At 38.2% G+C, this 144,179-nt stretch overlaps 1 long non-coding RNA gene across 1 annotated transcript; it reads left to right on the top strand.

Moving 5' to 3' along the window:
* The first annotated feature begins 61,304 nt into the window (after window positions 1-61,304).
* Window positions 61,305-137,148, top strand: LOC139031108 (uncharacterized). Its single transcript, XR_011483533.1, has 3 exons — window positions 61,305-61,539; window positions 112,579-112,659; window positions 136,630-137,148. It is a non-coding gene; the product is annotated as an uncharacterized lncRNA (long non-coding RNA).
* The last annotated feature ends 7,031 nt before the right edge of the window (window positions 137,149-144,179 follow it).

Here is a 144,179-nt window from a genome sequence, read left to right as displayed (position 1 = left end):
AACGCAAGCAAGGAGGAAAGAATAATCTTTTTTTCTGGCTGGAGAGGCAGGTGGGGGCATTTCATCACCCTGTAAGCAATCTTGCCTTTCCATCCTCACAATATCTCCTTTAGTATTTACCTTCTGTCATTGATGCAATTACAACTGTTTAGCTGTTCATTTAATGAGGGCAGACATTTTCCTTACTCATCTCCAAACCTCTATCCTTAGCTGGGTACCTAAAAAAATCTGTCACTCAGGAAATATGGAAAGTGAGAGGGATGAGAATATGGAAATATGGAAAGTGAGAAGGGGAAGAAACCCAAACTATGAGATTAGTATTTGACATGCCAAGGAAGTCTGACTCCCTCTACCAGGATCCAGGAGATTCTTCTCTATATTCACCATTGAGGCAGGTGGTTCTGTGGTCAAAGGGGGAGGCATCTGAAGGTATATCACAGGAGCAGTTATACAATTAGTTGATGTTGTGTGTGGCTGCTTAATGTTGATTCACAGAAACACAATATCTGGAAGCTAAGCTGAGGGCATGTCTACCTAACTGAATGGTTCTATGTCTCTAACCTTCTGCCATCATTAACATTCCATGACTACATCCAGTTGCATATTGGTCAGAGGCAGATAGCATTATTGATGCCTAATGATTTCATTAACAACAGAACTCTCATGAGAGCAAGGTGCTAAAAATGAAATGCACTATTCCTTAATAACCAGTAAAAGAATCTGAAATGGGCTTAATTTAATTTCGCTTTCAGGAACAGTAGGGCTCTATGGCAAGTTGTGAATAATCTGCCTCACCACTGCAGAAAGTGCTATATATTCAAGGAGGGGAGAGAGGACATTTCAGTCTTTTCAGTGGCTTTAGATTAGTGTGGTCGTTAGCACAAATTTATAAATCTACCTGCTTAGAATTAGAGAAGGTCGTAGGCTGAAATTTCTCAGAACACAGCCCATCACAGACATTTCAAGAACAGTTTTATAATTTTCTCCTTGAGCTCTTGTGCTTTCTATATTAGACTATTTACATTTTGAAACACATTGTGTCAGTCAAGTAAGAGAAGATAGACATCAAGTGCTCCAGGGCCCTAGTATACCATTTAGGAGGGAGCCACCAGCTGTGGCAAGGGAAATGTGAGGGAAAAATACAATCTTTTTAAAGAACCCTTTACAACATAAAAGAAAAATTACAGTGTGCTTTGCTGCTTGATTGTCTCCTGTACAAAGGCAACTGACACTGACTAGAATCTGTGGCCTTGCAGCCCACGTGCCTTCCAGATGATCTAAATTACTCAGGCTTGAAATGAGAAAACTTGAGGCCTGGTCTTGTATGTAGACACATGCAGGCACTTGGTTGGTTTCAATCAAATTTCGATATGAAGTACCCCTCCATCTCTTCTCCCCCTACTCTCTTAAAACAAAAACAAAATCAAAACCTGACATGAAAAATGTCATCTTGATGTCTACTGAACATTGTCAGTTGAAAACTGCATCATAACCTTCATAGTGCTGTAGGGAAGAGCCAATTCTGACTCCATGATGATCTGTTTCTTTAACTTTAACCTTTGTTTCCCATTTGTTTTTGTCATTGTAATCATACATAATGACCTGCCCTGGGGGGCCCTACCCCTCTGCCTGAAGAGATTAACCCATCCCCTCCCTAATAGTGGCCTGCCTCAGGGAACCCTGCTGCTCTGCTTGAAGAGATGAATACATTTCCTCCAGGTGGTGCAGTGGTGAAGAATCTGCCTGCCTGTGCCAGAGATGACTGAGCGTGTGCATACACACATATACACACAAACACACACATCCCTGAGGTTGGCTATTCCAGGAGATATTTGCAATATAATGGTTTTTACTTCTTCAAGTCCTCCCCTGTTCTGTTCTATAACAGAACATGGCATTCAGACCCCTGACAAGATGGTTATTTTGACACATTATTCATCCATCTTCTAGGTCAGCCGACTTTCTGAATAAAGTCATATTCTGAGCCATTGCACCCCATCTCTAGGTTAATTGGCCTGTCCTGCAGTGAACAGACAGAGCTTGGATTTGGAAACAATAAATAAACAGGCACTAGTCTATTCCTGGATGATCATAATCATATATTGAACCTTGATAGTGTCATTTCTAAGCTAGTCAATGGAACTTACCATCCTTTTCCAGAATGTCATCAATTCTGAATTTGGGGTTCTATATAATTAAGTGCTGCAGGGCACAGGAGGGCTGAGAGGAGCTACTCCACGTTCAAGGTCAGGAGGCGCGGCCGTGAGAAGATACGCCTCGTCCAAGGTAAGGAGCAGCGGCTGCGCTTTGCTGGAGCAGCCGTGAAGAGATACCCCACGTCCGAGGTAAGAGAAACCCAAGTAAGACGGTAGGTGTTGCGAGAGGGCATCAGAGGGCAGACACACAGAAACCATAATCACAGAAAACTAGCCAATCTGATCACAGGACCACAGCCTTGTCTGACTCAGTGAAACTAAGACATGTCGTGTGGGGCCACCCAAGATGGTCGGGTCATGGTGGAGAGGTCTGACAGAGTGTGGTCCACTGGAGGAGGGAATGGCAAACCACTTCAGTATTCTTGCCTTGACAACCGCATGAACAGTATGAGAAGGCAAAATGATAGAATACTGAAAGAGGAACTCCCCAGGTCGGTAGGTGCCCAATATGCTACTGGAGATCAGAGGAGAAATAACTCCAGAAAGAATGAAGGATGGAGCCAAAGCAAAAACAACACCCAGTTGTGGATGTGACTGGTGATAGAAGAAAGGTCCGAAGCTGTAAAGAGCAATATTGCATAGGAACCTGGAATGTTAGGTCCATGAATCAAGGCAAATTGGAAGTGGTCAAACAGGAGATGGCAAGATTGAATGTCGACTTTCTAGGAATCAGCAAACTAAAATGGACTGGAATGGGTGAATTTAACTCAGATGACCATTATATCTACTACTGTGGGCAGGAATCTCTTAGAAGAAATGGAGTAGCCATCATGGTCAACAAGAGAGTCCGAAATGCAGTACTTGGATGCAATCTCAAAAATAACAGAATGATCTCTGTTCATTTCAAAGGCAACCATTCAATATCACAGTAATCCAAGCCTATGCCCCAACCAGTAACTCTGAAGAAGTTGAAGTTGAACGGTTCTATGATGACCTACAAGACCTTTTAGAACTAACACCCAAAAAATGTCCTTTTCATTATAGTGGACTGGAATGCAAAAGTAAGAAGTCAAGGAACACCTGGAGTAACAGGCAAATTTTGCCTTGGAGTACGGAATGAAGCAGGGCAAAGGCTAATAGAGTTCTGCCAAGAGAACGCACTGGTCATAGCAAACACCCTCTTCCAACAACACAAGAGAGGACTCTACACATGGACATCACCAGATGGTCAACACCAAAATCAGATTGATTATATTCTTTGCAGCCAAAGATGGAGAAGCTCTATACAGTCAGCAAAAACAAGATCAGGAGCTGACTGTGGCTCAGATCATGAACTCCTTATTGCCAAATTTAGACTTAAACTGAAGAAAGTAGGGAAAACCACTAGACCATTCAGGTATGACCTAAATCAAATCCCTTATTACTATACAGTGGAAGTAGGGAAATAGATTTAAGGGACTAGATCTGATAGACAGAGAGCCTGATGAACTATGGATGGAGGTTCGTGACATTGTACAGGAGACAGGGATCAAGACCATCCCCAAGGAAAAGAAATGCGAAAAGGCAAAATGGTTGTCTGAGGAGGCCTTACAAATAGCTGTGAAAAGAAGAGAAGTGAAAAGCAAAGGAGAAAAGGAAAGATATTCCCATTTGAATGCAGAGTTCCAAAGAATAACCAGGAGAGATAAGAAAGCCTTCCTCAGTGATCAATGCAAAGAAATAGAGGAAAACAACAGAATGGGAAAGACTAGAGATCTCTTCAAGAGAATTAGAGATATCAAGGGAACATTTCATGCAAAGATGGGTTCGATAAAGGACCGAAATGGCATGGACCTAACAGAAACAGAAGATATTAATAGGTGGCAAGAATTCACAGAAGCACTGTACAAAAAAGATCTTGACGACCCAGATAATCACCATGGTGTGATCACTCACCTAGAGCTAGACATCCTGGAATGTGAAGTCAAGTGGGCCTTAGAAAGCATCACTACGAACAAAGTTAGTGGATGTGATGGAATTCCAGTTGAGCTATTTCAAATCCTGAAAGATGATGCTGTGAAAGTGCTGCACTCAATATGCCAGCAAATTTGGAAAACTCAGCAGTGGCCACAGCACTGGAAAAGATCAGTTTTCATTCTAAACCTTAAGAAAGGCAATGCCAAAGAATGCTCAAACTACCGCACAATTGCACTCATCTCACACACTAGTAAAGTAATTCTCAAAATTCTCCAAGGCAGGCTTCAGCAATACGTGAACCGAGAATTTCCAGATGTTCAAGCTGGTTTTAGAAAAGGCAGAGGAACAAGAGATCAAATTGCCAATATCTGCTGGATCATCAAAAAAGCAAGAGAATTCCGGAGAAACATCTATTTCTGCTTTATTGACTATGCAAAAGCCTTTGACTGTGTGGATCACAATAAACTGTGGAAAATTCTGAAAAAGATAGGAATGCCAGACCACCTGGCCTGCCTCTTGAGAAACCTGTATGCAGGTCAGAAAGCAACAGTTAAAACTGAACATGGAACAACAGACTGGTTCCAAATAGGAAAAGGAGTACGTCAAGTCTGTATATTGTCACCCTGCTTGTTTAACTTATATGCAGAGTACATCATGAGAAATACTGGGCTGGAAGAAGCACAAGCTGGAATCAAGATTGCCGGGAGAAATATTAGTAACCTCAGATATGCAGATGACACAACCCTTATGGCAGAAAGTAAAGAGGAACTAAAAATCCTCTTGAAGAAAGTGAAAGAGGAGAGTGAAAAAGTTGGCTTAAAGCTTAACATTCAGGAAACTAAGATCATGGCATCTGGTCCCATCACCTCATGGGAAATAGATGGGGAGACAGTGGAAACAGTGTCAGACTTCATTTTTTTGGGCTCCAAAATCACTGCAGATGGTGATTGCAGCCATGAAATTAAAAGACGCTTACTCCTTGGAAGGAAAGTGATGACTAACCTAGATAGCATATTAAAAAGCAGAGACATTACTTTGACAACAAAGGTCTGTCTGGTCAAGGCTATGGTTTTTCCAGTGGTCATGTATGGATGTAAGAGTTGGACTGTGAAGAAAGCTGAGCGCTGAAAAATTGATGCTTTTAAACTGTGGTGTTGGAGAAGACTCTTGAGAGTCCCTTGGACTGCAAGGAGATCCAACCAGTCCATCCTAAAGGAGATCAGTCCTGGGTGTTCATTGGAAGGACTGATGCTGAAGCTGAAACTCCAGTACTTTGGCCACCTCATGCAAAGAGTTGACTCATTGGAAAAGACCCTGATGCTGGGAGGGATTGGGGGCAGGAGGAGAAGGGGGCAACAGAGGATGAGATGGCTGGATGGCATCACCGACTCGATGGACATGAGTTTGAGTAAACTCCAGGAATTGGTGATGGACAGGGAGACCTGGCGTGCTGCAATTCATGGGGTCACAAAGAGTCGGACACGACTGAGCGACTGAACTGAACTGAACTGAACTGATATAATTAAGCGCTGCTAGCTGAACATTCCTTGAAGATCTAACCATTCCCATCTGATTTTGACTAGAAGAAAATAAATATCATATTTCTTGAAAGCCAATAACTTCAAAGCACTGTTCAAATTACCGGGGACACAATGTGTGTGATTAGTCGCTCAGTCATGTCCGACTCCTTGCGACTCCATGGACTATAGCCCACCAAGCTCCTCTGTCAAAGCGATTCTGCAAGCAAGAATACTGGAGTGGGTTGCCATGCCCTTATTCAGGGGATCTTCCCAACCCAGTTCTCCTGCATTGTAGGTGGATTATTTAACCTCTGAGCCACCAGGGAAGCCCATATAATTAAGTGCTGGTAGCTGAAGATTCTGGAGAAGGCAATGGCACCCCAGTCCAGTACTCTTACCTGGAAAATCCCATGGATGGAGGAGCCTAGTAGGCTGCAGTCCATGGGGTATCTAAGAGCTGGACATGACTGAGTTACTTCACTTTCATTTTTCACTTTCATGCATTGGAGAAGGAAATGGCAACCCACTCCAGTGTTCATGCCTGGAGAATCTCAGGGATGGGGGAGCCTGGTGGGCTGCCATCTATGGGGTTGCACAGAGTTGGACACGACTGAAGTGACTTAGCAGTAGCAGCAGCAGTAGCTAAAGATTCCTTGAAGATCTGACCATCCCCATCTAATTTTGACTAGAAGGAAATAAATAGACTCCATGCTGTTTAATGTTAGTTACCAGCATCTCTGAAGGAATAAGATGCAGCAGTTGATTTTGACTTAGTGCACAATGTTTATAGGATGAGAGCTAATTTGTGTTATCAGATCCAATATTCCATCTATTTGCTTCATTGACGAAACAGATTAATGCAAGGAAGTTTTACATGTTATTTATTTATTTATTTTTCTGGCAAAGTCTCAGTGTTAGTATCTGAACTAGAGATACTGTGGATGCTTTCACGGATATGTATGGAAAGCAGGCAACCAGCATTGATGGAGTTACCTGCACAGTGATCCAAGGCACCATGCTGCTGGCGTTGTTCTCAGACTTCAGCATGCATTAGGTCCCCTGGGTGGTTGTCTGTTAAAAATGCAGATGCTAATTCCATATCTGGGTTTCCCAGGTGGCGCACTGGTGAAGAATCTGCCTGCTAATGTAGGAGATGAGTGTTTGATCCCTGGGTCTTGAAGATCCCCTGGAGGAGGAAATGGCAGCCCACTCAAATATTCTTGCCTGGGAAATCCCATGGACCGAGGAGCCTGGTGGGCTACAGTCCATGGGGTTACAGAGAGTCAGGCACAACTGAGTGACTGAGCACACACACAATCCCACACCTACAGAATCAATCTCAGGATGCTAAAGCTATACTGTAAGAAAGCCTCATAGATAACGTAAGTGAATCTGGGATCTGTATTTTGAAAACACTGGTTTAAAATCTAGATAGAATCTCCTAGAGCAGTAAAAAAGATACTGGACTTAGAAGCCAATTACCTTAATTTCATTCTTAGTTTCCTGGTTTATTAACTGTTTTTGTCCTATTAAATTAGTATCTCTAAGCCCTAATTTTTTAACAAATAAAAACAAGGAGGAGCTAAGATAGAAAGCATTTATTCATCCATCAGCACAGTCCAACTCATTGCTAATGTTGTGTTTTAAAGGGATTTTAGTTTATTTATTCACTAGCTTTAGAAAAAAAGAAATCTAAGCCAGGATAATATTGAGAAAATTTTCATTGAAATAATAATATTCACCATAAAATACTTTTTGAAACTGTGCCATTCTAAAGTAGCTCCATTTTATTTACAGGGATTTGAAGTTGATTAACATTAACCATTAGCCATTAACATTAGCTAATGTGGCTAACATTAGCCACAAAAGAAAACAAATCAACTCATACCTTAGAAAGTATTACGTGGCCAAAGAAAGAAAACAAAACTGAGGACTTAGTAACTGCACACAACACATTTGGGGTGAAGGCCCTGTTCCAGGATGCAGATCTTGGTAATTTATACCATCTACCCCCAGTCTCTAAGTTATATGTCAAAAGAGAAAGAAATTTACAAAAATGTGCCCTTCCCTTTCAAAATTACAGTTTTTAAACTATCCTAAAATAATATTAGCTCTGCAGTTAATAGCTTATTTTATTTCCTTACTGTGAAGAAATTATTATTATTATATACTTAGCTACTAGGGTTGTTGCTAGGGTGATTGTCATGCACACTGTATTTCAAGGAGGATCTAAGCTTATTGAAAGCTCCCCATTTGCAGACACTCCTCACTCCCCCATTAGTTACACAAAAAGAACATTTTGGTGAAAAACACTTGTGTACCATTTCTACTCCTATCTATAGCAGGAGATTTAATCTTATGGATGTAATTTTATGTACTAATCTTGCAAAGGTGGCTTTATATATGCAATTTGGCAAGAGTGGAACTAGGAAGGAGGGGAAGACATCAGAATAGTTTATGATTTTCCAAGAGCTTATAGACTAAAAAAGTTTTTGGTTCCATAATATTGCTCTAGTCTTTATTTCTAATTAGATCTTATCAAAAGTTAATACAAACCAGACTGATGACATTGTCTTCAGAATTGGAGGAGTACAAAATGAGGCATTTGGCAATTCATCTGTGAGTCCTTTTTGCACCTGCATAATCCTTTTCTGAGTTATATACTTCGAGGCCTAATGCCATGCCTCAAGGGTAGATCAAGGTGTGCCCTGGAATCAACCATCTAAGTAAATTTCCTAGCACCTGCAAATATTAATTGTTAGTTGAATTTAGACAGCTGAGATAGGCAAATGCTTTTTTTCTTTTTTTTTAATGTGGTTCCAATCACAATTACAGGTAACTAGATGATGTTTGACATTAATAAATGCAAATTTACTTCTAGGTCAGGTAAGTTTTTACAATATTGAAGAGGGGAAATGATATTCTCTCTAACTAGTGATTAAACTTAAGATTTATTGTAATTATCAAAGAGAAAAAAATTACTGGGTTAAACATAATAATGAAACAGTGTATAAAAAAGAATTAAATACTAAAATGCACATATAAGTCTCTAACACTGCTAAGACTGTCAAGTTGGGAATGAGACTGAGGTGAGGAAAGAAAAAGCAAACTTTGCAAGAAAGAGAAGACTGGAAACATGGCATTTGTTTCCATGGTAAGGGTGAGCCCTGAGTGAAAATGCAGTTTTACAGGAGGTCGGATGAAAATAAATCACTATAACACAGTAAAGTTTTCCAAGGCTACACATGAAGCTGGGCTTCCTTGGCAGCTTAGTGGTAAAGAATCCCCCTGCCAATGCAGGAGACTTGGGTTTGATCCCTGGGTTGGGAAGATTGCCTGGAGTAGGAAATGGTAACTCTCTCCAGTATTCTTGCCTGGAGAATCCCATTGACAGAGGAACCTGGCGGGCTACAGTCTACGGGGTTGCAAAAAAAGTCAGACATGACTGAATGACTGAGCAGGCACGCACACACAAAGCCTTCAGACTATACCACTACGCCACTTTAATTTCAGACATCTTAAAAAAGCAAACTTTGAAGATAAGGTGTGACAAAATAGAGCAGGGTCAGTTTGCAGAAACGTCTTCCCATTTCATTCATGCATTATGCATATTTTTCATTTGCCTCTTCAGACCCACTTCTCTTTTCCCCCAACTCCTGACTCCTTTTGGTGCCCTGTGAGGCTGGTCTCTGTTTATAAACACTCTGACCCCCTCTGTGCCAAGATGAGTTTATATGTTCCCAGATTGACACCACTGCACTGCTGGCTCTCTGACTGATGCAGCTTCAGCAAGAACTAACATTATTTGGAAGATCATGGAGCTAGGTCTTTCCTGCCACCTCCAGCCAAGAGTACATCTTGGTGGTTTCTTCAGATGGCTCACAGACGTGATCTCACAGAACCCTGACTCAGGCTTCACAGTTTTTACCTTGCACCCTGTAGCTTCTTCCTTGCTCTTGAGTGGGAAACACCACAAGACCACTCAGTGCCCATGCATGCCACAATCCAGAAGATCAGAGGAGCTGACTCTTTGTAGGGTCCATAATGGGATTCCCAGGTGATGCTAGAGATAAAGAACCATCTGCCAATGCAAGAGATATAAGAGAATCCAGAGACGCTGGTTTGATCTCTGGGTCAGGAAGATTCCCTGGAGGAGGGCATGGCAACCCACTTCATTCCATGTATTCTTGTCTGAAGAATCTCATGGACAGAGGAGCCTTGTGGTCTTTAGTCCATAGGGTCACAAACAGGATGCAACTTAGCATGCACACACACACACACGCAGGGTCAGTAATAGCAAGTGGACTCATCAAATTCTTGACATACGTCACAACTTCATACCACTTTTTCTGGAAATATTTTGTGAAATCAGCACATCTTCTTGTTGTGAAGATGGAGCCAATTTGGTAAAATGCTTTTTGTATTTGCTTTCTTTTTGGTCCTTCACTCCCCTTTCCCTCAATTTTCCTTCCTCAGGATTGTACTCCCAAGGAATATGTTACCTTAGGATCTGTTTGAAATACACTTGGGCTAGTACACCATCTGGATTCAGGTTTGGCACAATGGGAAGCATGGCATGATGTAGGTTGTTCAGAAGAAACTGAGTTTAGCAGTTTTGTTTTCCTGTCTTCATTCTTGCCAGTTCCACTTCAGTCCTCTCCTCCTGCGATTGTGAGTTCTAGCTTCTGCTCCCTCTATTGGCTGCTTCAGGCCCACGAGAGACAGTGACTTCAAGGTATTTCACCATCTCTTACTGCTTTCTCCTAACCCTGCCCACACCTTTTTAATTAGCCCATTTAGAACATATCTTCAATTATCCTTCTGATTTGTTCAACATCTTTTTTTGAAAAGTTTGCAACAGATGCAGGGAATAAACCTCATGAGTAAAGTTGGAAACTGACAATGTTGATAATCTTAGAAGATGAACAATGGAGTCTCCACTGTTCAGTCCATACCACTTTGAACATGCCTGATCTTGTCTGATCTCGGAAGCTAAGCAAAGTCAGGCCTGATTGGTACTTGGATGTGAATAATAGAGAAGGTCTGTGAAGTTTATAGATATTATAGGTGCAAAAAGAACTTGGCAAGCATGGTATGGGTTTTCAACTACATTATCACTAACATCTTTCAGAGCTAACATTCTGTGATCCTTGCTCAGGGAGCAAAACAAATCTTTTTTTTTCTATAAAGATTTCTTTTTGATGTAGACCATTTTTAAAGTCTTTTTAAATTTGTTACAATATTGTTTCTGTTTTATGTTTTGGTTTTATGGCTGCTGCAAAGAATGTGGGATCCCTGACCTGGGAATGAACCCCGGCCGCCTGGATTGGAAGGTGAAGGCTTAACCACTGGACCGCCCAGAAAGTCCCATAGCACAATTCTTAATTAGTGTTAGTAATATTAATAATTGATATTAATCTTTGTTAATTAATATCTTTGATAATGATATTTACTAATTAATGTTAATCTTTTCTAATGAATGAAATAATAAAGGGGAAAATTTTAACATCATTTTTCTATTTTCAGTTATGTCAGTAAATGATACTAAGCAAACAGGAAACATGTTCTGATCTACTAAAATGTAAAAAAAAACCCACTCAGCTTAGAACCAAGATAGGTGAGATAGGGCCATCAATGAGATACTTACTTATTAACCATGTGACACTGAACAAATCACTCCCTACAGTGAGTCTTAGTGCCCTAATTTGTAAAATAGGGATTCAAATGCCATGCTACATGGGTCACATGGTTATTATAAAGATTAAAGAAGATGAGGCATATGAAAGTACAGTATTTTTCTAGAGCATTAGTGACATTATAAATATGGATATAAATGTCTGTTCTTTATAAAAATAGCCTAATATGCACAAAGGATTGCAACCTAAAATTATGAAACTGAAAACATTGGAAAACATCAGACATGTTTATTTCTTTGAGAAGAAAATTAGTTCTGGACTTGTTCATGGTAAAATTCACATTTTGACAGCAATTTATAAATCTTTGCCTGGATAATGCACGTGTGCATGCTAAGTTGCTTCAGTCACGTCCAACTCTTTGGGGCCCTATAGACTGGAGCCTGCCAGACTCCTCAGTCCATGGAATTCTCCAGGCAAGAATACTGGAATGGGTTGCCATGCTTCCTCCAGGGGATCTTCCTGACCCAGGGATTGAACCCATGTCTCTTCTGTCTCCTGTAGGTTCTTTACTGCTAGTACCACCTGGGAAACCCCTAGTTAAGGCCTACTTAGATGCAATGCATCGTGTAACTTTTTAAAAGTCCATTTTATATTATTTCAAAAAATATTTCATTTTTCTGGCCATGCTCTTACAAAAAGATGTTTCTCCAGTCAATATGCCTGAATATTGTTTTTTGTCATTCCTTACCATTTTTGCAGCATGGTGAAAAAAAATATCATCTTTCCAAAACAAGCAAAACGTGTACCTCCCAGGAAGACAGCATAGGCATAGACCCCAAGCAAACCCTGGTCTGATGATAAAGCTTAGAGCCAATTCCCCCAGCCCTATAAGCTTTGCCTCATTCTGTGGAGAAAGCTCAGCTGCTCTGAACCTTGGCTTCTTTGCACAGACTCTGCCTGAAACCACAGCATATGTTATCACAGGCAATCAATTTGCTCCTACTTCTGAGACTGATTCAGGAAGAACATTTATCAACTGTTCCCACTTTCTTCGGTTCACATGTTGAAGTTTTGCTGACATCCACTGTAGAATTGAAATCAGACTCAATAGTCCGTCAAATTTCAGCATAGAAAAGCAAGCACATTTCAACCATGTCACTGTATCAGCAGTAAACATATTTAATAATATCAATTACTGACTTCAACACTTTCATGATTTGGAAAAACATACAGCTTCTTGGAGATAGAGTCTTTTGCAACTAAGTGAAAAATGCATTTATTGTAGAGTACGGTACAAACAATTTTCAATGGGTACTATTGTTGTAGCTACAGGAATAATGTAATCTTTTGTGATTCTTTACTTTGGGGAATTGAAATCTAGGCTAAAATGCTAAATGCATGTGTGCATGCTCAGTTGTGTCATTCCTGTCCAACTCTTTGCGACCCCATGGACTGTAGCCCGCCAGGCTCCTCTGTCCATGGGATTCTCCAGGCAAGAATACTGGAGTGGGTTGCCGTTTCCTCCTCCAGGGGATCTTCCTGACCTAGGGATTGAAACCTCGTCTCCTGTGTCTCCTGCATTGCAGGCAGATTTTTTAACTGATTGAGCCACCCGGAAAGCCCTAAGAGGCTAAATAAATCATCTAATTCCTTCAGATATTGTTCTTTAAGAAATCAATGGATTCCTTTAGAGGAGTTATTAATTCCAGAGAGGCAAATTAAGTTTTTTTTTTTTAACTTGAAGGAAATTCCACATCGACTCTTGGAAATTACTTAGAGCTGAATTCAACATAGAGATGAATAAGTGGAGTTCTGTTGTTTATTATGATGATAATAACCATATTATTGTTAGTTGTTTTATATGTTTTCTCATTTTACTATATCAAAAAATCATGTGGAGTAGAGATTAGCATATCCATTTTATAGAAGCGAAAATAAAGGCTCAGAGATGCTACATGATTCAGACCAGAAGCTGGTAATTGGGAATGACAGATTTTAATTCATTTTCTACTAATTTAAGATTAAGTACTTTCTACTGGCATTTGTTTTATTCAAGAAGTCATTAGAAATTGATTTACTTAAAATTTTGATTTCTAAAAACTGACCAATGACTTCTTGAATAAAACAAATGCCAGTAGAAAGTACTAAATTTTAGTACTCCAGAAAAGAAGCAGTATTCTCTTCCTGAAGTAGAAAAATGTCCACTGCTCTCCTTATAGTCTTGTACATAGTATGCTACTCTATAGACATAACTTTCTTTGTGATACTTTCTTATGCTTATAACTTGAAAAGAAGTGCCTACCCACACACAGTATTTTGTAGGCTGTGTTTAGCTGAAGTCTGTATTGTGAACATCTCACCTTACAGAGACAATTCGTGTGTGTGTGCTCAGTCGCTTCAGCTGTGTCCGACTCTTTGTGACCCTATGGACTATAGTCCACCAGGCTCCTCTGTTCATGGGATTCTCCAAGCAAGAATACTGGAGTGGGTTGTCAATTCCTCCTCCAGGGGATCTTCTAGACCCAAGGATCGAACCAGCATCTCTTATATCTCCTGCATTGGCAGGCAAGCTTTTTTACCACTAGTGCCAACTGGGAAGCCCAACAGAGGCAATATTCAAGTGAAAACTCCAAAACTTAAGAAAGATTTAAAAAATAAAGAGTTTTTAGAAGAATGAGGATGGTATCCTAATTTTAGAAACATTTACCCACCAAACAAGGAAGGACAGACAACCCAGTTTCCTCTTTCCAACCACCTGCCTTTTATTAGCAATTCTCTGGCGGCTCAGACGATAAAGAATCCACCTGCAATACAAGAGACCCAGGTTTGATCCCTGGGTCAGAAAGATCCTCCGGAGAAGGGAATGGCTACCCACTCCATTATTCTAAATGTGCTCCCATTAACTGAATAAACACATTGGCACTATGCTAGCAATGGTGGTGTCCTTTAGATTCTTGCAGCCAAGAGTGTGAGGCCCAGTTAAATATCCCTGGATGAGGAAACCACCACACACATGGACTACGCCTTGAGATCCACAGGACTGATATAGAAACTGCTTGGTTTAACTCCAGGAGGCTAAATAGTCAAGGAAAATCTCAACCTATGAGTATCAGATAGATTTGAAAACAATAAGGCATTTTAACACAATGCAGAGATGATCCATCAGAGGCTGAACACTCCTGGAACCCGTCAAGCTTCAACATGGGCAAATGACCACCAACTTGCCAAGGAAAACAGGGGTGGAGGGAGAGAGTGAGCCTGTTCTCCTCCTTGATGTGACCAGAGAAGGTTGCATCAAGCTCCAGGGCAAAACTGCATGTGGATAGCCACAGGTATGGCAGTCCTGGGGTGGGGGCAGGGGGCATCTTCTGGAGACCGTAAGAGCAGGAACTTCTCCCAGACAAAAGGGGATGTGGGAGCAGGGGCATCAGGACAGGGGATAAGCACAAAGCCAGTGTGCCTGACTCCCCTGGGGTGGCAGATTTGCTGATTTCCCTTTCTTTGGCAGGATGAAGTTTGCAATTTCCCCTCACACTCTCTGCTTTTCATTTTGTCCTTACTCTTAACATGAATTATCAATTAATGTAATCCTCAACCAATGTTATGAGGAAAGGAAAAATGTTAAATAATATTAGAGCAGTGTTTTAAACCCAGGCAGTGTGGTTCCAGAATCCATGAACTTTAACATTTTTTTTTTTTTCCATGTTACCAGACCTTGCCCATTAATGCCGGAACAATTTTGTATAAGGGAACTTCACGGTGTAGTATGGGGAATCTTGGTGCAGAAGTACAATAATAAAGACAGACATATGGTAGTTTCTTCATTCTGGAGAATCCTAAAGACTACAGCTTCCTTTTGTGAAGACAAATAAGGATCTATCACCATCTTTCCAGTTTGGCACCAGTACCCTGCAGAAAGATCGAGAAAGGTTGAAAAGACCCTGAAAAATACAGGCAGAAAGAGGAGAGGAAGAGAACAACTAGGGAGAGATGAGACACCTGACGGCCACCTGGAAAGGACCTTAAAGGGACTGAACTTTTCCTCATTAGAGGAAGAAAAGAAAGACTTGATATCATGTCTTTGAATTCCCTGGTGGTGCTAGTGGTAAAGAACCCGTCTGCCAGTGCAGGAGACATAAGAGACAAGGGTTCGATTCCCAGGTTGGGAAGGTTCCCTGGAGGAGGGCATGGTAACCTGCCCCAGTGTTCTTACCTGGAGAATCCCAAGGACAGAGGAGCCTCGTGGATCCATAGGGTCTCAAAGAGTTGAACATTATTGAGGTGACTTAGCACACATTGTTCACAAATGATTAATAATAAGGTTGATTTCTATTAATGGACGATCTTTCTTGCTCCTCCAGGCAATTCACACAACAAAGGAGTTGCATTTATTAATGACTCTAATTATTGTAAAGTGTTTGCATCTGCATATGTCTCCATCAGTGGACCACAAGTTCCTCCAGGGCTATTCCATGTTCATTTCAACCCTGTTCCCTGCACGTAGCTCACAGTGCTATTCAGGAAAAAGGCAATATAAATAAAATGAAAGGACCACCTATGGAAAGGGAGAAAATATCTGCAAATTAAGCAACTGACAAGGGATTAATTTCTAAAATTTGCAAACAGCTCATTCAGCTCAATATATAAAACAAACAATCCAATCGAAAAATGAGTGGAAGATTTGAATAGACATTTCTCCAAAGAAGACATACTGATGGCCAAAAAGCACATGAAAAGATGCTCAACACTGCTAATTATTAGAGAATGCAAATCAAAACTACAATGAAGTATCACCTCATAACAGTCAGAATGACCATCATCAAAAAATCTATAAACAGTAGTGCTGCAAAGAGTGTGGAGAAAAGGGAACCCTCACACACTGTTGGTGAGAGTTTAAGCTGGTGCAGCCACTAAAGAGAACAGAATGGAGGCTCCTCAATAAACTAAAAACTAAGTTACCATTTGATCCAACAATCTAGTTCATGTGCATGTATCTGGAAAAGATGAAAACTTTAGATGAAAACTCTAATTTGAAAAAATACATGTACCTCAATGTTCCTAGCAGCACTGTAAACAATAGTCAATAGATGGAAGCAACCTAAATATCCATCAATAGATGAATGGATAAACACACACACACATATATATATACACACAGTGGAATATTTCTCAGCCGTAAAAGGATAAAATAATGCCATTTGCAGCAACCTAGATAGACCTAGAAGTTATCATACTTAGCAAAGTAAGTCAGAAAGAGAAAAACAAACACCATATAACATTACCTATATGTGGAAAATAAAAAAAAATGATACAAATGAATTTATTTACAAAAAACAAATCTCACAGATATTGAAAGCAAACTTATAGTTACCAAAGGGGAAAGGTGGGGGCAAGGGATAAATTAGGAGTTTGGGATTAACAGATATACCCTACTATATGTAAAATAGACAGCAAAGAACTACTGTATAACACAGAGAACTGTATTCAGTATCTTGTAATAACCTCTAATGGAAAAAGTCTGAAAAATAATATATATATTTCTTTTCATGTGTGTGTGTGTATAAATATATAAATATATTATATATATATATATATATATATATATATATATATAGCTTCTCTGATAGCTCAGTTGGTAAAGAATCCGCCTGCAATGCAGGAGACCCTGGTTCAGTTCTTGGGTCAGGAAGATCCGCTGGAGAAGGGATAGGTTACCCACTCCAGTATTCTTGGGCTTCCCTTGTGTCTTAGCTGGTAAAGAATCTGCCTGCAATGTGGAAGACCTGGGTTTGATCCCTGGGTTGGGATGATTCCCGGAAAAGGGAAAGGCTACCCACTTCAGTATTCTGGCCTGGAGAATTCCATGGACTGTATAGTTCATGGGGTTGCAAAGAGTCAGACACAGCTTAGCGTCTTTCACTTTCATATATATATATATATATGATATATATATATCATATATATATATATATATATATCTGAATTATTTTGCTATAAACCCTGAAACATACAACATTGTAAATCAACTATACTTCAATAGAAAAAAAAAGCAAAGGAGAGAACAAATGTTATATTTGTGCTTAGCTGTTTGACTTGTGTCTCTAAGCTATGGAACTCTGGTTAATAAACAATTCTACTTAGCAACTCTCGGCTATGGAGTGATTTCACACCTTATAAGAAGTTATCCACAACCATGTTCTTTACCAAGACTTCTCTCACTGGACAGACAGAGAAGGAGAAATATTAAATGACATCCCTTATACACAAAATCTAAAAAGAAATGATACAGATGAATATATTTACAAAGCAGAAACAGACTCACAGACTTGGAGCATGAAGGACCGCCCTTACAGTTACCAGGGTGGGAGGATGTGGGGAAGGGATAGTTAAGGAGTTTGGGATCAGCATGTACACATAGCTATTTTTAAAATGGATAACCGACAAGAACCTACTGTATAGCACATGGAACTCTGCTCAATGTTATGTGGTAGCCTGGATGGAAGGAGGGTGTGGGAGAGAATGGATGCATATACATCTATGTCTGAGCCCCTTTGCTCTGCACCTGAAACTATCACAATGTTGTTAACTGGCTATACTCCATTATGTAATAAAAGGCTTTTGAAAATGAAGACCTCCCAAAATACAAGCACACACACACAAATATGGAGAAAATAGAGATTAGAACATTTATCTGTGGACTGCAACCTCTTAGGATACAATCCAGTCACTGTCAGGCTTGGTAGGAGATTTATATCTTCCAAAGAAACAAAATTGACCCCAATTTCACTTCAAAATGAAAGTGAACATTGAGGGATGTCAGTAGAGACAAGGAAAGTCACAATGCTCAGCGATAAAAGCTTCCATGGCTTCTGCATTTTATGTGTGTGCTCAGGGTTACTAAAAAGTTGGCATATTTAAAAGTCAAGCGATTAGTATGGATGTTTCTTTAACTTTTAAAAACAAACCTTATCACTTGAATTTTAAACACACTGTGATTCCCCAAAATATAAGCTGCTCCAGGTTTTCATATTTTATTTTTAGAATGATGTGCAAACATTGAGGTGAGAAAATGCATTCTGTGTGTTTATTTAAAATTCAGACTTGTATGAAATCAGACCTATGGTATGTATCAAGTATTATAAAGGCAAAATGGAAAAATTAGCTACTTTAAAGGCCACTTTAAAAGTTGTCAAAGAACCAACTAGCAATTTTTTTAAAAGTTAAAGCCCTAAAATGTCAGAAGCAGAATAATTTATTATTTGCTCCATAAAGGGGAAGGAGAATGAGGGACCACTTAATATAGTTATTGGGATAATATCTTGCTATATTTTTTCCAGTTGATCCAATAGCAAACCTAGCAATACAGTATTTTAATAGTTTTAATTTTCATTTTATTTTGTATATGTACACATGTATTTGCGGGTGGGAGGGGGTGAGAATTTGAGAAAACTTGGGTGAAATAGATTCTCCTTTTTCATTTTCTTGGTTTCCAAAATCACTGCGGATGGAGACTGCAACCGTGAAATTAAAAGATGCTTGCTCCTTGGAAGAAAAGCTATGACAAACCTAGACAGTATATTAAAAAGCAGAGACATCACTTTGCTGCCAGAAGTCCACATAATTAAAGCTATGGCTTTGCCAGTAGTCATGTAAGTATGTGAGAGTTTGACTGTAAAGAAAACTGAGTATCGACGAATTGACACTTTCAGAGTATGGTGCTGGAGAAGACTCTTGAGAGTCCCTTCGACAGCAAGGAGATCAAGTCAGTCAATCCTAAAGAAAATCAACCCTGACTATTTGTTGGAAGGACTGATGCTGAAGCCGAATCTCAGCTGCCTGATTCCGAGAGGAGACTCATTAGGAAAGACCCTGATTCTGGGAAAGATTGAAGGCAGCAGAAGTGGGTGACAAAGGATGCAACTGGCATGAGCTTGAGTAAACTCTGGGAAAGACAGAGCAGCTGGGTTGCTGCAGTCCACAAAGAGTTGGACACAATTTAGTGACCGAGCAACAACAACAGTGCCGGAGGATATCCATCTCCTGCCTCAGATCCCCCCAAAGTTTGGCTCAGTGATGCTAATAGCCAGGGAAAAGCCATGAAAGGCTGGTAGTTGGACCAGAACCAGAAGTTAAATGTTGAAAGACTATTTTGAAAGGTGGAAAACCTATTCATTCATAGGTTTATGAATCTACAGAGACATAACCCCCCCCAATGTATTGTTTTGGGGGACAGAGTAGGGACAGAGTAGATGAGTGAAAGTGGAAAAAGGGATAAAATGTATGAATAAATAATATAAAAGAAAACAACTTTTATGGATCTATTTTGATGGTGTGCCATGAAATGTTAAATAAGATTACTCAACTCTTAGCAGCAAAATAAAAATACATATTTACATGTATCCCTGACCCAGGAAGATCCCACATGCCACAGAGCAACTAAACCCATGCACCACAGCTACTGAGCCTGTGCTCTAGAGCTGGGCAGCTGCATCTACTGACCCATGTGCTGTGACCACTGAAGCCTGTGCGCCCTAGGTCTCATGCTCCCCAAGAGGAGTCACAGCAAGAAAAACCACCTCAATGAGAAGCCCGTGAACCACAACTAGAGAAAAGCCCGTGCAACAATGACGACCCAGCGCGGCCAAAAATAAGTAAATAAATTCATTAAATTATTAAAAAATAAATAAAATGCAGCTTAGGGAATTCCCTGGATCACCAGTGGTTAGGACTCGGTGCTCTCACTATCAGGGATGCAGGTTTGATCTCTGGTCAAGGAAGTAAAATCCCATAAGCTGTGCAGTGTGACCAGAAATAAGTAAACAAAATTTAAAACATGCAACTTAGAGAAAGAAAGGAAATGTCTCTCTCTGTATAAAAATGCAGTAGTTATGCTAAGACAAGATTGCTCAGAAGGATGTAAATGTCCTGTTGGTGCATGAGCCTGAGACTGAGACAGTTGTTCTTTCCTTCAATATTTTCTCTATTCTCAGAGATCCAAAATTTCTCCATTCATTTTAATAAAAACTAGACCAAAGGGAAAGCTTGTCAACCATAGATAAAATCTGAAGAAAAGAAGCAAGGCAATCAGGCAGGAATGAGGGAGAAAAGTTCTATAAGTGACTTTGGGATGAATGGGAGAGGGGTGAATGAAAAAGAAATTTACTGTAGGGGAGAGACTCCCAAGTGTACTTGGGAATTGAGAGTAAGAAAGAGTGAAGTTCTGTCACATTCAGGAAGTTACCGGTATATTCACTGAGTTATAAGCCTCTTCTCATCCCCCACTCACTATGGTATTCTGTGTGGAGAAAACTTGAACGATAAGTAAAGAACTTCTTGATATATTGCTCTGATTCTGGGTGCTTAATTCATGGGCCAACAGAGCCAGGGGACTTGACTCTATAAGGAACTGTGCTCATGTCTCCTTCCGGTGTTAATGACATTATATAAGAAATAAGATACTGCTTACTCCCTCAAGGAACTATGGCCTACTGCAGAGGGACAATTCAAGCAAACAGTTGTAACGAAATAAGACAATTGCTTTAAAGATGTGTGGGCCAAGTGCACTAGCGGGAGAAGAGGCACCTAAATCAGCCTAGGGGTGTCAAGTTCAATGTCACAGAGAATACAGCACTTGAGCTGAGAGCTTTAAGATATAAAAAGTTGATTAGACTCCCAAGAGAAAGGATACCAGGTAGAGGGGAGAGTGTGTACAAAGGTATAGAGGAGAAAGGATAGTTCTGGAATCTATAGGCAATTCAATATTGTGGTATTAAAAGTAGGGGATAATATAACCAAGAAGGACCCTATCTGCTCTTTTTGACACAGGCTCCCCACGTCCTGTGTTTGCCTTTTGTTTGTAGAAAAACTTTAGTCTCCTAGCCCTTCCCCGATTTTCAAATAGTAGCTTTAATCAGAGAAGTGAGAAAATGCAGAAACAAAGGAATATAGTCAAGCAAGATAATGAAGTCAAAGACTTTTACTTCCTCCTCAAGGGCTATAGGTAATATTCTGAGCCATGTCCTTGAACTATTTTGTAGATACTGAAACCCCTACCAAGTGGAAGAAGTATGCTGCCCACAAGCACTAGGTCCCAGACCAGTTGGAACCAGAAGGTTGATGATGTTGACTCCCAGTTGCTTCACCGTCAGCCAGTCAGAAGAATGCCCATGAGCTGATCACATACCCACAACCCTAATTGCTTGCTTGGTACCCTGCCATCAGTGCTGGGCTTTTCTTCACCAAAACTCAGTGTCAATAGATTGGCTTTACTGCATGTGGGCAAGCAGACCGAAGTTTGGCTCAGTAATATTAGTAGCCAGGGAAAAGTCATGAAGGGCTAAGTAGTTGGACCAGAACCAGAAGTTAAATGTTGAAAGACTATTTTACTTACTACCAGGGAGTTTAGACTTTTATTTTGTAGGCCTATGGAAAAACAGTGAAAAATTTTGAGAAGGGGAGGACATTGGTGAGATTTGAGTATCCGCTATGTCAGGAGAGTGGATAATTTCCTCTGTTTTGTCTTGCGGCAACAAAGATTTGAAATGGTGGACCAGTGCTGTAGCTCTGTTACAGCTCAGAGTTTTATTTAGTAAACAAGGGATAGTACACCATCAGCGTGTGAGGGTGGGCCAGCCCCAAAGGAGAGGCCTCAAGCCCTCTCGGTTCCTTCTTTTTAGATGTTTAGTTCCTTCCCCCATGAACCTGCCCTATACAAATTAGGGCTAGCCAAGAAGGGGGCATGTTTGTTTCACCTGAGGTTCTCACTCTGGTCCATGGATTTTTTTCTTTGTTTCTTTTTCGCAGGCTTTTCCCTTTCTGTGTCTGTCTTTTAGTCACTGCCATTTTGGACTCCTTTTGCTATTAAAACTACCTAACAGCAAGGTTGCTCTGTCTTTCTTGTGTCAGGCAGACCAGAGAAACCTGAAACATTTCGCAGTCTTGCTTGGAATAGGACTTATATGTGATATTCCTCAGAGTAAGTATACTGTAGTCAAATACATTAAAAAAAAATAAAACTGCCTACCTTATATCCTTGGAGGTTTATAATGCACATTTAAATACCCTAAAGTTGTCTTTAGTTAAAAAAAAAAAGCATAATAAAATTAATCCTGAGTTGTGTGTGCATGCTCAGTTGCTAAGTTGTGTCTGACTCTTTGCAACCCCATGGACTGTAGCCCATCAAGATCCTCTGCCCATGGAGTTTTCCTGGCAAGAATACTGGAGAGGGTTGCCATTTCCTTCTCCAGGGCATCTACTCAACCCAGGGACTGAACCCATGTCTCCTTGTGTCTCCTGCATTGGTAAGTAGGTTCTTTACTGCTGAGCCACCTGGGAAGGTAGCCCTGAGCCTCCCAAATTTATTTGATGTGTTGGTCAGTGTTCCTTTTTTTTTTTAACCTTAAACTTTTTATTTTGTATTGGGATGTAGCCAGTCAGTGTTCTTAATCATCAGAAAGAGAAGCCACTTCAGGCATACTGGGGAAAGTGTAGTGTGCTCTGTTTGGGTAAGAGAATCTGGATGGCACATTCCTTTCCTTCCCTCTTTTCCCCACAAGTAGTCCTTGGATGTTAGTGCATGAAAAATTCAACCTCCCAGGCTCCAGTGGACCTGAGGGAAGAGCCCGAAGTCTCTCAGTGAAGTGATGGGCTTTAAGACCTCCTGGGGATTCAGCACTTGATGCTCACAGAAGTCAAAAAGAGAGAAGCTGAGGCTTTTCCAAAAGCTGGGCAAGTGGACATGATCTTTGCCAAAAGCAATGTAACAGCAGAAATCATGACATCAGATCATATTTAGAACTCCAGTATCTATCTTCCACTAATCAATGGACTTCACCAGCACCAGGGACCAGATTGGAAAAAGATATAGGTAACAGGAATCAGTTATGAAAAACCTCCTCTCCTCACCCAGTATGCATGGACCCTATATCCACCATGCATATCTTCCTCCCAAGACAACAGACCCCACTCAGAAAGGAAAAGGAATCTTGAATGTGATGAACTTTCATCCAAAGGAAATTCAGTTTCCTTTCACTGTAACATTAAGATTTTGCATCAGTCACTGAAAGCTGAGGATAGTTGTGGAGGTATGTTGTGCTTAGTCGCTCAGTCGTGTCTGACTCTTTGTGACCCCCACGGACTGTAACCCACCAGGCTCCTCTGTCCATGGGGATCATCCAGGCAAGACTACTAGAGTGGGTTGCCATACCCTTCTCCAGGGGATCTTCCCAACCAAGGGATCAAACCCAGGTCTCCCACATTACAGCCAGATTCTTTACCATCTGAGCCACCAGGGAAGCCCATGAATACCGGAGTGGGTAGCCTACCCCTTCAGGTGACCCAGGAATCGAGCTGGGGTCTCCTGCTTTGCAGACAGATTCTTTGCCACCTGAGCTACCAGGGAAGCCCATGGAAGTGGTTACCTACTTAAATTTCAAATATCACATCAACAGGGAGGACTGAGCCATACAAAACTTTGTTCAAGATATGTTTCATGACATCAAAAGCAGTTGTTATAAATTGTTAAATTAAAAAACCTTGCAAGTTGCAAATAGATATATAATTGGGTATCATTTTTTTCTATAATTAAGACTATAATAAAGGATGCACAAAAAGGCTGGAAAGGCAAACTACAGAAAGCTACCATGGTTATTGCTGAGTGACGCACATGCAGTTAAATTTTATTTTCCATTTTCAGGTTATCTGAATTCTCTAGATTTTCTACATGAAAGTGAAAGTAAAGGTAGCTCAGTTGTGTCCAACTCTTATATGACCCCATGGAATTCTCAGTCCACGGAATTTTCTAGGCCAGAATACTAGAGTGGGTAGCTGTTCCCTTCTCCAGGGGATCTTCCCAACCCAGGGATCAAACCCAGGTCTCCCGCATTACAGGTGGGTTCTTTACAAGCTGAGCCACAATTCTCTACATTTTCTACACAAACAACTTCTATATTGGTAATTATAGGAAACAAAATAAATGGAAAATCATTGCCCTCTTGCACATGTCTGGATGTAATTAGTACACTGACAGTGAACTCTAATATTTAGTCCCTTTTGAATTTGCAAAGTATAAACATTGTTTTTGAATTTAATCACTGCCTGTGAATTGATAAAATCAATTCTCTAGATGTGATCAAATATTTTCTAAAACATCTGCTGGTGATGAATAAACCGAACCACCTACAACTCATAGAGGGAAATGCCAGCCACAAGAAGCATTTTTCAAATTCTGTTTCTAAGACTCTGTTGCACATATCTTAGCAACCATATCCATACTCACCAAGTGCCATAAGGCTTTGCCTGGGATGAAGTTGAGTCTGAAGACTGCTGAACTGTAATTTTTTCAAAGGCTCTATGCTGTGCTTAAAATTGCTTCCCATTTTTGAGCTGTTCCATTTTTAAGATATTTAAATCTTTGATTTAGTATATCCTCTTACAAGTTTTATTTTCATAGCTGTTTCCTATATTAATGGCTATTGCATTTTTCCCCCCATTTTTTCTTAAGCTCTTGTTAAGGATGGAGCTGTATGATCTATTGTTCCTAGGAATGACTTCAAATTTTCTCATTACTGCAAGACATTAAGTTGCCAAGATATGATTTACTCTAGTAAGTGCCTTTTATGTCATCTACCTTAGAGAGTTTTTGTGACTGTTATTTAAATTTCATTTTCCTGGCAATCTGTCTTGGAGTTAAAAAAACACAGGACAGACTAGATTGTGGACTTCAGTAATATACATAAAATGTCAGATAACTACCACTGCCTCGTTAGGCAGATATCACCACCACCGACCACACACCCCATGAAACCAGAGCAGTCCCCTGGAAAAAAGTAGAGGAGAAGGGTACTCTTCAGCACTGCCTTTCAAAATGTGTTCCTATCAACTGCACACATTTCTGAATATGTTGAAGCAAAGAGAAGACCACAGAAGTGGAAAATTGGAAGTCAGGAATAAAAATCCCCTCAGGCAAAGATTTAAAGTTAATTTTGAAGAATGTTTAGGTGGAGGATGCTGGCTGGAGTAAGGAATACAATGGAAGGCTTCTGTTCAGATGCTGAGGGACTGTGTTGAATTGGCTGATAAGAAAATGAAATTATGTAAACAAATTTAAGGTGACAATGAAGAAGTTCAATCATGCTGAGTACTTGCTAAGCAGAGTTCAGAAAACTGTCACCATATTCATCTGAGAAAGTGCTACTTCCCCTGTTTGTACCCAGTGCCAGATTTGGAAGAAAAATATAAAGTTGATAGAGATTATCTAAATCACTACTCCATAGGAAGGCAGAATATTATAATATTTTTACCGACTGCATTAAGCAAGAGAAATAATTTGAAATATTGAGTTAAAGCAAATGCTTAGTAGGAAAGCAAAATAATAACACATTATATTTGAATATTACTCTAAAAGTCACTGAGATAATTTAATAGTCATATTTTATTTGCTGATAATATCTAAAGCCATTATTATTATTCCTTTGATTTATAATGTGCACTTAGTTTTAAGACCTCCCAGTACATGTAAATTACAAAATCCTACATGATTTAAACAATGGCATAACTAACAATGGCACTTAAGAATCATTTTAGGACTGCAACACCCCTGTTACTCACAGCAGCAGACCTTGGGTATATTATCTCAGAAATGACGTTATTGAATTATTCCGCCTCTTGTCACCATATATATTCTTGTTCAATAGCATTAACTTAAAAAAAAATCAGTGTTAAAAATGAAACTTTTAAGTCATGTTTTCTAGATGGATTCCTAATAGTAATTTTGTAGCTATTCTCAGTTATCTTTCTCCCAATGCCACCATCTTCAGATATTGCCCCTACTAAAAAAATAATAATTGCAAGATACTATGTGCTACATATGCACTTTACACATCTTTTTGTGTTAGACTATTACTGTATCTGTTTTTACAAAGAAAGGCACAAAGAAGTTCAATACTTTTTTCCAGTATCCCATTACTACTAGTGTAGTAAGGCTCAAACCCAAGCACTCTTGGCTCAGTTTTGAAACAAAGGAGAAACACCTCCCCTTTATCACTGATTATTTCAGGTTAATTTAATATGTTTTGTTCAGATGTTTTTTTAAAGCAAATAATAATAAGTATAAAATATTCATTGGTGCTACCCAGGGTATGTGAATTATCAATTGCCAAACTCATAACTATTTGGACACAGTTGTATTTTGGATCAATTTTTAAAACTTTTTGTTTCTGTGACTATTCTTTTCTGCTAGACTCCATTTGGTGGTTGGGCAAGAGCAAAAATGATGAGGCAGAAAATCTGGAGAAGTTCCTGAACCAGGCAATGGAAGAAATTTAGGCAACTGAGATATCCTGCCATCAAAACAGGCTGATGACCTATCAGGTCATCAGTTTGGCAGCAAAGTCCTGTAAAGCCATTTGCATGAGGAAGATACATTCAGAACTAGTGTGATCCCAGCCAAATGGTGCTCAGCAGCATGCGCCTGGTATTGAGAAATGAAACGGAAAATCAGTGCAAATGAGTGGAAAATAAAAGCAAGTAGGCTAGTGGAACGAGTGTGTAAAATAAGAAACTGAAGTTTGAAGCACGGACCCTTTTGGAGCAGAAACAGGATTTGCAATTAAAAACCATACCTGACTCTGCTGTTCCTCAAAGAACAGAGGCCATTTTCCAATGAATTAGGGACAGTGCTGGCAAAGAACAGGAATCATACCCAGGGCCACACCACAGTTCTTCAGAGAGATTCCTACTTTCTTACCAATGACATCCCCAGCCATTTTTCGTTTCTCCCACTTCTTTTTTTTTTTTTTTTAGTTGGAGACTAATTACTTTACATCATTACAGTAGTTTTTGTTATACATTGAAATGAATTAGCCATGGATTTACATGTATTCCCCATCCCAGCCCCCCCTCCCACCTCCCTCTCCACCCGATCCCTCTGGGTCTTCCCAGTGCACCAGGCCCGAGCACTTGTCTCATGCACCCAACCTGGGCTGGTTATCTGTTTCACCCTAGATAATATACATGTTTCAATGCTGTTCTCTTGAAACATCCCACCCTCGCCTTCTCCCAGAGTCCACAAGTCTGTTCTATACATCTGAGTCTCTTTTTCTGTTTTGCATATAGGGTTATCGTTACCATCTCTCTCCCACTTCTTGAACAAAGATTATTGAGATAACTAATAGCTTTAAAATAACTAATTATTACTGAATTGTTTTACTTCTTGAATGCATCCAGCTCAAAAGTGGCCCCTGCTTTCGTGTCCCTACTTATCAACCAGTGCAAGCCAGAGACCCTCTTTTCCCCATCCCTCTTTCCATGTTCCCTGATTCCGCCTCCAGCAGCTCTATTAAGTGTTTGCTTTTGCTTTGGGAAACTAATAGCTCTCACTTTGTTTCACACATCTATGTTCTTGGTCATCTTTAGTCAGTGGTCTGCAGCAAATAAAGTAGACCATTTTTTAGAATGAACGTAATTGGACAAATAAGGTTTGTTGTTTCAATGAAATGAGCATATGGTAATAAACCTGACTAGATTCAGACTTCACTCCAGAACCTTGGGAGCATGCTAAGTTGTTTCAGTCATGTCTGACTCTTTGAAACCCCATGGATTATAGCCCACTGGGTTCCTCTGCCCATGGGATTCTCTAGGCAAGAATACTGGAGTGGGTTATCATTTCCTTCTCCAGCGGATCTTCCCAACACAGGGATCAGACCCGTGTCCCTTACATCTCCTGCATTGGCAGGTGGGTTCTTCACCACTAGAGCCACGGGAATGCCAGAACCTTAAAGGGAGCTAATTCAGGAAAAGTGGCCCTAGCTACAGTGTTCAGAAAGACTGAGGGCTAGGGAGTCAAGAACATAACTATAGCTGAAGATGAATTATAGCATAGTTCCCTAATTTATTTTTAACCCTAGAATTATAGAGATTTGAGATTAAGGTGGTCTTTTAGGTAATGCAGTGAGGAAGTCAGACAATTGCTCATTTATTTGAATGTTCAGTCTTAATGTCAATTTTGTGATAACTATATTTTAAAATATCTAAGACTATATTATTATGTTTTGGAATTTGTCTGTTTTCTTCTATTAAAAAAAATTCAGAACTTGTAATCATTATCTGAAAGATCTTACCCTTGACACATAGGCATTTGTGTTTAATATAAATTTCCTAAACAAGGCTCTCTTGAACTGTTTAGGGTTGCTTTGAAGATAGTATAGAAGGAAGAGATGCATTGCTTTACTTCCAGAAAATTTTCATTATGAAACATAAATATTATACACCATTTTAAACACAGAATGTAATCTACCATATAGTCTTAAGGATGTTTCCAAGCCTCCCTGTTTATTTACCAGAAAAAGGGAAAAGAAAAGAAAAACAGAACCTACACCTCATTATAAATTCCTGACTGTGCATTAAAGGTGCAGCTGCTAGCTATTCATCACCTAAACTTTGCTTTGTTTCTATTGACAGATCATTTTAATAACCCCAATTCTCCAGTTGATGTAAAGTAGTATTCTGCATTTCTGTGCTCGAGCAATTTATTATCTAACTGCCTAAAATAGGAAATTTTGTTTCTGCACTTCTCGGTAATTCTTCCTCTGCCTTGAATATTTGTTTCTCTTTAAAATACAACTGAATAACAGTGTTTGCCTTTTCAAAAAAATTTTTTTGAGTCTGACAGTTTAGCCAGACTTGACAGATATTGTGAAGCTATTTAAATAGAAGGAACTCAGTGTCATGTGACTGACCAGACTTGAGAAATGTCATCTATGCCAGTCCACCCTACAATTGAACTATTCGGCCTGCATTTAGAGAATGTTTAAGTGTTTAAAAGGGAAGAGTGGGAAACTAACATATATAAATCAGGGATGATGTTTAGTGTTGTATAGAATAGACAGACAGACATGTGTCCATTCTTTATGTCCTCCAGTTCCTCAACCACACTCCCAAGCCTCCCATCCCTTCTGCTTAATGAAAGGTGGGAAACAGTGCTACTTCTTTCCATCATGATTGGTCTAACAATCAATACTGTAATAACATCATTTGAACAGTAAACTAATTTTCCCATATTGTATTCTAAGTTAATGATGTGACAAGATAGTGGAGAATATGTACTCCAATTTGGTTTATGACAACAAATAAGCCTTGGGTTGTTCACTTGCTCAGTTTATGTATTCAACTGTGAAGCTGAAAAATACTTCTCCAAGAAATAAGAAACCACAATGTTTTGTAGAGATGAATTTCAGCACATCTTTTTCATGCCACTAACTATCTGAGTGCAAGCTGATTTGAGAACAACTGATAAAAGTTTGTATTTTTAGTCTGAAGGAAAAGTAAATGATAGCTCAAAAGGCTATTTTCATTGCCCTTGCTGATTTGTTCTTCATGGCACTTCCTTATTTCTTGCTGAAGCTATTTTGCTAAAGGCTACAATAGACCGAGAATTAGAGCTAGTAGAGTGGAAGTAAGTTGGCTTTGAAGCTAAGTGGCCAGACTGCCTCCCTCTGGCAAAATATCTCCTTGTGATAAAGCAGAATTCCTTTATAATAGCCCCTGAACTTCTAAGAGATTATCTAAGTGTCAGACCCAGTTTAGAATGTACTTTAGGATGCCATTTTGTGGAAGAAAATACCATGTTTGTTCGAGTAAGCCTGAAAAATAACACTCAAGCTTCACTTTTCTTTCCCTCCTGCAGAGAGGGCAGGATGAAGTTCAGGATAAGGAAAACCTATAATCAGCATCAGGGAAAGGGTTCATGACCATACACTGTTGCAATTTAAGAAAGAGGTTGGAGAAAGGAGCCCAAATAACCAATATGTCTGGCTTCACCAACTTCAGGTTCATTGCAAGGTTGTATGATTTTTCATAGTCATATCACTATGGCTTTAAGACTGCATCCCATAAATTGATGAAATCTTATCTGTTCCTCAGCTTCTCTTCTTAAGATATTCTCCAAAGCCCACTAGAGTTAGTTTTGAGTGAGGATAAAACAGTCTTTGTTAGGGTCATTGGAAAGTATTGCTAGCCTGAAGTAGAGACCATTGTCACATTATCTTGCTGTCGAGATGTGATGAACTAAGTAGTTTGGATCAATGTTTACTGACCGTGTCTCTGTAGCCCATCATAATTTCTCAGATTGCAAGGTCACATGGAATTTAAAATCCACTACATATTTTGCTGCTTTTTTCAATATGTAGCATGGGTTCCATCCTTTCACAGAGAAATTCATCCAATGAACTGGATAAACCAATAGGGCACATCAAAATTTCCCCCAAACCTTTGCTATTTCTTTCCAATAATCTGTTGTAGAGGCCATCAACATTCCAATTATTCATTTCCTTCAAGAAAAACTTCTCATAATTTATAAGGTTGCTGTATGGTTTTAGATGAATTCAATTTATAGAACCATATAGAACCATTAATATCTCCATTCCAATTAAGAAGACTTAAAATTTTATTCCTGAATGATAGGGTGGTATTTGTCTTATATATCTGCAACTGAAAGTCCCTTTCTGGAGTCTTTTGCAAAGTAGAGGAAGTTTAGCTTCAAAGATATTTATACCTTCTAGAAATCCATGATGTCAGGCAAGGAAGAGAGAGCATCTACATTAAAAATCAAAACAATAATGTACATTCAAACAAACATTTCTAAATATTTTGAAGGTTGTTGTTGTTCAGTCACTAAGTTGTGTCTGCCTCTTTGTGACCCCATGGACTGTAGCCCAGGAGGTTCCTCTGTCCATGGGATTTTCCAGGCAATAATACTAGAGCAGGTTGCCATTTCCTTCTCCTGGGGATCCTCCTGACCCAGAAATTGAACCCACATCTCCTCCTTGGCAGGTGGTTTCTTTACCATTGAGCCACCTGTGAAGTTCAATTTTAATGGTACCTACCTACATAATTCAGCTTCAGCATCAGTCCTTCCAAAGAACACCCAGGACTGATCTCCTTTAGGATGGACTGGTTGGATCTCCTTGCAGTCCAAGGGATGCTCAAGAGTCTTCTCCAACACCACAGTTCAAAAGCATCAATTCTTCAGCACTCAGCTTTCTTTATAGTCCAACTCTCACATCTATATATGACCATAGCCTTGACTAGATGGATCTTTGTGGGCAAAGTAATGTCTCTGCTTTTTAATACGCTAAGTTGGTCATAACTTTCCTTCCAAGGAGTAAGTGTGTTTTAATTTCATGGCTTCGGTCAGGATCTGCAATGATTTTGGAGCCCCCCAAAAATAAAGTCATCCACTGTTTCCCCATCTATTTGCCATGAAGTGATGGAACCAGATGCTTGAGTGTTCATTGGAAGGAATTGATGCTGAAGCTGAAACTCCAGTACTTTGGCCACCTGATGCAAAGAGCTGACACATTTGAGAAGACCCTGATGCTGGGAAAGATTGAAGGCAGGAGGAGAAGGGGGCGACAGAGAATGAGATGGTCGGAGGGCATCACCAACTCAATGGACATGAGTTTGGGTAAACTCCAGGAGTTGATGACGGACAGGGAGACCTGGTGTGCTGCAGTCCATGGGGTCGCAAAGAGTTGGACACAACTGAACTACTGAACTGACTGACTGACTGACCGACCTATATAATTGACTTGGATAACCACGATGGTGTGGTCACTCTTCTAGAATCAGACATCCTGGAGTGTGAAGTCAAATGGACCTTAGGAATAATTACTATGAGAAGAATTAGTGGAGGTGACAGAATTCCAGTTGAGTTTTTAAAACTGCAAAAGATGGTACTGTTAAAGTTGTAAATTGTAAAAATAGATGCACCCAATATGTCAGCAAATTTGGAAAGCTCAGCAATGGCCACGGGACTGGAAAAGGTCAGTTTTCATTCCAATCCCAAAGAAGGGCAATGCCAAAAAATGTTCAAACTACTGTACAATTACACTCATTTTACATGCTAACAAAATTCTCAAAATCTTTCAAATTAGGCTTTATCAGTGTGAACTGAGAACTTCCAGATGTACAAGCTGGGTTTCAAAGAGGCAGAGGAACCGTGTATTAAATTGACAACATTCATTGCATATTGGAGAAACCAAGGGAATTCCAGGAAAATATCTACTTCTGCTTCATTGACGATGCTAAAGCCTTTGTGTAGATCACAACAAACTATGGAAAATTCTTAAAGAGATGGGAGTACCAGACCACTTTACCTGTCTCCTAAGAATCCTGTATGCATGTCAAGAAGCAATAGTTAGAATTGGGCATGGAAGAACTGACTGGTTCCAAATTGGGAAAGGAGTATGTTAAGGCTGTATAATGTCACCTTACTTATTTAATTTTGTATGTAGAGTATATGATGTGAAATGCTGGGCTGGATGAATCATTAGCTGGGGGCCGAATCAAGATCACTGGGGGCCGTATCAACAACCTCAGATATGCAGACAACACCACTCTAATGGGAGAAAGCAAGGAAGAACTAAAGAGCCTCTTGATGAGGGTGAAGGAAGAAAGTGAAAAAGCTGGTTTAAAACTCAACATTAGAAAAACTAAGATCATGGCATCTGGCCCTATGACTTCATGGTAAGTAGAAGAGGAAAAAAATTCAAAGCTGTGACAGATTTTATTTTCTTGGGCTCCAAAATCACTGCAGATGGCAACTGCAGCCATAAAATTAAAAGGCACTTGTTCCTTGGAAAGTTACGACAAATCTTGTGTGTGTGTGTGTGTGTGCATGCACATGGATATGCACTCAGTCACTCAGTTATGTCAGGCTCTTTGTGACCCCATATGCCGTAGCCTGCCAGATTGCTTTGTCCATGAGATTTTCCCAGCAAGATTACTGGAGTGGGTTGCCATTTCCTCATCCAGGGGATCTTCTTGACCCAGGGGTCAAACCCTTGTCTCTGGCATTTCCTGCATTGGCAGGAGGATTCTTTACCCCTGAGCCACTGGGAAGCATGACAAACTTAGTGTATTAAAAAGTAGAGGCATCACTTTGCTAGCAAACATCCATATAGTTAAAGTTGCAGTTTTTCCAGTAGTCATGTACAGATATGAGAGTTGGACCATAAAGAAGGCTGAGCCCTGAAGAACTGATGCTTTTGAACCGTGGTGCTGAAGAACTATGGTGCTGGAGAGTCCCTTGGACAGCAAGGAGATCAAATCAGTCAATCTGAAAGGAAATCAACCCTGAATATTCATTGGAAGGTATGAAACTGACGCTGCAGCTCCAATATTTTGGCCAACTGATACAAAGAGCCAGCTCATTGGAAACGACCCTGATGCTGGGAAATATGAGGGCAGGAGGAGAAGTGGGTGGCAGAGGGTGAGATGGCTGGATAAGATCCTTGACTCAATAGACTTGAGTTTGGGCAAACTCTGGGAGATGGTGCAGAACAAGAAGCCTGGCATACTGCAATCCATGGGGTCCCAGAGAGTTGGACATGACTTAGTGATGAACAACATCAACAGTAGTGTAAACTTTATGGAAACTCTGCTTAGGATTGTGTTAGCCCACTGTCTCCACACATATTCACAACTTTTTGCTAAAATTACTTTAAGTGCTTTAATGCTATAAGCGAAAGCCAATATTCTTTATCTTCACTATATATTCACTATAGGTTAGTGATATTTGTGGACTATTAATTAATATTACACAAGGAGTAAGCACAAAATAAATAGCAACCATACAAAGACATGTTTTACTGGTACTTGAAACACAGAATTTCCAGAAAGGATCTGATTATTCTTCCTCAAATTTTCACTTTTGATATTAAAATGCTACCATGTGTCTCATCCTCTGGCTCACAATGTTATTCTCTGGGAGTAGAATCAATTTCTGCTCAGGTTACTCTCTCAAGAGTCACACATCACCTCCTCTGCTTTTTCACTGTACCCTGCACCCTCACAATCACCAGGTCATATCAATTTACTAACTATATCTCCATGTTCACATGGCACTGTCTTCCTTTTCCTTTTGTGTCCTAATTCTAGCTCATCATGCATTTTCTTGTGATCAACCATTATGCATTTCTTCCAGTCTCAAGTTCCCCTCTTCTTTATCCACACTGCAGACTTGTTCAGAGTGAACATCTCAGTGGAGACATATGATGGCATCACTTTCCTTACGTAAAAACATTAGCAAGGGACCCATTGTATCAGTCAGGGTTTGTGAATACAGGCTCAGAAAACAATCTTATTTTTCTAGCAATGAAAATGGAATATAATGACAGACTTAATAGGAGGTTGGAACACCAAATTTGAAAAATGTGTGTGGGGAAAGTTGGGAGGGCTTTCCTGGAAATATAATAACTGTATTTTAGCAGGAAATACTTGGGCAGGATGCTGTTTCTGCTACAGACACTGTCACTAGGAAACAAGAGAGGACTCCTTGGCTTCCACAGTGTCAGAAGAGGTGTCCCATCGCATCGACATCACATGTGGTGGGGGTGCTCAAATCAGGAGGGAAGTAGGGCAGTGGGCAGGCACTCCAAACAAGATCTCCATGCAAAACCAAAATAAATGACAAATGCCAAGTAATTACTTGAATAAGACCTAAACTTTTTACCATTACACTTAAACTTCTCAAGCTGAGTTTAAACCACATTTAAAAATAGTTTGCTGAGATACCACTTCCATTATGAACTGATTATTTGTGTACCCCCTCCCCAATTTATATGTTGAATCCCTAGTTGCCATTGTGATGATATTAAGAGAAGGGGACTTTGGGAGATAATTAGATTTAGATGAGGTCTTGAGGGTGGAGCACCCCTAAGGAGATTAGTGTCCTCATAAGGAAAGCAAGAGAGAATGAAGCTCTCTCTCTCCATGAACACAAAGCCAAGGTCATGCAAGCAGAGAAGACGGCAGCTAGCTGATTCCTGACCGGAAAGTTGGTTCTCACCACGAACAGAGTCTGGCAGCACCTTAAAGTTGAAGTTCCCAGCTTCCAGAACTGTGAGAAATAAAAGTGTGTTATTTAAGCCACCCAGTCCATGGCATTTTGCTATAGCAGCCTATGCTGACCAAGATATCTGCCAAAATGTCAGTTATGCATTAGTCATCCTGGGCAACCAATTATTCTTTCAGCTTGCTGCACACCTTTCACATTTGTGTGTGTACATGCTATTCCCTTAAGACTGGCTTTCCCAACTGTGACACTCGTGATGTTATGGGCTGGATAATATCTTGGAGGGGTGTCCTTTGCCTTGTAAGAAGTTTATTAGCATCCCTGGCCTCTACCCACCAGGTGCCCTAGTACCTCTTTAGTTGTAAAAACTAAAAATATCTCCAGACACTGTCCAATCTTCTCTAGGGAGTAAATTTACCCCAGGTAAAGAAAAAACAAAAATGGAGAATAAATGACTAAATATAAGTTTGGATCCTAGAAAAAGAAATTTGTGAAATTCAAATAAGGTCCTTAATTAATAGTGTAGTATCAATTTAATTTCTTGGTTCTGATCATTATATTATGTTCATGCAAAATGTTGCTTTAGGAAATAAGTGGGAATTTCTGGTTTCCAGTTCTCCATGTAAGAAGACTGAAAGTTGCCACTTTGTCCTACCAATAAGTGAGAAAATAGACGGACTGAAAAATTAAGCTCTTCTTGATTCATACAGAGAGAAGTAGGCAAAGCGTCCTTCCATTATGAAATGAATATTTGTCTATCCCCTCCCTAATTTATATGTTGAATCCCTAATTGCAGTGGTTTCACTGCCCCCCAAATTAGAGACAGATAGGCAACCACAAGAACTCACAGTTCACCACAGCAGAGACTTGATAGCAGAAACTCAATTGCAACAATTGCTGGCTAGGAAAACTGAACTCCAATTGACTAATTTCTATAGCTTCACGGTGGAGGAGGCTAGAATTAAAAACTCCAGGGTGGCTTTGTCAGAGGGCACCCCCTCTCCCCAATATTGTTAAGTGTACCTCTAGGAGTTTGGCCACATTACCACAGTAAATATTGGAGAAAAATTCCCTCACCCTTCCAGCTGGGAGAGGGGGAAAGGGACCATTTTGAAAGGGACCAGAGCATTCTGTTCTTATCAAGGACTGCCCTCAAGAGAAACTAGTTAACTAGGGTCTAACTGTGTTTGCAGAGTCAAACTGACCTGGGGAAAGGGGAATACCCAACTTCAATTAGCTCTAGCCTTTCATGTGGGAGGAGAGAAATACATATTACCAGCCCACTCTAGCCATCCTGTCCCACTCAAGGAAAGAACAGAAACACATGGAAGGTCACAGCCCCAAAGGCAGGCATATGCTTCCTAAAAGACTGAAATCTAATCAAAGGGCCATGGAATACTCTCTGCCCACCACATCTCATCGCTACATTACTAAAGGCCTATTTTCAGGATTTGCTTTCATTCATTATAGTATGTCCAGCTGTCAAGAAAAAAATTACGAGTCATACTAAAAGGCCAAAAATGCAATTTAAGTAGACAGAGCAAGCATCAGAACTCGACATGGTAAGGTATTTGAGTTATAAGACTGGGTGTTTAAAACCATTACGATTAATAAGCTAAAACCTCTAATGGATAAGTACGAAGCGTGCAAGAACAGATGGGCAATATAAGCAGAGAGAGGCAATCCAAAGAATGAATCAAGAAGAACTGAAAAACCCTGTAATGTCAAAGGCACTGTAATGCCTTTGATGAGCTTACTAGTAGACTGGACATGGCTAGGGAAAGAATCTCTGAGCTTGAGGACATATGAATAGAAACTTCAAAAACTGAAAAATAGAAAGCACAGACTGAGAAAACCAATATCCAATGACTGTGGGACCACTACCAAAGGTGAAGTGCGTGCATGCCAAGTCCCTTCAGTCACGGCCAACTCTTTGTGACACTTTGGACACTGTGTAGCCTGCTGGGCTCCTCTGTCCATGGGATTCTCCAGGCATGAATACTGAAATGGGTTGCCATGCCCTCCTCCACGGGATCTTCCCAACCCAGGGATCAAACCCAAGTCTCTTATGTCTCCTGCATTGACAGGCAGGTTCTTTACTACTAGAGCCACCGGGGAAAAGGTATAAGAGGAAAACCAGAAGGAGAAAAAAGAAAGAAGCAGAAGTAATATTTGAAACCATAGCGACAAATTAATGACAGACGACCCAAGGCATTTGGAGAACAATTAATGGGGTAAATGCCTGTTAATTATATTGAGGCATATTAACTTCAAACTACTGAAAATCAAAAACAAGGAGAAAAAGAGACAGAGGAAACATTGGGTGAGGTATATGCAAACACTCTCTGTACTATTTTACAGCAGTTTTAAAGTCTGATATTATTTCAAAATAAAAATTAAAAGAAAAAAATTCTCCCAGCTGGTCTCACTAATTCCTCTAGACCAGCAATTCTCAGAGTTTTTCTTTTTTTCCTTTGTCACTGTACTTCCCTCAACCAGCCAAGAACCTTTGGAAAAAATGTTTTTTCTTAATTGTCCTCCCTTTGAATTTTGAGCACCCCAGATAGACTGTACATGTTTATGTACTACATGTATATGGCTGTTTTATATATATAAAAAAGAGTATGTTTTCTTGCTTTCTACCCACAAGAACCATTTTTTTTGTTCCCTTTAAGAATGCCTGCTCCAGTCAGAAATACTGACACTCTCCTCTGACCTTCCATAACTCCTTACATCTATCACACAATTGCCAAGTATTGCTTTGCATTTTAATAAAAAAAAAAGTGTGCATGCATGCACGTGTGTGTGTGTGTGTGTGTGTGTGTATGTGTGTGTCTTTCTACCAGGTCCATTAACTTCTTAAGCTCACAGGTACTATAGCATTCACCTTATAGTCCTCCCACAATGGCTGACATACCAGGCACTCAAAAAATTGAATTGTATTAAAGCAGAGATTAAATTCAGCTGAGATGACTTGTATATCTAATAAATGTGGTAGAAAATTAAAACAGGCAGAAAATATAGGAGGTCAAATTTAAGTAAAGATAAAGTTTAAAAAAAATAAAGCGAATTTGGAAAGGATTATTTTTATTATTTGACTAGAAGTTTATTTGGGGGAATTGGGATGAAATAGGCACAAATGTATGTGTATGGATTTGCAGTAAATTTACTCACAATGTGTTTTATTGAAAAGAACACAAGACTTGTGAAATAAAAATTTAAAAAACATAGTTACTGGCTGTGTGGCTATTGACAGAATTCTAACTTGACCTGGTTTAGAGATTTCGTGTGTGTAACCCAGGGTGTAAAATGAGTTGGTCTCTGTACAATAACAGAAAACGATTGCAGCCCCATTCCTTTGTTTATTGTTTCCTTCTCCTCCATAAAAGTCATTCAAGGCCAAAGTTTTTCTAGAGCATTTCAGGTAAATAGACAATCCTTTTTTCCTAGTATTCAAAATCAACTCCAGTACCATCTTAAAACTCTAAACATCAGCAATTAATATGTCTTCTCTTAACTTGCTGAGCCTGCCTTGGGCTGAGAAACTTGCTATGGGAAGAATCAGAAACTCCCCTTCTTTAAATGTGTCTTGGGTGAATCAGAGACCAAACCGTTTGTCTATCAAAATCCAGACAACATATACCATACCCTCCAACCGTCCCCAGGAAGCCATTCTCTTGTAGCCTGAGAAGACAGCTCCCCTCCTGACGCTGCACCACTCACTCCAAGCGAGTCCTAGCCACCAGTGCCCCCACTTCCTTGACACCTTTCCTCCCATACGTAGAGGCTGGAGGTAGCTGATGGGTTATTGCTGGCTGAAACCAGCCCTATGCAGGTCCTGTACAGTGATATAGGAATTAATTTAAAACAGAATCTATGATAATTTTTCTGGTCTCAGAGATGTTGGTTAAAAACTCTCAGATCTAATCTGGTTATATTTTGAAGCATAAGTTTGTATCTGGCACATAATATTAATAGGTACCCAGTTAATTTCCTTTATTTTCCACTTCTCTCTCTCTCTTAAATCCTTCTCTGATCTAAATTCCCTCCCAGTCCACAGTTTTTTTTCTATAACTGTTCTCTTGTATAAATACATAATATTACAGAATTCTCTATATTTTTATCAATCCATCTGCTTCCCATATTATGGCAAAGAAAAGAGAATTGGATTAACAATTAAACATCATTGATGAATGCTAAAATATTGAATATATGAAAACTTAAAAATTATACCATGCATGCATAGCAACAGGATATGTTATTTTGTTCTCATAGCAAACTGAGAATAAAATAACAACTATACTAAATATTGTCAGAGGTATCTCTTTGTCCCTTAGTTTCCTTAACCACCGTGAGAGTTTCCTTAACCACCTTGACCACTTAACATAGATAATGTTATTAATTTATAACTGAGAATGAAAAGACATCACACAGGGTGGAAATATATTCCATCTCCCCAGTGCTTTGTTTCCTCTCAGGGGTGTTTTACAAGAGGTCTTCCAACATATTAACAAGGAACATTTAAGCCTTCTTTCCTCCTTTGAATATCTATATGGATTTTAATAATGCTATGGATTTATGGCTTCCCAAGGACTTAAGGTTACATCAAACCTTCTTAAACCTACTTGTAGTTCTAGAGCCCACCATTTACAGGATTTGCGTACTATTATATGGGCTTCTCTAGTGGTTCAGATGGTAAAGAATCTGCCTGCAATGCTGGAGACTCAGGTTTGATCCTTGGGTCAGGAAGATCCCCTGTAGAAGGGAGTGGCAACCTACTCTAGTGTTCTTGCCTGGAGAATTCCATGGAGAGAGTACCCTGGTGGGCTACAGCCCATGGTGTCACAAAGAGTAGAACAGGACTGAGCAGCTAACATTACTATTATATAGAGAAATACCATTGTCTGAATGATGTCCAAGGTGTTTCCTCTATCTCAGAACCCTAACTCACCAGGCAGCAAGAGCTGAGGCAGCCTGAAGAAATGTCAGGAGCTGATAAACTGGGGTGCCTGAACGGCTGTTAGTCAGACATCAGGTAAGCAGAAGGTGTCATGAGAATGGGCTTCCCAGGTGTCTCAGCGGTAAAGAATCCGCCTGCAATTCAGGAGCTGCAGAAGACTTGCGTTTGCTCTCTGGGTTGGGGAGATCCTCTGAAGGAGAGCATAGAAACTCACTCCAGTATTCTTGGCTGGAGAATCCTATGGACAGAGGAGCCTGGTGAGTTAGCCACAGTCCATAGGGTCGCAAAGCCAGACATGACTGAAGCGACTTGGAGCATATACATGTTGTAAGAACATCCACACCAGTGAGCAGAGAAGGAAAGAGAGTGACGTCATCTGGTGAGTCATCTGAAACTATGGTCAGGCAGCAAAAGTAACTGCACAGAGCCTTCTCTGGAAGGAAGGCCATTGGGAATGGGGAATGAAGCAAGGAAGCTGACACAGAGCCAGCACACTATCTTGGCCTCCACTGTCTGTATATTCCCTGCACTTGGTTGAGACTCAGTCCTGGCTGAACCTGGCTTGGAAGTAAACTGCTGATAACTACAAGCAGCTGCCTGGCTGTCTGAGCAGCAGACACTTCATCTACATCTGCTGGGGTGGAGGACAGATGTATTTCTCTAGCTTCGGCAGTTCCCTGACACTAGTATCAGTGAACTCGCTCTCTGGGCCTTTCTGATTTTACAAACTTTGATCACACTGGCTTCATCTTTCACCTTTGCAGTCTGATTGAGACTTTAGCCCTTCCATATGTGGTAGCCCCTCTTTCCCCTCAAATTTATCATTCTCCAGACTTTCTTCAATTCCATTATTTCTTGAGGGGGATCAAGGAGATTTTTTCAGATGTGGATTCTCCATTGGTTTGAACAAGCACAGGACAATAATTTCAGTCTTATTCCTAAGCATCTTTTCCCCATATGCCAACATGTCTTGGGCTCCAAATGCTCTTTGAATAATTGTATTCATGGGATAGTACTGTACATTTTCCTGGAGGAGGAAATGGCAACCCACTCCAGTATTCTTGCCTGAAAAATCCCGTGGACGGAAGAGCCTGGTAAGCTATAGTCCTTGGGGTTGCAAAGAGTTGGACACAACTGAGTGACTAAGTACACACTGTACTTTTAAAAGTTAATTTATTTTATATTGGAGTATCGTTGATTTACAATGTTGAGTTGGTTTCTGTACTTCTTAATATTCATGTGCATAGGCATCACCTGGGTTCTTCTTAAAATACAGATGCTGATGAAGTAGGTCTAAGTTGGGGTCTGCAATTCTGCATTTCTAGGAAGTTCCCTTCCAAGTGATGCTAGTGAGTGGACCACACTCTGAGTAGTGAGGGAAGCTTTCTTTGTGGCAGAAGAAAGAGTTTTGAATAGAATGTGGATTATTCTCTCCCTTCTGCCTCCCACCGCTACCCCCAAATCATGGCTTTCTGTTTCTTTCCAAATTGTCATACAATGATTGAATTTCTTATGAAAACAAAGACATAGTATCTCACTGAAATTTATTTATGTAAGTTTAACATGATAAAATTTGGAAGAGCTTAATGTTCACCAAATATGTTTCAATTTAATTATATGCTTCTCCTGGCATCATGGAAATTGTCACCAAGGCATGGATATACACAAAGTGGAGCAGATGGCAAAGAAGAACTGGGATGATCCACAATAGGGAGTGAGACAAGCTAAAAACAAGGCTATCTGATGCTACAGTTCATCCAAAATGACATGAATGGTGACCAAGAAGTTTGACTGTCTCTAGTCATAAGAAGAAAGTCATAGCTCCAGTAAATATTGGTATCAGGAACCCAAATTCTGTGCTATCCTATTATAAATCAATAAAAAGCTTAATAATTTGATTTACAGTTAACAAATCCAGACCCAAGGAGTGAAGAGACTGGGGCATAAGACCTGTTACTATATTAGAAATTCAAAACTAGGGACTAAGATAAATAAACCCCCTCTCCCAGTAGGGGCAGGAGGAAGGAGCACAACTCACTTAAAGCTAGCTCTAGTTGGGAGATAATACTAAGCCTCATCTAAGTTGTTTTCATAGCTGCACATTCTTTCCTTCCATCAGTTTTAGACGGTATAAGACAAATCAGGTACAACTCACTTTTAGAGATTATTCTTAAAAATAGGCTAATGGTGACTGCAGGAATGCCACTATGTCTCATTTGAATGAAATAATCATTTACTTAGGTAGTAGGACTTCTGTATTTTTTAAGTTTTTGTGGAAAATGTTGACATTTTATAAAGTTTTTTTAAAGGATTTTTAAAAAAAATTTTGGCTGTGTTGGATCTTCATTGCTGTTCTTGGGTTTTCCTGGTTGTGGTGAGTCGGAGCCACTTTGTTGGGGTGCTTGGACTTCTCTTTGCCATATTCCTCTTGTTGTGTCTCACAGGCTGTAGGGTGCAGACTCAGTAGATGTGGGACCTGGGCTTAGTTGCCGTTGGGGCATGTGAGATCTTCTGTGACTGGGAATCAAACCTATGTCCCTTGTATTGCCAGGTGGATTTCTATCCACTGGACCGCCAGGGAAGTCTCAATACTTTATGAATAATTGAAAATCTTTTTGAAAATCTAAATAGCATTCACTCATATTTCTTGTTTCTATGATTATTTAACATCTACTTTCACATCTAATTTTAGGGAGAAGATACGTTTCTTCTCCATCCCTGTAGGAAGCGCTCCGTTTTTTCACAGCCCTCTCTACCTCCTCACTCACCTGAATGTCGGTATTGGAATAAGCTCGGCCTGGGAAACCTGACCTTGTCTTCTTTCTTTGTGGATTCTGCTTGCCTATGGGAGTCAGATACTTTTGGTTATGAGGTTACTTTACAAGCAAAGGCTTTACTTTACTTGGAAAGGCTTGTCGTGGTACAGGGCTGTGTATGGTATGTTAGTTGCTCAGTAGTGTCTGACTCTTTGTGACCCCCATTGACGGTAGCCCGCCAGGCTCCTCTGTCCATGGAAATCCCCAGGCAAGTATACTGTGGTGGATAGCTATTCCCTTCTCCAGGGGATCTTCCTGACCCAGGGATTGAACCTGGATCTCCTGCATTGCAAGCCGATTCTTTACCCTCTGAGCCACCAGGGAAGCACTGTGGGTAACTGGAACAGTCTATCTTTCCAATTTTCTGGGATCAATAGTTGGAAGTCTATTATTGCCATTTGTCCAACCTACATTCTCCGATTCCAACGTTAGTAGTGAAAATGATAATATATCGGTTCATAGCTGTACAATCTTTTGCTTTACTTCTCAGTTATTTCAGATTTTGGCAGAGAGGAGAGGTAGTGTTTACTCGGTATAACTTTGAACCCAAGCGTTCTTTATCATCATTCCTTCACAAAACTCCAGAAGGCAGGTTATGACAGGAAATGTGTTATTTCTGTTTTATGATGTGTTTGTAGATTCTAATACTTATGAATCAGTTCAGTTCAGTCACTCAGTTGTGTCCGACTCTTTGCAACCCCATGTACACAGCACACCAGGCCTTCCTGTCCATCACCAACTCCTGGAGTTTATCCAAACTCACGTCCATTGAGTTGGTGATACCATCCAACCATCTCATCCTCTGTCGTCCTCTTCTCCTCCTGCCTTCAATCTTTCCCAGCAACAGGGTCTTTTCAAATGAGTCAGCTCTTCAGATCAGGTGGCCAAAGTATTGGAGTTTCAGCTTCAGCATCAGTCCTTCCAATGAACACCCAGGACTGATCTCCTTTAGGAAGAACTGGTTGGATCTCCTTGTAGTCCAAGGGACTCTCAAGAATCTTCTCCAATGAATAACCATCTCATAATCAAGACTTTGGGAGTTTAACATGAGATAATTTGATATCAAGCTCCAATTTCCACTTTACTATAATTGAATAAGTTTTGGAATGTAATCTCTTCAAATTTCAGCTACCTATTTGATAAAATGGGAATCAGAAAGTCTGCTGTCCACTTTAGAGTGTATCTGTGAGATTAAAACTGACACATGTCAAAATGTATTGACAAGAATAAAGCTCAGAACAAGTGTGTGTTATTTTAAGGTTTCTATATGTGTATATAGGCAAACATACATTGAAAATATATAGTACATTGCTTTTGATTGTATTTAAATTGCTTCTGTTTATAGAAAGTTGAAAATTAAAGCATTTATTTTTCTCTGTATACTGTTAACCTTTATTCCTTGAGTCTGAATCTTATTGCATATCATAATCTCTGCTTCTTTATAGAGTTAATTTTTGCTATGTACATTAAGAATGTTTCATTTTAAAATCTAAGCACTGTGATCAGCTGAAAGTATTCCCTCACCTCATAAAGGTGTTTAAAAGTGAATTATGTTTGTAGCACTTCTGCAGTTTTGTTAAATGATGTAAATATCACCTCATCTTGTTGAACAGTTTTAGATGTATGACTTTTAGTTACATGAGGTGTCAAATAACATTTGTTAGCCTTATTTCAGTTCAGACACCTTTAAAATGTCAACCAAACAGATGTTCTCCTATAAACATGAATAAAAATGAGGGCATAGTGAGACTAAATATAGGATATTATGCTATGTTAATATTAATATTACCCAAGAACAAGTAGCAATGAAATTTATGTAATTAATGAAGATGACAAGAAAAATTCCCAAGCTTATAATTCTTTAAAACAATGCTTTCCTTTGATAATTTTACAAGGTTAAGAAGTGACTTAATAATTTTTTAAAAGCAAGATTATGGGAAAAAAGCTAGGTATTATTTCTAGTATTATTTTGATTTACTTTGCTGATTCTGATATTGATTTTATTTTTGATTGTGATTTTAATAGTGCTAAACTGCAATATTATCTCTAGTTCAGTATTCCGGTGGATGTTCTACAATAATAATATACGCATAACACTTACTTCATAAAAAGGACATGAAGGAGAATGACCCATGATATCAAAGAAGAGAAAACAGAAATGCCATTTTTTTCAATATTCTATGCATCATAGCACCTAAATAGCTAATTTTAAAAATTGCAATTATTTTGAAAAATAAACCAAACATTCAATTCAATTCAAAATGTTACAAAACTATTACTCTGTTCTTTAAACATTTAAAAACTGTTACAAAGTACATTTACATAAACTCAGTCATTTATATGAAAATATGCATATAACACTTTCATCAGTCAGTCAGTTCAGTCGCTCAGTCATGTTCGACTATTTGCGACCCTATGAACTGAAGCACGCCAGGCCTCCGTGTCCATCACCAACTCCAGGATTTACCTAAACTCACGTCCATTGGGTCGGTGATGCCATCCAACGATCTCATCCTCTGTCGTCCCCTTCTCCTCCTGACCCCAATCCCTCCCAGCATCAGGGTCTTTTCCAATGAGTCAGTTCTTCACATCAGGTAGCCAAAATATTGGACTTTAAGCTTCAACATCAGCCCTTACAATGAACACCCAGCACTGATCTCCTTTACAATGGACTGGTTGGATCTCCTTGCAGTCCAAGGGACTCTCAAGAGTCTTCTCAACACCACAGTTTAAAACCATCAATTTTTTGGTGCTCAGCTTTCTTCACAGTCCAACTCTCACATCCACACATGACCACTGGAAAAACCATAGCCTTGACTAGATGGACCTTTGTTGACTAAGTAATGTCTCTGCTTTTTAATATGCTCTCTAGGCTGGTCATCACTTTCCTTCCAAGGAGTAAGCGTCTTTTAATTTCATGGCTGCAACCACCATCTTCAGTGATTTTGGAGCCCCCCAAAATGAAGTCAGCCACTGTTTCCACTTTTTCCCCATCTATTTGCCATGAAGTAATGGGACTGGATGCCATGATCTTAGTTATCTGAATGTTGAGCTTTAAGCCAACTTTTTCACTCTCCTCTTTCACTTTCATCAAGAGGCTCTTTAGTTCTACTTTACTTTCTGCCGTAAGAGTGGTGTCATCTGCATATCTGAGGTTATTGATATTTCTCCTGGCAGTCTTGATTCCAGCTCATGGTTCATCCAGCCCAGCATTTCTCATGATGTACTCTGCATATAAGTTAAATAAGCAGGGTGATGATATACAGCCTTGATGTACTCCTTTTCCTATTTGGAACCAGTCTGTTGTTCTATGTCCAGTTCTAACTGTTGCTTCCTGACCTTCATACAGGTTTCTCAAGAAGCAGGTTAGGTGGTCTGGTATTCCCACCTCCTTCAGAATTTCCCACAGTTTATTGTGGTCCACACAGTCAAAGGCTTTGGTGTAGTCAATAAAGCAGAAATAGATGTTTTTCCGGAACGCTCTTGCTTTTTCAATGATCCAGCAGATGTTGCCAATTTGATTTCTGGTTCCTCTGCCTTTTCTAAAACCAGGTTGAACATCTGGAATTCATGGTTCATGTACTGCTGAAGCCTGGCTTGGAGAATTTTGAGCATTACTTTACTAGCGTGTGAGAGGAGTGCAATTGTACAGTAGTTTGAGTACTCTCTGACATTTCCTTTCTTTGGGATTGGGATGAAAACTGAGCTTTTCCAATCCTGTGGCCACTGCTGAGTTTTCCAAATTTTCTGGCATATTGAGTGCAGCACTTTCACAGCATCATCTTTTATCATTTGAAATAGCTCAACTGAAATTCTGTCACCTCTACTAGCTTTGTTCGTAGTGATGCTTCCTAAGGCCCACTTGACTTCACATATATAGCAATTTGGTCCTTTTAAAATTGATAGCATTAATACTGACATAATAATATAGTACAGTTATAATATTTTATATTACTATAGCTTTTTCAACTTTTTGAACCCCTCTTGTATCAATGACTTTGGTAGGTATTTTCCATTTGTCATTCTATTTAGTATATTTGTTTTAATTGAAATCAAACTGATAGCAAATCATTTTATCTTATATTTCATTTTTCGTAATTCAAGGTAGGAAATACTTTAAAAAAGTTCTTAAATTTTGAATCGTATATGTAAGAAAAGGGGCTTCTCCGGGTGGCACTAGTAATAAAGAACCAGCCTGCCAATGCAGGAGCATGAGATGGGCGTTAGATCCCTGGGTGGGGAAGATCCCCTGGAGAAGGACATGGCAACCCACTCCAGTCTTCTTGCCTGGAGAATCCCGTGGACAGAGGAGCCTGGAGGGTTTCAGTCCATAGAGTTGCAAAGAGTCAGATATGACTGAAGCGACTGAGCATACACACATGTAAAGAAGTTTCAGGAGCCTAAAATTAATAACTCTAAGTTTATTAATAACAGGCATTCTTATGAATATTCATGCTGATAAAAGCAGCCCTATATACATGGTGACACCTTGTTCTAAAATCAAAGGAAATGTATAAACTTGGAAGAAAATCACTTCTGTTTTGGAGAATGCTCCATAAGCTCAACCAAGCCGTTTAAAAATGTTCCATTGTGTATATTTTATATTTACATGTATAGTTATTTCCTCTTTGTAGCTAATTCAAAGGAACCCTTAAATGATTCCTTTTAAACAAATAATAGCTCCCTAAAACCTTGAGTAAATATAAGTTGTTGTGAACTACATTTCTTAAAATAATAACTGAATCTAAACTTAATTGTTCTCAGTTCATATATGAAATACAATTATGCCTTTAAAATATATGATTTATTATAATTTGGAGCAACTTTGAATCATGCAGAAATAAATTAGCTTTATAAGTCATAGCTCTAGACATATAAAAAATAAATCCCTAAGTAAAATAAAATACTTCTTTTTCCTTTATTGATCAACAGGGATTTAAACAAATGTTAAAATAACAATATAATGATGAAGTAAGGTGAAAATAATAAAAGATTCACATTGCAACTATTTTAGAATTTACAAAGGAGGTCATTTGATCCCCATGGCTATCTCATAAACTTGGAATTATTATATTCCTTCCTTTATACATTAGCAATCTGAGCCTCCGAGAAATTAAGTAACTTGCCAAAGGCTGTTGACCTATGGGAATATAATGAGGTTAGAGTTTTAAAATAATCTTCTCATTCAAACAAAGATGAAAATATATCATGTAAGTCAGAATGTATTTACTGACTTCCTACTAACCTATAACTGTGCTTCCCTAGTAGCTCAGTTGGTAAAGAGTCTGCCTACAATGCAGGAGACCCAGGTTTAATCCCTGGGTGAGGAAGACCCCCTGGAGAAGGAAATGGCAACCCATTCCAGGATTTTTGCCTGGAGAATCCCATGGACAGAGGAGCCTGGTGGGTTGTCTAGAGTTGGACATGACTTAGTGACTAAACCGCTGTACTTACCTATAAATTTTTCCACTCTTCTGTCATCAAAAAAAAAATTTTTTTTTTTTTGCTAGGAAACTTTGAGAACTTCTGACAAAGTTCCATTGAATCCAAGTTCTTCTACTTTTGCTTATTGTTTGGGGAGTTTATCAAATGTAAACACTAAAATTTTTGAGTTTGAATGATTTGTTTCTTATTGCTGCTAAAATAAATTAATATAAAGATAATGGCTTAAAACAAGACATTTTCTCTTACAGTTCTGATGGTCATAAGTCCAAAATAGTCCCCACAAGTCAACAGAAGGAGAGGATTTTTGCTTTAGGATGGATTATATCTAGAACTCCACTCATCCCTAATTTAGATAACTTAGCTGATGAGATTTGGGAATTTTCAGCTGGTAAGAATTCTGTGAGATTTTGGACTTGATGTTGTAACGCTTTGAGAATTTTGAAGACTTTGGATGGGGTAAATGTATTTTGTATGTGGGACAGACACGGATCTTTGAAGATCAGAGTGTGGCCTCTGCTGAGATGTCTGAGTACTGAGTCATGCATCTAACCTCTTCAAGGGCTCTCCTTATATGAGTGAATAATTTACCTTTTGATATTTCAAAGGCACTAGCAAAAGGCTGTCAACACTTCGTTTCCTGGTTTTCCCTAGAGCACGCTTACTGACAGTGACCCGCCAATGTAGTACTTTTTGAGAACCTGGATAGGTTAAAAATTCCCCCAATCATTTACTCCTAGCTTGTTATTTTTGTTATTGTTGTTTAGTCGCTAAGTCATGTTTGACTCTGAGTCTCCATGGGCTGTAGCCTGACAGTCTCCTCCGTCCATAAAATTTTCCCAGGCAAGAATACTGGAGCTGGTTACCATGTCCTCCTCCAGGGGATCTTTCCATCTCAGTGATAGAACTTGCATCTCCTGCATTGGCAGGCGAATTCTTTACCACTGAGTCCCAAGGAAATGCAGTTCCTTTTTTATTTAACAGTTATTACAGCTTTTCACTTGTATTCAACCAAAAGTAGCAAGGTGCATGCTGCACCAATAACCCATTCTCTGGAAATTTTTGCAGCTAATTTCCAAGTTCATCACTTACAAGTTCTTTTCTACAAAACTGCAGAACCTAATTCTGCAATTTTCTGTCACTCTATAATAAGATGTCCTTTCTTCCACTTCTCAATAATACATTCCTATTTTCCTTATGAAATCTCATGAACAGAATCTTTACACCTCATATTTCTATCAGCAATATGTTTATGATGATATAGGTATTCTCTAAGCTGATATAGGCTTTACCATATTACTGACTTCCTTCTGAATTCTCACTAGCTATAATCATTAACATCCATATTACTTCAAATAGTGTTTTCAAGGCAATTTACATTAAAAATTTTTTTCATTTGGAAATATTTTAAAATTATATTTATTAATTCTACTACACATATTTATTAAGAAGCAGTAATTTCAAAGCACTGTTCAAGGTACAAGGGACACAATGAATATTAATAAAGAGAGGAATTTTTCTCTTAAGGAAATTGCTTTGCATTTAGAGGAACAAACAATTAAAAAATTGATAAGAAAATATAAGGTAGCTATAATGCTAGAGTAATTTAAACTGAACATTTTAATTGAATTTATAGTTACATAATGTCCCTCATCATTTTTCTAGTCTTTTCCCATTACTCAATTTTGAAGCCACTTCTATACTTTGGAGTATTTGTTACAGCCACATCCTACTTTCAGAATAAAAATCCATATAGTTTCCTATTGCTGCTCTAATAAATTATCACAAACTGAGTTGCTTAAACTGGAGAAGGGCACAGCAACCCACTCCAGTATTCTTGCCTGGAGAATCCCATGGACAGAGGGGCCTGGCAGGCTAGAGTCCATGGGATCCCAAAGAGTCAGACACACATGCAAGAGCTGCTCTCTTGTTCAGTTGCTCAGTCATGTCCGACTCTGTGACCCCGTGAACTGCAGCACACTAGGCTTCCCTGTCCTTCGCCATCTCCTAGAGTTTGCTCAAACTCATTTCCATTGAGTCAGTAGTGCCATCCAATCATCTCGTCCTCTGTCATCTCCTTCTCCTCCTGCCTTTAATCTTTCCCAGCATCAGGGTCTTTTCCAATGAGTTGGCTCTTCACATCAGATGGCCAAAGTGTTGGAGTCTCAGCTTCATTAGTACTTTCAATGAATATTCAGGGTTGATTTCCGTTAGGATTGACTGGTTTGATCCTTACAGTCCAAAGGACTCTCAAGAGTCTTCCCCAACACCACAGTTCAAAAGCATCAAGTTGCTTAAAACAACACAAACTTATTTTACTATGGTCCTGAGGTCAGAAGTCCAAAATGGGACTTTCCTGGCCAAAATCAGGGAGTCAGCAGGGCTGGTTCCTTCCTGAGGCTCCTGAAGAGGTCTATTCCTTGACTCTTCCAACTTCTAGAGGCTGCTGGGACCGCCTGCCCCATTTCTCGTTCTGTTGTCACATCACCTCCTCTAACTTCATGCAGTCTGTCTCTGCCTCTCACTTATAAGGACACCTTTAATCGCTTTGAGCAGATTCTGATATCCCAGGATAATCTCTTCTTCTGTCTTTTGCCACAAAATAACATATTTGCAAGTTCCATGGATTCAAATGTTGACATCTTTAGGAAGAGTATTCAGTCTGCCACAGCTTGATGTTTTCCTTTATTGATTTTTGTTTTCTGGTTTTAGACAATTCTGAAATGTAATCATGTTTTAGTTGTCCAAAAGTTTAAATTAGATGTTTATTACTGGTAATTTATCCTAACTTTCTGTTATTCTTTAATAATATAATTGTACATAATAATATATATGCATGTAATATGGTATTGTACAGCACAGATGATTTGGAGTTTAAAAGAAGTTATGATTTTAAAATTATGCAGAAAGGTTTCAGGGATAGTCAAGATATGAAATCATCATATTAAGATGATTTGTTGTGTTGTTTTTCCAAGTGTGACCTGGCAAATACATCATATTTTGTTAGATAAGAGAGAAGAAAGAAGATGTGGCCGAGGATCAGGTTTTTTTGGAGATAAATTGCTTGCTCATTGTTTATCATTAATTTTAACTGAGAAAGATAAGACCATTGTGTATAGAAGCTTTATTTTCTATAAATATATGGATTATATTCTGCATATGTGTTCATGTTGAAAAAAATATATACTACCCATCTACAAAGGAGACATTTGAAGATGTGGTTTATTTTTTTCAGATTATAGAAAATCTAAAGTGAGTTTCAATAAAGAGATGAACTGTTGGCACTGTCCTCACAAAAAGCCAGTTTTCTCACATATGCAGTACAACCACAAAGTTATGAGTCTGGTTACACAAACTATGAAAGAATAGCAGTTTCTTCAACCTAGACACTCAGTATTGGAGCTAGTTTAAAGCTAATTCTTTAGTTACATTGGTGACTGTAACACAATACAGTCAGCTTTCCACCCAGCCTCCTCAAATTCTGATCACCTATCATATTCAATTGACCACCAATATCTGCTTTATCCATATCCACTGCCACTAAGCTAATTCCATTTGATAAAACTGCTCCCTGGATTTATTCAATAGCATCCCTATTAGTCTCACAATCCTGCTCTGCTCCAATCCATGTTCTATTTAGTGACCTGAACAAGTTTTTCCTTAAATGCTAAGTTGATCATGACACGTCCCTCCTCAGAATCTTGTGCAATAACTTCAGGTTTAAGTCCAAACTGTTTAATTTAGTATTTGGGGACTTTAGGGTCTGGCTCTTTCCTATCTTTATGAGTCATCTCTTTGTAGATCCTCCTCTTCTGAATATCCTCTGGGAGAATTAAATGTTTTTCTCCTGGCTTTGTGTTTTGATACTTACCATAGCCGACCAGTGATAGGAAAAATTGATTACTCTTTATTATGAAGAGAACAAACCACAGAAATGAGGTAAATATTAATTCTTTTTTTTTGCAGTTTAGCTGCTGAGTCGTTGTCCGACTCTTTGCAACCCAGTGGACTGTAGCCCACCAGAATCCTCTGTCCATGGGATTTCCCAGGCAAGAATGCTGGAATGGGTTGCCATTTCTTTCTCCAGAGGATCTTTCTGACCCAGGGATTGAACCGGAGTCTCTTGTATCTCTTGAATTGGCAGGCAGATTCTTTATCACTAGTGCCACAAGTTGAGCCATATATTGTCTTGGTAGCTTTACTTTTGTTGCATGCCTGAGAGGATTTAAGAAGACCTTTGCGCTGTAGTTTGTTCTGGGCAAAAGGGTTCTTTTGATCTTGCATGCTTGAAAATATTGCCAGGTACCTAAGAGGCCCATTGTTTCTCCCTAATAACTTGGCTAGAATTAGGTGTAAACGATTAATCATGTAGTTACCTATCATATATCTTGTGTCCTATTTTATTGGTAAGCACCTCTGTCCAGAAGGAATTTGGGAGTAGAAAATGGGTAGGGGATTATTCTCTTTAAGCTTCCTGTAAGTGGGATTGTGGTGAGAATTACTGTAAAGTCCAATGCTTTTTATTACCCAGAAAATTAGGAACCACATAGAGAGGGTAAGAGGTCTAAATGAGGGAGCCAACAAAGGCTTATTTCAAATTAAGATCAGTTTGTCGTTGTTTAAAATAATCCTGGTTTACTTTCTGTGCCTAATTTAGATCCACATCTTGGAGCCAGCAACCATCCAGATGGTGGTAGTTCTTTGGGACTTGACATTATTTTAAAAGGTCTCCATAGGCAAATTATAACTGGCACTTCATTCTTATCAGAAACCAAACATCTGTGAATTTGTTACAGTTTTGAATCACCGTTTGAGCACTTTCCCATGGTAGTTCCTTGCTGAGTTTCTTTCTGGGTGAAATATGTGAATTATTATTTTTCCTATTAAAACCTGTCACACATATTATATACACAGGCACATTATGTACCTAAAATTTTGTCCTAAAAATTTGAGTCAAAAGATAATAGGTTTCTCATTTAAGGCATGCCGAAGATTTACTTATAGTAAGGTCGATGTTTCAGAAATGATGCTTAAGATGTATTTTCTTCCCTGACATGTGGCTCTATCCCAGAAAACTTACAACCTTTACTCTGGTGCTTCAAAAGTACTGTATAAATAAATTGTGTATATATGTAATATATATGTTACACATACATATTATAGGGGCTTCCCAGTGACTCAGTGGTAAAGAATCTGCCTGCCAGTGCTGGAGATGCAGGAGAGGCAGGTTTGATTCCTGGATCAGGAAGATCCCCTGGAGGGGGAAATGGCAACCCACTCCAGTATTCTTGTTGGGAAATTCCATGGACAGAGGAGCTTGGTGGGCTACAGTCCACGGGATCACAAAGAGTTGGATAGGACTGAGCAACTGAGCATGCATGCACACATGCATACATATTATAAAGCTTAGATATATGTTTTTAAAGTTCCTTTCAAAATTAGACAGTAAAAATGTATTAAAATTTGAGTCAGTTGTACATTCTCTCATATTATCTTCATGTGTTCCTAACCACAGACATGCAGAGCTTTGGACTTTCTGTTACATGTTGACATATATTACATGTTTGAGTTATGGGAAGAGGCAGACTGGGAAATGGAAAAGTATATTTGTTTCACAATCTTGATGTATTTGCTACTATTTTGCCAGGTCAGTAAAATTGATAACTCTTTTTTAAAAATTTTTTTGTCCATGTCATGAGGCTTGCAGAATCTTAGTTCCCTGACCAGGGAATGAACCTGGGAAATATCTGTTAAAGTGCTGAGTCCTGATCACTAGATTGTCAGGGAAATCCCCCAAACTGATTCTTAGACTGATGATTCAGACCATTCATTAGGAATGAAAACTTAAATTATGCTCACTGTAGTTTTATAATTTAGTGATTTTGATTCCTTTTTTACCTCCTCATATACCAACTTGGGGCTTCACAAGTGGCCCCCATGGTAAAGAACCTGCCTGCAATACAGGAGACATAAGAATCATGGGTTCGAATTCTGGGTCAGGGAGATCCCCTGGAGGAGGGCATGGTAACTCACTCCAGTATTCTTGCCTGGAGAATCCCCATAGACAGAGGAGCCTGGCAGGCAACAGTCCATAAGATCACATAGAGTTGGACATGACTGAAATGGCTTAGCACACATGCATTCACCTACTTGAGAAATTATAAAAAAATTCTGTTCAGTAGTAAGTTCTTGTTCTGAACCTTAACTCTACACCAAAAGTCTAGCTTCTTTGTTTGATTTGTGCTAATAAACTCATCCGGGCTTCCCTGGTGGCTCAGGTTGTAAAGAACCTGCCGGCAACATGGGAGACCCTGGCTTGGGAAGATTCCCTGGAGAAAGAAATGTCGACCCACTCCAGTATTCTTGCCTGGGAAATCTCACAGTCAGAGGAGTCTGGAGGGCTAGAGTCCATGGGGTGGCTACATGACCTAGGGACTAAACAACAACTATAACGTCAGAAGTTGTACATAAACATATTCATGTTACCTCTTGGTAGAACTCAATGACCATCTACTTCCCCATTCATAACTCCAGTCTCAAAGACATATGTAGGCCATAGTGGTAAGTTATAGAGTTTTCAGACTAAGAAATTAGGACACCTTCCACATCAACTGACCATTTTCCTGTTTGGAACACTTTGCTTGTCCTTCTCTCTTGGAACTCTTGGAAATGTAGATGGGATTTTCTCTCATTTTGAAAGGGATCTTCAAACTACAGTTAACACAGGTTACTGGAAGAAGGATTTGGCAGAATTATAGTAGGTCATGATGGAAGAAAGCAAGAAGCAGATAAATTAGCTCTTTGAATTTTGAGGGGAAAATGCTATTTTCTTCCCTTTATTTGTGATTGACTGTACTCATTAAAACAGTAAGATTTTGAGGATCAAAAATATGTTGAGGGATCAGAATGTTGGTCTCTTCCTGGCTCCACTCTAGGCTCACAAAGAGTTAAGCAGAATTTATTAGAGTAGGAGAGCACAAAGAGAGTTCAGGCCAAACCCTGTTCAATAATCAAATGTTCCCTAAAGTGCTTTCCACACAGTGACACCCATTGGGAACTACCTCCATCTTTACAGTTTAATGATGATTTCCAGAATGTGGAATTTCATCTTCTTTGTCTCTCTTAAGTAGACATTCAGCTAATATTTAACATTCTGTCTTATACTTATACTATGGTTTAATAAATAATTTTTGAATGGATGAAAAGATAATTTTCTTCATTGTTTCTTTATTATTTCTTTATAATTATCTTTTTTTTAATGTGTAATGTTTCTGAATGCTTTAAAAAAGTGACTTCATTCACTGAAAATGTTAGACATCGTAATTTCTTCCCTAATTTGGGCTCATTCTATTTGTAATTTGCAGACAAGTATGTTTCTGAATAAGATTATGATTGCTATGCATATACTTGGGGCTTCCTTAGTAGCTTAGTTGCTAAAGAATCTACCTGCAATGCAGGAGATCCTGGTTCAATTCCTGGGTGGGAAAGTTCCCCTGGAGAAGGGACAGGCTACCCACTCGTATTCTTGGGTTTTCCTGGTGGATCAGACAGTAAAGAATCTGCTTGCAATGTGGGAGACCTAGCTTTGATCCCTGGGTTGGAAAGATCTCCTGGAGAAGGGAACAGCTACCCACTCCAGTATTCTGGCCTGGAGAATTCCATGGACAGATGAGCCTAGAGGGCTACAGTCCCGGGGTCGCAAAGAGTCGGACACAGCTGAGTGACTTTCACTTCACTTCTTCATGCATATGCTAAATCTCTTAATGTTTGGACTTCCCCAAATAGATTTCCAAATCTGATTGAAGAAAACATGCCATATAGCTAGATAGCTATGTATAGAGTCTACCATCCTTATCCTGATCATAGTATTAACAAAAAGATATCTGAGAATATTCAGACAGAGTTCAGACTGTTGATTAAAAGCAGACATATTTTGTATTTATGCATTAGTAATTTTATTGTTCATAGGGAAAAAAAATGGCTCACCATTACGTTTAATTGGTAAACAGACAAGGAGAAATGTTATGTACTTCTTTTCTTTGTTTGTTTTCTTTTTAAAGAAGGAAAAGATCATTTTCTTGTCCAACTTAAAGCAGTTGAGACCAGTCTAACAGGTGTGACCGATTCCATCTTTTGGAATGACACTTTTTGGAATGGAAAGGGATAAAGAAAAAACATTAGACTTACCTTATTCTCCTTCTGTATAGATCTTGGCCAGAATTAAGAATAAAATATATTTTAAAAAACAGAAATGTAGACCATTGGAAGAAGATAGAAAGACCAGAAATAAACCCATGCACCTATGGGTACCTTATTTTTGACAAAGGAGGCAAGAATACACAATGGGGCAAAGACAGCCTCTTTAATAAATGGTCCTGGGAAAACTGGACAGCCACGTGTAAAAGAATGAAATTAGAACACTTTATTTTTTATTTTTTATTTTTATTTTTTTAAAACTCAAAAAACATTTTTTTTCATTTAAAAAAGTTACTTAGTAACACATAAAACAAGGCAACATTTATTCTTTTTTCTCGTCTTCTGGTACGGGATCTGTTGGTGGCTCCTCCACGGTTGCGCTGTTGCTTTCTGAGCCAGTGTTGCTATCACTGGTCCCAACACTTTATAACACCAAACACAAAGCTAAACTAAAAATGGATTAAAGACCTAAATGTAAGACCAGAAACTGTAAAGCTCTTAGAAGAAAACATAGGCAGAACACTTGATGACATAAATCAAAACAAGATCCTCTATGATTTACCTCCTAGAGTAATGAAAATAAAAACAAAAGTAAATAAGTGGGACCTGTTAAACTTAAAAGATTTTGCACAGCAAAGAAAACTATAAGCAAGGTGAAAAGACAGCCCTCAGAAAGGGAGAAAATAATAGCAAATGAAACAACTGACAAAGAATTAATCTCAAAAATATACAAGCACCTCATACAACTCAATGCCAGAAAAACAACCCAATCAAAAAGTGAGATAAAGATCTAAACAGACATTTCTCCAAAGAAGACATACAGATGGCTAACAAACACATGAAAAGATGCTCAACATTGCTCATTATTAAAGAAATGCAAATCAAAACTACAATGAGGTATCATCTCAGACCTGTCAGAATGGCCACCATCAAAAAGTCTACAAACAATAAATGCCAGAGAGGGTGTTGAGAAAAGGGAACACTCTTGCTCTGTTGGTGGAAATGTAAATTGATACAGCCACTAAGGAAGATGGTATGAGATTCCTTAAAAAACTAGAAATAAAGCCACTATATGACCCAGGACTCCCACTCCTAGGCATATACCCCGAGGAAAGCAAAATTGAAAGAGGCGCATGTATCACTTTGTTCATCGCAGCACTGTTTACAGTAGGTAGCACATGCAAGCAACCTAGATGTCCATTGACAGATGAATGGATAAAGAAGTTGTGGTACCTATACACAATGGGATATTACTCAGCCACAAAAAGGAACACATTTGAGTCAGTTCTGATGAGGTGGATGAACCTAGAACTATTATACAGAGTGAAGTGAGTCAGAAAGAGAAAGATAAATATCATATTCTAATGCATATATACTAGAAAAATAGTACCAAAGAATTTATTTACAGAGTAGCAATGGAGAAACAAACATAGAGAATAGACTTATGGACATGGGAAGAGGGGAGGAGAGGGTGAGATGTATAGAGAGTAACGCGGAAACCTGCATTACCATATGTAAAATAGATAGCCAATGGGAATTTGCTGTCTGGCTCAGGAAACTCAAACAGGGGCTCTGAATCAATTTAGAGGGATGGGATGGGGAGGGAGATGAGAGGGAGGTTCAAAAGGGAGGGGATATATGCATACCTATGGTTGATTCATGTTGAGGTTTGACAGAAGACAACAAAATTCTGTAAAGAAATTATCCTTCAATAGAAAAATAAAAATAAAATAAATAAAAAATAAAATATATTTTAAAAACTTCCAAACCAAAAATTTGAATATTTAGGACCTTGATCTCATCAGTTTGTAAAAAATGAGTAAATCAGAGTTTCACAATGTGTTTCTGGAAATATCATTTTTAAATGCATCGACAGGTATTACTTAAGACAGAAGATCTGTGATCAAATACATTCGGGAAAAACTGGTTTAAACAAGTCAAACACATGTCTTTATGGTAGTATATCTCATAACCTTTAAACTGTCAATTTATGACTATATGTATATGCATATTTATATATTTATATACCCATACTCTACATACTATATATATGGACCCGTTTTCAAATGTATCTATTTCTTTTTCCCTTAGAGTATATTGGAGTAAATTTCAGTGGACTACACCGATGGAAACTCAACTAAATATTCCTCAATTCATTCACTAACTCTTAAAGATTACCATCATGCAGTTGGTATTCACTAATGGTATTTACCTGGCTGGTCTGAAAATGTTAAACAATCTCAGATAAATGAATGATGTGCTGGTTTCTATTTAAATTATAGTTTACCTCTCCCTTTTGTCTAACCTATGAAAGAAGGTCATGATTAAAATGTGCTTTAACTTGAGCCTAAAATGTTTATCTGTCAGCAGGAAGAGAGAAAAAGAGTTCCATTTTTACTTGAAATTATACTAGGCTGTAGCTAGTTAATAAAATACTTAGAAACTTGATGAAAGAAATCATGGTAATAACAAGATTCATCATCACTATTATTTCTGCAGAAGAGAATTGGCTTCTGGGTATTCTTAGACTAATCCCATTTGCCACTACAAAATTTGGACTTTGAAGCAAGTGTGTTAGGTATTTCTAGGATCATATCCCCAAACAATGGAGAACTTCATTAAATATAGAAAGCTCTCTATAGCCTCTGCCTCCCACTGGTTTAATATATAAAACCTTGCACTAGATTCAGAAATTATATTTACATGATCCAATCCACAAAGTTGTGTAGCATTTCATGTGAGAGAGATTTGAGGCCAGTCTCTACTTAGCAGCTGGCAAGGGCTAGAGTTTGCATTTGACTGGCTCCTTTGCCTGATTTCAATTAAAAAGCAACAACGGCAACAACCACAGTGACACAAAATGTTTCAAATCCAGTTTTTGAGTAATATTAGCTTGCATTTCTGCAAGAAAACAAAGGTGTTCCAACTGAAATCCATGCTGATATCAGCTCTGGTGATTTTTCACATTCATGCAAGGGAGGCAAAAATACCTAAGGAGACGTATGCTGAAAAATAAACTAGAAACAGGGGTAAATCTACTGTGGAAAATTACTGGATTACATAATAGTAGTAATACATAAATATTGGAATTGAAGTAGAAAATCAGGCCAGGCAAAATGCTATTCTGGCTGTTTCTGCAAGTCTAGTCTTAGTTTCAAGGCTCTGGGACTTAAGGCCAAGGAAAGGTAGATTCCTTAAAGTCATCTTACTTGACAGTGATGAGTATTTTGTTCTGAATAATTTAATAACTTTAAAACTGCTTTTTATAAATTTTCTAATAACCAATGAAACAGTTAAAATCTAGGGTGAGAATTCAAATTATCTGAATGAGAATTTCTAATAACCTATGTAAAACTATGGGCTTTCCTGAGAGCTCAGTGGTAAAGAATCTGCCTGCAATGCATGTGACCCAGGTTTGACCTCTGAGTCAGGCAGACCCCCTGGAGAAGGCAATGGCTAACCACTCCAGTATTCTTGTCTGGAGAACTCCATGAACAGAGAAGCCTGGAGGGCTACAGTCTATGGGGTCACAAAGAGTCAGACATGATCGAGCAACTAACACTTTCACTTTTCAAAACTATAAACCTTGAAAAGATTCCATCAAGGAGTCTGAAGAACTGAGTACATGAATTCCTGGCTCTGAAAATATATGTGATGATAAATATTTGGGTGTTAAGCTGCTGAGTTTTGGGGTCAGTTGTTATATAACAATAGATAACAAATACAGATTTTTCTACCAGGTGTGTGTTGCTAGGCAAGGATCACCTAAAACTGTGGGAGTGGCTTGGAAACTGAGAAGTAGACAAAAGCTAAGAGGACCTTGGAGACTGTTACCAGAGATTTAAATATCTTGTGGCCTTTGAAGAGGCTGCCAGTGCCAAGGGATGAGTATCTTATGGGAAACCGGTGAAAAGGGAACTTTAATTATCTAGGGACAGAAAGTTTAAGCAACACTGTTGCTTCCTAATAGAGTAGAAAGTGGAAATATATCTGAGGAACTGGGTAATTTAGATCAGGAGAACTGCACACAGAGTGATGAAGATACTGCCTGCTGTAAGTTCTTGAACTTATAAAAATGCAAGAAGAAAAGTATAAGCTAAAGAAAAGAGTTCTAAACATGAAAGGAATGAGAGTTATTGGTTACAAATGCTCACAGCCTTTCTGGATGATGCTAAAATTAAGAAATGACTTCTTAGCAAGGAGCAAATTCAGTCACTGTCAGAAAAAAATTAAGATGAAGTTGAGGATATGCTTGTTAAATCCATTGCTAAGATCATGGAAAGACATCAGGTCAAATTCCAGAGTACAGTCATATCTTCATTATGTGAAGGGAACAGGTTTCAGGATGCCTTTGGATACCAGAATCTGGGGATGCTTAAGTTCCTTATGTAAGATGGTGCAATACTTGTACATAATCCGTTCACATCATCCCACACACTTCAAACCATTGCCAGATTGCTTATAATATCTAATAAAATGTAAATGCTAAGTAAATGTTGTCATTGTGTGGAAAATTCAAGTTTTGCTTTTTGGAACTTTCTGTTTTTTTATTTTTTAATATTTTTTTCTGTGGTTGATTGAATCCATGGAGGGCCAGCTGTGCTGTTGTGTCAGATGAAAGATTCTCTGAGGGTGTTAAAAATAAGACTCACAAATCCCTTCTGTCAAAAATAGGTCCTTTAAGAAGTTAAGGGAGTTGTCCCCTCAGCTATTTTAACAGGATCCAAAGACAGAGATGGAATTATCTCAAAGCATTGTGTGACTGTGGCTTTTGTTTAATGGAATAAACCTTAATATGATTTAAGGAAACCAAAATATTTTTAAAGAAAATTATGTTTGAAGAATTGCAGAAAGCTTGACCCAAGGGACAGAGAGTAGAAAACGAAAGTCTTTGAATTTCCAAACTTCTGCAAGCAGGAAGCAGCTGCAAACACACATTTCCTTTTGTGAAAAAAAATGATAACAGTGCAGAACCAACATACCGGAGCGTGGAGGCCAGAACCATGGTAAGTCATTTGCAAATTGGAGTTGGACTGAGTCTTAATTGAGGAACTTTCACCAGGTGCCTGGATGGATTTCAGAACTGCTGTGGGTCAGCGTGTGTGTCTCTTGTCTTCCGTTTTGGAATAGGAATTCCTGTAACAGTTCTCCTTGCCTGTCCCAAAGATGTATGTCAGCTGTGTGTGTGGGTGGGGGTTGGGGGTGGGGGACAGATCACTTGACTCTAGTTCACAGGACACCAGGTTGAGACCATCTGGACTCAAGGGGCTTTCCTTCATGAATTACAAACAAATAGACTCACCGGCATGTGGACCTGATGGACAATAAGATTCAGGAATCACACTGAATGTAGAATGAGGTCAGACTTTGTGGTCCTCGGGAGCAGTTGAGAATATTTTTGCATGCAGGACAGCTAGGAATTATTGGTAGAGAGGGCAGACAGCCTCCAAAACAGTCCCCATGTCCTGGAATGCAGACTTTATTGTAGTCCCTTCCCATATTGTAACAGAGTTAGGCTCTGTGACTAATTTATTAGATAATGATATTTCAAGGCTTCACTGGTGGTTCACTGGTAAAGAATCCTGCTAATGCAGGAGATGTGGATTTAATCCCTGGTGTGGGAAGATTACCCGGAGAAGGAAATGGCAACCCACTTCAGTATTTGTGCCTGGAGAATCCCATGGACAGAGGAGCCTGATGGTCTATAGCCCATGGGGTTACAAAGAGTTGGACATGACTTGGTGACTGAGCTCAAATATGAAAGTGATACTTCCTATCTAATAGAGATTACAAAAGATACTATGACTTTCATCTTGATGCTGCCCTCCCCATCTTCAATCCTTACCTTGGATCACTTTTCTGGGGAAATCAACTGTCACATTATGAGCAGCATAACAGAAAGACCCATGTGTTAAGGAACAAAGGCCAGTGAAAAACTGAGGGCTACCATCAACAGCTACATGAATGCCCTTGAAAATGGATTCTCCAGTCTCAGGCAAGTTTTCTGCAGACTTCAGCCTAGGCCTCAACTGTAACCTCCCAAAAGAACCTGAATCAGAACCATCCAGTTAAACCCCTCCCAGACTCCTGACCCTCAGGAATTTTGTGATTAATAAATAACCCTTGTTTTAAACTGCCAGGTTTGAGGATAATCGGTTATCCCTTTTTTTTCCCATTTATTTTTATTAGTTGGAGGCTAATTACTTTACAATATTGTAGTGGTTTTTGCCGTACATTGACATGAATCAGCCATGGATTTACAGGTATTCCCCATCCCGATCCCCCCTCGCACCTCCCTCTACCCGATCCCTCTGGGTCTTCCCAGTGCACCAGGCCCGAGCACTTGTCTCATGCATCCAGCCTGAGACGGTGATCTGTATCACCCTAGATAATATACATATTTCGATGCTGTTCTCTGGAAACATCCCACCCTCGCCTTCTCCCACAGATTCCAAAATTCTGTTCTCTTTTTACATCTGTGTCTCTTTTTCTGTTTTGCATATAGGGTTATCATTACCATCTTTCTAAATTCCATATATATGCGTTAGTATGCTGTATTGGTTTTTATCTTCTGGCTTACTTCACTCTGTATAATGGGCTCCAGTTTCATCTATCTCATTAGAACTGATTCGAATGAATTCTTTTTAACGGCTGAGTAATATTCCATGGTGTATATGTACCACAGCTTCCTTATCCATTCGTCTGCTGATGGGCATCTAGGTTGCTTCCATGTCCTGGCTATTATAAACAGTGCTGCGATGAACATTGGGGTGCATGGTTATCTCTTTTGTTTGGCTTCCTGGGTGGCTCAGTTGGTAAAGAGTCTGCCTGCAGTGTGGGAGACATGAGTCTGATCCCTGGGTCGGGAAGATCCCCTAGAGAAGGAAATGGCAACCCACCCCAGTATTCTTGCCTGGAGAATTCCATGGACAGAGGAGCCTAGTAGGCTACAGTCCATGGGGTCACAAAGAGTTAGACAGGACTGAGAGACTAACTTTCAATTTGTTATATAGCGGCCAATCACTCATACAACCATTCATGTATCTATTGATATCTCCTACTTTGTATTAGCTGTCAAAGATATGAAACATAATATCTAGTCTCTGTACTAGTCAGGACTCAATGTTGAACATAGAAATCACTGTAAGAATTATTACTGGAAAAGTTTTTATAAAGGAAAATAGATGCTTAGAAATATTGAAAAATTTCTAAGGGCATGGTCAAGGCAGGGCCTTTAGGAATGTTGATCTAAAACAAATAGATTGCCAGTTATTTCTCCAGCAAAAATGGGTTTATTAAGGATCAGCAAAGAATTGCAATTTAGTATTTGCACATGGTGAGCTATGTGCACAATTCCATACAAGAGGACAGGGGAAATCTTTTAAAGGGGAGAAGAGGAAGTTGGAAGAGATAAACATAATTCCCTGGAAGAACTGAAAATTTCAAGTTAAAATGCTTTCTGTTGGCTGAACTGTGATAGTCTCCTTAGCGGAGCTCTTACCAGGCAAGAGCTGGGTCTTTCTACTTCCTGTCAAGCTCTAGTATCAGATTAGGGTATGAGAGCTCCTTCTTTACTGCCTCCCAGCTATATTTGAATTGAAGTTTCTGTTCATTAATTTTTACTGGAGCCATTGGTCATCACTATTGTCAGGAGTTCAAAAACACATCCCTGTAGCTGAACAAAGCAGAAGGGGTGAAAAAGCCACCTCGGTAATAGCTGCACCTACAGATGCATGTGTCTGAAAAGGTGGAGAAAGGAACCCAAGAATGTTACTGCAGAAAAACAGCTCATGGCTCTAGTGTTGCTCATCAGCATAAACTAAGAGGGGCAAGAGAATGCTTCTGTCTCACTTCCTATCCTCCAGTTCACCTCAGAGTAAATCTAATTGGTGGAGCCTGATTCTCTTCTGGAATCTTATTTTGGCTAGGAAGTCTGGGAATGTTTTGAGGCTTCTAATTTCTTCAACTTGAAAGGAGGTGGAAGAGAGGTTGAGAGAACCAATTCTTATTCTTCCCCATAGTCTGTGCTCACAAGGGGTTTACAATGACAAGATTAACATAATGTGACAAGATTAGAGATGGGGAATGTGCTAAATGGAGTGTTACAGCTTAAGTGCTATAGAAGATCTCAGAGCAAGGGGATTAGAGTGCAGTGGAGAATTCAGAGAATGAAACTTCATGGAAGAGCTTGGCTTTAAAGGATGGTAGGAATTGAACAAACACAGAAAAAGTATTTAATGATGGACAGCAAGAGTAAAGGCCTGGATTAAGGTAGGTAACAGCAGATAGTTTGATTTTGCAAAAAATAAATAATGAAAGGTGGTGATAACAGGACTTTGAAATATAAAGGGCTTTAAAAATTAAAGCTCAAATATATTGCATGTGGATATACATGCATTGAATGTCCGTAGCATGTTTATATAATTGTGTAAAATATTGGATGTTATTGAGCAAATCTGTGTCTTTGCCAGATGATGATGGATCTAGAGGGAGCTATAGAAACACAGTATACGTGTCCACAGAGATAGCAACATTTCCTTCCCCCTAAATTTGGTCATATTTGTGCAGTCACTGTGATGGTCTTCAGCCTTGTATCAATTCACTTATTATGAAAAGAAGCTTTCCCTGAGTCTCCTACTTCTTGATGCTTTCTTCCCTACTGAGGGGCTAAACTTGTCTTCATATCTTACTAGCTACTGCCAGTGGTCTTCTCAATGGACAATTTGGGCAGTGTCACATGAATCTGTCTAATTTTGAATAGTCCATATACCAGAAATTGCCTGCTACTCTGCCTCCTCATTTAGATCACATCTCCATCCATTGGATATATTAATAATATTGAGCAGGTGTTATATACATTTTGGGAAAGGAACTAGATGCTTTCTAAATAACTTTTTAAGTCCAAATATGTTTTTTTTCCCCCTATTTTGTAGTTGAGGAACAAATGAGATTGATTTATTTTACTGCATAGCCTGTAGGCCTGGGGAATCCCTATGGACAGAGGAGCCTGGCGGACTACAGTCCCTGGGGTCACAAAGAGTCGAACACGACTGAGCGAGCATCAGCAGCAGAGGCTATAGTCTCTCCACTGTATCATAAATATCAAACAAAAAATATTTCCTTTATATTAAAGTATCTCAGATTTCAGCTTGCAAAACGCTGATGTTCATTATCTCAGCTGATCCTCAGAATAAGCCTGCAAATGAGAATAGTGGAGAATTACCCTTCTTGTTTTTGCAGACTGGAGAAGCACTAACTTCTAAGTCACACACCTTAACAAGTTGAATGTTTGATAACCATTATTACATTTTGATAAAGTCTAGGATAAACAAAAATTTTATTCCATATTTTAGATAGATGGATGGGCTTACTTGGTAGCTCAGCTGGTAAAGAATCCATCTGCAATGCAGGAGACCTAGGTTCGATTCCTGGGTTGGAAAGATCCTCTGGAGAAGAAATAGGCTACCCACTCCAGTATTCTTGGGATTCCCTGATGGCTCAGATGGTAAAGAATCTGCCTGCAATGTGGGAGACCTGGGTTCGATCCCTAGGTTGGAAAGATCCCCTGGAGAAGGAAATGACAGACTACCCACTCCAGTATTCTTGCCTGGAGAATTCCATGGACAGAGGAGCCTGGCGGGCTACAGTCCTTGGGGTCAGAAAGAGTCAGACAAGACTGAGCGACTAAGTACACAGATAGATGGATACATAGCTAAATTGATAGATAAATGGATTTGTGCATTTAATGATTTGAAGTTTAGAGAATTGAAAATCTGGAAACTTTATAGTATCACAGGGAACATTTTTTCGTGTTACAGTAGAAGCATAAACTATAGTTATGATAAAACCTTTTCATATATAGTTGATTGACCTTGATGGCAATTATTCATGACCCCCACCTGCGCATAAATGTCATACCGCACATTTTAGACAAGGGAAGAAAATCAGACGTTAGTCACCTTTCTGGGTCTCTAGCCAATCTTTAATGTCCTTTGTTAAGGAATGCATTATTTTCAACAGTGGAAGAGTCAAAAGAAACTTGTTGGTGTCTATTTTGCCCAGTTGACTTTCTATTGCTAAATAGCCTAGAAAGGTGTTCTTCAGCCACCTTATACATATATATTTATATTATGGTGGAAGATGAGTTTTCTATCGAGGTTCACTATACATGTAGATAGCTGTTTTTGAAAGTGCTAATACAAGAGGTAACCTCAGAAAATAAAGCTTAACCTCAAATTTTTAAGAAATGAAATTTTAGTTATTTGTAAGGATGTGGGAAAGAATTATAACTTCAGAATGACCTTCAGTTCTCAAATTTCATCTTTCAGCAATTAGACTCTATAACCAGCCTGCCCTTTCCTAATCAAGAAACAAAAATTTATGCCTATGTAGCATCAAAAATTCCTTGGTTATAATCAAGAGGAACATAAAGGAGAACATTTTCATTAGTGCATGTCATGAACATTGTAGAAAAAAGAATTATAACCTACCCCAGTCCAATTCATCTTCCCTGAGGAGCCGTTTAAAGCAAAAAAAAAAAAAAAAAAAAAAAGGAGAAGAAGATTAAAAAAATAAAGAAAAGTCCTTAAATCCTTAGTTTTTCAGTTACTCCAACTCCTTGAAATAAGTTTTGAAGTTACACAAGAAAGTTTTCAAGGAATAGCATAGTCTGCTTGATCTCAGTTGGAGCCATGTAAAAATAAAATCCTCTAAGTTAGAGACTAATGACTTTACATTAGGAATAATGCATTCAATTCTAAAATGAGCACTATTGATTGAAATCCAAGAGATAGATGTGAGTTTTAAGGTGGTGGGAGGAGAGTTAATACATTTTTCCATATATTTAATTAATCATGGTCATTATAGGATGAAGAATTAAATATAATGCATCATTATGTGCTCAGATGCTCAGTCGTATCTGACTCTTTGCAACCTGACTGTAGCCTGCCAGGTTCCACTGTCCTTGGAATTCTCCAGTTAAGAATACTGGAGTGGGTTGCCATGCCCTTCTCTGGGGGATCTTCCCAACCCAGGGGTCAAATCTGCGTCCCTTACGTCTCCTGCATTGGCAGATGGATAACCGCTAGCACCATTATTCTGGGCCTTGTGAACACTTTATAATTACATGAAATTTATATGAAAATTCAAATGTTTCATTTTCAAATCCCAGGGAAAGATCTTCTATGCCTCTATCATTGCTGTGAGAAGAAAATTTTCAGCCAGTTCCTGGTTCCAGAAAGACGATGAGAGACATGAAGAGCACAACCTCACTAGTTAAGCTGCCCTAAGAATGCAGTAAAGAACAGAGAACTCTCCCAGAGAAGAAAACTGCAGATTAGCTAATCCAACCGAACCAGCTAAATTCAGCCTAGACCAAGGCTGAGATCTTTACAGATATGTGAGCTGAAAGGACAATGTTTGTTTCTAGTGGAGGGATGATGTGTTACGCTGCAATTGATAACTTTTACAAAGTTGTATGCAGGTAACAAAATAAAACACAATACATGACAGAAATTTACAGAAGTGTTGAAGTAGTTTTGCTATCCTTGTGTAAGAAAAGTTTAACACTAATGTTAAGAAGCAGGAGAGAGACCAAGATAGTGACATTTGTTATTGCTTAGTCGCTAAGTTGGGTCATGTCTGACTCTTTGCAGCCTCATGAACTGCAGCATGCCAGGCTCCTCAGTCCTCCACTATCTCCTGAAGTCTGCTCAAATTCTTGTCTGTTGAGTCACTGATGCTATCTAACCATCTCATCCTCTGCCAGCCCCTCTCCTTTTGCCTTCAATCTTTCCCGGCATCAGGGTCTTTTCCAATGAGTCAACTCTTTGCATCAGGTGGCCAAAGTATTAGAGCTTCAGCTTTAACCACAGTCCTTCCGTGGTTAATAATAATTCAGGGTTGATATCTTTTAGGACTGATTGGTTTGATCTCCTTGCAGTCTAAAGGACTCTCAAGAGTTTTCTCCAACATCCCAGTTCAAAAGCATCAAGATTGTAACATAGGAATCTCCTAAACTTTTCTTTTCCCTGGGTACACTGAATGTACAGTTACACATGGAACAGTCATTTGGAACAAAATCCCCAGACTAGCTGAGTGGCTCCTACATATCAGGGAAATGAGAAAATAGCCACATTGAAATGAATACAAAAGGCTGAGACATATCCTCAGACTCAGTTGATCTAGTTGATCTGAACATAACTTGTGTGACTGGATTTACTCATCTCAAAAGAGAAGAAAAGAAGGAAGGAAGGGCACTGGCCCAAATATAATGTAATGACCTTCCCATATACGCCTGAGTGGACACCTATCAAGAGCAGGTATTCCTGACTGGCTCTTTCACTCTCTGTGTAAGCAGTGCTGGGAGAGATGCGATTATTGGCCTGACTCACATTGCACTTAAACTATGGAGAATTTGGATGCTCCACTAGGGATTGGCAAATTATAGCCCATGATCCAAACTAGCTCACTGCTTGTTTTTTATGAATAAAATTTTATTATTAATAGAACATAGACTTTATTCATTACAAATTGTTGTTGTTTTTGCTCTACAAAGTCAGAGTTAAGTAGCTGAGACAGTTATGTGGGTATGTTAGTTGTTCCATCATGTTCGACTCTTTGTGACCCCATGGGCTGTAGTCTGCCAGGCTCCTCTGTTTATGGAATTCTTCAGGCAAGAATACTGGAGTGGGTTGCCATTTCCTTCTGCAGGGGATCTTTCCGACCCAGGAATCGAACCCGGGTGTGTCTCTTGCACTGCAGGCAGATTCTTTACCACTGAGCTGTCAGGGAAGCTATTTTGAGACAGATATTAGAGTCTGCAAAACTGAAAAACACTCTCTTCCCTGTTACAAAAAAGTTTGCTTGTTGTTGTTATTTAGTCACTAAGCTGTGTCTGTCCACCGGGATCCTCTGTTCATGGAATTTCCCAGGCAAGAATACTGAAGTGAGCTGCCATTTCCTCCTCCAGGGATCTTCACGATTCAGGGATAGAACCCATGTTTCTTGTGTCTCTTGCTTTGACAGACCACTTCTTTACCACTGAACCACCAGGGAACCCTTGCTCTAAAGTGCTATAGTAGGTCATGGCTGGAAGATCAAGATATGAGGAGGAAAGTAAAGCTAAGTGTCAAGAAAAGGCAGTTTTAGGTGTGGTTGTCATTATGGTTGAGGTTGTAGTCATCATAGTTAACAACGTGGACAAGGAGATATGATTTCCGGGAATTCTCACTGGCATCCACTGTGAGACTGGAGGCCAATTCTGTGCCACTTGCTTGTTGTACAAAATTATTTACTGGCTCATCTTCTTTAAAATAACCTCACTTTGATGCAGCATATTTTCAATATTGGTGTTTTTGGAAAGATTTTATAAGTTTTCTAGGTGGAAATTTGGCCCAAGAGCACGAAGACCCTCTTAAAAGGTAGCCAGGTCCAAATATATTTTGTTTAAAATATCTTGTGCCTCTGTGTGAGTGCAAATTTTTTAAAGGTATTTCTCAGACACTGCCCCAATAATATACACATCTCCATTTTGCTGTAGGTTAAAGTATATACACTATTGCAAGGTACATGCAGTCTGGCCATATTTGGGGGCACAGTGAATTATTCATATATTATGTGCATTCTTTAGCCCTGACAAATCCTGGAGGACCAGATTCTACTCTTTTGTCCACTTCAAAGTTCCTCTGAGTTCTTGCAAATTACAGTGGTGGCTGAATTCCCCCTTTCCATTTGCCTGTCTTTTGTCTGTTTTCACAGTCCTCCTGACTGTGTAATCACTCATTCTCTCATTTATCACAGCCTTTCCTGGTCCTGACTACACTATCTCCCCATTTTTGTCATGGTGCACTGGTACATTACAAATACAATTAAACCTCTTACAATACTGCGGCTTTTGGCCAACACATCCCAGCTTCAAGGTTGAAAGATTTCTGATATTACCTTCGATATCACTTCTTTCCCATTTATCGGCAGTGTCCTGACTAATGCAGTAGTGTTGCATTAATTAAAGGAAGCATCTAGTAATACTGCTGTTTTTGCCAGTCCGACACCGAATCGGGAGCCTGATGCCTGCTCATGTTTTAAGAACCATTTATCACCCATGTCATCCAAAGCAGCCAGCTGTCTGAGCCAAGCCTCATTTGCATTTCATCAACCACAGGCTCTCTTTCCCCATCTCACTCTCAAGTCTTTGTATAGCAGCTCTAATTTTTTTTAAAGCACATTTTTCGAAGAAGGAGCTTAGCTAAAATTAGTATGCTACGTAGAAAGATTATTTGAATACCAGACACAAGTCTCTATACTGGTTGTGGCCAAAATAAGTAACAAAGATTGTGCATGGAGTTTGCTCTTTCTTTTGTCCATGGGGAGAGTTGTGACCATTACTCTACTGCCCAATATTACTATAGGAACTTCGTCAATATTGGTACTCAGACATAAAGGTTCAATGTTATTTCTGGTGATGAAAACAGTTCTTAACAGTAATACATGAAATGCTTTTGATTCAATTTCATCTTTCATTTTGTACTTGGACTACTGTTTACCCACTTTCTCCAATTCCATATTATATAACCGTCTCTACCCACCAAACCTTTGAAAAACAGAACTTGATTCAAAATTTCTTAAACTGGGGGAAAATTAGCTTATGAAATTGTGCAATTTGAAACTATTTTGTAATAAGTCTTGCACTTGTCTTCATGATTTTAAACCTGCGTAATTAATGCACACTTTTTTTCTTTTTTCATTTGCAAGTCTGATACTTCATCCTTTTCTATTCACCCAAATCTTAATACCATTTGAGAAAATTTAATCTCTTTCCTTCCAAATCAAAGTGATAACTCCCTATTTCCTTGAAGCATCTTCTCAATAAATACTTTTCAGTGAAGTTCATGCAGAGCATGTGTCGGGGGAGCAGGGGAGAACGAGAGCATGAAAGAGAGAGAGAGGTATTATGTTAAGTTATTGTGCGTGGAGTTGTCCACCCTCAATGTTTTGCCTAAACCAAATCTCTGGAGATCATTTTTAGGGGCAATCATACCTTTTATGTTCTTGCTTCTTAACCCAGATGGTCAAAAACAGTGGACGCCTGTCTCTCACCGAGACCATATGATAAAGGTCATTTAACAGCCTTTGCTGATAATGCCTTTTAGTCCCTGTGGGTTTGGTTTCAGATTCCAAGCAGTGACCTAGAAATTTGAAAGCTCTGTATCCATAACTAATCCCTTGGGATTTCTAGTCCTCAATAGGTAATTACTTCAACAAGTTTCTCTCTGAAAAGAAAGTGGTCTTTTGGAATTTCTATTAAGTAGGAAAATAAGAACTTTGTATGTATTAGACTTAGTTTATATCCAAAGCACATTTTAAGATTAATATAATTTACATTTTCGTCAACCACAAGCCATTTAGTGCAAAAGAACAAATGCTTTTGAATGCACTCTGCAAAGATAGGTTTTAATTTGATTTTAGGATAAGTGTTTGTGATTTATTCGTATGTATTTTATAATCTTCCTAATCCATTCTCAAAACACCTTGCACTTGTAAAACAGCAAAATGTGTTTCAGTAGGGAAAGGTATGTTCTAGAATCCTTTTTCATTCAATCAGAGCACTATAAATTAGTGCATAAACAATATGAGTTTATTTTTTATTGACTTGAAATTCCATGTTGATACTTCTGAACTCACATTCATCCTTCAAACCATAAACTGGTTTTCTATAGCTTGTGTGTCATGGTATGCTCACAAAGATTCATGAAAGATACATTTACTCTTTTACATTTTTTCATAGCTTCTTCTAATGCCTTTATTTTTTTTCATATTTCCCTTCAGATTTATGAACTAAGACCTTAATGATGGAAATTGAAATTTTTTTCCCTTTGTCTTTATGCATGTAAATCTCTTTTTACATTATGACTCTTCCTGCCATATCCAAGGTTATTAAAATATGTTCACATCTGTGTAGATGGATTGTTTCATTAATAACATTTTGTAAACACCTTTCCTTTGACGACTTTAATTTGCTTTTATATTTTTTCATGATCCAAGCAATATCATGGTTTTGAAAGAGGAAATAAGGGCTTCTGACATTAAGAAGAATGGATTTAATGAGACCAGCTTTTTTTTTGTTTGCCTGTTGCTGAGGAGATTATTATGTCCCTGTTTAGCAAAAACATAATAATATTGTAATGGAAGATGGCTGTTTGTTATAGGATGAATGGTTTTAAACACTGATTAGGTATGCATATGGAGTTGTTATATCTAATACGTTTTTATTTTAGAACTGTTTCGAGTATGGCACAGTAATTCCATATACCCCACACTCAATTTCCTCTGCTGTTAACTTCTGACATTCATAGCATACCTTAGTCACAACTAAGAAATCAGTATTGATAGACTGACTACAGTTCATACTTTAATCAAACAGATTTTCTTAGTTTTTACTGAATGTCATGAAACCATTCTGATACGGAAAAAAAAAAAATTGTGGTGTGTATCTCCAGGTTGTGTACTTAGTCACTCAGTCATGTGTGATTCTTTGTGACCCCACGGAGCCCACCAGGCTCCTCTGTCCATGGAATTATCCAGGCAAGTATACTGGAGTGGGTTGCCATTCCCTTCTCCAGGGGATCTTCCCAACCCAGGGATCGCCTGTGTCTCCTGCATTGGCAGGCATGTTCTTTACCCACTGAACCATCTCCAGGATGACCACTTTTAAATTAAAAAATGGGTGGGATAGTGTGAGGTGAGTAAGGAGGGTGCAGGGGAGAAAGGACCCTCTGTCTCAATTGTAACTTTGAAGTTCACAGTTTTAAAACATCATGTTTCCTAAATGCATTAGCTATGTGAATTTAACTCAAGCTACTTTGCCTCTCCAAGTCTTAATCCCTTAATGTAAATATGAATGTAACAATGATACCTCTTGGACAATGGTGGTGAGCATTCAATCAAAGGCTGCAGATAAAGTTTTTAATGCAACATCTGAAACATATAGCCTGCCAGATTCCTCTGGCCATTGCATTCTCTAGGCAAGAATACTGGAGTGGGTTGACATACCCTCCTCCAGGGGATATAATCTGACTTTACCACTCTAAGTGGTAAAGGGGATCTGCCTAAGAAATTTGAAGCCTAGGGAGAAAGTAGCCTGGGTGTGCTCAGAATGACAGAATATTACTATTGCTTCAGGCTGATCTGGATGTTCAGGCAACCAATATTCACCACACTTTCAAGTATAGCTCTCCATAGAATACACCTGACCTGCCAAAAAGCACATCAGGTATCCAGTACTGAAAACTAAGTCAGAAAGGGAAAATTCTATTCTCTTTGCTTTGGCTACAATTGTGGCTGAATTCTTCATTTTTAGTAAGATAATAGTAATATTCTGATTTTTGAAGTTTTGTTTTACTATTTCCAAAACATCTGGGGATTATTGCAGAATCAAAACTTAAAATCCTGATAAAATACTGAAAGAACTCTGGTTTTTTTTCCATTAAATACTTTGATTATGCATAGAGTAAAATGTGTTCCAGGCCTTCCCCCAAAATTTAATGTAAAATGAACAAGGCTTTAAACTTCCTTCTGTCCTTGTATTTGTACCATAAAGGCTCAAAAGATTCATTCTTTAAAAAACTACACTTCTTTGAGGAAATATAAGAAGAAAATGGAAATAAAAAGAAACCAAAAGAAAACTTTTGGAGGGTAGAGTTTCCACAATGGGATGGTAACAGACAAGGCTGCAAATGTGGATTAGTGTCAGTCAAAAATTAAAGAACAGCTAGAGTTGCAACAATGAACCACAGAATTGGTGAGCACATTGGGGAGAAGGAATCTGACAGTGATTTGACACCCATTTAGACATTTTTCCAACAGTAAGACTTTACACATTTTGCATTGGAAACAGAGATTTATAAATTAAGAAACCAATATGCAGTCCACCGTAGGTAAATGTAGGTCTGTGCACATAGATGGCTGTTTGAGCATGTCTTGCGCTTTGTCAGTGAAAACAATAGGTGATAGAAATAATAAGAGTATGCATGAGACGCTGTGCTAATGATAATATGTTCCTGGGGTAAAAGCAAAAGGAAGGCCATTGCTTTTAAGTAAAATCTGATGTAATGTTAGTCAAACATAGAATGGGCTTATTCATATTTATATTTTATACACATTTATGGCTGTAAAAGACATTATTGACATTTCTGCAGTTAAAAAAATACTTGTTAATGCATATCTGAATTTTTCTAGCTTGTAAATTGACTTCATACAAGTTAATTTTTTTGACAACATAAAGTAGATTTTTTTGTAAACAGAAATAAGGGTGCTCAGATTAAACTACAGTGTGAAACCCATCCTTTCTCTGTATGTATATCCTTTTTCTTTTCTTTCTCAGAATAATACTGTCTTTCATGAATTGATATAAATCTCTTCTACCAACTTCTCAGAATACTGCATATTCAGTCAATGTCCACAAACCTCAGATAGAGAATGTTGAAATACGACTATCATTGAAAACCAGTATGAGTTATTCAATGTTGAAAAGAAATTCAGAAGCACCACATGGTCCAAATGATTATTTGTGAAGGTAGTACAAATTGTCAGAACTTTGTCTAATTTATGATTTCATGAATATTTTGTTGATACATATGAACAACTTATCACTCTGATCCATCCTAAAGGAAATCAGTCCTGAGTGTTCATTGGAAGGACTGATGCTGAAGCTGAAACTCTAATACTTTGGCTACCTGATGCGAAGAACTGACTCATTGGAAAAGACCCTGATGCTGGGAAAGATTGAAGGCAGGAGGAGAAGGGGACGACAGAGGAGGAGATGGTTGGATGGCATCACCAGCTCAAAGAATATGAGTTTTAGTAAGCTCCGGGAGTTGGTGATGGACAGGAAAGCCTGGCGTGCTTCAGTCCACGGGGTCGCAAAGAGTCAGACATGACTGAGCGACTGCACTGGGAAAACAAAAAATTAAAATGATACAATAGTAATATGCTCATGAGCACTTTTCATTCATTCTTTACAATTTTCAGAGCATTTACCCACTTATTATTTCAGGTGAGTATATGGTTAGTTAGGTGGCCAGGACTTCAGATGTCACATAGAAAGGAGATCTCTTTCTACGCTCCATTCCACCCTTAGTTTATGTGTACATAGCTTCTCATTCTCCTTCTCTCTCCCCTCACTACTTAAAAATCTCAGTCCTGGGTGTTCAATCACACACAGTTTTATTCATGTGTACTTGTGCCAAAAAAAGAATTATACCACATAAATTCAGCTATTAAAGATGTGGACAGATAGATACAGAATGCTACATGTTGATTACCTGGGTGAAGGTGGGATTGGAGAAGGAAAAAGATGAGGAAAAAGTGATTATTTTTCTCTTTATACTATATTGCATTGTTTGTGGTGTTTCAAGACTCAAGTATTATTTGTAATGAAACACCAAAAAGTACTAAAAAGCTCATGCATTTTATGTATGGTAAAGGAAGTATGAAATCACAAATGCAAAAAGTGACTTTATCCCTCAGATTATTGATCCTGGAAAAGTCACACCATTCTGAACTTGAGTGGAGACACTGAAACAAAAAACTATAGACAAAGGGAAAAACATTTAATGTGTTTTTCTTGGTTACCTAATCATCATTGATAGATTCAAAGCATCTAATTTATAGGTCCTGAATTAAATCTGATTTTTTCTTGGAGAGTAGCGAGGCGTGCCGAGGGTGGATAGGGAACAAAGTATGTTTTGAAAGCTCTGAAATCTAGAGAAACTTCATTTAAAAGATTCTTGTGTGTCAAATAGCTATTAAACATAATTTTCATGATTTTAATATAAGTGAATCTGAACTAGCATATGGACTAAGTTTCTTTTAAGTTGCACATGGATTTAAAATGTAGGGGAAAAGATCACTTGGTAAATATGCTTTTGGTTTTGAAAAGCTTCCAAATGTTTAAAAAGTCGTTTTCAAATCAACCATATCCATATGAATCCAGGTTTTCTCATCCTCACTATAGAAGGATGAAAAGAACTAGAATTGGGGCAAAATGGTTGAAGATGTGATACATATGTTGTAAAACTAAAAATCAGTTGATACTCCAAGGAATTGGTTAAAAAATAAATTTGGTCCTTATGGCAACTTTACCAAAAGAATCTAACACTTTTCTTCTTAGCGATTTAGGATCATGAATGATATTACCCTGTCATAAAATGATCCCATGACCATTTCCAGAAATGGAAAAATGTAGAAAGCGAAAATGTGTATAATATTGCTATTTTATTTGGTTCCAAGTCCTGTTACTATCTGTGGGAAGCAATGTTCCAAGGGAAGGAATATTTAGATGAATTATGACATGAACTATCATTTTCAATGCTTTATGCAAAGATAAATTGATAATAACTCAACATTTTTGGCATATGGCTTCCAGATATGGTAAAGTTTCCCTTGTAACATCTAAAAACTAAATATATATGCATTCACACTTTTAAAAAATATGAAGATATTGTTTTTTCAGTTAGTTTGAGATGATTTAAAATAAGAACTTGCATTTAGACAAATGTGACGGACCAATAGTTCCTCCAAATGACAAGTAAAATACATTTTGTTTAAATTTTTGTTCTAGATGAATCTGAATATATTGATGCAAAGCAAATCAAACAGTGCTGCAAACAGAATATGAGTTGTGTCAATAATTCCTAACATTGAATAATATGCAATGAACTTCTATGCATGCTTTTGGTGGTCCACTATAAGACTAAGAAATGAACACACAATTTTATCTTTTTAGTCTTTGTTAGTTTCTTTGCTTTCTCTACCTAGACTAAGTAACTAGACTGTTCTTGTTGTTTAGTCACTAAGTTGTGTCCAACGCTTTGTGACTCCGTGGACTGCAGTACACCAGCCTTCTTTGTACTTAACTATCTCCTGAAGTTTGCTCAAACTCATGTCCATTGAGTCAGTGATGCTATCCAACTATCTCATCCTCTGTCGCTGTGTTCTCCTCCTGCCTTCAATCTTTCCCAGCATCAGAATCTTTTTCAATGAGTCAGTTCTTCACATCAGGTGTCCAAAGTGTTAGAGCTTTAGCTTCAGTATCAGTCCTTCCAATGAATATTCAGGGTTGACTTCCTTTAGGATTGACTGGTTTGACCTTCTTGAAGTCCAAGGGACTCTAAAGAGTCTTCTCCAGCACCACAATTCAAAAACATCAATTCTTCAGGGCTCAGCCTTTTCTAGGGTCCAATTCTCACATCCATACATGACTACAAAACCATAACTTTGACTATACAAACCTTTGTCAGCAAAGTGATGTCTCTGCTTTTTAATATGCTCTCTAGGTTTGTCATAGCTTTCCTTCCAAGGAGAAAGCATCTTTTAATTTCATAGCTGCAGTCACTATCTGCAGTAATTTTGGAGCCCAAGAAAATTAAGTCTGTCACTGTTTCCATTGTTTTCCCATCTATTTGCCATGAAGTGATGGGATGAGATGCCAGGTTCTTAGTTTTTTGATGTTGAGTTTTAAGCCAGTTTTTTCATGCTCCTCTTTCACCCTCATCAAGAGGCTTTTAGTTTCTTTTCACTTTCTGCCTTAGAGTGGTAGCTAGTTATCTAAATTAACTAGACACATATGATTAAATACATTTTTTTGGGTTCCCAGTTCTTTACCCCCTTTTGTCATTTTAATTATGTAGAATTTTTAGAGGCCAGTGAATATAGATCCTATTGTGATACTTATTTGCATATCTGGGAAATATAAAGGCAATAAATATTGCCTTTAACTCATCAAACAAATATACCGTCAGGTAAATTTTATGAACAAGTCCAGATTTTAGTCTATGAATGAGAATTCTCTAAGAAGTACAAAATACAGGAAGCTGAAAGGTGAGAAATTAATGTAGTATATACTATACAAGTAGACCAAAGTAGTATTTTAGATAAATTCACTTTGGATAGAAACATGGTCAAATGATATATTTCCTTTATCCCTGTTTAAGCAATGTATTGATCTGTATCTTTGAAAGAAAGGGATGGAGTGCTGTAGGTTGACTACCTTTGATTTCTGTTGGACTGTGGAGAAGGTGAATTGAATCAAACGGATGTATAACTTTCCTAAAAGATATCTTGGTTTCTGTCACATCTATTTATTCTTTAAAAATCTATTTATTCTATTAACAGTTATTGATCACCTCTTATGTACTAGGTAGTATTCTAAGAAATTGGATGTATGAATTAACAAACAGATCAAATCTGCTTGATGTAGATGTGACAGTATCACTCAAATCTAAAATTTTTCATTCTCTCGGTCTGTCTTAGGATCTTCTTTCTGGGTTTCTTGGATCTCCTAAATTGCAGTTTTATTTTTAGTGTTGCTTCCTCCAGTTGAACCCAAATACAAACATCACCTTCACAATCTGAAAGCATGACTCTCCACTTAAGAAAATTTCAGTAGTTTACCTTCACATCTAAACATGCTTGTAAATACTTATATTACTTACTTATAAATACTTATATACTTACATTTTAGGCCCCCCTGCATTCTCAATATAATCACCAATAAACTTACTTTTCTCAGCTCATATTCTCCATCATCCTGCTTTCTTCCACATACACCCAAGTTCCTGTTGCACTGCACAAGTCTGTAAACTTCATGAACACAGGACTAATCTTGTCAGTTTCTTCCCTAGGTACGATGGGCTTGGGACAGTCCTGGTATGTTGGTAGTTGTTCTGTTGCCTATTGATCTTGTAACATGTTAATACTACCCCAAATTTTAGTGGCTTGAAACAAAACCAGTACACTATTTTACTAATGAATGTGCATTATGAGCATATTAGGAATTGATGGGGTTGGCCATCTCTGATCAAGATGGTTCTATTTGCCTGGGGCTGGAGAATACATTTCAAAGATGGCTTTCTCATATGTCTCGTAGGTGAGTACTGGTCATCAGCTTGGAACTCAACTGAAGTCCTTGTGCCTTGATCCCTCTCCATGTGGCTTGCTTCACATTACTGCTTGGGCTTCCTTACAGCGTGGGAGCCAGGTCTCAAGTATTCCAAGAGATAGATGTAGAAGCTGCCAGTCTCTTAAGGCCTTGATCCTGAAACTAGCACAATATAAATTCTTTTACATTTATGCTATATAAAATATAACATGAAAACAGAGCCCTCCTAGATTCAAGGGAAGGCATATCAAAGATTTTCATGCCTATCTTTATTCTGTGATGGAAGTGATTGAAAAGCATTGCTTGAATGATTATTTAATGTCTTTGAATATTGATACTTCTAACATTTCCCACATTGTTGTGGTTCTGCTCCTCTAGTTGTTAATAGGATGACTTTATATAACTCTTAATTCTTCAAGAAATGCCTTTCTACCAACTTTATATGCCAATGCTTTATACAGTATCCCTGTGGAATTTGCAATATTCCCTTTCCTTTATTTTCTTATTGCTTTTTCATGTTTAATTACTTTATAAAGAGTAGTCACAATCTGCTTTGCTGAATTATTGAGTATGTGACTGCCCCTCCCATTAAGCTGTAGACTTCATGAGGTTAATAACTATGCTTAAATCAATGGAAAGATTGGATTTCTCCAAACCGAGTATAGAGGAATAGATTGAGTCTGTACATAACATGTTTGGACTTCTCCTATCCATTAAAAAGTGGTAACCTGGCCAGGAAAATTCTGAAGGCTCTTCTATCCTTTATGACTAAAAAGTGAATTGCCAATAAATATGAAATGTGAGATAGGAATAAGTGTTTTAAAAGATATTAAATGGTCTTGAATACTTTCAACCAAAATCTTAACTCTTTTCTAATTCTCATGAAACAGAGCTAAATAGGGAGACTGAAGAATATCTCATGTTTTCCTTTTCTCCATTGCTGTAATGTTTAAAAAATTAACTCTGGAAATGGACTGTCCCAATCCATGTACTCACATGCTTTCCTAGGAAAGCTGATCTAATCCCATTTTTCTCAGGTGAAGGAAGATCCATCACATGGTAAATAGCCAAGGTGACTCTTTCACCTGTAAGGCAGCAATTTTCAAGAGCTATCTTGTGTGATCAACCATTTATAGGCAGTCATTTCCTCACTTTTATTATACCAGTTACTGGAAGAAAAGACTCTAAATCTTGTAACTGAAAGGGATTGGGGTACCAGGTGGGGATTAGGTTAGATCTTGGTGAACACAGGGATGGGAACCAAAGGAACACACAGAAACAACTATTATCTTCTTATCTTAAATTTGAAATAAGGTGTTTTACTAACTAACAGAGCTGAGATTGGATTCTCACTGAAAATAAAATACCTTAGTTGCAGATGAAGTGCATCAAGAAAAATTACTGAAAATTAGCAGCCATCAATTTCAATCACATCTGTGTATCATCTACCTATCTCTGTACCTATTTATCAAACCTCTATCTATGTGTATATCTACCTTAAACATAGAAAAAGAAAAGAGCACTGCAATTTATTTCTTAAAATTTGCTGATTTAATAGAGATACTGCAACAAATGATCTTTGCACTGTGAGCTTTACAGACTCTGATGTTGATAGTCTGTCCTACAATTCTGCACTTTAGTATGTGAGGATTATTTGTTTTGTAATAGCAAGGAAAATCTGTATTATCTCCAGTTTTTAAGTCCCTATTTAGAAAAAGTGTGTGCTGCTTCAAGTGCATTAATCTAGGATTTAAAAAATTGTCCCTGACTTTGCTCTGGATGTTTTGGATACAGTACAAACAATGTTTTAAAACACATGGACTCAAGCATAGCAAATGAAACCATGAGGTAATTGGTTAATTGCAGGTGAAATTGGCCACTCACCTCTTTTATTGAAAGCTCAAGTGACTAATTGCCTTTGTGAATGCTCTAGGAGAACAAATTGTTAACTAATTATGGAGTAATGTGGGTTTGGTAAGCATACAGAGGCTCATGTAGGAAAGAAGCCATTGACATATATATATATATATACACACACACACACACGTGTGTGTGTGTGTGTGTATTCCCTAGGTCTGTACACTGAGAGGAATTAGAAACAGTAATAATCCAAAAGAAATGACAGAAATGTGGAAATGATACCAGGGCAGGGAAAGTATAAAATGAACCTGAAGTGGCTACTATGCCAGAAAGCAATGACACACTCAGAAAATGATGTAAACGTCCAAGTAACACAAAAACCAACTCAAGAGCTCCCACTGGACAAATAAGGAACACAGTAAGTATCAAATAAACAATGGCAGTAACGGATTATGCCAAATGAATATATTCAGAAACCATAATCCATATTCATAGATTAAATAAATGAATGAATTGAAACTTGGATGAGAAACCTGATTAAGATGTTTATATAGTTTCATAGCACCTACCCGACTCCTCACTCAAATTACCAGTAAGAAAAGGAAAATGTCTGACTTGACAATGGAGAAGCTGGCAAATGTCCTCTTAAACAAGTGCTCAAATCTGTCATTAACAAGAATGGGATTAATCATATCATGTTATACTTGATGGAATGCAATGAGAAGAAAATAGCTTTTTCACTTCTATGTTACTCCTGCTGAAGATTAATAGACTGTTTTAATCACAAAGAAACATTTGACAAATTCAAAAGAGAGACATTTGGTGAAATACTTGGCCTGTACTCTCTGAATGTATCAAGGTCAAAAAAAGGTCAAAAAACCAATGAAAAATGGAGGAGTTGTTCCAAATTAAAGAAACTAGGCATGGCAAGTAAATTAAATTCCTGATTCTAAAATGGATCTTCATTTTTTAAAGACATTTTAGGGTCATGGATTAAGAAAAACAATGTTCAGTCTACTGTACTTTTAAATCTTCTGAAAATTTGAGTTTATATGAGTTTCTCACCTCACTCAATATTTGTCATTTCTTTCAGAACTTGTTGGCATCTAAAATGGGTCAGTGGATTTGAAGGTATTATCTTGTTACCTAAAAAGCTTTAAATATTTTAAGATATAGTGAAACAACTAAATGGTTTCTACTCTGTCCTATTTTATTTGGGAAAATGAAATTATAATTTCAAAAGATGTAGCATTCTTTTGGGAAAAATCCTCAAAATTTAGGATTTTAGCTTTGGAAATGACTTTACTTGAAAATTTAAAAATTATTCATTTTGATTTTGGTCAAGTAGTTTAATTAAGACTTTTTTATGTGTCTCAATGCCCAAGATTCATTCTTTCATTCATTCAAGAAATACTGACTGTCATCTTTGCTTCAAAAAACTAAGATCATGGCATCTAGGGGAAAAATGGAAACAGTGGAAGACTTTATTTTGTTGGGCTCCAAAATCACTGCAGCCATGAAATTAAAAGACACTTGCTCCTTGGAAGAAAAACTGTGACAAACCTACACAGCATAATAAAAAGCAGAGGCATTACTTTGCCAACAGACATTTATAGCCAAATGGTTATAGTCAAAAGGTATAGCTAAAGCTATGGTTTTTCCAAAGTTATGTATGGTGTGAGAGCTGGACCATGAAGAAAATTGAGTGCCGAAGAATTGATGCTTTTGAACTATGGTGTTGGAGAAGACTCTTGAGAGTCCCTTAGGCTGCAAGGAGATCAAGCCAATCAATCCTCAAGGAAATCAGCCCTGAATATTCATTGGAAGCACTGATGCTGAAGCTGAAGCTCCAATACTTTGGCCACCGGATGTGAAGAGCTGACTCATTAGAAAAGACCCTGATGCTGCAAAAGATTGAGGGCAGGAGGAGAAGGGATGACAGAGGATGAGGTGGTTGGATGGCATCACCGACTCAATGGACATGAGTTTGAGCAAGCCCTGGGAGTTGATGAAGGACAGGGAAGCCTGGTGTGCTGCAGTCCAAGGGGTCACAAAGATTTAGACATGACTGAGCAACTGAACAACAACGATCTTGTTTCAGGCTCAGGATATAGCAGTAAACAAAACTGATATGAATCTCTGACCTCACGAAGCTCATGTTCTAGTGGGGCAGATAACAAACAGGTAAATTATGTCATATGTTTAAGATATTTGTGCAGTGAAGGAATTAGGGAGGAAGAGAAGGAATTGTGGGGTTCCGTGCCACTGTGAATGAAGTGGTCTGGCAGGACCTTGCTGAAGAGAAAGCACTGAAGCAAAGAGCTGAAGAAGGGGAAGCACTATGCCACACATGTGCTCGGGCACAAGCGCAAGTGTAAAGAATGTTCCACTTTAGCTAACAGAATGTTCTGTTTTAGTTAATGTGGTGTGGTTTGACATGTTTCAGGTTTAGGTGAATGTTGAAATGTTGACAAGAGACAGCAGTTTGAATTTCTCCATATGTATAATAAGCAAACAAATCTCTGCTTATGGGAATGAATGCCATTTTGGAAAAGAAACAAAACAAATACTTGGCCAGAGTCTTGACTTGAGTATAATGTATGTAAAAAACCACGCACTGGACATAAACATATGTAAAGGTCAAAGGGAAAGCTGATGGAGTAGGTACTATGAAAAAGAAAATGTGTGAGAGGAACAAAAGGAAGAAATGAAGAAAGAGAGAGAAAGAGGGTGGTGGTGGGGGGAAGAAGAGGTAGAAAGGACAAGGAAGGGAAGGACAATAGATAATAAATCAAAGGGAAGAAAAACCTAGGCTAGGGTAGAAAGGCTTTCCTCCAAGGAGCCAGATGGTAAATATTTCAGACTTTATGGGCCAAAAGGCAGCTCCTTCACAACTACTCAATTCTGCCTTTACAGTGTGAAAGCAGCCTCGGAAAATGCTTAAAAGAAAGAGCGTGGCTATGTTCTTATAAAACTTTATTTATAAACATTCATATTTAAATTTTGTATGCTTCAAGACATGTCACAAAACATTTTTCTTTTTCTTATTTTTTTTCAACCTTTTAAAAATGAAAAGAAACTTTCTCATTATAAACTCTACAAAAACAGAGGGCAGGGCTTGGTCCCCTGGCCATGGTTTGCTGATCCCTGATTTAAAGCCATGAGACTAGCCTTGTGAGTCAGTACGGTGCATTGGGCGGTGAAGAAAAATTGGATCAAATTCCTGCGTTCTCATCCAGGCTTGACATTTTGTTATCTCTTTGATTCTGAACAAGTTTCTGCCTCTCAATACTTTACTGTTTTAACTAATGAAATGATAGTGTTGAAATATATGAAAATCAAATTCTCTTCTTGCAATAAATTTTGTTTTATTACTGATCAGAACTAAGAATAGATATCCATAAAAGAAAGAGCATTTGATTTCAATTAAACTTCATTTTTTCAGTTCTATTCTTTTCAAAGAATTCTTCTTAAGACAAAAATGTTTTTCATTCCTTGGGTGTAGTAGTCTTTAAAATCCTTTAGAAAATTGGTGTTACCATGATTTCAATGATGTCTGTCTAGAATATCCTTAATGTGTGTGCATGCTAAATCATTTCACTTTTGTCTAACTCTGTGTAACCCTAGGGACCATAGCCCACCAGGCTCCTCTGTCCAAGGGATTCTCCAGGCAAGAATATTGAGTGGGTTGCCATGCCCTCCTCCAGGGGATCTTCTTAACCTAGGGATCAAACCAGTGTTTCTTAAGTCCCCTGCACTGGCAGGCATGTTCTTTACCACTAGTGACACCTGGAGAAGCCCATCCTTAATGTAACCATTCTCAAATGCTGGGAACAAGGCTGCAATGTGGCCCTGCAAGATGTTAGTAGTTTGTTTCTAAATAAAAGCTATTCTTAAGTGGGGTAAAAATTCTCACCCATAACAATTTATCTCATTCTTTCCAGTTTAGATTTCTTTGAGTGGCCAGGTGCATTGAGGTTTGGTTTCATAATGGCGAACATGTGCTTCTTGTTGAAACAGCTCTTGCCACACTGCTTCAGGGCAATGAGGGTACAGATTTTGATTTCCTATTTAACTATTTTTCATAATGATTTCAAATTTATATGTGTGCCAAGCAACTATTTCAAGATCTACCTTACCTCTCTTTTGGAGACAATGTCTGTGAGGTCTGACATCATTTAAAATCTAATTCTCTAAAACATATGACCTTTTTGGATATCAAATGAAAAGATATTCAACTGACTTAGGTTGTGTTTCTAAAGAGGGACATGGATGTAGCTCCCATTCTACTCCCACATTAAGCTTTAGAATCTCTTTTCCCCTCCCCTTGAGTCTAGATGATTAGTAACCTGGTCTTCATCAACAGAATTTGGTGGAAATTACACTGTAACCTTTGAACTCACACCTGATCTGCAGCTTCCTTTTACTCTCATGGAATCCTTGACAGCCAGACAAAAAGGACCAGCTACTCTATAGATGACGTGAAGAGAGAAAGATATATACCCAGGCAGCCTCCAACTCTTCTAGCCTCTCAAACAGACATCATACAGGTGAATGAATCCACCTTGGGCATTCCAGCTCCCACCAGCCACCACTGACCCAATTTCTAGCTAATAACCCAGCTGAATGATGGCAAATGAGTAATCCCAGAAAATGGCATAAAAAAGACAGGAAAAAAGAAATGTCTAGTTAAGCATACCCACTTCCTAAATTCCTGATATACAGAATCTTGAGCAAATAAAAACAGTACTGATGTCAAACCACTAAATATCAGGGTAGTTTGTTGAGCAACAGAAGATAACAAAAACATACTTAACTTTAATTGAATTTCATAATGATCAATTATACTGCCACCTACACTTTAGGGGACTAGACATAGTTTATCATCAACTAGCTGCTCTATAGTAAAACATACTGAAATCTGTAATAGTCATGCAATATGTCTTCCTTACTGTAAACAGTCAGTGTTCTTTAGGCAACATTTCTTATTGGCTAGCATTATTAGTTAAAAATGAAATATAACTAATAATGCAGTAGCATATATAAAATTTAAAATTACCTGCAATACATTTAACAGGAATTCATTCTGATTTATCTTTAATAGAATCAGTTATTTGATCATAATGCCAGTAAAAATGCAATTACATTGTTCTGTGGAATGTCATGTTCATTCCCTAAATAAATATATTTTTTAAATAACTGTTAAATCAGGGAAAGATGGAGATGTATTCAATTCATATGCTATTGAAGTTAAAATAATTTTTCTTAATGTGGGGGTAAAGTCACACTATATAAAACTGTTCATTAAAATAGCATGGTACATCTGATTTTCATTTTAATCATAGCTTATTTGGGGTTGGTCTAATGTTTTCTTGATGCTCCCTCCTCATGATTAAAAAAAAAGAGACTACTTAAACAGTGACACAAATTGATGTTAATAAATTAGTACATTCATACAAGGGCTCCTAATTTTAGTGCTAAAAGCACGTCATTATATGCAGCATTATGTCGTTTCAAAGGCACCCTGATAAATGCTTGTATTCAAATCCATCTCTTTGCCCTTTGTGTTCTTATCTTCCCCGGGCCAACAGACAATCCGGCTTTTCACTAACCTTTGGCACTCTACCATCAGCAATAAGCTGTGCGCCCTCCGAGTCCCCAGGCTGGTTAATTAGCATCACCTGTGGTATGTTCCATCCTGCGCCGCCCGATGCATGCACACACCTGCTTTGGTGCCTGCAGGTAGACTAAGACTCAACGTCTCAGGACTCGGGGGAGTCCATCTGCGTGCCCTAAAGCAATAACTAAATACCTATCATCTTTAGCAAGCTTAGTGCAGCCTCTAACCCTGGGAATTGTGCCTCAATGAGGTAGAAGTAAAATGATAAACAAGAACCTGAACAGACCCACACATCCACACTCTAGTGCTCCAACCAATGAAGTAAAACATTTGTCCTCATTTTCAAAATGAAGCATACGTGCTTTTACCCCCAAATTGAGTAAGATCATTTATGCCCTTTTCAAGAAAAAAAATATGCTTGTTTTTACATTCAGATTTGTTCTAAGTTTCCCTTCATAAGCCCTGGAAGTTGCAAATACGTACATTTTTATTTTGTCAAAATATGTTTTTAAGCACAAATTTTGAAGAACGGCTTCAAAAATATTCAAGGTCATATTTTCCCTTAAACTATTTTAATAGTATAAAGCATTTCACATGTATGTTAGAAGGGCAAAATTGACACGCTTAAGACATTTAAAACAAAAAATTTATAACAATGAATCATAAAAAGTGTAAGGAATGTCTTTTACGGAACAATGGTTGAAACACAGGTTGTTAAACCAAAGGCATTTTAAAAGGCTTAATTTGTGTTCTTCTCACGAAAACTACAGTTTTCTCTTTTCATACCTTTTTTTTCTTTGCCAAGAAGAATTGTCTGTAACACTTAATGCGTATATTTCGTTGAAGCTAAGTTCTTTTAATGTCAAGCTATTATATCTTCTACATACAGAAGAGAAATGCTGCCAAGATTTCTAACAAGTAGGGACACATTCTTGAAAGAGAAAGGCACTAAAAAAGCTTTGTGTTGGTAGATTGATGAGTTGAAAGATACTCAATTCAATTCTGAATCTATTAGACTAAAGACTGCTTTTTGAGAAAAAAGCCTATAGATTAATACTCATGCTAAAAACAAAAGTCTCTGATCTTATCCAATGTATAATAAAAGCATGCTTATATCTGTAAAAATTTGACTACAAAAGTGGGGCAGTAAAGTCATCCTAGTCGTACAAGGTTTTACTAAACAGAACATCAGAGTCTATTTCTGTTTACATATTTTAAGTAAAAGTTAAAAAAAAGAAGTACAATTTTAGTTTTCAGTGACTTCCAGTTGCAATGCCTAGTATGTGTTAGAAGAAGTCATTATAATTTGATGCTTACTAAGTTTTGATTTCCCATTCCATCTTCAGAATGAAAGATTCAAATATGTGAATCAAACACTCTTCATCTTATATATGAGAAACTGAGATCCTGAAAATGACTTGCCCAGGGTTGTACTCTTGTTAGTGATTAAACTTTGGTTTCTTTGAGTCTCAGGCTAGTGCTATTTCCACTAGATTATGCCACTTTTCTTCACTGACTTTGAATCTCTGAATGTCAAATGAAAGGAGGGGTGAATTTTAATAGCTATCAGTTTAAATTAAACTGCATATATTTTACAATTTGTCTTGGGCTGAATTTTTCTTAGAAAGTGGGCAGGAAATGACCCAGATTTTTAGAATATTATACAAAGCATGATCCTCACAGCTGTAGCTATAAGCGGTTAGTTCCTTTAAGGTATGTCACTTTAGTTACTAATGGTCATCAACATATTTAGAAGTTTTTCAGAATCAGAAATAGACTGTATCCACAAGGTTCTGACTCTATAAAATAGCAGAAAGAAAAGAAAATATAACACATAAATGAGAAGTTTGCACAGGTCATAGCATTGTGTTGTATCAGAATATTAACAATCATGATTGAAAATAAGATCAAAGATTACTGGTTGTACTTATGAATGCAACATTAAAGTAGCATTTTTCAAAATATGCTGGGCATAATGTAAGTTTCTCAAGGTATTAATAAGTTTTAAATGAGAATAAAGCTTTCAAATTAAAATATACTTGAGAAAAATTGCACACAATATCCCTTTTTGGATATTTTCAATGTATATGAGCATATGAAAGGCTTTATGAAGGTATACAGTAAAGACACCTATTTAGCTTGGTTTAATCAAGTGTTTCCCAAATGTATTTGATGACAGAATCCCTTTTTACAAATAATATAATTCTCTAGTACGTGACAGGAAAGGATGAGTCGTTTCTGTTCTGAGAAACTGAGGCAAAGAGTTTTATTATCCATTCTCAAGCAGTAGTGTTTCAAATCTTTCCTGAGAATAAAAGATATACACAATATCATTTAATGATTAGTATCTCTCCTTTAGTTTCATTTTTCTCTGAGCAAAAAAAGTTAAAAATCCACAAAAGAAAAGTTAGAAACATGAAATGTGGCGACCTCAATAGGGAAAAGATGAAGCCCACATCCTGGTTTCATTCGCTTATAAAGGTCACTGCATCACCAGGGCCAATCATTTTATGTAAGATTATGGATTATTTCCCATCTGGAACACACATACATACACACTCACCGCGCCCTCCCCCCCGCCCCCGCCACTGTCCTCTGTCCATGGGATTTCCCAGATAAGAATGCTAGAGTGGGTTGCCATTTCCTCTTCCAGGGGATCTACCCCACCTAGGGATCAAACCCACATCTCCTTCATTGGCAGGTGGATTCTTTACCCACTGAGCCACCTGGGAAGCCCAGGAGAGCAGGTTACTGTGCATAAAGCTTGAAAACAAACAACAACCTCCAAACAGAGTGTCCTAAGGCATGAAACTGATTTTCAAATGAAATCAAAGAACTTGGCAAAATAGATCCATAAACTGACTATAAGAGCTGGCCAATAAAATTTTCTTGCTAATTGCTACTAACCTGGAGGAATTGCTAACAATCACTCTTATTCCTTGCTGATAAGAATTCTTCCTAAAGGCCTATCAGGATATAAACATTTAACCTTATTCTGTTCAGAGCAGATTTCTATTAGATTATGTGAGACTGTGTACAGTATGGTTAGTAAGAATTTGTCTTTCCTATGCAAACTGCACTGATAAGGATGGACGTGAGCACATCAGCCTGTGATGGTCTGGAAACTCAAGCCTCCTTTTGTTAATTTGCTAGGTATTGTTTCACATCCTAATTTTTTCAGTTAAAATTTAGTATTGACTCATACAGAGAAATATGAGCTTCCCAGGTGGCGCTAGTGGTAAAAAACGCAGATTTCATCCCTGGGTTGGGAAGATCCCCTGGAACGGGCATGGCAATCTACTTCTGTATTCTTGCCTGGAGAATCCCACCGACAGAGCAGTCTGGCAGGCTACAGTTTAAGGTCGCAAAGAGCAGAACACAACTGAAGTGACTTAGCACACAAACAGAGAAATACAAATATCATATGATATCACTCATGTGTGGAATCATAAAAAATGATACAAAAGAACTTATTTACAAAACCGGCTCATGGACATAGAAAACAAACATGTTCACTGAGGGTGAATGGGGGCGTGTTGGGGGGCCGTGTGGATAAATTAGAAGTTTGGAATTATCAGATAAAAACTACTGCATATGAAATAGATAAACCACAAAATCCTATGGTTTAGTACAGGGAACTATATTCAATATCTTGTAATAAACTATAATGAAAAATAAACTGAAAAATATACATGCAATAAAACAGAGTCACTTTGCAGTATACTAGAAACTAACACAACATTGTAAATCAACAATACGTCAATAAAAAATTAGTATTTACTTATGAAGAGATTGAGAAGTGATCCTAAAAATGTGATTTAAGAATTACCAAGCAGTTAGCATTACTTTAGCATTGAATTATATACAACCTTCATAGTAAACCAAGTGTCAATGATAAAACCCTAGGTTCCCTCTGTCCACACACACACACACACACACACACACACACACATATATATACATATATATATGTATTTATAAATATACATATATATATATGTATTTATAAATATGCATATATATATTTATATTTTTAACAACTCTGAGCATAGAGCTGGAGCTTTGTTTAATGCACAATCTGGCCATGTGAAAAACTCGGGCACGGAAGTGGAAAACATTTTTGCATTCTTTTATGCCAGTGTTGCCCTTTTCTATCAAGTTACACATGCAAGTGTCCACAAAGGAAGCAATATTTACAAGCTGTATTTTACATAATTCCCGGGAATGCCTATCTCCTCTTCCACTGGAGAGAATTCCCTTGGCACCGGCGCTTGCCATTCCATCATGCTGGTTCGTTTGTTCTATTGTACATCCTGCGGAGTGATACATTACGGCACCTTGCCGGTGGTAGCTGAAGCGAAGTCATCCATCAGCCCAATCACTGGAACTGAGGACCTTATGGACTGGGAGTAAATTATGAAGCTATGAGGAAGGAGATCATTTTTTGCAGAAACAGCTATTTTATGTTCCTGCTGTCTATCCCATCCTTCCTTTCTTGCTTGGGATAATGAAAGAGAAAAAGCCACAGGACCAGTTTTTGTCCTTTGGATTCACGCTGAAGGAAATAAATAACAATCAATAAAAATGCACTTAACAAGTCTAAGATTGACTGGTCTTTTTCTTGTTTATTTTGAGTTTCAGATGTGATTTTCAGTTGAACTGCTGTTAATGTCATGCAGCCGCGGTTTCCCCTGATGTAAGTGTGTTATAAATGGATAAACTTCACCGTGTGGGATGATTTAAAAGAACTGATTTGAGACCCAGTTTGGGCACTACAAAAGGAAAGTTGTCAATTATCTTAGTGAATTTCAGCCGTGTAATGTCAAACTTAGATAAACTATTACTTTCCTAGCCTCTCATCCCTTCTCTCCTGCAAGTGGAAGCATAAATTAATGGCTGAACACTTGCCATTTTGCTTCATGTAATTTACATAAGTTTCTGTTTTATCCTAGTGAATTTAGAATTTGTTTAACGTTCAAAATCTGGGAAGAATACTGTTAGGTAATTTCAAAAAAAAGGTGGACTTGCTTTCCAAATATTATTAAGGAAAATTGAAATAGAAGATTACTAAACTTTAAAATTGAAATATAAAGTTCTAATACATGACCAATTTGACTATTTGTTCTTCCTTCTGTAGTTATACAGTTTGACCTTATAAAATCTACCAGTACAGATCTGCTTTAGTTTGTCAAACACATTGACAATTTTCTAAGAGAAGAGTCTATATTGCTATCATGGACACATTAATTCTGTAAGAAAACTTTTAAATCTAAAGAGTGATGATTTTCTTGTGTGTGTGTGTGTGTGTGTGTGTGTGTGTGCATTGTATGCTCAGTAGCTCATGGTATCGGACTCTGCAACCCCATAGACTGTAGCCTGCCAAATTCCTTTGTCAATGGGATTTTCTGGGCAAAAATAATGGAGTGGGTTGCCATTTCTTTCTCCAGGAGATCTTCCCAACTTAGAGCTAAATAACCTCTTGGAAGACATTTTCTTTCATGTAAACATTGTGACAATACTTCAGTGTGACTGTTTTCAAAGTGCTTGATAATAAAACTCTTTGCATATAAATCTACAACATGATAATGTAATATAACATGAAATTTTAAATTAGGAAGTTGCAGTGTCTTTTATGGACAAAAGGACATCAAAGGAAGCATTCTAATTACAAATTAAATGCAGGCTAAAAATTAATCCTAGGTTACATCTGGTTGCTGTGTATGAGGGATAAATATTTAACACAAATTAAACTACTATTTTTGAAATAAATATTTACTTTTTATTTAGGATGACCACACACATGCTTTTCTGTGCTATAGCTACTGAATGTTTATGCAAAATACCAACAGACGTAGACATAATAAAATCTAATGGAAATTAAAGTCAAAAAAGACATTAAACTTCCTTTGTTCAGGAAAAAGTGTTTTTTATAGGAAACATAGCAAAGCAATCTAATCTTACCATGTTTAAATGCAAATTTTATTGAGACAAATCAAAGGCAATGAAAGGCAGGCATAGTAGTTTCTTTCTATTTTAAACTACTTTATTGGCTTCAGCTGCTATCTTTGAATAATGCCAGTCTCTCATACTCAATTGACAATATCCTATGCTCCATCTTCCACTTCAGAAGAGAAGTTTCACTAACATGAAGAATCTTTCCACTACCTTTTCTTGCCAAGTTAGTAAAATAATGAAAAAGACATGTTAAAAAATATATATATGTTTATATATATATATATATATTTAGCTTAAAAATGGGAAACTTTGAGTGCTTTATAGGAATTATATGAACACTAAGTAAAGATAGATTGTTTGGAAGCACTTTTAAAAGTTGCACTCATAAGTTTCAGTTGGTGGAGGAGGCTGTTCACCTAAGGGTACTTTAGGTGGGTGCTTTTACACGTTCTACAATGAGCCAACTTAAGGCTCTAGATGAACAAGGCTCTAGAATTTCACTCGTCTCTGAAGTAAAATATTCAAACTCTTATTTCAAAGATAGATTTATAGGCTTGTATGTAACCTAGCTTGCTCGAATTTCACATGAATATCCAAAACCAGATTAAATTCATATGGTTTTCTGCACGAGATGAAAAACAGCTTTGGTTGCACTACCTTCTTGTGTCTGAATTCACTAAAAGCTAAATCACATAATCCATAGTTAGGGGCCTCTGATGCTTAGGAAGTGTCTTTACTCCTCTTTCTAAGCCCATTTCCAGTCTATAGTATAATTGAAAACCAATTTATGTCATTGACAGAGCAAGAGATTCTCATGTCATACCTTAGAAAATCATTTGGTTGAGAAGTACTCTAATATGACTAAAGTCTTTCTAGTAGTGCATTAATTCACTGCATAAATAATTAATAAAAGTCACTGTTGAACTAGTTAGAGGAAAGGAAGTAAATTTAATCTTGGCATGCATAAATTTCAAATATATGGATTACAAATTGTTGCATGTAGATCAAATAATATAATATTAAATATTACTAGTTTTGAGGCCTGTCATTCACTTAGAAAGTAATTCCCACATGTAAACCAAAATAGCTAATTTGAAATATGTTTATAGACATATGACAGAAAATATATATTTATATTCATATGAGAATCAAACAAAAACCTGCTATTCCTCAGCATTATTTGACATTATTTTACTTTCTATTTACTATCAAAATTCAGAAGTTTCACTTAGTAGGTTTCTGTGCTCAATATCTTTATCATGCAACACAATTACTTTGATATAAATCACAGAAGCATACACACATACACATGTCTTCCATCATCAACCCATTTGAAAATATCTGCACAAGGGCAGTCTTTAAATGTTGCAAAACCTGGTTTTATATTCCCAACAGGAACCTCATTTTCTATCAGAGGTACCTCAGCATTATTATTTCATAGAAAGGCAATCATGATGGCACCTTTAATACCAGTGACTGATTTTCTCTGTTTCCATGTTTCTACACATTGTTAGTCCTTCCCTTGTGTACTGAAAAGGCATATGGCATTAGTCAGTGATGAATTAAAGATCTTCTGTTTCCTTCAAAGGTAACTTTAAGGCCATATATTCATGATGTACAAAATGCTTGATTATTCATTTTGAAAGCCCATTGTATAATTTTCCTGGGATTTTTTTCAAAATTAAAACATTATATAAAGTGTAAACTAGGAAATAAAATTAACTCATATAGCTGCGCAGTAACAAAAGACTTCCACCTTCTATTAAGTTGAAATGATGCTCATTCATGCATTTTATTAGACATACACTCTATCCAGCCTATTTTTGCATTTGATACACTCATCAAAAACTAGAACTAAATATGACATTTGTACTGGGATCCCAGACAAAAGTGTTGTAGAAAAATAATGTCAGAAGCTTAGAAATAGCTTTAGTACATTTATGGATGATGAAAACATTTACAAATACCCTATGTCCAACAGCATACACAAGAGTACCCAGTAACTCACAGTGCTTAGAATTCCAAGCTAAGACTTTCTCTGGACATGTCTTGATCTTTTCATGTGGTAAGTACCTCCAGTACTTTTTAGCTGCACCAACTCTGATGAGACACAGAGTAAATTTGCCTCATGTATTAGGAAATGGCTACTCAGCACTTCTTCAGTTTTCAATTCTGTGCGGTAATTTTTGTAACTCATGGAGCTTCAACCAATATCAAGATTTTGGTCAGCTATTCTCATTTGCTTGCAGCAGAGAAGGTTAGAAAGCATAGTGAAGAAAGCCAAAGAATACACAAAGAATTCTGGTAAGAAAATGAAGAAATCGAGGGCCTAGCAATCTTGTCAGAGTCTAGCTGTGGAGCAATTTCTATGAATGCAAGGGTTTATGTCTATTTTGTTCACTGCTATAACCAGAGTAGAACATATTAGGGATCCAATGGAAATTTGCTTAATGAATGGATGAATCAATATGTACCACACAAGAGCAAACAAAAGACAGAGTAGGTAGTAATAAAGAGGAAGAAGTAAAAGAAGGCAGGAGCTACTGATAGAAAGCAAGCTAATCAGTGGAATATAAATTAAACAGGGATACAAACAGGTGTAAGAAAATTCCAAATTATGAGAGTAAGGAAGGCAATAAAGAAATTGCCATTTTCCAAATTAGGCAGATCCTCAGTGGCTCAATGATAAAGAATCCACCTGCAATGTAGGAGATGTAGAAGATGCAGGTTCATTTCCTGAATCAGGAAGATCCCTTGGAGGAATGCATGGCAACCCACTCCCATTCTTGCTGGGAAAGTCCAATAGACAGAGGAAACTGAGGAGCCTGGTGTGTTACAGTTCATGGGGTCGCAAAGAGCTGGTCACAACTGAAGCGACTGAGCAGGCATGCATACATTTTAAAAGTTTAAACAGCAAATACATCAAAAATATCACTCTATTTTTAGGAATGTTTACTTATTATTTACTCATTTCATAATCACTAGATCAAGTATTAAAATATAAACACTAAGCTTTGGTAATTTGTAAAATTGTTTAGTGTTCAAAATACATTGAATTATTCGACTAGGAAATTAAAATAAATGAGGCATGACAAAAAAGATGTAAACAACTTCCTATCCTAGTCTGCCCATGTCCTGCCATGTGCTTCCAACATGTCACTCTAACTCAACATGGCCTGGGTCAGCTAAGCTTCAGGGTTGGTGTCTGCCCAAACAGTAATCTGATTTATTAATTTTCCTGGCTGGTCTAAATGTTTGGCTTCAAATCAGGTTCTCTTCCTAATTTGTGCATGCACTGTGATGCTTGATTTGCCAGATCCCATTTCTTAATTATTATCCCAGGGAATCCAAAGCCAGGCGGTAGAGTGAGGTGTTGAAGAGCACAAACCCTGGACTCCAATGTGGAATCAAGATCTTGGACAAGATGAAACCCTCTTGTGATTTATTTTTCTGTATGTAACGTGATGATACTAGGGTAATGTGAGGGGCAAGGAGAGGTAATATATGTGAAACACTTAGAAAAATACTTGGAACATAGTAAATACCAAAAAAAAAAAAAAAAGGGAAGAAAGAAAAGCCAATTGAAGGGGCTCCCCACCCATTCCTAGTCCTTGGAATGTACATTTTACCCACTATTCCCACAATAGGAGCCATTTCACGGACGCACAGTGGAGAGAGTAACGTGTTGTTTAGAATACATAGACTGAATATGTGACTGAATCCCATTAAGGCCTTTATATAAACTTCTAAAATTCTGGTAGAAGGTTGGGCATGGTGGGGAAATCTAATCATCTCATGTCCACCCAGAATAAGCCTCCTATGTCAGTTTCCTGGCTAATTAAATCTGCTGCCTACCAGTACGGTGTGGTCTGCCTCTTTTTTTTTTGATCTCTCCCTGCTCTCCGTTTACAGGGGCCAATTTCCAAAGTCACTCCGTGAACTTCTGAAGTTATGAACTAAGAGGGACCCAAGTTCATTTCGTGAACCAAGATGGAGGACCCAAGCCTCTCCATCTTCTAAAGCTTCTTGTTTTCTGTGATCAGTTGTAGAAGGGGAAAGAGAACATGGAAAGAGAAAAATACTCTTCTCAAAAGTTGTGTCCCGGATGCTAAATACTTAGTCTCACGTTTCACTGACCGGAACATATGTATGTCAAGGAAAGCGGAGAAATGTTGTCTAGCTGTATGCCCAGTTTAGAGAGAAAACATAAACTTAATGAACAGTTTGTACATAGACCCTAGAGAACATAGAAATAATGTTTGTGAAGATAAAAGAGAAAGACACACTCCTCCCCAAACCTGAGATTCAAAATCATGTTGACAAAAAATAAACTGGGATATATTCATACAGCTAGACCCAATGAAGCAGTAAAAAGAAATGAACTACAGTAAACATGACAACAGGACTACATCTCTGGGACTATATCAGCAAAATCGCAAGTCCTGGAAGTGATATGTAACTAAGAGAAATAAAAGAAATCCAACACTGCATCCACATCATAAAAGTAGAATGTCTAAAAGGTGGTGAACACAAAATATATAGAATAGTGGTTATTGCAAAGGAAAGTGTGATAGAAAAATGGCAAAGGTGTAGATGGCAGTTATAGGAAATGCCATAGGAAATTTCAGTTGGAGGGTTGGGTGGTGAGTTCAATTCAGACTTTTATTCTTTATAACTTACATACCATTCATGTGTTAAATAATGCATTACAATGTAAAAGGTTAAAGCAAAAAGATCAAAATAGAAAAATCACATTAACATTTGTTTATTAATGAGAATTATCTATTTGTTTAGCACTGAAAAGTGAAGTGAAAGTGTTAATTGCTCAGTCCTGTCTGACCCTTTGCAAGCCCATGGACTGTAGTCCAGCAGGCTCCTCTGTCCATGGAATTTTCCGGGCAAGAATACTGGAGTGGGTTGCTATTTCCTTCTGCAGGAGAATTTCTTGACCCAGGGATCAAACCCAGGTATCCTGAATTGCAGGCAGATTATTCACTATCTGAGCCACAAAGGAAACCCTGCTAATTTAACCAGATTGTTAAAGCTTTAGGACTTGCATTGTGACTTAGTTTAGAAACCTTAAGGTAGGACAAAGCAGCTAATGATACTGCTGTGAATTTCTGGTGTTATATTTCATTTTTGATTTAATTACTGTTATTTTATGATTTATTTTGATTACAACACATTAGTTTTAATATTGAGGTTTGTTAGTACTCTATTTTGAATAACTTGGAGGAAATTGTTTTCCACTCTATTATGCGTTTGAAAATGTAATTTTATTATTTCAAGGAAGAGTTATTTTTTCAGTATTTAAATTTTTAATGGGTTCCAAAAGCAAGTGAGATGAAAATACAGAAGTATGTTTTATATTAAACTCCATTAGTATAATATATTTCATTAGATAAGGAATATTAAAAAGAAAATAAAAAACCTCTTCAGAGCATGTTGTTAAAAACAGCCTATCTATGCACTGGAGAGTCAATTCATATTGGAATAAAAAACCTAGAAATAATCTTTTGGAATGCAAATATGGAAAAATAGCAACAATTTACTAAAATTAATGTTGCCTGGTCTGGGACCCACTTAACTGACAAATCATTGTTATATTCAACTACTGTCCTGTGTCCTCAACTCAGAGACAGAGAATTAAAAGATAGGCTTGGGAGATGTCTAAAATTAGGTCTCCTGTTACTGCTTCGGATCCCTGTTCTATGTATTTAACCTTCATTCAGGATCTATCTAGATGTTGGCCATAGACAATAATATAAAATAGGATCCTGGCAAGAAGGAAGAAAAGATATAAGCAATTCACTCAATCTTGCTTTTCCCTTTTAATATAATGGGGATGCTTCTAGGAATCCATTTAAAATTCAGAATCAGAGAAATATCTCATAATCTAATTAGCAATGGATGATTGATGGAACCATATTAAGGGATTAATGTCTGTGAAAAGCATTTTTTAAAAAAATATTTGATATAAAGCCCAAAATGCTAACATATACTCTTTTACACTTAGTTGTCATTTGGATTTGAGTATTCATGCAGATTATTTAAATATATTATTTTGGCAGAAGTATGTAGAAAAGCTCAAATATATTTGTCTAGAGATGGTCGTGATATTTTGACAAGTTTAGGATGGATAAATATAAAACTGATGCAGAAACTGTGATGCCTGACAGACTTTGGTGTTTGCTTCATTATTGTCATGGAAATTTTGTATAAAAATAAGTTTGACAAGCTTTGTTATGTTTGGTGCAATTGAAAAAGTTGTTTGTATAATTTCTTTGATGATTAACTGACTGGAGTTTTAATGATGCCATTGAAGAGAAAAACAATGAAGCATCATTCCTAGCAACTGGTACCCAGCAGCATAGAAAATGATTCACATTTGGCAAATTTACCTTGAATACAGCTGTTGGATGAACATAAAATTTGAATACTTGGAAGAAAAATGAGATATGAGCCTGGCATTTAAAATAAATTATCAAATGTGAGTAATTGCACTCAGTTGAACCAAAACACTGAACTTTTGGAAGCTGACTCAGCACTTTGGTAATTTCCTTTTAAAAGTTATTTTATGCCTTATGTCTTGGGTGGTCCTACACGGCATGGCTTTTAGTTTCACTGAGATAGACAAGGCTGTGGTCCTTGTGATTAGATTGGTTAGTTTTCTGTGATGGTGTTTTTCAGTCTGTCTGCCCTCTGATGGAGAAGGGTAAGAGGCTTATGAAAGCTTCCTGATGGGATAGACTGACTGAGGGGGATACTGGGTCTTGTTCTGATGGGTGAGGCCTTGCTCAGTAAATTTTTAATCCAATTTTCTGTTGATGGGTAGAGCTGTGTTCCCTCCCTGATATTTCATTTCAGTTCAGTTCAGTCCAGTCGCTCAGTCCGACTCTTTGTGACCTCATGAATTGCAGCACGCCAGGCCTCCCTGTCCATCACCAACTCCCAGAGTTTACTCAAATTCATGTCCATGGAGTCAGTTATGCCATCCAACCATCTCATTTTCTGTCATTCCCTTCTCTTACAGTCCCCAATCCATCCCAGCATCAGGGTCTTTTCCAATGAGTCAACTCTTTGCATGAGGTGGCCAAAGTACTGGAATTTCAGCTTCAGCATCAGTCCTTCCAATGAACACCCAGGACTGATCTCCTTTAGGATGGACTGGTTGGATCTCCTTGCAGTCCAAGGGACTCTCCCCTACTATTTACCTGGGGCCAAACTATGGTGGTGGAGAAGGCAATGGCGACCCACTCCAGTACTCTTGCCTGGAAAATCCCATGGACGGAGGAGCCTGGTAGGCTGCAGTCCATGGGGTCTCAAAGAGTTGGACATGACTGAACGATTTCACTTTGACTTTTCACTTTCATGCATTAGAGAAGAAAATGGCAACCCACTCCAGTGTTCTTGCCTGGAGAATCCCAGGGATGGCGGAGCCTGGTGGCTGCCGTCTATGGGGGTCACTCAGAGTCAGACACGACTGAAGCGACTTAGCAGCAGCAGCAAACTATGGTGGAGGTAATGAAGATAATGGTAACCTCCTTCAAAAGATCCCAGGCATGTACTGCCACAGTCCATACCCCCAAACCCTGCAGCAGGCCACCACTGACCCACGCCTTCACCGGAGACTCCCGGACACCCACAGGCAACTTTCCTGTGGGGTCAGTGTTCCTTTCTCCTGGGCCCTGGTGCACAAGGTTCTGTTGTGCCTTCCAAGAGTCTATTTCCCAGTCCTGTGTAAGTTCTGGCATCTCTATAGTGGGGTTAATGGCGAACTCCTCCAGCAGGACTTATGCCTTACCCACACCCAGAGCCCCTGTCCTTGCAGCAGACCACTGCTGATCCGTACCTCCAAAGGAGAAGCTCAAACACAGTTCTGTGGGGTCCCGGGGTCCTGGTGTGCACAAGGTTTGTTTGAGCCCTCTGAGCGGCTCTGGCAGGAATAGGGTTTGATGCTAATTGCGAATTCATCCTATTGTCTTGCTGGGGCTTCTCCTTTGCCCATGGACGCGGGATATCTCCTCACAGGCGCTCCATTGCCTACCGTTTTACTGGTTTTTTTCTGACCTTGGATGTGGGGTATCCCTTCATGGCTGCTCCAGTGAAGCGCAGGTTCCAAATAGGAAAAGGAGTACACCAAGGCTGTATATTGTCACCCTGCTTATTTAACTTATATGCAGAGTACATCATGAGAAATGCTGTGCTGGATGAAGCACAAGCTGGAATCAAGATTGCTGGGAGAAATATCAATAACCTCAGATATGCAGATGACACCACCCTTATGGCAGAAAGTGAAGAACTAAAGAGCCTCTTGATGAAAGTGAAAGAGGAGAGTGAAAATATTGGCTTAAAGCTCAACATTCATAAAACTGAGATCATGGCATCCGGTCCCATCACTTCATGGTAAATAGATGGAGAAACAGTAGAAACAGTGGCTGACTTTATTTTCTTGGGCTCCAAAATCACTGCAGATGGTGACTGCAGCCATGAGATTAAAAGATGCTTACTCCTTGGAAGAAAAGTTAGGACCAACCTAGACAGCATATTAAAAAGCAGAGACATTACTTTGCTGACAAAGGTCCATCTAGTCAAGGCTATGGTTTTTTCAGTAGTCATGTATGGATGTGAGAGTTAGACTATAAAGAAAGCTGAACAGCAAAGAATTGATGCTTTTGAACTATGCTTTGGAGAAGAATCCTGAGAGTCCCTTGGACTTCAAGGAGATCCAACCAGACTATCCTGAAGGAGATCAGTCCTGGGTATTCATTGGAAGGACTGATGTTGAAGCTGAAAGTCCAATATTTTGGCCACCTGATATTAAGAACTGACTTACTGGAAAAGACCCTGATGCTGGGAAAGATTGAAGGCGGGAGAAGGGGACGACAGAGGATGAGATGGTTGGATGGCATCACTGACTCAATGGACATGAGTTTGAGTGAATTCTGGGAGTTGGTGACAGACAAGGAGGCCTGGCTTGCTGCAGTCCATGGGGTCACAAAGAGTCGGACACGACTGAGCGACTGAACTGAACTAAACTATGCTTTATGTATCCACATAACATCAAAGGGTTATAAAAACATAACTGGTTATAAAAACATAACCAGTGCTATTTTTTTTCCATTACATGAAGAAGGATAGAACTTTAAAGTTTTTCCTGAAAAAATCTATATCTTGATATAGCGATTACCAACTCTTGATTTACCTGTTTGGGTTCTTGATCTGGCTAGATCTACTGGGTTGCTACTCCACATAGCAACCGTGTAACAATAATGTAATTATTTGAACAAAGTCTAATTTCTAGAGCCAAGAAATTAGCCAAAGAGAAAGAAAGTGAGAATGTCTGCAGGATGGTGGTTGGACAGAGATGGAAAATCTTGTCTGTTGGTTTTTCACCTTTGCTAATAAAATGGTTGCTCAGGGCCAGTTATCCAGAGCCCATGGTCTGTGACCTTAAACCCAATTGACATAAATCTCTCCATCAATAATAATTATGGTAATATTTAGAGGGGAAAAATAACCCTAATACTTACAACTGTCCAAGAGGACTACTGGAATTTGCAAGATTATTACATTTTCCCAGAGTTTACAATAAGATAAAGAAGGCTTGTTTAATGTGACTTCTTAATTTTGATTTCTTCCTTGTGCCTAGTGTTTATTGGAGCAATTATATTCCATCAAGTGAGAGAAGAGAGGTCTTTTAGGACCTCAGAATGGTAAATCCAAAATAAATTTTGCAACCTTTTTGAGGTCCTAAAGGGTCGGGGAGAGAACGCTTTGATTATTGCATTCTGGGAGTAATATTGTTTCCATAAACTCAGCTATACCCTCTTCCAGCAACACAAGAGATGACTCTACACATGTACATTACCAGAATGTCAATGCCAAAATCAGATTGTTTATATTTTTGCAGACAAAGATGGAGAAGCTCTATACGGTTGGCAAAAACAAGACTGGGAGCTGACTGTGGTTCAGACCATGAACTCCTTATTGCCAAATTCAGACTTAAATTGAAGAAAGTAAGGAAAACCACTAGACCATTCAGGTATAACCTAAATCAAATCCATTATGATTATACAGTGGAAGTGACAAATAGATTCAAGGAAGTAGATCTGATTAACAGAATACCTGAAGAACTATGGACTGAGGTTCATGACATTGTACAGGAGGCAATGATCAAAACCAACCCCAAGAAAAAGAAATGCAAAAGGGCAAAATAATTGTCTGAGTAGGCCTTACAAATAGCTGAGAAAAGAAGAGAAATGAAAGGCAAAGGAGAAAAGGAAAGATATACTGATTTGAATGCAGGGTTTCAAAGAATAGCAAGGAGAGATGAGAAAACCTTCCTCAATGATCAGTGAAAAGAAATAGAGGAAAACAATAGAATGGGGGAAGACTAGAGATCTCTTCAAGAAAATTAGCAATACCAAGGGAACATTTCATGTGAAGATGGGCTCAATAAAGGACATAAAGAAACAATATGGACCTAACAGAGGCACAAGATATTAAGAGGTGGCAAGAATACACAGAAGGACCATTAAAAAAAAAAAAAAGTTCATGACCCAGATAACCATGATGGTGTGATCACTCACCTAGAGCCAGACATCCTGGAATGTGAAGTCAGGTGGGCCTTAGTAAACATCACTACAAACAAAGCTAGTGGAGATGATAGAATTCCAGTTGAGCTATCTCAAATCCTAAAATATGATGCTGTATTAAAGTGCTGAACTCAATATGCCAGCAAATATGGAAAACTCAGCAGTGGCCACAGGACTGAAAAAGGTCAGTTTTTATTCCAATCCCAAAGAAAGGCAATGCCAAAGAATGTTCAAACTACCACACAGTTGCACTCATCTCACACACTAGTAAAGTAATGCTCAAAATTCTTCAAGCCAGGCTCCCACAGTAGGTGAACAATGAACTTCCAGATGTTCAGGCTGGATTTAGAAAAGGCAGAGGAACCAATGATCAAATTGCCAACATCCCTTGGATCATTGAAAAAGCAAGAGTTCCAGGAAAATATCTACTTCTGCTTTATTGGCTATGCTAAAGTCTTTGACTGTGTGGCTCACAGCAGACTGTGAAAAATTCTTAAAGTGATGGGAATACCAGACCACCTTATCTATATGTAGGTAAGATCTGTATGCAGGTCAGGAAGCAACAGTTAGAACCAGGCATGGAACAACAGACTGGTCCAAATCAGGAAAGGAGTACGTCAAGGCTGTATATTGTCACCCTGCTTATTTAACTTATATGCAGAGTACATCATGCAAAATTCTGGGTTGGATGAAGTACAAGTTCAAATCAATATTGCCAGGAGAAATATCAATAACCTTAGATACAGAAGACAGCAGAAAACATCACCCTTATGACAGAAAGTGAAGAGAAACGAAACAGTCTCTTGATGAAAGTGAAAGATGAGAGTTAAAAAGTAGGCTTACAGAAAGATAAAGATCATTACAGTATACTAACACATATATATGGAATTTAGAAAGATGGTAAAGATAACCCTATATGCAAAACAGAAAAAGAGACACAGATGTACAGAACAGACTTTTGGACTCTGTGGGAGAAGGCGAGGGTGGGATGTTTCGAGAGAACAGCATCGAAACATGTATACTATCAAGGGTGAAACAGATCACCAGCCCAGATTGGATGCATGAGACAAGTGCTCGGACCTGGTGCTCTGGGAAGACCCAGAGAGATCAGGTAGAGAGGGAGGTGGGAGGGGGGATCGGGATGGGGAATACATGTAAATCCATGGCTGATTCATGTCAATGTATGACAAAAACCACTACAATGTTGTAAAGTAATTAGCCTCCAACAAATAAAAATAAATTTAAAAAAATACACAATTATTAAAAAAAAAAGTAGGCTTAAAACTCAAAATTCAGAAAATTAAGATCATGGCATCCAGTCCCATCACTTCATAGCAAATAGATGGGGAAACAGTGGCTGACTTTATTTTTCTGGGCTCCAAAATCACTGCAGATGGTGACTGCAGCCATGAAATTAAAAGACACTTGCTCCTGGAAGAAAATCCAAGACCAAACTAAACAGTATATTGAAAAGCAGAGACATTACTTTGTTGACAAAGGTCTGTCTAGTCAAAGCTATGGTTTTTCCAGTAGTCATGTATCAGTGTGGGAGTTGGACTATAAAGAAAACAGAGCGCCGAGAAATTGATGCTTTTGAACTGTAGTGTTGGAGAAGACTCTTGAGAGTATCTTGGACTGTAAGGAGATCAAACCAGTCTATCCTAAAGGAAGCCAACCCTGAATATTCATTAGAAGGATAGATGCTGAAACTGAAACTGCAATACTCTGGTCACCTGATGGGAAGAACTGACTCATTTATAAAGACCCTGAATCTGGGAAAGATTAAAGGCAGGAAGAGAAGGGGACGACAGAGGATGAGATGGTTGGATGGCATCCCTGATCATGGGACATGAGTTTCAGCAAGCCCTGGGAGTTGGTGTTAGACAGGGAAGCCTGGCGTGCTGCAGTCCATGAGGTCACAAAGAGTCAGACATGACTGAGCAACAGAAATGAACTGAACTGACCTCATCTATTTCATTTCATTCTTTTTGACTAAATTTTTTAGGCTTTAACATATTTACCTGCTGATGCAGAGTAAATAAAATGATTTTTAAATTTTGTCAGTAACTTCTTTTCACATTTTCATTTTTTAGAAATACAGATATAAATGTTGACAATATAAGAGATCATACAAGGTTTGCATCAAATCCAGGATATATGTTTAAGTTACTGAAGATGAGCATGTATTGCTAAACCTAAACTTTGATAGGGTTTGATTCCAGCATCAGGAAGATCTCTGGAGGAGGAAATGGCCACTGAATTCAGTATTCTAGCCTGAAAAACCCATGGACAGAAGAACCTGGTGGGCTACAGTCCAAAGGATTGCAAACAGTCGAACGCGACCGAGCGTGGACTCACAATGCCAATTTGGTGCCTAATTTGTATGCTTGGGGGTGGGGGTGGGTGGGATTTATCTTTCTACTGTTTATTAGGCTTTTTTAGTTTCAAAACAGATACAAGCGCTGGTTTAACAATGTGTGGTATTTGTTTTAATGATTCAAAACTATCTCACAGAACTGGAAGGCTAGGTATAAATTTAGTTCTTAGAAAACATTTGGGAATAGGAAGGGAAGGTATTATGCCTTTATTTGTGTCTTCTTCAATTTTTCTCTCTCCCAGAGATAAGCTTACTCTTATTTTCTTGACTATATGATATAGAAAAACAAATAAAACACTCATGAACAGCACATGCAATAAAAACAAACAAACAAACAAAAAACCCCAAAGCATCCATGGCTTCTGATGAATACTGAGCTGATATGTTGCATCCTACAGAGGACTTTTCCTTCTAGGTCCCAATTTTAAATTCCAACACTTCAGCTGAGAATAGCTTGGGCTAAGAGATCATCTTGGGGGAATGGAATCAGATGGTCCCACCTGTCGTCATGAGAAAAACAAGGTACAGTTTTCAAAATAGCTGCCAAGACTAACCCCTGCCATCCTGTGGTAAAAAAGGGAAAGAAAGTGAAAGTGAAATGTTAGTCTCTCGGTCTTGTCTGACTCTTTGCGACCCTGTGGACTGTAGCCCACTAAGCTCCTCTGTCCATGGGATTTTGCAGGCACAAATACTGGAGCGGGTTGCTATTTCCTCCTCCAGGGGATCTTCCCGATCCAGGGATCAAGCCCAGATCTCCTGCATTGCAGGCAGATTCTTTACCATCTCAGCCATCAGGGACTTAAAAGCAGCCTCCAAATGAGGGTGACATGGAGAGACAGGGCCAAGTGAGTTTCTCTGAAGTATAAATAGTGTATTTGAAGCTCCAAAATCATTTACTTAGAGAGACCAATGAGTTAAAAAGGAGTCTTGCTGTGCCCCTTACATACATTCAGTACTGGAATGCTGCACAATGTATCAACCATTTACACTGATTCCTTTGAGAAGCTTCAGAATAACAGCCACCTCTGTATTGATCTTGTCATGTTCGGTTCCCTTTCTGCTGACTTCACAGTTGATTAACAAAGGATCACTGCCAACAGCCTATGTGGTGACCACAGGGAGAGCCCCAAGGATGGGGGGCACACCGTGTTGGATTGTGGTGGCCAAGACATCAAGGCGTTTCTTTCTAAGTGAGTTTGAATGAAATCACTGGTCCTGACATTAGAGACAGTTCAGTTGTAGCCGGCTCTGGGGCAGCCGCTGTGGACTGCAAAGGCAGAAGCATTTCCCCAGAGACCAGACAATACCTCTTTCTGCAGAAATGATCAGTAGAGATACGCCTGAATCAGTACCAGCTACGGCTGGACCAACAGAACCACGGGTTATGAGGAACAGTAAGAAGTGATATTTTAGGTCTGAAATGGCTTCTAAGACCACTTTCAATTTTCCCTAGATTTCCTATATATTTTAAAAATAAACCCTGATCATCTGAGCATAACCAAATGTGATTCTGTGCCTTGGAACTTAAAAGAGCTGAAGTGACATACTTCTCAAGACAGAAATACCGACAGTGAGTGGAACAGAAACAATGTGGAGGTTAACAGGAAATAACTTTGAAGGGGGTTTTATTAGCAGCAATAATGAAAAAAAGTGGTAGTAATAACAAAGGCAATAATACTAGCTACTTTTTATTGAGTGCTATGTTCCCATGGAAAGCACTTCACAGTTATTTCCTTAAACTAAACAGCACAGTGGTCCTATGAGGTAGGTTTAACTGCTCTTCTTCTCATTTACAAATGATGAATCTGAGACATAGAGAGGTTAAATTTTCCAAGATCCCATAGCCAGAAAATGCTAAAGCCAAAAATGTGACTACAGAATCTGGGTTCTTAACCACTTGGCTGAACTACTTCTCCTGTGGGATTTAAGAGAGATATATATATAGTATTGAGAACAGATTGTAATTTCTTTTTGAGAAATCAAGTAAAGTATAACATAAAGACACTCACACAGAGGACTCCCAGTAGCAAATATGTGGTTACCTTTCCACATAGTTTCTGAAATATTTGTCCTTAGATACTAATCCCAAAGTATTTCGACATCTGGCTCAAATTACACATTTTACTTTATCTATAAAACTGCACAACGTTATGTCATTAGCACCAAGCAAACATGTGTTCTTCATTATGTTTTATTCTATTCATATTGAAATAGTTATTAAAATAACATGACACAGTTTCTCTGTTCTCTTTATTTGTACTATTTTAGGAGCAAATAAAATGTTTAATTGTTAGCATGAAGAGGCATATTGAAAACTTGGGGAATCTTATTCTCTTATTTTGTTTTTGCAAATTATCAGCTATGATAAAATATTAAAATGTTGTAGCCCAGATTTTATTAAAAATAACTCCCACTCTAATAAAACTGTACTTTCAAGTGTAACAGTTATTAAGAGAAGTTGAAGAGTTTTTTTTAAAGAATAGCTTGTCTTCATTCACCATTTTCGGAATCTTAACCCTGTGGCTTGCTTCCTTTTTTCTAAATCAAAATGTCTCTTTTTGAGGTATTTGATGTTTTATTCTGACATGCCCACCTCTTTGACTGCTCCTCTAACTCACTCTACCTTAACATAACTGTCTTTCAAAGCACAATGTGTTTTACTATAGTTTTTGACATTTTATATTCATCCAAGAAAACAATGTGTTGCTTACCATGGTTTCAAACATTGCATGTAGTTCCAAGGAGTCTGTGTCCTAGACTAATGCTTCCTAGATTCACTTCTCTCTCCAGTTACTAGATTGTGACCTTGGACAGGAAATCTAATATCTTCTTAGTTTTTTTATCTGTAAAATTTGGAAAGTCATAACCCCTTCCCCCTGGGATACTGAGAGGACTAAAATGAGATAATATGAGATAATAAATACATAGCACATCGTAAGTATTTACTCAGTTAACCTGGCTGTTTATTTCAGCCCCGTCCTCTCAAGCACACTCCAAATCTGTATTCCTCCCACTTTCCTGATACAATAATTTGTAGTTAATAATATAGACAATGATTAGAAGTTGATATAATTTAAGAAGAGTAGTGGAATGATATTTTGAGTCCAGGGGCAAGAGTGACTGACAGATAGTTGCCATGGTTATTTAGGATTAGGATGAGGGAGGGTCTGCACTGAGAAATGGTAGTAGACATGGGTAGAATGATCTTTTGGACTGTGAAGAAAATAGGACCAAGAAAGAAATACAGTGCAATACCAACTACAAATAATATCTGAAAGAAGCGCCCAGAAAGCTAATTGAGAAAGACTGTCCAGAACCTGTTCAGAAGAAAACTCTTGAGATACTGTTTCATGAGACACTAGTTCAAGGTAGCTGGGGATGAAGGCTTTTAAGAACTGGAACGTAAAGCAGTCTAACAGCTCTATATGTCGTTGAAAGGAGAAGATCCCAACTTGAATGTGTGCCTTGGCAACTTGGGGACACTTGAAATTTTCTGAGACTATTTTCCACTTGACTAGTTGAATTGGAAGCCATATACACTGCAGTGAGTAAAAAAACAAAACAAAATGAAACAAAAAAAACAAAAAAAAAGAAACAAGAAAACAAATGAGAATGGAAATATGAAATAGAAGGAGGAAAATCCAGAGTTTAAAAACTTGGCTGTGAAGGGAAAAGTTGTAGTTAGAGCAGATTACAGGTATACAAAGATCAGGTAAAGATGCCTTGTGTGTTTGTTTATTGGAGATGATGAAAGGTGGAAATGTTTACTTTTTGAGAGGAAAGCAGTAATAGAGTTACAAATTTGGAGCCACAGATGAGTTAGAGGATGACCTATGAATCAACTATGAAGCTATCAGGGCTTCCCTGATAGCTCAGTTGGTAAAGAATCCGCCTGCAATGCGGGAGACCTGGGTTCGATCCCTGGGTTGGGAAGATCCCCTGGAGAAGGGAAAGACTACCCGCTCCAGTATTCTGACCTGGAGAATTCCATGAACTATACAGTCCATGGGGTCGCAAAGAGTCAGACACGACTGAGCAAATTTCATTTTCGCTTGTGAATCAACAGCTATGATAATAGAGGAGATGGGAAAGGATCTCCTCACCCAGAAAGCCAAGCATTAGATTTGAGAATGATGTGACATCCCTGCAAATGAAAGAAGGTAGAATGTAATGCTTGATGCGAACACAGCCAAGCGTATAGGCTGAGACAGAAGGAGAGTGAAGCAAAGACTTTTCTTGTGATAAAGCACTACTGCCATCACCACCACCAAGATGACCACCACTCCAACTACTATCACCACTAGTACTGATACCAACACTATTCCTCCACCCCTCCTGTCCTTTTCCCTCCATAGTCTTGTTCCTATTCTTCTTGGTCCCCTTCCCCTTCTTCCTATCCTTTCCCCTCTTCTACTCCTTTTTCTCCTCCTCCTTTTTCTTCTTCTGCTATTCTTTTTGAATAAAAGGAGAATCCATGGAGTGAAACAACCACAGATATGCGGATGATACCATTCTAATGCTTCCATTTCACTGCTCTCACTTCCTTCTGAGTTCATGTGGTCATACCTGCTTAGAAGAACCAGAGCTGCATAGAAATTCACTTGAGAAGGGATCTGAAAATATTATTTTTCTATCTAAATTACTCATTTGTTTTTAGTTCAACAGCTTTTGCATTATAGGAAACTTCACTGGGGCATAAGCCTTTCTGTGGCCAAATTGAGCTAATAGGTTTTGTTTATTTTGTTGTTGTTCAGTTGCTAAGTAGTGTCCAAAGAAAGCAGTGAAATGGCAGCAAGTGTATTCAGGGATGCTCGGTCTTTTTGAAAGCATATGGGCAGTGGCTTGAGGGGTTGATGCTTTGTGTTTAGCCCTAGTGGAAATCCTAGTACATGGTTCCTAGTATCTGAGGGCCTAGTGCTATGCTAAGTAGTGTTGGAGCGTTCATTAGAAGATTAGTTTTTCTTAGCTTCCATTGTTGCTAGACTTTTTGGAGATTCTTCCAATTCACTAACCTTCTACCTAAAGTAAGCTGGAGGAAAATAAGTAAAACACAGATGCTAATAATGAAAATGGAACATATTTAGGCTAAAAACTACATTTGGGTAAAAGGAGAACCCCAAATTGGTTCCTAGGGCCATGGGGATGGAACAGAGGAAGGCCAATGTCTAGAAGAAAGAGGACGTGAAAGAAGAGAAAGAAAAGGCAGAAAGCAGTGATGGAGAATGTATGTGTTGTAACAGAAATATCAGTGAAAAATTTCCAGATCCTTAATATTAACTTATGCTGATGATGAAAGCAGGCTGGCTTTAAATTTGAGGCTACACACTATTATAGTTTAGATGCAGCATCCAGATACCAACTGGGTCACTTCTATTCTGCATTACCTCCTGTGGTGTCAAATGTCTAAGTACCTTACCTCATTCACTACTGTGCTGTCTCAGTGACCCAGGACTCTGCAAAGATGCTTACTCTTGTTTGAACAACAGCAGTTCAAGTGTAGCCCAATCTTCATCCTAAATACTGTATCCCTTAAGTTTTACCCATTTGGTAATTATTCTCAAACATAAATATCTTTGAGACTAATCTATAGATTCATATGTCATCATGTTAGAGGAATAGTCTGCCTTCATTATGTATGCCATCCTATACTAGCATCCTTCTGTCTCTTTAGCAGGACTTTCTCCTTTCCCTCCAGCAATTTTGAATGTCTTTCCTTCATGGAGCTGCCTCTTCATATTCTCCAGGAAGTGTTTCAGGATTACTCCAGCAGGAAATTTCTATAATTATCGACCTAGAGTGTAGCACCTACTGTCTGATTCACTTTTTCCTTAATTTATAAACATAGGTTGCTTTTTCTTTTTTTTTTTTACTGTTTCATTTTTTGATATATCCTCTCATCAGTTAGATCTTAAGCTCTTGAAGAGCAGGCATAAACAATTCTTTGACTTTCTTTGATGCAACAGATTCATAAATAATAAATGAAATGCAATATCAATGACAAAACAGTCCATGGACATGGAACTCATCATGACTACTATAAACCCATAGGCCAGAAGCATGCTACATTTTTGACAACTGTATTACCAAAGAAATCCCAAACCTTTTTCTCAATGAGGTATAAGAGTTTGGTTCACAAAGCAATCTCTAGGCATTTAAAATCACAATGGTAGGAGGTGGGATGAGATGGCATGCTCTATAGGTGAGTGTGCTATACAACCCCCAAGAAGCCTCAGTGCCCACCTCAGATATGGCCAGGAGATATCAGACAAAGAAGATTCTCCCAGGAATCAAAGCCAGGGCCTCAGAGGAAAACAAATAGAGGGTAGTCCTTGCAATAAGTGCATCAGGGCCTATCCCACTGGCTAATCATAGAATTTATGCCACTGCCAGGGCTAAACCTCAAAGCTATTCCTATTAGGTAGCAAAGATTATCATGCATTTCTCACTCCCCTTATTGTATTTTAATCTACAGGCCATAGGAGCCACAATGAAAAATGATATATACAGATCTCGATTTAGCGCAAAGATCCTGGGACTTGAGCTCTATGTAGAAATTCTCTGAGACACTGGGATTGTTTCCTATGAGGGAGGGTTCTGCTTCTTCCATATATGGAAGGAAAAGGTGCACAGTGATGCTTGGGTGGGCAACAACTCAGCTGATTGCCTGCCCAATGTTCATTCTCTTTTTCTTGCCAACAGAATACTGGGCATTGTGCCCAGATGAAGATAGAGATAAGGGTGCAAGTTGAGATTTAAACAGATGTTGTGTGAAGATTCAAGGTAAGTTTTCTTTCCTCCCTCTGTGCATCTTGCTTTCTGATGTCTCTAATGAGAATATGATAATGTGTCAGGAGTTCCCAAACCACTTTCAGATTTGTTGATTTGCTAAAAGGACTTACAGAACCCAGAAATTCTTGTTTTCATGGTTTATTAAAGCAAATTTATACAACATAGAATCACAAAGGGAAACGATGCATGGGGCAAAATCTGGAGGAAACCAGTCTCAAACTTCCCAAATTCTGTTCCCAGTGGAGTTGAAAAGGATGTGCTAATTTTTCTAGCAACTGTGTGTGAAAACACAGCAGCATTTTTTTATCAGGGAAGTTTACCTGTGCCTAAACCTAGGTGTCTAGGTTTTCATGGGGATCAGTCACAAAAAACATGCAATATGCAATACCTGCAGGATTTACCAGTCCCTCCAGAGTCCCAAAGGAAGGCAGGTATTCACCATATTCTCATTTGTACAACTTATCTAACAAAAACTGATACAGTGTGGTGAAAGACTCCAAGCCTAGAAAACACTCTTACCAGAGCATTCAAAGACTTCAATTCCTAGGACTGGTCAAGGGCTAATCTAGTCACAAAGACAGACCCACTGCTGGGAATAGGAAAAGCTTGAGCAACTCAGGCCTGCTGAGTTAACTCTTTCCTGTGCAGATGGCTGGTACACTAACAGCCACTGATTTGGGGAGTAGAACCTAGGGCTAACTTAGATGTCTTTGTGGATCCACTAATCCAACCCTAGCCTGCTTAGCTCATCATCTCTTTGTGTGTGTATGTGTGTGTTATCTGAGAGAGAGGAAAGAGAGAAAGAGAGAGAAATCTACCACATACATGAAAGCTATTGTTAATATTCATCTTACTGACTGAATCCAATTAACTGATACTAAAATGAATCCTCAAAAAAAATGAAATAAAAAAAATAAAATGAATGCTCATGGTACTTTATTTCCTTTGCTTAAAAATTACTAGTGTAAAATATTCTTTGAATAAGGTTTTATTTATTGATAGTTATCACTGTTACAAATTAATGACATTTGAATTTTCTAGAAAGCATTCTATCAGTACAGTCTTCTAGGACTCATGACTACTTGCTTTGAGTTGTAAGAGAATAGAACAAAGACCAGGAGTTACTCTATGAGAAATTGTGAAAAGCTCAAATTTTCAAATTTGCTTTATGGAGCAAGGCTGGCTAGTGATGACTTCATCTAAAAGAGAATAAAAATAATGATGTTTATATGATCCTGAATGCTCAATCATTATAATCCACTCTATCTCTCTCTCTCCTTCTTTATTACATACTGCAAGTTCTGAGGTTCTGCTTTACTTAGGGAAGTTTGATGACTACAGTGATGATTTGTCTGTGTCATTTTCTCATTAATATCATTGAATTTTAAGGCAACTATAAAATTCAGTCTCCAGTAAATTGTCTATATCTGGCTCCTCTTCCCTTAGACTCTACTCTGTAAGTAGGATCATTTTGACTATGAGCTCAAATGACATTGGAAATAGCTCAGGAAAAAAAGATTTATGGACTTGAATTTCCTTGGTGAGCAATGTTGATAGGGTCCATTCAGAGGCTGCAAGCTATTTTAAATAATTTTTCAAAAAGAGGTTTATAAGTAACCACAATAAATAGATAATAAAGAAAATGGGTTGTCATACCCAATAACAGCAGTTCATAGCATGCATCAAGGTAAATATATTAACTTCAACTCTTAAATATGCATTTTAATATTTGTAGAGTTTTTCTTTCTGAATTGCTCTTCTGATATTGATCATCTTGTCTGATTTTCTTTAGTTCAAATGTGTTCTGTTGAGCATAATTAAGTCTGATTTTAGAGAAGGGACAACAAAATTTCCATAAAATGATGGAAAAATGAAAAAGCAACCTTATATTATCTATTAGTTGAATATTATCCATAAATTAGTTTGAAGACAATTAATTATCTTCTATTTTGAAGCTCGACTGCCATGCCATAGAAAGATTATTATCTTTAAATCTAAGAAATGTTTTGTTATTGCACCTAAAATCTTAAATAACAATAAAAATTGTCTGCATCTAAAAATGAAAAGATCTCAAATATATAAACTAACAATAATGTTTTAAAAAAATAAGGAGATATTAGAGAAAATAAAAGTTTCTCAGTTAATATTTTTAAATAAATGGAATACCAGGTGGTTGAGACATTGTACCTCTCAGACTGGGTATAACTCACCTATGCTTTTGACAATTTCTTCCAAGCTAGTTATTAATTCTGGGTGAATGTAGGCAACCAGAATATAGCTTATTAAACTTCAGAAAAGCACACTCAGTTTTTTCACATTGCTCCACAGACTGTGGACATTGACTCTCTGAAAAAAAATTAAGTAAAATGTTGTCATTGCTTCTCTGAACTGGTAACATAACTATTTTATCTACCAAGTGTCTTTCTAAATGTTCATTCCACTCATGATACAATTCTCATCTTTTTACTCATTCTTTCTTTTAAAAAATATGCTTAGTTTAACCATGCTCTAAAAATGAGTTATCCATGCTTCAAAAATGTAAAACCTGTATTTGAACAACCTGTGTTCAACCATAACATTCAAAGAAAGTTTTGTGCAGAGTGCATACCTCACTTTGTGGAGAAGTCAATAAAAGTTGAAAAAGAATGGAATAAAATGAACTGCAAAATATGACTCAGTCCTGAAATGGCCTGGTTCCTCAGAAGATGTAAAGGTCAAATTATAATGTCATGCCAATATATTTTGTATACTGTACAAGTGTACTGCATTTAGAGAAACTAATTTGTGTGACAAAACTTGTGGCAAGAACAGAGATTGGCACAAAAATCAATACACTCATGCATCAGGCACTGCAATTAATAATACAGATGAAGAACTGGGTGAATTTAGTCCAATTTTACTATGAAGTCAAACTAATATTTGTCTAAGAACAGCATGCCCAGGAAAATGCAGAAAATTATGAGCTATATTTTACATTATTTTAGTGCTTATTCAGGCTCAAAAATAACAATTGAAAGATGTTTCTAACCTTCACTTTTATATGTCAAGAACAATGCTTACATGGATCTGTAAATTAGCCAGGTTTTACATGGCGTGAGCATAATCGGGCCATCATGTGCACAGTGAGGACTCACTCAGCATGTATATCACACTCCATCATCCAAACCCAGCTACAGCTCTTTCCCCTGGGACAAGATTTATTTTCATACTACATTTCACAAATAAGGAAACTGAGGCATAAAATGATTAACCTGTCTGGTGTAGGTCACAAGGAAAATCAGTGTCAGATATCAAATGATGACATAGCAGATGGAAGCAGGATTCAAGACCATCAAGTCTTTAATCTCCTGGATTTTTATTTCTTGTGTCATGTCACCATGGATATAGTTGCTAATGTACATAGGCTAAGGGATATTCTGTCAGGATGATTTTTCCCATTTCCTCAAAGAATTGCAGCTATGAGAAACTAACTTCAGTCCCAAGAATAGCATCCTGAGGGCCTGGGGACATGTGGGTATGTACACAAATATTGCATGTGCATTTTTCAAAGCTAAAGGAAGTGTGTGAAAAAGAAAACTTACCTGTAAACCTAGGGGATAAACTTCTTTGTGTGGATAGGCAGTCATTATGACCTTGTCAGTGGCCATCCGTGAAACTGGAATATGTAATTAGCCATAAATATAACTGCTGTATGTTCTGAATTGTCTAGACCAATCTTAATTTAAAATAGTTATACTCTTTTAAAAAGATTGTTTATCACATATATAAACATGTGATTTATTAACATGTAAATGCCCTTTTGAGATATTCCATTTACATAAATGCATAAATATTGAAAATGTATTTGACAGTCATTATGCCTAAATTGTAAGTTTATTATCAGTGGAGAGGGCTGAAGTCAGGGAAATTGTATATTGTATTTTTTAAACTCCCAAATATATTTTAAGTGCTTTGAGTAAAATCAGGACAGCTTCAGAGAGAAAATAGAGCCACATGAAAGGCAATTTAAAGAGATATGAGTGGTAATAAGAAAGAATTGCCTCGGTGATTCTTTTGCAAGATATTGTGTGATAATTTTATTTAGCATCTGCTGCCTCTTAAAATATGATATGATGTCAGAAATAATAGGACCCATACATTCCAGGAAAAAGATATTCAAATGCAATATGTTACCAAAAATGGTTCTGTACTGAATTTGAAAACCAGTTTAGGGACATTGTCTTCCATATATCACTGATAATGAAATTTTAAAAATATTCATGTTCTAAAATTTACATATGTATATAATTTTTCTAAAAACAATCTATACATATATAATATGAATAAATGTGATTAACAATCTAGATATTTCTGTACATTTGTATATTTGAATATATATGTATATACATACACACAGACTCTTATTTTAGTTGTCATTTCTTGTTTGTTGTTCAGTTGCTAAGCTGTGCTGACTGCAACCCCATGGGCTGTAGCACTCCAGCCTTCCCTGTCCTTCACTATCTCCCAGAGTTTGTTCAAATTCATGTCCATTGAGTTGGTAATGCCATGTAACCATCTCATCCTATATCACCGCCTTCTCCTCTTGCTTTCAAACTTTTCCAGCACTGGGGTCTTTTCCAGTGAGTCAACTCTTCACATTATTTGGCCATAGTATTGGAGCTTCAGCTTCAGCATCAGTCCTTCAATGAATATTCAGGGTTGCTTTCCTTTAGGATTGACTCATTTGATCTCCTTGCAGTCCAAAGAGCTCTCAAGAGTCTTCTCCAGCACCACAATTCAAAAGCATCAATTCTTCAGTGCTCAGCCTTCTTTATAGACCAGCTCTCATATCCATACACGACTACTGGAAAAATCATAGCTTTGACTATACAGACCTTTGTCAGCAAAGTGATGTCTCTGCTTTTTAATACGCTGTCTAGGTTTGCCATAGCTTTCCTTCCAAGGAACAAGCATCTTTTAATTTCATGGCTGCAAACACTGTTCGAGTGATTTTGGAGCCTAAGAAGATAAAATCTGTCACCGTTTCCACTTTGTTTGGCTTTGGTATCATGGTAGTCTCTGCTTTCTAAAATGATTTTGGAAGTATTCCTTCCTTTTTAATTTTTTGGAAGAGTCTCAAAATTAGTGGCATTAATATTACTGTAAATGTTTTTAGAATTCACCAAGGTAGCAACATGGTCCTGTTCTTTTCTTTGTTGGGAGACTTTTGGTTATTGATTTAATCTTCTTATTAGTTATAGGTCTTTTTGCTTTTTCATTCTATTGGACAGTGAAAGTAAAGTCCGATGATGTAAAGAAAATTATTGCATCAGTTCAGTTCAGTCACTCAGTCATGTCTGACTCTTTGCGACCCCATGGTCTGTGGTACACCAGGCCTCCCTGTTCATCACCAGCTTCCAGAGTTTACCCAAACTCATGTCCATTGAGTCGGTGATGCCATCCAACCATCTCATCCTCTGTTGTCCCCTTCTTCTCCTGCCTTCAATCTTTCTCAGCATCAGGGTCTTTTCAAATAAATCAGTGCTTTGAATCAGGTGGCCAAAGTATTGGAGCTTCAGCTTCAACATCAGTCCTTCCAATGAAAATTCAGGACTGATTCCTTTAGGATGGACTGGTTTGATCTCCTTGCAGTCCAAGGGACTCTCAAGAGTCTTCTCCAACACCACATTTCAAAAACATCAATTCTTCAGTGCTCAACTTTCTTTATAGTCCAACTCTCACATCCATACATGACTACTGGAAAAACCATAGCCTTGACTAGATGGATCTTTGTTGACAAAGTAATGTCTCTGCTTTTAATATGCTGTTTAGGTTGGTCATAACTTTCTTCCAAGGAGTAAGCATCTTTTAATTTCATGGCTGCAATCACCATCGGCAGTGATTTTGGAGCCCCCAAAAATAAAGTCAGCCACTGTTTCCACTGGTTCCCCATCTATTTGCCATGAAGTGATGGGACCAGATGCCATGATCTTAGTTTTCTAAATGTTCAGCTTTAAGCCAAGTTTTTCACTCTCCTCTTTGACTTCATCAAGCGGCTCTTTAGTTCTTCACTTTCTTCCATAAGGGTGGTGTCATCTGCATATCTGAGGTTATTGATATTTCTCCTGGCAATCTTGATTCCAGCTTGTGCTTCCAGCCCAACGTTTCTTGTGATATACTCTGCATATAAGTTAAATAAATAGGGTGACAATATACAGCCTTGATGTATTCCTTTTCCTATTTGAAACCAGTCTGTTGTTCTATGTCCAGTTCTAACTGTTGCTTACTGATCTGCATACAGGTTTCTCAAGAGGCAGGTCGGGTGGTCTGGTATTCCCATCTCTTTCAGAATTTTCCACAGTTTATAGTGATCCACACAGTCAAAGGCTTTGGCATAGTCAATAAGGCAGAAATAGATGTTTTTCTGGAACTCTCTTGCTTTTTCGATGATCCAGTGAATGTTGGCAATTTGATCTCTGGTTCTTCTGCCTTTTCTAAAACCAGATTGAACATTTGGATGTTCATGGTTCACATATTGCTAAAGCCTGGCTTGGAGAATCTTGAGCATTACCTGTAATGTTGGATCTCTGAATCAAGGTAAACTGGGCATGGTCAAGCAGGAAATGGCAAGATTTAGTATCGACATCAGACTCTCCCCTGGACTGCATAATTTCTGTCGAGAAATACTCTGATAGCCTTAAGGGTCTCCTTTGCTTTTTGTTTATTTCCTTTCTGCTTTCAAATTTCTTTTTGGTCTTTTTGATTTTTGACACTGCTATTATCATGTGTCTTGCTGAAATTTTCTTTGAGCTGAATCTGTATGGAATCTATGAGTTTCATGTACTTGGATGTCCATATCTCTTCTCAGAGTTGGAATGTATTCAGCCATATTGCATTATATATAGCTTCTTTCTTCCCTTTATCTCTCTTCTGTGACTTGCAAAATGTGAATATTGTTTCATCCAATGAAGTTACATAACTTATACAAGCTTTCTTCACCTGTTTCAGATTTTTTTTCTTTTTCTCTGCCAACTACCTAATTTCATCTTTGAATTCTCTGATTCTTTCTTTTGCTTAATCAAATCTGCTTTTGATGATCTCTACTGTGTTTTTTGGCCACCTGATGTGAAGAGTTGACTCACTTGAAAAACCCTGATGCTGGGAAAGATTGAGAGCAAGAGGAAAAGCAAGCAACAGAGACTGAGATGATTGGATGGCATCACTGACTCAGTGGACTGAGTTTGAGCACATTTAGGGAGATGGTGAAGGACAGGGAAGCCTGGCATGCTGCAGTTCATGGGGTTGCAAAGAGACATGACTTAATGACTGGGCAACATTGTGGTTTTTTAAAAAAAATATTCATTTTAGTGTTCAGCTCCAGAATTTCTGTTTGGTTCTCTTTTTATAACAAATCTCTCTTTTCAACTGCTCATTTTGTTCATATTCACCCCCCACCCCCGATTTTGTTGTATTGCCTATATTCTTTTATAGACCACTGTGCTTCCTCAGAATGATTATTTTGTATCTCTGTCCAGCGATGTTTAGGTCTCTATTTCCTGAGAGTTTGCCACTGGAAACTTACTGAGTTTCTCTGAGGGTGTCATGTTTTGTTCATTTTTCATGTTTCTTGTAGCCTTGTGTGATGTTTGTGAAAAAAATCACCTTTTCCAGACTTTATGGATTTGTTTTTGTGGGGAAAGACTTCACCTGTGGGTGGAGGCAAGGGCGCTAGCTGGGGGATGTATTAGTTGTGGTTCCTGGGGAAGTCTAGCAGCACAACCTTACTTAGCTTCATCAGCTGTGGTCTGTGTTGGCGAATATTTTAGGGACCCTCCATGACAAATGCTGAGGGTAGGAAACCACCTCATCTCTTTTTCTCCCATGAAGGGTGTGGCCAAGGAGCTCCTGGCTTTGGTCAGAACCAGCTTGTTGCTTCTCTTGTGGTGGTGGAGGCACTGGCATCTGATGTGCAGATGCCTGTGGAGCAGCTGTGAAGCCAGGTTTGAAATCAAGTGTTCGCAGAGTCACAGTGGCTCCAGGATCTGGGGTACCGGCTACTCCACAGCAGCACTGATGAAAGACACAAGCGCACCCCAAGCTGCCGCAATGGGACACAGGCAGGCGTGGGGTGATGACAGCTCTGGGGCCCGGATACTCCCAATACCACAGTGATGCTGGTTCTGGTGCCTGAGGTGTACATGGAGCAGCCAGAGTGCTGAGTCCAGAGTGTGGGCGTGTGCAGAGCAGCCTCAGAGCTAAGGCCTGAAAAACAGGTGCCCATGGAGTGGACTTGCAGCTCAGACCCAAGATGTGAGCCCACGTGGAGCCGCTGCAGCCCTGGGGTGAAGGGCGTGTCCGAGGTTGCGGGGAGCTTTATCCTTATCCTTGGGCAGCACAATAGCGGCTCTTCCTGGGGCATGGGACAATAGCATCTGCCTCTCTGGTGCCTCTACACTGACTGTGGCTGTTGGTTGCTTCAGTTGCAACAGCTTCTAGCATCTTCTGTGGAGCAGGCTTCTGGGGTCCATGCTGACAAATACCATGGGGTCCGCTGCTATGAAAGTTGTGGGGAGTCCACAGCTGCCATAGCTCTGTAGAGACTCTCAGAGGCAAAGGCTGCTGAGTCCTCCACATTGCGGAGACCACTGTGGCCCCAAATGGCATTCAGCATGTGCTGATAATGTTAACTGTACCATTCCCCTTCATTCCTAGATATCACCAGACATTTCCGCTGAGCTGCTTTCCCTAGTGATCCTTCATGTGTGGCAATTCTCCATTTTTTCACTCTAAGGTTTTTCTATAGGTTCTTAATTGGACCCTTGAACTCTCCCAAGGCCATTTTTGTTTGTAGATAGCTCTCTAACTATTGTCATTTGTTGGAGGGTGAGAAAAAGCTGATATCTCTTACTTTGCCATCTTGCTGGCATTCCAAAGATAAATTGGGGAGAATGAAAGTGGAAGGAGCATTATAGAAAAAAGGGTATGGGAAAAGGGACATTATGGGATTATATGAAATCATGTATATGAAAGTTTTGAAAATTGTAAAGCACTATAGAATTTAAAGAATCTTTCATTCAATAAAGATAGAGTTTTTAAAATTCCATTTTTAATGACTTCTAGGAACAAATATCAATATTGTGTGAACATTCCTCCCCAGTGTTAAAGCACTAACAGACAGTCTTATGCCTAAGTTAAATTTCATTTGATTTTATTTAAGCCATCTTGTCTCTAGGGTTATCTTTTCTAAAGGGAGGGAAGGGATTGTCGGTAAATCCCCTAGCAAAATCCATCATGTATCTTTGCCAATTCTGTTTCCTCTTCGAGAAAGAAAAATCTCCTCTCCTCCTGCCACCCCTCCTACACTCTCATATACACATGCAGTTATTCATACAAACATACACATATGCACCATCGTTAAGAAGAACTGATCTTTGAAACTTCAGTTCAAGCCATTAATTAATCAAATTTTACCTTGGCCAGATCACTGTTCCTGCTTCAGTATAGATATTCTCATTCTCTATTGTCTTATAATGTCCTGATTTTTTATCTGTTATGTGATTTGACTTGCCACATACCATTGTATTTATTTTCTTTCTTTTCTTTTTTTTTTTTTAAACTGGCTGCTTTCTCCTTCTGAGCAGGCTCAATGACTCACTTATTACTGTATTTCCACTGCCGAACACATATCTGGAAAATAGCAAAAGAACAATAAGTGCCATTAAATGACTAAGGCTCAGAAGGTAAAGAACCCACCTGCAATGCCTGGGTTCGATCTCTGTATTGGGAAGGTCTCCTGGGGAAGGCAATGGCCACCCACTTCAGTATTCATGCCTGGAGAATCCCATGGATGGAAGAGCCTGGCGGACTACAGTCCGTGGGGTTGCATAGAGTCAGACATGACTTAGCAACTAACACTAATAGAAATGAGTGACTTTTACTTCAATCATAATCTAATGTCTGTTAAGTTCTTTGCTCATGTCATTTATTCATTTAACAAATATTGCTTGAATCCTTACTATCTGCAAAATGGATATGAAGAATTATTTAGAATAAAAGAAATCTGACATACCATATTTCATCAAATGACATTTGCTGGCTATCTCTTTTCCTGGAATCCTTTTTTTAAAATGAGAAAAATAAAGAGAAGAACAATTCTCCACCTAGGACAGTAGGCAGTGTGAATACTGTTAACAAACTGGATTCCCATTGTAAACTGAATGTGGTCAATAAAGGAGTTCTCTAGGGGTTATAATAGAACTTTAATGCTTATACTCAAGTAGCTACTGATTATTCCCTAAATATAGAGGGTGTATCCCTATGCCTTAATCCACACTTTCGATGGACCAATTTCCAATTAACCAGGGACATTTGAATTCCATTTTTATGCCTTGTAGAGCTGGCAGTCTTCCCAGATGGGAAGAGATAGTGTACTCATTAAGCTGAGGGTGAGGTTATCTTTCAAATCATTAATAAAATGTACAAAAACACTGGACCTCAGAACTGACTACAGTGGGACCACTCTTAATACATGACCCCAGGTTGTCACATAATCATTGATCATCACCTACAGGCATGAGCTTTCTGCAGTTATCCACTGACCTCACAAAATATTCCAAATTTCTTGATGAAAAATGGCATATAAATCAGTATCAGAGGACTTAATGAAAGCCTAGATATATTACTTGTCTTATTCTTTCCTACGTATCACTGTCATGGAGAAATTAAATTGTTCCAGGGTAACTAGCTTCCATAAAATCAGAAGTTATGGTCAAATACCTGTCCTTTTCTAGATATTTGCTAGTTAGTGGTTATATCTGCTGCTGCTAAGTCACTTCAGTTGTGTCTGACTCTGTGTGATCCCATAGACTGCAGTCCACCAGGCTCCCCTATCCCTGGGATTCTCCAGGCAAGAACACTGGAGTGGGTTGCCATTTCCTTCTCCAATGTGTGAAAGTGAGAAGTGAAAGTGAAGTCGCTCAGTCATGTCCGACTCTTTGTGACCCCATGGACTGCAGCCCACCAGGCTCCTCCACCCATGGGATTTTCCAGGCAAGAGGACTGCAGTGGGGTGCCATTGCCTTCAGGAAGTGTAAATATTAGTATCAAAATTAGTCTGACTAAACTCTACTTAGGATAAGTTTTTCTTGTATTTCTTCAATTCTATGCTTTTAAACTCTATTGCAACATGTTCATCCCATCTCATTATACTTTCCAAACCACTGGTTTCCTCTTCCTGCTTTAGATGATCCCCCTTCCCCAGTATTGTCTTCCTACTTGATCACAACTAGCACAGACCTACTCTCATGGAGCTCATTGGATCTGGATCTGTTCCTTTATCTGTCTCTTAATTATTCCCTTTGGAAGGCCTATTATTTTGAGAACAGAAATTTTTCTGCATCCACTGTGCCTGGTAAAAGGACTGGCACAGTATTGACACTTAATCAGTATTTGCATGCTTGAGAAATTTATTCTCAGACTTTTCTTCAAATGTTACTTCCATTTCTTTGCCTTTCCCACAGAACAGATTGCATCGGCTATTTATTATGCTCTCCAGGCATTCACATCGATAGAACAAGGCATTCCTTTCTCCCTATATGTGGCCAGAAAGCAGTCATTCCACCCTCCTCTTTTTGTCAGTTCATATTGACAAAGCTCCTTATTGTCTTTGTTGGGCTTGGCCTGGATTATTGTTGGGTGAGTTAATTATGCTTATGGTTATTACACAGGTAAGCCCAGAATGTGGAAACAGGCAGCCATAGGTTTCATCACCCTTACTGGCCTGAGGGGCCTTCATCTGGCTTGATGGGCTTCATCACCCTTGCTGGTCTGATGTGTCCTCTGCCTTCCAGCATCTTGGTTGGGTTAGAACTTGCTTGAGCAGTGATAATCCAAGAGCCGCCATTAAAGAATTATAGGGTGCTTAAAACTCTCATTCCTTTTGAACGATTGACTATTATTTTCAATTACTTTTTTTTTCCTAAATAAAAACTTATCTGACATCAGCCTTATACGTAAACAATGAAAATAAGTAAATAAATAATAGGGTCTGGGTACTGAGCTCCCCGGATCTTCTTTCCTCAGCAGTTCCGGCAGCAGGTCTATATGTTCACTCTCTGCCTTGTTGCCTTGTCTTTTGCAAAGCGTATGGCTATAAGATATAATTCAATCATCTCACAGTTCCACAACCTTCCCTACTCTAGTAATTTAATTTCTACCAGCCTCAAATACAACCATAGAGCTCTTTGAGTTCATGAACACTGCCATTTATTTATAGTTTCTCATGTAGGACATGTTCTAACTCTGCATCTAAGAATGCTGATCTTAACATGCAGAAAGTGACTCTGGAGATCCCCTTAACTTGAGGAGTGTTCCAAGAGGGCTTCAGTTGTACTTGCTCTCCAGAGGACTCTAGTGGGTGGGAGAGTTGACAAGTGAGAACTTAACAGTTGGATGCCAGTGAGACCTTTAAAAGGGCTTCCCCGATGGCTCAGTGGTAAAGAATCTGCCTCCAATGCAGGAGACACAGGAGACATGGGTTAGATCCCTGGGTTGGGAAGATCCCCTGGGGGAGAGCATGGCAATTCACTCCAGCATTCTTGCCTAGAGACTCCTTCTGAATCTTTTCTCCCACTCTAACTTCCATACCTAAAGAATGCAAATTTATCTCTCTGAGATGTAATTCAATTCCACACATCTTTCCTGAGCATCTTTTATTTATTTACTAGATACATTTCTAGAAACTTGGTGTATATAGGTGAGCAAAACAGGTAAAGCCGCCTGCCAAGTTGGCATTAACATTCCTGGCTTGAATACTCTCACAGAATGTATTTTGTCTTGTCTTATATATGTCATTTAGAATTCTGTAAGTTGCTTTTCAATGGACTCTTGGAACCAGATAAATCCTGCCATTTTCTAGCCTAAGTAATATCTCTAAGTTACATTGTCCTCTTCCGTGACAGGTACATGTAAACTCACAGACTTGTGGACAGGTTAACCAAGATAATGTTTAGAATATTTTGGATGGTGCCCAGAGAATAGTAAGCATTCTGAAAATATTTATTAGCATTGATATTATGTAGAATACTTATTAGTATTGATTAATATTAGCATTGATATAGGGCTTCCCAAGTGGCACTAGCGGTAAAGAACTCACCTGTGAATGCAGGAGACATAAGAGATAGTATTGATATAGTGGTAATAATATTAACAGTATTATTCTTACAAGTGGGCAATAAATTATAGCTATTATCAATATTTTTTTATAACTCCTTCTCAACAGTAAGCTCTCTAAAGCCAAAGATTCTCTTTCTCCCCTCATGTCTATCCACCCCCCCCCCCCCCCAACCCACCTTCCCTTTCTCTCTCTTGGTGAACTTCTTTGTGGATGGCGCATCAGCTTTCAAAAAATATTTTTTTAATTAGATTGAATTGAATTAAAAGCTACAGCTCTATCTTAATAACGTCCAGGTTTTTCTTAGTTCTCAAAATTTTCCAAAATAACCTGTTTTTAATACCTAACAATTCCCTAAAATAAACCTGGAAAACAGATTTTAAGATAGTATAGATCTAAATGTTGCTTGGTTTAGAAAGGAATTTCAAATTTCACTTTCCTATTAGGAATGTTGAAATTGATTTTCTGATGATAACTGAGATTTATCCCAAATATAGACATCATATGATACACATGAAAATTTCAGCACTGCTCATTGAAATGGGGGTATAAGACATCTTATTGTCTAGACCTATACAGGGATCATTTTGTTTAGTTGCTCAGTCATGTCTGACTTTGTTACCCCATGGATTGTGGCCCAGCAGGCTCCTCTGTCCATAGGGATTCTATAGGCAAGAATACTCGAGTGGATTGCCATGCCCTCTTCCAGGGAAATCTTCCCAATCCATGGATGGAACCCATGTCTCCCACATTGCAGGCAGATTCTTTACTGTCTGAGCCACCAGGAAAGGCCAACAGGGTCATTACAGGGAGGCAAATCTGATACATGTACACACTGGAGGTCATCATGAATACATTTTCCCAAAGAGACACAATTAATCACCCAGTTTGAGGATAGTGAAATCTAACCTCCAACCTTTCCAAAGCTCGGATATTCCATATTTGGTATGCTAATGACTAATCAAATCACAATCAGTATGCATTTTAAACCACAATGCAAATACAGAATTTCATTTGGTGATGTAAATACATGATAATAATTATGGAAATTTCCTTGGGTGAAGGGCAGCAAATATTAGTACAACTAATATGATACTTATTAGGTCCTAACTGCTTCAATCTGCCAAATGCTGTTCTGGGAGCTGCCTTCTACTGTCCTGCTTTTTCATTCTCATTCCTGAAAAACTAGAAGGGAACAGCAATTCATTGCAAACGAGCCAGCCTACTTTAACACAGTCCTTTCAGTTTAGCTATGCTTTTCCAGATAACTTTATGATGATTAGATAATTTTATGGGCCAGACTGTCTTGCTTCAGTACTCTAGACCATCAATATGAATATCTGGAAGTGATTTACATATGGAGAATAATGCATCTGAATAAACAAAGAAAGAATCAGATGGCCGTTTTGCATAAGGCTAACATAATAATATGCAGGAACTTTTTTTTTTTTTTTTGGAGCTTTTCTTTTTGAAGTGTGAGATTTACTTTGCTCTACTGACTGATGAGGATAGCCTGGTCTGAAGGAGTTAAACCTGCGTGCTAAAGAAGGCAGTGTCTTATCTCTGCAAGAGCCATTTACTGCACTGTCTTCCACCTGGAATTAGAGGTGGGCAAGATAATCTTATCAATAGTTCAAAGCAAATCCATCTTCAGATTTCAAATTATGAGACAGAACTATGCATTGCAGACTGGTCTCCATGCATTATTTCCAATTATTTCCACAAATCTATAAAGTAGATTAACTGAGAGATATAGCATTAAATTACTTTGGTTATTTGCCTTAATAGACAAGCTTTCAAGTTATTTTTAGTTAGAAAATAATATTTTTTTTTACAGATGTTAATATATACTGAAATATACAAAATAATACAAAGTCTAAACATTAGAAAGATATGCAATATAGAAGAGAAAAAACTTCATAATCCACCTCCCCGCCTCAAGAACTGTTTTCATTTCATGTTCTAATAGTTGCTACATTTGTACTCTACCTATTTTTCCATTATTTTTGCTATTAACACAAAAGCAGCAATAAATTGATTCTATTCACAACATATTATGAGAAAAGATTTTTACTTCTCTTTTCCAATAATTGATTTAAAAAATTGGAGTATAGTTGCTTTACAATGTTGTTGTTTCGTTTCTGCTATATAATGACGTGAAACAGCCATAGGTATACATATATTCCCTCTGTCATGGGCTTCCGCCCCTCCATCTTACTCCTCTAGGTCACCACAGAGCGTGGAGCTGAGCTCCCCATGATATACAGTAGGTTCCCACTGCTGCTGCTGCTAAGTCGCTTCAGTCGTGTCCGACTCTGTGTGATCCCATAGACGGCAGCCCACCAGGCTCCCCCATCCCTGGGATCCTCCAGGCAAGAACACTGGAGCGGGTTGCCAGTGCCTTCTCCAATGCATGAAAGTGAAAAGTGAAAGTGAAGTCGCTCAGTCGTGTCAGACTCTTTGCGACCCCATGGACTGCAGCCCACCAGGCTCCTCCTTCCATGGGATTTTCCAGGCAAGAACATGGAGTGGGTTGCCATTGCTTTCTCCGACTAGCTATCTGTTTTACGTCAGTGCACATATGTCAATCCCAATCCCCCAATTCATCCCAGCTCCTCTCCCCACCGCCGTGTCCAACAGTCTGTTCTTTATATCTGTGTCTCTGTTCCCAACCTGCAAATTCTCTGTGTCTGTTTGTGTCTGCATAGTTGGAGTATTTTCTTTCTTTTTTTTTTTTTTTTAACTGCTAACAAAAACACTACAGGAAAAATTCTTAAAAAAGAAGTCTTATGCACATTATTCACTCAGGTACATACATTTTTATCTAATTTTAAAAAGATGATTCTATATCAAAAATAATATTATACATGTTGAATAATTTTATATATATATATACATATGACAAGCACAGGTGGTCTTTTAAAAAAGTATCACTAAATATATGCATATATGTATATGCACATATATACACATATCGTTACAGTCATTTTACTTTATTTAATTCCTGACAATACACAATAATTATTAACTGAATATTAGGAGTTGATTTGAAAAGTAAAAATCACATTATTCTAAATTATTTTTCAAAAATACCTTTATAATCTAATTGAAGTAAATTGGCCAACTCATGTGTATTCACAATGGAAAACTAATAGATTACATACTCCAGAAAAAGGGAAGACAAGGGTAAATAAGACATATAATCTCTTTTATGATCTAATCACTGTTTTAGACACTTTTTCTGCCTTTTAAAGATCTATGAACAAATCTGCACATTATGCATTATTAATGGTTTTTATAGATAAATAATCTGATAAAACTTAAATTGGTTCTATAAATAAACAAGCAAGCAGATATACAAAAGCCAAGATTACAAATTTTGTTTGTGGTAAAGTTAGATTTGGGCTTCCCTAGTCTCTGCTTTTTAAAATACTATCTAGGTTGGTCATAACTTTCCTTCCAAGGAGTAAGCGTCTTTTAATTTCATGGCTGCAGTCACCATCCACAGTGATTTTGGAGCCCCAAAAATGAAGTCTGACACTGTTTCCACTGTCTCCCCATCTATTTCCCATGAGGTGATGGGACCAGATGCCATGATCTTAGTTTTCTGAATGTTAAGCTTTAAGCCAACTTTTTCACTCTCCTCTTTGACTTTCATCAAGAGGCTTTTTAGTTCCTCTTCACTTTCTGCCATAAGGGTGGTGTCATCTGCATATCTGAGGTTATTAATATTTCTCCCAGCAATCTTGATTCCAGCTTGTGCTTCTTCCAGCCCAGTGTTTCTCATGATGTACTCTGCACATAAGTTAAATAAGCAGGGTGACAATATACAGCCTTGATGTACTCCTTTTCCTATTTGGAAACAGTCTGTTGTTCCATGTCCAGTTCTAACTGTTGCTTCCCGACCTGCATACAGGTTTCTCAAGAGGCAGGGATGTGAGAGCTGGACTGTGAAGAAAGCTGAGTGCTGAAAAATTGATGCTTTTGAACTGTGGTGTTGGAGAAGACTCTTGAGAGTCCCTTGGACTGCAAGGAGATCCAACCAGTCCATCCTAAAGGAGATCAGTCCTGGGTGTTCGTTGGAAGGACTGATGCTGAAGTTGAAACTCCAGTACTTTGGCCACCTCATGCGAAGAGTTGACTCATTGGAAAAGACCCTGATGCTGGGACGGATTGGGGGCAGGAGGAGAAGGGGGAGACAGAGGATGAGATGGCTGGATGGCATCACCGACTCGATGGACATGAGTTTGAGTAGAACTCCGGGAGTTGGTGATGGACAGGGAGGCCTGGCGTGCTGTGATTCATGGGGTCGCAAAGAATCGGACACGACTGAGTGACTGAACTGACTGACTGACTGAGTGGCTCAGATGGTAAAGAATCCGCCTGCAGTGTGGCAGACTTGGGTTCAATCCCTGGGTTGGGAAGATCCCCTGGAGGAGGGCATGGCAACTCACTCCAGTATTCTTGCCTGGAGAATTTCCATGGACAGCGGAGCCTGGCGGGCTACAGTGCATGGGGTCGCGAAAGGTCAGACCCGACAATGACTAAGCATAGCACAGCACAGCAAAGTTAAATTTAAATCAAAACTTCTGTTGCTAAGGTTAATACCATCCTCATTACACTGTGCTATACAAGATGTAAGAAAATACTTTAAGTATTTTCTGAGTATACAGTCTATGATCTACTTGTTTGCTTGTAAATGTTATGTCTATACAAAGAGATATGGATATGATACATGATTTCTTAAAACACAATGGAGTCTCATGAATTTAATAATATATTTTTCCTGTAAAGAGGAATATAATTCAGCTGATTGATTGTTTCCAGGGGATAGGTTAGATAAAGGTATCAATATTGCACATTTTGACAGAGACATCTTCTTAGAATCCAGATATTAAATTTCTGTAAAAAGCTTAAAGTGGAAATGGAATCTTGTAAAATAAAGTCTAGGTTGCTACCAGCAATGTGGAGACTGTTAAAAAAGACATTAATAAAATGCTTTGCAGAGCAAAATAATCAAGAAGGATTTGCCAGGAATTAGAGCAACATGATGAATCATAACACAGATAAAAATTACTGGAGTTTATTTATTACAAATAGCTCAGAGTGGTTAATGAGGACTCCTATCATGTTCCAATAAATTTTAAATCATCAGCTCAGCTCCCACATATTCTAATTGTAAGTGTATCTACCCTTACAAGTACAATTGTTGCTTTTCCTCCCATACTTTGAAATGACTAACATCATGGAGAATTTATATGTGCCACAGAAAGAACTTCTTGGAAACACTGTATATTTCATTTTAGAGGTGGTATAAGTCTTGGGGATGGTTTGGCTATATGGTACATAAACTCCTCCATGACGATAAACTGCCTGTCCATATCACATGAACTAACATATCCCAGATGCTACAAACCCACTGAGGGAAGTTTTCTTATTCAAGCATGATTCATTGCAAAGATGGGGACAGCTTGTTCCCCAGGAAGTATTTACTTACCACAACATAAGGCATTTTATTGTACCACCTGCACATTTATTAGAATAAAACCCTGCACTTAAAGGAAATGTACCCAAACAACACAAGGTAGAAGAAGTTAACCACAAGTGGCCTTTACAAAAAAAAAAAATCACTAAACTAAGGTAGAGCCATGTGCATCTGATCATGACTAAATTGTTGAACTTTTGATAATCCTTCCCTTCTATAGTTTTTGGAAAATACCACTACACATTGAAAGAAAAGGAATCGATATCTTGGTGAAGTTAGCCTGGATCTTTGTTTCTTGCTTGCACCTCCTATTAACTATGAAATGTTAGACCAATTTGTATTGAAATGAGTTTACTCTGTTTGCCTGTAAGTATCTTGTATGTATTGACAAGGTCACCAGGTTTCAATAGAAACTCTTTTCACTCCATCTTCTGGACTCTGGAAGGCCTGAGTATGATAGAGATTTAGGGAACTTCCAACCTTGACTAACACTCTGGAATTGGGCAGCATTTAGCCTAGTTTTTCCTCTTCAAAGAAGGAACTGGATACTATTGATATTTCATGGACATAATCTGATACTCTTTTCTTTTGCTAGCATCTTTCTACTTAAACACACACACACACACCACCAGTGAGTGCAGCTTAGGTTACAATGGAAGACAGAGGGCATGGGAAAGAGAAGAATTTCTGTAGCAAAATATCTGGTTCTGCCTCTTTACTAGCTTTTTGACCTTAAATAAATCCTTAACCTCTGGAAGGTCAGTTCAGCACCACTGAGGATTAAACATGACAACGCATGTAAGGCACACAGTGGACTAGTTCAGGTAGACACTGAATTGTAAAAAGTTATAAACAAGTTCCAATAGACCAACTTCATATTACGCTGTTGTAGAGGTTGCCTAGGGTATGATCTTGTCATTGTGTTGTCTAAGAAGATGCACAATGTGAGAGGTGTGAGTTAAGTTTTACTTGGGGCATAATGAGGACTACAACCCAGGAGCTAGCACCTCAGATAGCTCTGAGAGACTGGTCCAAAAAGGCAGTGGGGGAAGGTCAACATTTAAGGTTTTGGTGACGAGGAGTTCAGTGCAATCAAGCACTTACTTTACAACAGATTTTCTGCTAGTCACAAGAAGTTCACGTCACGAAGAAGGGATTAAATGCTTTTCTGGATGGAGGAGCGTGATAGGCTACAGACTATGGGGTCCAAAGGGTTGGACATGACTGAGCGAATAGACTTTCACTTTACATATGAGGAGATGCAAGGATTGGGATCATGAAATCAGTTCCTGAAAATGTCTATCTAAAGACCTGTTCCACCAGTTTCCTTGGAGCACAGAGGCTTCACTCTCTACCCTGAACTGCTTCAGAACATGTCAAAGGTCAACGGCTACAGCAGCACACGTTTCAGTGTCTGTAGAGGAAGATTCAAATGCCCTTGTACAGTGCCAATTTGTAGTTGACAGTTGTTTAGTTGTTAAGGCATGTCCCAGGATTCCTAGGTAGCAGAGTGGCAAAGAATCCACCTGCAAATGCTGGAGACTCAAGAGCCAGGGGTTCAGTCCTTGGGTTGGGAAGGTGCCCTGGAGGAGGAAATGGCAACCCGCGCCGGTATCTTCACCTGAAAAATTCCATGGACAGAGGAGTGTGATGGGTATAGTCCATGGGGTCGCAAAGTTTCAGACATGACTGAGCACACAAGAAAGAAAAAAGTTGTGTCCAACTCACTGGGACCCAACAGACGGTAGTCTACCAGGCTTCTCTGTCCATGAGACTTCCCAAGCAAGAATACTGGAGAGGGTTGCCATTTCCTTCTGCACGCCATCTTTCTGGACCAGGGATCAAACCAGCATCTCCTGAATTGGCAGGAGGATTCTTTACCACTGAGCCACCAGGGAAGCCCAGGGTACGATCTTACTGTATTACTAAAATATGAACTAAGATGGACACATAGGCATCACCAGATGGTAAATACCAAAATCAAATTGATTATATTCTTTGCAGTCAAAGATGTGAGAAGCTTTATACAGTCAGCAAAAACAAGACTGGGAGCTGACTGTGGCTCAGATCACGAACTCCTCATTGCCAAATTCAGACTTAAATTGAAGAAAGTAGGGAAAACCGCTAGACCATTCAGGTATGACCCAAATCAAATCCCTTACGATTACACAGTGGAAGTGACAAACAGATTCAAGGGATTAAATCTGATAAGACAGAGTGCCTGAAGAACTATGGATGAAGGTTTGTAACATTGTGCAGAAGGCTGTGATCAAAATCACCCCCAAGAAAAAGAAATGCAAAAAGGCAAAATGGTTGTCTGAGGAGGCCTTACAAATAGCTGAGAAAAAAAGAGAAACTAAAGGCAAGGAGAAAAGGAAAGATATATCTATCTGAAATCAGTTCCAAAGAAAAACAAGGAGAAATAAGAAAGACTTCTTAAGATAGAAGTGCAAAGAAGCGTAGGAAAACAATAGGATGGGAAAGACTAGAAATGTCTTTAAGAAAATTAGAGATACCAAGGGAACATTTCATGTAAAGATGAGCACAATAAAGGACAGAAATCATATGGACCTAACAGAAGCAGAAGATATTAAGAGGTGGCAAGAATACACAGAAGAACTGTACAAAAAAGATCTTTGTGACCCAGATAACCATGATGGTGTGATCACTCACCTAGAGCCAGATATCCTGGAATGTGAGGTCAAATGAATCTTAGGAAGCAGCACTAGGAGGAAAGCTAGTGGAGGTGATGGAATTCCTGTTGAGCTATTTCAAGTCGTAAAAGACAATGCTTTGAAAGTGATGAACTCAATATGCCAGCAAACTTGGAAACAGCAAACTTGGCCAGCAGTGGCCACAGGACTTGAAAAGTTCTATTTCCATTCCAATCCCAAAGAAAGGCAATCCCAAAGAATGCTCAAACTACCGCACAATTGCACTCATCTCACATGCTAGCAGAGTAATGCTCAAAATTCTCCAAGCTAGGTTTCAACAGTATGTGAACCGAGAATTTCCAGATGTTCAGGCCAAATTAGGAAAAGCAGAGGAACCAGAGATCAAATTGGAAACGTCTGTTGGATAATAGAAAAGGCAAGATAATTCCAGAATAGCATCTACTTCTGCTTCAGTGACTATGCTAAAGCCTTTGACTGTGTGAATCACAACAAACTGTGGAAAATTCTTAAAGAAGTGGGAATGCCAGGCCACCTGACCTGCCTCCTGAGTAACCTGTATGCAGGTCAAGAAGCAACAGTTAGAACTGGACATGAAACAATGGACTGGTTCCAAATTGGGAAAGGAGTGTGTCAAAGCAATATATTGTCACCCTGCTTATTTAAGTTATATGCAGAGTACATCATGCGAAATGCTGGGCTGTATGAAGCATAAGCTAGAATCAAGATTGCTGGGGGAAATATCAATACCCTCAGATATGTAGATGACACCACTCTTATGGCAAAAAGTGAAGAGGAACTAAAGAGCCTCTTTAAGAAGCTGAAAGAGGAGAGTGAAAATGTTGGCTTAAAGCTCAACATTCAAAAAACTAAGACCATGGCATATGGTCCCATCACTTCATGGCAAATAGATGGGGAAACAGTGGAAACAGTGACAGACTTTCTTTTCTTGGCCTCCAAAATCATCGCAGATACTGACTGCAGCCATGAAATTAAAAGACTCTTGTTTCTTGGAAGAAAAACTATGACCAACCCAGGCAACATATTAAAAAGCAGAGACATTGCTTTGCTGACAAAGGTTCATCTAGTCAAAGCTTTGGTTTTTCCAGCAGTCATGTATGGATGTGAAAGTTGGACTGCAAAGGAAGATGAGTGCTGAAGAATTGATGCTTTTGAACTGTGGTGTTGGAGAAGACTCTTGAGAGTGTCTTGGACTGCAAGGAGATCAAATCAGTCAATCCTAAGTGAAATCAATCCTGAATATTCATTGGAAGGACTGATGCTGAAGCTGAAACTCCAATACTTTGGCCACCTGATGTGAAGAACTGACTCATTGGCAAAGACCCTGATGCTGGGAAAGATTGAAGACAGGAGGAGAAGGGGACGACAGAGGATGAGATGGTTGGATAGCATCACTGACTCAATGGACATGAGTTTGAGTAAACTCCAGGAGTTGGTGATGGACAGGGAAGCCTTGCATGCTGCTGTCCATGGGGTCAGAAAGAGTCGGACACAACTGAGTGAATGAATTGAACTGATAATATGTACTGGAAACGATCTTTCACTAAATTTGTCCTTGGTGAAATAACAAAAAAAGCCCCTGTAATGCTCTTTAGAAGGTCATTCTGTTAGGCCTGGGGACTGTAATACAAGTTGCTTGAAATCATGATGCAAATTATATATCACAAGCATTCAATATTTATATGTTATTAAATTAATTGATTATAAGAGAGTGTCGCTTTGAACTGATGCAATTAAATGTGTTACTTTTGTTCCTTGGAAAAAAATATCAGCCAGAAGGATTTTGAATACAAAAAAATAGATTGAAATGATTGCCAATCATTTGATTTTAAGGGACAGTGACCACGTGGTTCTGTAGCCTTTGGTGTGGCATCACACTCTGAGGATATGGAGTTAACACCCACGGGTCCATCATAAGGGGCCTCGGTGCTCAAAAATACCTGATGGCCTCTTTGATCTATCTTCTGAACTGAGGTTTTGGGTCATTTTCTGGTATTACTTTTCTTTCCATCCATAATGACCACCTAGTCAGTGCCTGAGATCTCAAGAGTCTAGAAAATTTCTTCCATTTCTACTGCCTGTTGAACTGATATGAGAGGACGTGCAGTTTGCTCAAAAGCTTTGTTCCTTTCTTGAGTGTTTAGGAGTGGCATGTGGTTGGTTGCTGACAGTGAAGAAGGGGTATGTTCCTCAAAATCAGCATGGTTTGTTGTAGACAATACCTTATAGTGCCTAGCATGCAGGAGCAGACAGCACTTAACACAGAGGAAATGCCTGCTTCCATTTTTCCATTGTTCTCTTAAATATTTAGGAAGGTGAAATCTCTTTCACAGTGTTGAATTGAAATTATGTTAATATAAATAATGTAGTATTTGATCTCTTAGCCACTGCACTGCAATGTAAGACAATGATAGACCCAAGAAAATGCATTCAGAAGAATTTCTGGTGCAAGATCAAGTCTTTTCAACATTTATCTCTTTTGTTGTTAAAATGTTTAAGCTTGGGAAGGATTGATTAATCAAACCAGGACAGGGTCTATATAATATAGATACATGATCTGTCACTGCAGTAAGTGGTTGGATCATAATCAGGAATAAAGCCCTCAAGCACCTCTAATCATGTTACTTTTGCAGTTTCAGAAATGCACAGGGAAGGCGATATGGAAAGAGAAGACAGCATCCATCTCAGGAGACCAGAGATGGCACAGGAACAACCTGGGATTAAAAGAAACACAAATCAAGTGAGAAGCCTGGTGTGAAGGAAATGTAGCATGACACTGGGAAGTCAGCAGGCTGTGTTCAGCAGTATGAAACATTCCACTTGGTGCTTTCAGAACTTATCATGAAAAATTAAAGTGATCTGAGCACACTTTTAGAGTGGATAGTAGTCTCTAGAAAAATGTTTATTATTGCAACAGCTATAGAAGATATAGAAACTATATAACCAGGAAAAAAGGGGCAATAATGTTTTACTTGAGTGATTACACAATGATTTGAAGCAAGGAGAGTTCTAAACATATGACCAATTAACTGCTAAAAACTAAGACTCATGTACTCTAGTAACGTGGACAGTAAAGATAATTTCAGTTTTCCTGAAATACCCTGAAATACTTAAATGAAAATATGTCATTTGAGTCCCTATATCTTATAAAATATGACTAGGAAAATATTAATTCGATTTTTTATTTTCATTAAAATCAATCTGTAAAAATATTCTATTGACTCTACTGCTGGTAATCTTGTAAATTTGTATAATCACTTTGGTTAGTTTTAGAAATAATGAAAACGAACATAATGTGGATTAGTAGTTTCACTTTCAAATTACCTTTAGAGTATCCCAAATATACTTTCAATATACTTTTAAAATATTCCAAATATGATGCAGGCCTTCCCAAGTGGCACAGTGGTAAAGAATCTGCCTGCCAAGGCAGGAGATTCAAGAGATGTGGGTTCAGTCCTTGGGTCAGGAAGACACCCTGGAGGAGGAAATGGCAACTTGCTCCAGTGTTCTTGCCTGGAAAGTTCCATGTACATAGTTGAACATGACTGAGTGACTGAGCACATGAATGCACAAATATGACACAGAATGTCCCCACAAGAATGTTCATTTTAAACACTTTTTCTATAATAGTGAACAACTGGCAATCACTTCAATATCCAGCAACAGGAGAATTGATGAATGCACTGGTACATTTGTAAATGAAAGTCGCTCAGCTGTGTCTGACTCTTTGCAACTCCATGGACTATTCAGTCTATGGAATTCTCCAGGCCAGAATACTGGAGTGGGTAGCCTTTCCCTTCTCCAGGGGATCTTCCCAACCCAGGGTTCCAACCCAGATCTCCCGCATTGCAGGCAGATTCTTTACCAGCTGGGCCACAAGGGAAGTCCGGTACATTTGTAAAATTGGATAGTATATAGCAGTTAAATTAATAAATCAAAACTATATAAATCACAGATAAATATTTAAGGAAAAAAGAAAACTGTAGAATTGTGAATATTGGCTTTTATTATTTATAGAAATTTAAAAATATGACTCAAAAATATATATATGTTTATGAATGCTTGTATATGACATCCAGTATTAAAAAATTATCTATGAAAATGATAAACAGCAAATTAAGGGAGTGTTTACCTCTAGGGAGGAAGAGAAAAATGGGAATGGAATTCATTAGGGGTACATAAAAGATTTTTATCTCCAGAATTTTACTCACTAAAAATTTTATTATGAGTATTAAAATTTGAAAAGCTTGAAAGAATTAGTAGGTGGCTTTATTATAAGAACTGTAATGTTTAAAACTTCCTTTAGTTTGAAATATTTCAAAAGAAAAATATCATTTAAAAATTCCCTTCACCCAACAATTTTGGTGTATTCCCACACATTCAGTTTATTTCTCTATAAAATCATAGTTACTATGCAAAATACAAACACATTTATATAAGAAATTTCAGTTTTCCTAGAACTATATTATTTCACCAGTTAAATTTCTATGAAGACCACATAAAAATCATTCTTCATGGCTGAAATTAAAAGGTGCGAGTACCTATTTTTGGTATACCAGGCTCTCTTTGTTCATGGCAGATAGTAGATAATCCAAAACAATGGATAACTTGTAATAATAACTAAATTCAGTAAAATTTTGGTGAGATTTAGTATGTTGAATTAAAATAATTATCTATATCTATCTATAATTTTATCTTAGAAATCAGTCTCAGGGTAGAAGGAAATCAACTTCTACCATTTAAAAATGCTATAGATAGTATACAAAGATGAAAAGGGAATATTATATCAATATATAAAGAAGATGAAAGGAATCAGAAATCAATAGACTTTTATAACCTTTAGATAATTATTCATGAATAACGTGTTAAAATTGAGAAAAATGTTATAATGTTTAAGACACAAATTTGAAAAAATCTTTATAGGATAGACTAATTACATGTGATTATAGTACTCCTCTTAATAAAATTTTTACCACAATATTTTTAATATAAATTCTACCAGATTATTAACATAACTGAGACTTTAGTCTGTTTATCTAAATATCATATAAATAATGTTGCAGGTATGTGTCATTTTATTTAAGAAATGCTATGCTTCCTTTGCTTGTATTTCATGGATGGAGGAGCTGAGATTTTCATCCAGAGTGTGGTTCATATTTGAAGTATGTAGATAGATATGTTTTTGTCCCTAGAGAATTTTCCAAATGCATCTTGATGATAAATGCCATTTCTACACAGGTAATACTCATTTCACTTTGAATCATAAAGCTGAATGCAAATGGTTATTCAATGTGTAAAGGGATATTACCAAGAAATAAGAAAGGTATTATGGCTTGCAGTCATCAGTATTAAGGTGACAATATGTATAGACTAGATACCATGTATGCAACAAATCAGAGGATAAAAATATACAGAAGAAATTCAGCCATGAGTGAATAATAGTACCAGACATATCACCTCAATGTAAACGAACAGAAAACTGGGCTAAAAACCAGCTCTATTCAGACATTAAAATGTAGCATAAAACTGTATTAATTAAGAATAATTAATACACTTTAAATTCAAATTAAATTAATAATACACTTTAAATTCAAACACACGTTAACAGTAAAAGAATGGAAAAATCGAAATCGTGCAAACTCTACACATAAGAGAACTGAATTGGCTGTGTGACTGTCAGACAAAATAAAATTTGGTAAAGGAATATAGACAGGGATAGAGAGAGACATTTTATAGAAGTAAAATAGATGAATTTTTCAAGAAGACATAACAATCCTAAAGAATATGCAAGGAAAAACAGCTTCAGAATACTTGAAGCAAAATTTGACAGATCTGAAAGAAGAAACAGATATAGCCACAATTAGAATTGCAGACTACAGCACTCTTATTTCTGTAATTGGCAGAGGAAGCAGGAAAAGAGAAAAAAAAATCAAAAAGCAGAAACAATCTAGAAAATGTGACCAACATTATTACTGATCATGACCTAATTGACATTTAGAGAACACCCCATCCAGCACTGACAAAATGCATGTCCTTTTCAAATGTGCTTGGAATGTTCACCATAATAGATATATATGAGGCCATAAAACACACCAGATTTAAAAGGAGGGAAAGTGGAAATTATATCGCATGTGTTGTATGACACTTACATAAGAGGAATACAAATTGGAAAGGATGAAGTAAAACTGTCTTTATTTGTAGAAAACATCATATGAACACAGAAGATATTAAGAAATCTAGGGGGAAAAAAGGCCATGAGAACAAATACTTGAGTTTAGCAAAAACAGGGGAAAAAAGTTCAATATATAAAATTCAGCTGGGTGTTTATATTCCAACAATGAAGATCTAGAAAGTAAACTTAATACTGCTATGATAATATCAAAATAATAAATTGATATAAATAATGCAAAAGACATACAAAAATTTCCCAAATATTTGGAAATTAAATATTGCAGCTCTATAAAATTGATGTGTAAGAAGATAGCTCACATGAAATTAAAAAAAATTTTACACTGAATAATATTGAGAATGGTTTGGCGGGTTAATCAGTCAGTTGTGTCTGACTCTTTGTGACCCCATGGACTGTAGCCTACCAGGTTCTTCTGTTCATGGGATTTCAGAGCATAGCAAATTCATGGAATAGACCTAAAGTAATGATTAGGATAAATTTATAAGTACTTTATTAGAAGGGGGAAAATGCTTTGGCATTTTCAATATTCAACTATCAATATTCTATGATTTCACTTCAAGAATTAAAAAAAAAGCAAGCTAACTTCTGTATAAATAAAAAGATGCAACTTAACACATTCAGTCAGTTCAGTCACTCAGTCACGGCTGACTCTTTCCAACCCCACGGACATGGACTGCAGCAACCAGGCTTCCCTGACCGTCACCGACTCCCAGAGCTTGCTCAAACTTATGTCCATTGAGTCGGTGATGCCATCCAGCCATCTCATCCTCTGCTTTCCCCTTCTCCTCCTGCCTTCACTCTTTCCCAGCATCAGGCTCTTTGCCAATGAGTCAGTTTGCATCAGGTGGCCAAAGTATTGGAGTTTCAGCTTCAGCATCAGCCCTTCTAATGAATATTCAGGATGGATTTCCTTTAGGATAGACTGGTTGGATCCCCTTGTAGCCCAAGAGACTCTCAGGAGTCTTCTCCAACGCCACAATTAAAAGGCATCAATTCTTCAATGCTCAGTTTTCTTTATAGTCCAACTCTCACAGCCATACATGACTACTGGAAAAACCATAGCTTTGACTAGACAGACCTTTGATGGCAAAGTAATGTCTCTGCTTTTTAATATGCTGTCTAGGTTGGTCATAGCTTTTCTTCCAAGGAGCAAGTGTCTTTTAATTTCATGGCTACAGTCACCATCTGCAGTGATTTTGGAGTCCAAGTAAAGAAAGTCTGTCACTGTTTCCATTGTTTCCTCATCTGTTTTCCATGAAGTGATGGGACCATATGCCATGATCTTAGTTTTTTTAATGTTGAGTTTTAAGCCAACTTTTTTATGATGTCACTAAATATTAACTTGAATGTCTAAAAAATTAAAAGTGTTGATTAAGATAGGAAGTAAATTAAAGTATTAAACTTTGCTTTCAGTAATTTTCATTGTTTCCACCACTCTGGAAAGTACTTTTACATTTTCTGATAAAATTAAGCATATAATTAGGCCCAGTAATTTCACTGGGCCTTCCTGGTGACTCAGTGGTAAAGCATCCACCCGCCAAAGCAGAGACATGCACCTGATCCCCTAGGTCAGGAAGATCCCCTAGAGAAGGAAATGCCAATGCAATCCCATATTCTTGCCTGGGATATTCCATGGACAGGGGAACCTGGTGGGCTACAGTCCATGGGATTGCAGAAGAGTTGGACACAACATAGTGACTAAACCACACCATTGAATAATTTCACCACCAAGTTACTCAAGAAAATAATTACCTATGATTATACAGAAGCTTGCACTGAATATTCTTAGTAGCAAGCATTGTAAACAACATACATGCCTATCAACAGGTGGATAAACACATTGTATTATCTTCATGTGAGGAATAGCGTTCAGTAATGAAAAGGAATGAAAGAATGATAACACACAATGTGAGTGACTCTGAAAAGAATTATTCTGACCAAAAGTCATCAGACATAAAACAGTATATTTAATTTCCCTAGGAAGAAGAAATCTAATCTATAGTGACCAAGTATGTCAGGTAATAGCTGGGCTGAAAGAAGTTCAGAAATTGACTAAAATGAAGCTTGAGGGAAATTTTTAGATAGATAGAAATTTTGTACTTTGTGTTGGTGATTACCTAGCTGTATACATTGTCAAAACTCATAGAACTATACTTTCAAAATTGGTTCACTTTATTATAGGTAAATTATACCTTAATAAAATTGATTTGAAATTATAGGAGAAACATTTTTAAAGAAATTTTCAATTAAATAGAAATAAAATTATCTTTAATATTTAAGACAAATGGAGCATTTCTTAACTTGCTATATTTAACTATTATTATATTTATGCTCTATTATATCTCAGAAGATATTTCACTGCTTATAGTTTGCAAATTTATTAAAGGATATCCATAAACAATTTATCTTTGATATGTATTATATTCACACTGCTGAACATAAACCTGTGGCCATTAATTTTCAGAGGTTTTTCTTTGGTAATTTTTCAGTGGATTTCTAGGATATGAACTTAGTATATGAATAGGAATTACAGAGATCACTGTCTTATGAAAAATATATCCTATCACCTGAAAAATGAATCTTGCACTGGCAGAGGTGAAGTTGCCCTTGCTAAAACAGGTGAGAAAAGGCATTATATCTAAGTCCATCTATGGTTTTGGCTTTGTTTGCAATATGCAAGGAATTGAACAACCTTATGAAATCATGATAATTTCCTGGAAATGAAAGTAGACCTGTCACACAATATAAATCTGTTCACAGCCTTAGCTTTGTTCTGAAGCAGTGTTAACTTTAAAAGAGTGAAAAAAGGCTATGACTTTTAAAATGTCTTTGAACCTTGGAGCAAATCAATGAGGTCAAAAGATAATTGGTTGTGCTTGGTTAGGAAAGTAATTGCTTTAAGAAATTAAGTAGTGAAAACAAACAGGATAGCTTTCAAGCTAAAGCTAACCTTAACAGCAGGCTCAGAAACAAAAGGGTTAGTTTGAATTCTGGGCTTTTATACTTATGACAGATGTGTCTGCATTAAATGCAGGTTGGTCACTATGCTTGTGAAAAAGACAGAAAGGTTTGCTTCTGTCTCATTAGATACAACAGAGTTCTTATCAGTAATGAAAAAAAAATAACAGAAAGGAAATCAAACATAACAAGCCAAGTTTAGAGAAATGAAGCGATAATATAAGGGATGTATTATGTATAGTCTGTGGGGTCACAAAGAGTTGGACACGACTGAGTGACTTTCACATTTTTTTTTTATAGATGGAAAACAAGAACCACATTCATGATGAGAGCAGACATTGCTTTAAAGTAGGGGTCTCCAAACTTTGGGATCAAATGTCTGAGGATCTGAGGTGAAGATGTAATAATAATAGAAATAAAGAGCACAATAAGTGTAACGGACTTGAATCATCCTGAAATCATCTCCCCCAACTCTAGTTTATGGAAAAACTGTCTTCCATTAAACCAATTCCTGGTGCCAAAAATGTTGGGGACCACTGCTTTAAAGCATAGACTATATGACAGTTGTTCATGCATTTTGTGTAACTTAACAATCACCCCAAGTACCCTGTGTGTTATCATTTCCATTGCAGAGAAAATGAAGTCATTTGCACAGAAAACAAAGTCATTTGCCCAAGGTCACATAACCTGTAAGTTCTGAAACTGGGATATGAATCTCAGTAGTATGGCTCTGAAGACCATAGCAGGAACACTAGATGGTCTTTTCTTACATCTTTCTACTCTTATCTTCCTGCACAATGGGTAATGGGTCCTTTCAAAGGCCTCCTAGAGTGACAGCACACTCTGAACAACCGGCAGGGGATTGAGACCACAAACAAGAGTCAGCATCAGAGATGAGAGGATGGGAGAGAAAATTCTGTTCCAGTGAAGGGATCTACAAGGCGCTTCTGACAAATGATGGACATAAGTCTTCTGGGCATCAGGGTCCTGCTGGGAAGTGTAAGTCGAGTTGTTACCACAGTCAGCAGAAAAAAT

The sequence above is a fragment of the Odocoileus virginianus genome, chromosome 25 (assembly GCF_023699985.2).
Source record: "Odocoileus virginianus isolate 20LAN1187 ecotype Illinois chromosome 25, Ovbor_1.2, whole genome shotgun sequence".
In the NCBI taxonomy this organism is placed as follows: domain Eukaryota; kingdom Metazoa; phylum Chordata; class Mammalia; order Artiodactyla; family Cervidae; genus Odocoileus; species Odocoileus virginianus.
Note: the sequence above shows the minus strand (reverse complement) of the source record. Positions and strands in the feature narration are given on the sequence as shown.